Here is a 136652-nt window from a genome sequence, read left to right as displayed (position 1 = left end):
TAATCTCCAGCATCATTCTCTCTGTAGCAGGCAAACCAAATGAGAGTTGAGAGGTTCTCCTTTCTCTGGGTCATCTGTTAATATTACACCATCTGTGCTCTGCAATGGGCCCGTTTCTTCCTTCTTTTCTCCCACTATAGCTATACACGCCCTTTCTGATGTCTAGAGCATGTTTCGCAATCTCAGTTCCACCCGAGTCACAGCCATCCTGACACTGTTCTTTGGGTTCCCACAAGTCTTTTGTGTTTGTCCCTGAGTAGGTAGCTCTTCTTCCGTTCTCTGTCAGAGAATTTGCCGTGCGGCCACTTCAGTTCCTTGAAATGCTCCTCCCATTGCTTGTCAGGATCTAAAAGGGATGAAGGAGTGACTGGTTTTTGTTTGGATATTCTTTTTTTATTTTTTTAAAAATATATTTTATTGATTTTTCACAGAGAGGAAGGGAGAGAGATAGAGAGTTAGAAACATCAATGAGAGAGAAACATCGACCAGCTGCCTCCTCACACTCCCCACCGGAGATGTGCCCACAACCAAGGTACATGCCCTTGACCGGAATCGAACCCGGGACCCTTCAGTCCGCAGGCCGACGCTCTATCCACTGAGCCAAACTGGTCAGGGCTGGATATTCTTGAAACAATAATTAAAACTACACATATTAGTTTAGTATTGGAACATACAGAGCCATATATTTAATACATGCAAGGAGGTAATTGTTCATTCATTTAGCATCCAATAATTAATTTATGCATTAATTTAGCACCCAATGATTAATTTAGCATTGTCATGGTCATAGGAATTTGGAAAAGGCATATCAGGAAAAGCTATACTGTGTTCCAGCTGAGGGTGGAACTGTGGGGGGCGGGGACGCACTTCCCGGATGGTTTCTTCATTTATGTGACTGCCACCTGGGCTGGGCTGGCTGAAGAACAGGCTCACCCATACTGTCTCCAGGAGTCCTCACCAGCACAGTGGTGGCAGGGTAGTTGCACTTCTTACCTGGGAGTTCCAGACTCCAGGAGTGCGTGTGCCAGTGAGCAAGGTGCAATTGCATGGCCTTTAAGGACCCCTCCTTGGAAGCCACAGAGCATCGCGTCCACCGCTCTATTTATTGAACCATTACAGCCAGCCCAGATTAAGGGGAGTGGACAGAGACCCCAACTCTTTTTAAAAAATATATATTTTTATTGATTTCATAGAGAAAGGGAGAGGGAGAGAGAGAGAGCAACATTAATGATGAGAGAGAATCATTGATCGGCTGCCTCCTGCACGCCCCACACTGGGAATCAAGCCTGCAACCCGGGCATGTGCCCTGACTGGGAATCGAACCATGACCTCCTGGTTCATAGGTTGACACTTCTGAGTCATGCTGGCTGGGCTAGATCCATCTCTAGGGGGCGGAGTGTCAGAGAATGCATGGCTCAGAAGAACTGTTCAGCCAACCCACAGAAAGATAAGCTTAATCAAATGGTTATTGTTTTAAGTCATTAAAATGGTTTGTGGCCATATTTTAAAACTGCCTCAGTTTTATAAATAATTTTCTATAAAGGTGAAGTATATGTCCCTGGCTGGAAGGTTGCCAAACCAGTGATCAGAAATATTTATTTTCAACAAATTTCTTCTTTAGATCCGTTAAAATATGTTGGCATAAAAACAAAACATATGCTTCTTATAAAAATACACACATACAGCCCTAGCCGGTTTGCCTCTGTGGATAGAGTGTCAGCCTGCGGATTGAAGGGTCCCGGGTTCAAATCCGGTCAAGGGCACATGCCTGGGTTGCGGGCTCGATCCCCAGTGCGGGGTGTGCAGGAGGCAGCCGATCAATGATTCTCTCTCATCATTGGTGTTTCTCTCTCTCTCTCCCTCTCCCTTCCTCTCTGAAATCAATAAAAATATATTTAAAAAATATGCACATACAGAAAGTAGGAGAGTTCTCCACCTCAATTATCTATTTATTTATTTTCCAAAGTTGCATATGCACATGTTTAGAAAGTCTATGAGGCTTATTGTGAAAAGCTGGGGTTCCCATACTTTCCTGTTCCCCAGGGGCACTACGTTCAACACCTTGAGCTAATTATCTGGTATCCCCCATATATCTAAGTGGCATGCGCATATTGCCGCTTCTTGAGTTTTGGGATTTAGGCATTATCTATCATTGTGCAAGTCAGGGCTTTAACGCTCACCTTCCAGACATTCCTCCCTTAGCCCCATGTTACTCTATCATACACAGATGTGGCTACATAGATATTCAGGGTTTACAGCACTGCAGCTATGTACACACTATTCATCCTGACCATGTGGTTACAGTGACTGCTTCTCCCGCACCTCTTGTTTCCCTCTCTCCCACACCGAGTTAATACTGTGTCCAGTTCTTGCTGTTTTATTTGTTTGCTTTATATGTATAACATGAATTCAAGCCTAGACTCTGCCTTGAGGTTTAAATATCTCATGACATTCAAACACATTAGATTCTCCGATGGCTTCATTTCTTAGAGACACGCCTCTCTGCAGCTTCTGACCTGCCTGCACCTGGAGTGGCTGTTCCCCCGGCTGCAGAGCGGTCTCCTAGGCTCCCTTCACCGCCCACTGGGACTTCCTTCACATCTTCCTTCCTCCCTCCCTCCCTCCTTCCCTCCCTCCATCCCTCCATCCCTCCCATCATCCCTTCATCGCTTCCTTCCTTCTTTTTGCTGCAAAAAGCTTTGTTGCTTCCATTTGGTCCAATGCTGGGGAGAGGGCTCCTGGGTTAAAAGGATGCCCAGTGGTTTCCGGGAGAGGCTCTGGCGGAAGGCAGACACCAGGGGAGGCAGAGGGGCCCTCAAAGGCCTCGACTCCAAAGGCCCCTAGTCGCGCTGGGGCCCGTCGGCCTGGCCCGTCGGCCTGGGAGGTGAGTCAGGTGCTGTCACATCCTCCTCCAGGAAGTCACAGAGCGGAGGGCGTAGGAAGTTATGGGGACCCCAGCTTTTCGTAAAAAGCCCCACACAGATCCCCCAAGGGCCTGATTCCGGTTGGCTCTTCTCCATGGCGTGGCGGCTTCCACGGCACCCTGAGTTTTGCCCACTGATCTGGGGAAGGCTCCAGCAGGGCCTGGAAGAGAGTGCGGCCACTGCGCTGGTTTTGCATCTTTAGGAGACACTGGGTGCCCTTGTGCTTCTCCTCGCCCAACTCGCGAAGAAGCAGCCCCCAGAGCCACACTGTTTCGGTTGGAATCGAGGCCCAGAGAGAGGCAGGTGTAGGCGGTCACAGGTGCAGGGGGACTAGGCTGTGGCCGGCAGCCTCCCCCTCGGTGGAACAATTCTGGTGAGTTTGGGAGCGCACGGCTGTTCAGCAATGAACTAAGGTCAAAAACGGTGTTGGCTGATCTTGGAGGCTGAGGATGTTTGAGGTGGGTCTGGAGGTGGTGACTGGAAAAGAGGTTGGAGGCGGGTCAGAAGCTGGAAGGAGGGGTGTCCCTGTGTCTGTTCCATGCAAACACTGTTGAAACAAGAGCCAGATCCGGGGACTGCCACGGGCAGTTCACCTCTTTCTTGAGTTGATCCCTAGTTTCCTGGATTCTGTGTCTTTCTTGCTTTAGCCCTGGCTTTGGTTGGTATATTCTCTAGCTAGAATCTTGATAGGTAAGGGTGCATCTTTGAGCGTTTGCTAGTGGGAAAATGTCTATTTTACTTTCACACGTTATCGTTGGATAGAGAATCAAGGTGGAAAGCCACTTGTCCTCGGTGCTTGGAATGCACAGCTGTCCCTCCGGCTCCGTTGTCAGCACTGGGGACCCAGTTCCATGCTGGTTTACGACGGTCAGAAAACCTCTTGTCTCTGGGAGCAGGCGGGCTCTTCCCTGGCCCCGTGCTCTTAAAGTCTTGGTCTGGACCCGTTTCATCCACTGTGTTGGGCCCCATCAATCTGTGAAGACACCCCCCAGGTGTTTTTTCTCTTTTACTGTAGAATGTGTATGAAAAGAACTATCACCTCGGTCAAGAAATGAAAGATGGCCAGCTTCCCAGAGCCCAACCCCCATCCCAGGCTGGTCCCTGCTCCGAGGTCACGACCATTTTGACTGCCGTGGTCACCATCTTCTTGACTTTCTTTGTAGTTTTCTCCCAGGTGTAAACCTCTAAGCCACCCCGTTGGGTTCTGCCAGCTTAGTAGGACTATAAAAATGGACGCAGCACAGTCACCACCGTCACCATTTCTAAGTGCACAGTTGAGTGTTAAGCATACTCACATGTGGTGTAACCCGCCTCCAGAACTCCTTCCCTCTTCCCCAACTGAAACTCTGCGCCCAGTAAACAACAGCTCCCAACCCCGTCCCCCAGCCCCTGGCAACCACCATTCTCCCGTCTGTCTCTGAATTCGACTTTTCTAGATTCCTCATATAAGTGGACTCATACAGTATTTGTCTCTTTGTGACTAACTTCTCTGAGCACAATGTCCTCAAGAGTCATCCATATTTTGGGATTATATCAGGATTTCTCCCTCCCCCCCTTTTTTTTTGTTAATCCTCATGCAAGGATATTCTTTTCTGTTGGTTTTTAGAGACAATGGAAGGGAGGGAGGGAAGGAAGAAGGGAGAGAGAGAGAGAAGCATTGATGTGAAAGAGGCATATTGATTGGTTGCCTCCCACAGGTGCCCTGACCTGGGCCAGGAATCGAACCTGCAACCCTTTGGTCCATGGGCCGATGCTCTAACCACTGAGCCATGCTGGCCAGGGTAAATTTCTTTCCTTTTTAAGGCAGAATAAGATGCTATTATTTCATTATTTACTCATGCGCCTGGCCGCTGTCTTTTCGATAGTAGATGTTTTCCTCAAATACCTGGAGCAGCGTGGGCATCCGCTCACACCTCAGCTGGGCCCTTACACGGCTGACCGCGCTCTGCACTGTGGGAGGCCTGTGCTGTGCAGTCACGCAGGGAGACCCCGCTGGCCACATCCTCCTCCAGGACGTGTTCTCCAGGAAGTCACAGAGCTGAGGGAATAGGAAATTATGGGGAACCCCAGCTTTTCATAAGCCTCACACAGATCCCCAAAGGGCCTGATTCAGGTTGGTTCTTAGGTTGGCCAGATTCTCTAGAGACGGCTCTGCCAGACTCCTGCCCGAAGGTGCCAACTTCTGTGTCTGTGGCTTCTGTGAGGAAGATCTGTTGACTTCTCGTTTTTCCCACTGCCAGCTCAAGGTCCCCCTTTCTCAGTTCCAGCAAAATCACTTACCACGTGTCCGTTACCACCTGTCTTTTTTGTTGTTGTTGTTAATCCTCAACTAACGATATTTTTTCCATTGATTTTTAGAGGGAGGGAGGGGAGGCAGAGAGAGAGAGAGAGAGAGAGAGGGAGAGAGAGAGAGAGACATCGATGTGAGAGAGACACATCAATTGGTTGCCTCCTGCACGGGGATCAAATCTGCAACCCAGGTACATGCCCTTGACCAAGAATCGCACCAATTCGCAGGGCAATGCTCTAACCACTGAGAAACACCGGCTAGGGCTAGGGCTAGTGCCTGCCTTTAAAATGTTTTTCCCTAATGATCTTCTTTCCCTTTTCATTGTTCTTGTAGGTTTGTGGCATTTGAAAAACCTTCTTACTGCCATTTTATTATCGTTTTGGTGGGAACCGAGTTAAATACATGTGTGTAACCTACCATCTTGAATATGAAGGGTTCCAATTTTTATTTTATTTATTTATTTTTTTAAATATATTTTATTGATTTTTTACAGAGAGGAAGGGAGAGAGATAGAGAGTTAGAAACATCGATGAGAGAGAAACATCGATCAGCTGCCTCCTGCACATCCCCCACTGGGGAAGTGCCTGCAACCCAGGTACATGCCCTTGACCGGAATTGAACCTGGGACCTTTCAGTCCGCAGGCCGACGCTCTATCCGCTGAGCCAAACCGGCTTTGGCTCCAATTTTTAAAATTAAACCTTTTCTTGATGTATAGCATACAGACATCTAATTTGCTTGTGACTAAATTTTCTGATTCCTAATAAATTGTTCTGAAGTTCAGAAGAGAAAGGAGTGGCTTCATGAAAAAATTGGGACTTTGGGAACATGGGCTGCTTGGGTAGGTAAAAGGGAGTGAGGAGAAACACCAAAGCAGGAGACAGTGAACGAAGGGGTCAAGGGTAAGAGTGTGTGGAGAGGAATATGGAGGCAGGGTACAGAGGAACCCCGAGGGCTGGGACAAGAAGACTGGATTTCCTGTTAGAAGAGAGTATCTTAGCATGTGTCTCAGCTTCAAAGTGTGGCAGGAAAACATTCACACATTTGAATGTTGATGAAGACATTTCCAAATATAGATAAGATGTGATAATTTGTACTGTCTCCCGATGATATTCCCGATGGGTGCTAGTACATCATATGATTGCACCACTTATAGTTTGGGTGAAAAAGTACAAGTTCAGGATGTCAGGATTGTGCTCGAGGCCTGAGCATCCCAAGTGGATATTATGGGAAAGAAGTGTCTTGTCAAGGGCTCAGCAAGCGCTGGAGACATGAACGTGAAACTCACTTAGCAACACCGGCAGCCCCCTTAGTTTACATGGTAGATCTGAGACAGCGTTATCCACGTACTGGTTGATGGAAAGGAGGAGATCGGCGAGAGAAAGTATGAATCCTGAAAGGTTCGTACAGAAAAAGTTAGCTCTGGCCCGCCTGGCTCCACGGTTAGAGTGTTGGCCCGGGCACCGCGGGATCGTGGGTTCGATTCCGGTCAAGGGCATGTGCGGAAGCCAACCAATTGATGTGGCTCTTTCACATCAATGTTTATCTCTCTCTCCTCTCGACCCCTCCCCCATCCTCCCACTCTCTCTAAAATCAGTGGGGAAAATCCTGCAGTGAGGATTAACCAAAAAAAAAAAAGTTAATCATTTCCCCACTAACACTCCATTTCATTGCCCTGAGGTAACCAATGTCAGCCACTTGATGTGCATTCCTGCCCACCTGGTAAAGAACATCCTAGACGTGGCACTCTCAGAGAGCCTAAAAAAGTTCTGGGGAATGTAAACATTCAAAGGAGATGAGCCTGAAAACAATAATAAGAAGGGACAGCCACCCTGGCCGGTGTGGCTCAGTTGGTTGGAGCATCTTCCCATACACGGAAAAGTTGCACGTTCAATTCCCAGTCACAGCACATACCTCTGTTGCAGGTTCAATACCCAAGAAGGCAGCCATGCGATGTTTCTCCCATCCCCCCTCTCTAAAAATCAATAAGCATGCTCTTGGGTGAGGACTGAAAAAAAAAAAAACAGGGGCAGCCAATGGTCTGCACTCAGGCCTGAGAAATCTTTTCAGGGTGATGTAAATGGTCCAAATTAGATTATGGTAACCGTTTCACAACTCCTTAAATTTACTAAAAGTCATCAAATTGTGCACATAAAATGAGCGAATGTGAATTATACCTCAGTAAAGCCATTTAAAAATGTTTTTTTACTAGAGGCCAGATGCATGAAATTCTTGCAAGGCTCTTGGCCCTTGCAGCTGTGGCAGCTTGCCTGAGCCCTCACAGCCCTGGCTTCGTCCGGAAGGTTGTCCAGAAGGGCGTCCAGAAGATTGTTTGGCTGTCCGGTCTAATTAGCATATTGCGCTTTTATTTTTATAGATTGATTTCAGAGAGGGAGGGAGAGGGAGAGAGAGATAGAAACATCAGTGAAGAGAGAGAATTGATAGGCTGCCTCCTGCACGCCCCCTACTGGGGATCGAGCCCACAAACCAGGCATGTGCCTGAACAGGGAATTGAACCATGACCTCCTGACACTCAACCACTGAGCTGCACCGGCCGGGTCAATAAACCTTAAGAAAGAAAAAAAGCAGCCAGGGCGCTAAGGACAGCCAGGTACTGGGCCGAGCATGGCTGGGAGAGGCAGACGCTGCCCTGTGAAGCCACCTGGCCCCTTGGGGATGTCCACTCCTAATCCCTGGAACCTGTCACTACGTCACCTTACCCAGACGAGAGGACTCTGTAGATGCAGTTAAGTTTACAGACCCTAAACTAGGGAGATCATCCCTCTTCTTCCTGGAGCCCAACTCAGTCACATAAGCCTTTAAGAGCAGAGAACTTCTCAGGCTGGACGCAAGGGAGGTGGGCAGAAGGGGAAGCCAGAGATCTGAGTCCCTGCTGGCTCTGGATGCGGGGGCTGTGGTCTGGCACCGTGCGAGGCCTCGGGAGCCCAGGGTGGCCCCAGTGGACAGCAGTGAGGACATGGGACTCAGTCCTACCCACAACCACAAGGAGCTGGTTCCTGCCAACAACCTGAGCAGTGGATTCTTTGGTCTCCTGTTAGAATCCAGGGGTGGGCACCCAGATGCCCGTGAATCAGAGCAGGGAAACCAAGTGAGCCAGCCTGGACTCTGAGCTAGAACTGTGTCTCCAAGTCTGTAGCACCTTGTTGGGGCAGCAATAGAAAACGAGTATAATACCTAACCATGACTCTGATGCCAGCCCCCGCTGCAAACCTTTCAATGACTTTTTATTGTCTAAAACCAGATAGAGTTTAAACTCCTTAATGTAGCACTTATGGCCCTCCTGACCCAACCCTGACTCACTCGTTAGCCGTTAGCCGGAGGGCTACGTGCCCGTCCGCACACCGGCCACCTCTCGCCCCTTCCTCTCCCTAGTGTGCCTTTCTCGTTCTTTTGAACTAAGGTCAGGCATCACCTGTTCCAGGAAGACTCTCCTGTCTCTGCTCCATCGCACCCTCTGGCTAATTCCATCGTTACAATACAGCAGCATAATTACAAGAATATCGTGTATAATTACAATTACAAAGTATTGCAATGAACCGTTTATGTGCGCCCACTCCCTTCTGAGGCCGCAACTTCCTTGAGGGCAGGAGCAAGTCTTATTCATCTTTGCTTCCCCAGCGGATGCTCAATGAATAGTATTTACACATCCCATTTGGAAGAAAAAGTTTTGGTAACGAATGAAGAACCTCATTCACCTACAGATTAGATTCTGAAGGGTCGTTCACATGTCTGCTCATTTGTAAGAAAGTAAGGGGGTTGGGGGGTGGGGGGGGGGAGGGTTAGGCTTGCCACAGGACTGTGCATTAGTTCTCAAGCCCGAAATCAAGCGCCTCTTAACCTCCTTGCAAATACTGTTGTTATCATAACACTGCTGCTGACACCCCTTCCTCCATAGCTCAGTGTCAGAGCTGCTAGCAAACAGCCAGGCCCACACGTGCCTCCTGGTTACCCACGTGGGTGTGGTCCGTGTCAGAAGGGCCTTGAGTGTGATCCTACCAGAGGCAGGGGACTGAGTTTCACACGGCACCTCACTGAGCTCACTCAGCCTGCCAGTTTTCCTAACTAATACCAAGCGAATAGGCACGGGAGGCATGTGCCCATCGCATGTGCCCATCTGTTTTCCTCTTCTCTTGATGACTAATGCCAATGACACTTTTTTGCAGGTTGCATAATTATCTCTCTGTTCTTCTGAAAGGTTTCTATTGGGGGAAATGCATCTCACAGACACATGACCACTCACCATTTCCTTATGACTTACAATTATTTATTGTCAATATCACACTTTCTAAGTAGCATACTTTTTTTTTTTAAATCCTCACCCAAGGATATTTTTCCATTGATTTTTAGAGAGAGTGGAAGAGAGGGGGAAAGAGAGGGGGAAAGACAGAGAGAAATATCGATGTGAGAGAAATGCATCAGTGGGTTGCCTTCTGCATGCGCCCTTACCAGGCCTGGGCCAGGGGAGGAGCCTGCTACTGATGTACGTGCCCTTGACTGGAATCGAACCCGGGACCCTTCGGTCCACAGGCCGACACTCTATCCACTGGGCCAAACCAGCCAGGGCTCTAACTAGTACTCTTAACACTGATAAGGGGATGGCGGGTTAACAATGTCGTAAAACACCTTAAACCAAACCCAGGAAACACACAAAAGATGAAGGGGGAGTGCTAACGCTGAGCAATGCTGAAGCGATCGCACACAACCACTTCATTCCATCACGCGGAGTTGGCGTTGGCACAAGCTTCTTTTTCCGGTACAGCTTGGCTTTTCCTATAAAGGTTTATAAATTGAACAAGTAGAGAAAATTGTGTTTCGCCTTGAAATTGAAATTGTGTTGTAATATTGAATCGCACACATTTAGAGGCAAAAGTTCAAAATGTCCACCATTAACTTCCACAGATTGTTGAGAGTGAGGACCCAGGAACTGACACGTATTTAGCTTTCTATTTTTGTTAATCCTCACCGGGGATATTTTTTCCATTGATTTTTTTTTTTTTTTTTTTGAGAGAATGGAAGGGAGGGGGAGAGATAGAAAGAGAGAAACAGCCGAAACCGGTTTGGCTCTGTGGATAGAGCATCGGCCTGCGGACTGAAAGGTCCCAGGTTCGTTTCCGGTCAAGGGCATGTACCTGGGTTTCGGGCACATCCCCAGTGGGAGATGTGCAGGAGGCAGCTGATCGATGTTTCTCTCTCATCGATGTTTCTAACTCTCTATCTCTCTCCCTTCCTCTCTGTAAAAAATCAATAAAATATATTTAAAAAAAAAAAAAAAGAAAGAAAGAGAGAAACATCGATGTGAGAGAGACACATGTATTGGTTGCTTCATGCACATGACCTGACTGGTGCTGGGGACTGAGCCTGCAACACAAAATATTACATTTAGTATCTGTGAAATATTAGCAAAGTTCTAAGAATGTTTAGGTCTAGAAACTGTCATAAATACTGTTTTTGTTGTCTTAACTTAAGCTTGTTTTTTAACTTCTGCAGAAGAATAATAGAAAAATATATTGGCTATCTCAAAAGCTAAAAGCTGTACTACCACCTTCTCACAGTTTGAAATTTTGAATGGGAAACATCATAAATTTCATTGTAAATCAGGTTCATCTGAGATGATTAACAAGTAAAATTAATGAAGTATCATTAAACTCCTATACTAATCATGATTAACAATTTCTCATAATTATTAAAATACTAAAGGCCTGGTGCACGAATGCACCAATGTGGTCCCTTGGCCTGGCTTGCAGGGATTGGGACGAAACTGGCTCTCCGACATCCCCGAGGGGTCCTGGAGTGTGAGAGGGAGGTTCTCGGGTGATGCACCCCAGAATCAGGCTCCCTCCTCTCTGGTTCCAAGTGCATCACCCAATAACCGCAGCTGCCAAGTCACTGCAGCTTGGCAGCTCCTGCATTGGACGTCTGCCCCCTGATGGTTATTGCACATCATAGCTACAGGTCGAATGGTTAGGCGGTCGAATGGTTATATATATGGAAATATAGATATTTCACAATTCTTGTAAAAACAGTTTATATTTTAGAAGGGTAATAAAATAAGTTGACAGCAGGATAACCCTTAACTCTTTTCATTGAATGGTAGAAAAATAGAACACTTAGTTCCTTAAAATTAAGATCAGAGCAAGGCCATATATAATCTTTAAAAAACAACAGCTCAGCCAGTGTGTCTCAGTGGTTGAACATTGACCTATGAACCAGGAGGCCATGGTTCGATTCCAGGTCAGGGCACATGCCCGGATTGCAGGCTTGGTTTCCAGTGTGGGGTGAGTAGGAGGCAGCCAATTAATGATTCTCTTTCATCATTGATGTTTCTATCTCTCTCTCCCTTTCCCTTCCTCTCTAAAATCAATAAAAATATATGCTTTAAAAAAATAAAGTGTTCAGTTTAGTCATTTGGTCCTTGGTATATTCACAAAGTTGTGCATCAATCACCACAATCTAATTCCAGAACATTCTTATCACCCCAAGAAATCCTCCCACTCATTAGCAGCCATTCCCCTGCCCTCTCCACACCCCAAGTCCCTGGAAATCACTAATATAATTTTCATTTCTAGGGATTTGCCTATCCTGAATAGGCCACATGTAAAGTTTTTGTTTAATCTGATTAATTTCTAACTTCAATTTTGCAGCCAACTTTTCTTGTTAGAAGAGTGAAAAAAAAATCAAAACATAGTATCTGATCCCCCCAAAGTTATTTTAAGTTCAAGTGATTTACTTCAGCTCCCATTTATCTTTTTTTTTTTCAGCTTTCATTTAATTAAAGCCAATTTCTTTTTAAAAAATCTTTATTGTTGAGATTATTACAGATGTCCCTCTTTTTTAACCTCCAATGCCCCCCTCCGCCCGGTTCCCAACCCACCCCAGGCCTTTGCCACCCTATTTTCTGTGTCCATAGGTAATACATATATGCATATAAGATATTTATTTTTTATTTTTATTATTTTTTTATTATTTTATTTTATTTTATTTTTTTAATTAAATCTTTATTGTTCAGATTATTACATTTGTTCCACTTTTTTCCCGCCATAACTCCCCTCCTCCCAGTTCCCGCCCCACCCTCCGCCCTCACTCCCCACCCACTGTCCTCATCCATAGGTGCACGATATTTGTCCAGTCTCTTCCTGCATCTCCCACACCCCTTTCCCCCCCAAGAATAGTCAGTCCATTCCCTTTCTATGTCCCTGATTCTATTATGATCACCAGATTATTTATTCACTTGATTCTTAGATTCACTTGTTGATAGATGCATGTTTGTTGTTCATAATTTGTATCTTTACCTTTTTCTTCTTCTTCCTCTTCTTAAAGGATACCTTTCAGCATTTCATATAATACTGGTTTGGTGGTGATGAACTCCTTTAGCTTTTCCTTATCTGTGAAGCTCTTTATCTGACCTTCAATTCTGAATGATAGCTTTGCTGGATAAAGTAATCTTGGTTGTAGGTTCTTGGTATTCATCACTTTGAATATTTCTTGCCACTCCCTTCTGGCCTGCGAAGTTTCTGTTGAGAAATCAGCTGACAGTCGTATGGGTATTCCCTTGTAGGTAACTGAGTTTCTTTCTCTTGCTGCTTTTAAGATTCGCTCTTTATCTTTTGCTCTTGGCATTTTAATTATGATGTGTCTTGGTGTGGTCCTCTTTGGGTTCCTTTTGTTTGGGGTTCTCTGTGCTTCCTGGACCTGTAAGTCTATTTCTTTCACCAGGTGGGGGAAGTTTTCTGTCATTATTTCTTCAAATAGGTTTTCAATATCTTGCTCTCTCTCACCTTCTGGCACCCCTATAATTCTGATGTTGGTACGCTTGAAGCTGTCCCAGAGGCTCCTTACACTATCTTCGTATTTTCGGATTCTTTTTTCATTTTGCTTTTCCGGTTGGGTGTTTTTTGCTTCTTCACATTTCAAATCTTTGCCTTGATTCTTGCGCTCCTCTGGTCTGCTGTTGGGAGTCTGTATAGTATTCGTTATTTCAGTCTGTGTATGCTTAATTTCTAGTTGGTTCTTTATCATAACATTGAGGGTCTCATTAGATTTCTTGAGGATCTCACTACATTTATCGGCGGCTTCTAGACAGTTCTTAAGAGACCTTAAAAGTGTGGTTCTGAACTCAATATCCTCCATTGACAGTTTTGTCCTGTTTCTTTGTCTCCGCATTTTGTTATGCTTTCTTGGTGCACCCCCTAGTGGTCTTTGTGTGCAGTCTTGTTGTAGTTAAGCCTTGATTGTTGTCGGCAATACCGGGGGTGATTTGACCTCCAGGCTAACTGGCTATGAGAGTCCGCTGTGTCTGCAGTGGGAGAGCTTCTGTGCTGGATCTCTAGGGCGGAGCTAATCTAGCCTTTGCCTGAGGCTATCCAGCAAATAGCTCTGCTCAGGGCTTGGGCCGGGCGGGTCCCTGGGGATCTACAGGGAGGGCCGGAGCGAGCAGTTATGGCTGCTCTCAGTTCCGTCCCTAGGAGCTCTGCCTCACAGAGTCCCAGCAACCGCTGCAAACCTTGGAGAGAAAGCTACCTTCGAGTTCTGACCGAAGCCAGACAGTCCCGCTTCTCCCGTTTGAGTCTGGGTCCCTAGAGACTCGCCCGGATCTGGAGCTCAGAGTCTGAAACTCCCTCCCGATTGAAAACAGCAACTGCTCCCTCTGCCGCCAGCCCGCTCCGCGCGCACTCTGCACCTCAGAATTTCACCTCAGCACTGTGCCTCCTCTGAGTCTGGGTATGATATTCTCCTTCCTCCTAGTTGTAGAATTTCCACTCAGCCAGCCCTCCTGTGGTTCTGGATGATGTCCGTTCCGTACTTCAGTTGTTCTCTGAAGTGGTTGTTCGAGGCAGCAATCTCCGGCGTTAACCTATGCCGCCATCTTGGTTTCTCTATTTCATATTATTTTGTACCCCACCTTTTGTTGAGCAATGCAAGTTTATGCTTAGATACAAAGGGTGCTCTGACTTCTCACTTTTGAAGACAGATGTCAGCTGTCTCCCCGGTGAAATACTCTTGGTTTAATATCAGGTAGGCAAGTAAGGCCACCACAATTCTGCTTTCATCTCGATAGCCCAGGTAATTTGACAGTTCTATATAGACCCTATAATATAGCTCAGCTCAAAACCCAGAACATGATAGGATTTTCAAGAATCACTCTAGAGACTTCCCCTTTATCATATCTTTCCAAAACCTATGGTTTTGGGACTTCTGTGCTGGGGTCCAACCCCAGCAGGTCCAGGGGTCCCCAAAGGTGTGGACAGAGTTGGCGATAAAGGAGTGACACGGAGACTGTGTTCAGGTGACCAGCATGGTTGGGTTCTCTCGCCTGGTTCTATCCAGGATCTTCAGCCAAGTTCTGTCCAGATTCTCTTGCCATGTCCTCTCGCTAGGTTCTCCAGCCAGGTTCTGTCTATTTTTTATTTTTTAAAAAATATTTTTATTGATTTCAGAGAGGAAGGGAGAGGAAGAGAGAGAGAGAAACATCAGTGATGAGAGGGAATCATTGATTGGCTACTTCCTGCACGCCCCCTACTAAGGACAAAGCCAGCAACCTGGGCATGTGCCCTTGATCAGAATCGAAGCTGGGACCCTTGAGTCTGTAGGCTGACACTCTAGCCACTGAACCAAACCGTCTAGGGCAGCCGTGGGCAAACTACGGCCCGCGGGCTGGATCCGGCCCGTTTGGAATGAATAAAACTAAAAAAAAAAAGACCGTACCCTTTTATGTAATGATGTTTACTTTGAATTTATGTTAGTTCACACAAACACTCCATCCATGCTTTTGTTCCGGCCCTCCGGTCCAGTTTAAGAACCCATTGTGGCCCTCGAGTCAAAAAGTTTGCCCACCCCTGGTCTAGGGCAATGGTTGGCAAACTACGGCTCTCGAGCCACATGTGGCTCTTTGGCCCTTTGAGTGTGGCCACGAAGTTTCAATCGCACTGTACGTGCGCGCCCGCACGTGGTATTTTGTGGAAGAGCCACACTCAAGGGGCCCCAGTTTGCCGACTACTGGGCTAGGGTAAGATCTTTGTTTAATCTCTTTCTGTCCCTCCATCACCTTTCCCTTTGAGAATTGTCAGTCTGTTCCATTTCCATGCCTCTGATTCTCCTTTATATACCAGTTTATTCTGTTCATTAGATTTCTTATTCATTTATTTTGATTTTTAGATTCAACTGTTGATAGGTATGTATTTGTTGCCATTTTGCTGTTCATATTTTTAACCTTTTTCTTCTTCTTCCTCTTCTTGAAGAATACCCTTCAACATTTTATATAATACTGGTTTGGCGGTAATGAAGTCCTTTAGCTTTTTCTTATCTGTGAAGCTCTTTATCTGACCTTCAATTCTGAATGATAGCTTTGCTGGGTAGAGTAATCTTGGTTGTAGGTCCTTACTATTCATCACTTTGAATATTTCTTGCCACTCCCTTCTGGCTTGCATAGTTTCTTTTGAGAAATCAGCTCACAGTCGTATGAGTATTCCCTTGTGGGTAACTAACTGCTTTTTTCTTGCTGCTTTTAAGACTCGCTCCTCGTTTTTAGCCCTTGGCATTTTAATTATGATGTGTCTTGGTGTGGTCCTCTTTGGATTCCTCTTGTTTGGGACTCTCTGTACTTCCTGGACTTGTAAGTCTATTTCTTTCACTAGTTAGGGGAAGTTTTCTGTCATTATTTCTTCAAATAGGTTTTCAATATCTTGCTCTCTCTCTCTTCTTTTGGCACCCCCATATTGTGAATGTTGGCATGCTTGAAGTTGTTCCAGAGGCTCCTTACACTGTCTTAATATTTTTGGATTCTTTTTTCTTTTTGCTCTTCTGGTTGGGTGTTTTTTGCTTCCTCATATTTCAAATCACTGATTTGATTCTCAGAATCTTCTACTCTACTGTTGAATCTCTGTATATTATTCTTTATTTTAGTCAGTGTATGCTTAATTTCTGACTGATCCTTTTCAATTTTTTTGGAGGTTTCTATAAGATTCTTGAGTAACCTTATAACCGTGGTTTTGAACTCTATATCCAGCAGTTTGCTTTCCTCCATTTCTTTCATTTGTGACATGTTTCTTTGTCTCTGCATTTTGGCTGCTTCCCTGTGAGTGTTTCTATGTATTAGGTAGAGCTGCTATGTGTCCTTGAGCTGGTAGAGTGGCCTTGTGTAGTAGGTGTTCTATAGGACACAGTGGTTCAGCCTCCCCAGTCACTTGAGCTGGGAGATCTAGGCGTGCCCCTTTGAGGGCTGTGAGCACAGTCTTATTGTAGTTGAGACTTGATTGCTGTTGGTGTCACTGGGAGGAATTGACCTCCAGGCCAATTGGCTGTGAGGACCAGCTGTGACTACAATGGAAGAGCTGCTGCACAGGAGAACCGCCCCCCCCCACCTCCCCCCCCCCCCCCATGGAGCAGGACTTGCTTCAGTGGGGCTTTGGTGCTCACTGAGTCTGCCCCTTGAGTGTGTCACTTGTGGATGTGTAGAGCTGTAATCTGGTATGGCCTGACACTGACCACTGGGTAACACTGGCTCTTGGGTCTCCAGGGAGGTGCAAAGTTAGCCACTGCCTAGGACCACCCAGCAGGAGCTACAGAGAGATCTTCAGATTCCTCCTCTTTGTATCGGGGTTGGAAGTGCCCAGATGAGGCCCAGCTGTGACGCAAGGCAGGCTGATGCTGGTGATGGGTCTTGGGCCTTTTATTGATAGGTTTGGGGCTCCCTGACCCAGCTGTAGCTTGTTTGAGAGATTTTAGCTTGAGCAAGGACAGGCCATTCACATGCAAAAGCAGCTGCACACAACTTGGATGGGGTTATAAATTGGGTGAGGTGGGATCTTAGGGAATCACCAGGGTAGAGCAAACAGAAATGGCTGCCATTCAGCCCTGTGACTGGGGAGGTCCCAATGAGCACCTCTGTCTGGGAGAAAGCTGCCCCCGAGTTCCTGCTTTGATGCCAGACAATCCAGTTCCTCCTCGTATGTGTCTGTGTCCCCCAGGGCCTCACCCTGGTGGTGGAGCTCAGAGAAAGTGGGACTTTGTAAGTTCACTTCGTGGTGCCAGCCTTTTAAGAAGAACAGCTGTGTCTCCAGCAAACTCTGTGTCACTGAGTCCCAACCTACACTGGTTTTTATAGCCTGTAGTTCTTACTGCTTGTAGGGACTTCTTTTCCAAACTCTGAGACCCTGGGTTGGGGGTCTGGAATGGGACTGGGACCCCAAAGCCAATTTCTTATTATACACCTTGGGGACATTACAACCAATGTTATAGAAATAAAAAGGATTATGAAAGAATATTATAAACGATTATATGCCAGTAAGTTAGATAACTTAAATGGAATGGAAAAAAAAACACCTTAGAAAAACAAAAACTACCAAATTTCAAGAAGAAATAGAAAATTAGAATAACAAGTAAAGAAATCGAATTTGTAATAAAAAACTTTCCACAAAGAAAAACTCAAGTCCAGATGGCTTCACGGTGACTATGACCAAATATATTTTTATTTATTTATTTACTAGAGGCCCGGTACACAAAAATTTGTGCATTTGGGGGGGACCCTCAGCCTGGCCTATGCCCTCTGGCAGTCTGGGACCCCTCAGAGGATGTCCACCTGCTGGCTTAGGCCCTCTCCCTGGGAGATTGGGCCCAAGCTGGCAGTCAGACATCCCTCTGGCAGCTGGCAGCCCTCGGGGGATATCCACTTACCAGCAGGGAGCAGACCTAAGCTGCAGTCGGACATCCTTAACGCTGCTGAGGAGGTAAGAGAGGCTCCCACCACCACCGCTGTGCTGGCAGCCATCAGCCTGGCTTGTGGCTGAGCAGAGCTCCCCCATGTGGGAGCACACTGACCACCAGGGGACAGCTCTTGCATTGAGCATCTGCCCCCTGGTGATCAGTGTGTGTCATAGTGACCAGTCATTCCCAGTCGTTCTGCTGTTAGGGTCAATTTGCACATTACCCTTTTATTATATAGGATAGAGGCCTGGTGCACAGGTGGGGGCCGGCTGGTTTACCCTGAAGGGTGTCCCGGATCAGGTTGGGGGTCCCACTGGGGTGTCTGGCCAGCCTGGGTGAGGGGATGATAGGTGTTTGCAGGCTGGTCAAGCCCCCCCCCAGTGGGGACCCTCCCCCTATGGAGGTTTGGCCAGCCTGGGTGGAGGCTGATGGCTGTTTTCAGGCTGGCCACACCCCCTTTAGGGTGGGGGGTCACTGGGGTGCCTGGCCAGTCTGGGTGAGGGCCTGAGGGCTGTTTTCAGGCTGGCCAAGCCCCCCGGCAACAGAAGCTCCCAGCTTCTCCTTTTTTTTCTTTTTTTTAAATTCTGAGATTTATTTACCTTCTATAATTGAAACTTTGTAGCCTTGAGTGGAGCTCAGAGCTGGCCAGGGCAGGGCGGGAAGCTTGGCTTCCTCCATCACCAGGGGCAACCCAAGCCTCCTGCTCACTCCAGCTCCATGGCCATGGCCAGCTGAAAGCAGGTATCTGGGGTTTATTTATCTTCTATAACTGAAACTTTGTTGCCTTGAGTGGAGCTCAGAGCTGGCTGCAGCAGGCGGGAAACTTGGCTTCCTCCATCACTGGGGCAACCAAGCCTCCTGCTCCCTCCAGCTCCGTGGCTGCTGGCCACCATCTTGGTTGGGCTAATTTGCATATAGTCGTTCTGATTGGCTGGTGGGCGTGGCTTAAGGCATAGTGAAGGTATGGTCAATTTGCATGTTTGTCTTTTATTAGTGTAGATTTATTTTTTTTCTAAAGAGTTTTTAGATTTTTAAAATTATTTTTATTATTTTTTTAAAATATATTTTATTGATTTTTTACAGAGAGGAAGGGAGAGGGATAGAGAGTCAGAAACATTGATGAGAGAGAAACATCGATCAGCTGCCTCCTGCACACTCCCTACTGAGTATGTGCCCGCAACCAAGGTACATGCCCTTGACCGGAATTGAACCTGAGAACCCTGAGTCTGCAGGCCAATGCTCTATCCACTGAGCCAAACTGGTTAGGGCAATTTTTAACATATATATTTTTTTATTTCAGAGGAGAAGGCCGAAGGAGAGAGAGCAACATCAAAGATGAGAGAGAGCCATTGATCGACAGCCTCCTGCACACCCCCTCACCAGGGGCCAAGCCTGAAACCCAGGCATGTGCCCTGACAGAGAATCGAACCATGATCTCCTGGTTCATAGGTCGATACTCAATCACTGAGCCACACTGGCTGGGCTGTGACCAAATACTTAAAGAAGAATGAGTGCCAGTTCTGCATAAACTCTTCTAAGAAATAGAAGAGGAGGGAACACTTGCCAACTCTTTCTATGAGGCTAGCATTACTATGATACCCAAACTAGACAAAGGCATTACAAGGAAAACAACTATAGCTAAATATCTATTGTGAATTTAGAGGCAAAAAATCCTAAGAAATATTAGCAAACAGAATTCAGCAACTATAAAAAGGACAATAGACCATGACCAAGTGAGAGAACTCAGGAATGCAAGGTTGGTTTAACATTTAAAAATAAACTAATGTAATAAATCATATTATTTAGAATAAAGAAAACACACACAATAATCTTAATATATGCAGAAAAACCCTTTGACAAAATCTAAAGTCTTTTCATTATAAAAACATGCAACAAACTAGACATAGAAGGGAACCTCCTCTACCTCCTAAATGGTATATGTGAAAAACCCACAAGTAACATCACACTAAATGGTGAAAGTTTTTGCAGGATCAGGAATAAGGCAAGGAAGTCTACTCTTGCCACTTCTATTTGACATTGTACTAGAGATTCTGGCTAGGAAAATTGGGTAATAAAATGAAATAGGCATCCAGACTGGAAGTAAGAAGCAAAACTATCTCTATTCATAGATGACATGATCTTTGATATAGAAAACTAGAGTCCCCATGCACGAAATTCATGCATTTGGGGGCGGGGGTTCCCTCAGCCCGGCCTGTGCCCTCTCACAGTCCAGGACCCCTCGCTCCTTACCTCCTGCCTGCTCGCTGTTCCTTACCACTTGGCTTGCTGCTTCTTAGCACTGCTGTGGAGGCAGGAGAGGCTCCCACCACCACCACTGCGCTCAGCAGCTGTGAGCCTGGCTTCTGGCTGAGCGGCACTCCCCCTGTGGGAGTGCACTGACCACCAGGGAGCAGCTCCTGTGTTGCGTGTCTGCCCCCTGGTGGTCAGTGCACATCATAGCAACTGGTTGTTCTGCCATTTCGTCAATTTGCATATTAGGGTTTTATTATATAGGATCCTAAGGTATCCACTAAAAAAATGGAACAATATCACTAATATCAGGGAAATGCAAGTCAAAACCACAATGAGGAATCACCTCACACCTGTTAGAATGGTCATGAATTTTTTAAAAAGTAAAAAATAAAAAGTGTTGGTGAGGATGTAGAGAATTAGAACCCTGTGCACTGTTGGAAGGTAAAATGGTGCAGCCACTATGAAAACGGTATGGAAGTTCCTAAAAAAAATTAAAAGTAGAAAAATTAAAAGTATAATTTTGCAACCTGACTTCTGGGTATTTATGCAAAAGAACTGAAATCAGGATCTTGCAGAGATATTTGCACACCCGTGTCCATTGCATTCACAATAGCCAACCTGAATGAGGGATGAATGAGTCAAGAAAAGGTGGGCTGCTCTGCCTGTGCAGCAGCAATGATCAGTGCTTCACCAATAAACTCTCTCTCACTTTAAACTCTTTTTGTTGCTGTTAATCCTCACCTGAACCCTACAACTTAAAGAATTAGAAAGAGGAAGACAAGAAAAGCCCAGAGTAAGTAGAAGGAAGGAAATAATAAAGACCAGAGCAGATATAAATGACATAGAGACTGAACCAACAAAGAAACAAACAAAACAATACAAAAGAGGGCCAGAGGATGTATTTTTTTTCATTTATTTTTGAAAGAGTGGAAGGGAGAGAGGGAGAGAGGAAGAGGAAGAGAGAGAGAGAGAGGGAGAGAGAGAGAGAGAGAGAGAGAGAGAGAGAGAGAGAGAGAGAGAGAGACATTGAAGTGTGAGAGACACATCAATCAGTTGCTTCCTGCATGAGCCCCAACTGGAATGGGGAATGAACCTGCACCCAAGTATGTGCCTTTGAATAGAACCTGCGACTCTGGCGCCTGGGCCAATGCTCTAACCATTGATCCACACCAGCCAGAGCTCTTTTTAAGAATATAGTTTTTATTGATTTTTAGAGAGAAAGGAAAGGGGGGGGGGAGAGAGAGAGAGAGAGAGAGAGAGAGAGAGAGAGAGAGAGGAGAGAGAAATATCTATGTGGGCAAAACATCAATTGTTTGCCTCCTGCACATCCCCCACCAGGGACTGAGCTGGAACTCAAGCAACATGTATCCTGACCAGGAATCAAACTTGCAACCTTTTGGTGCATGGGACCACACCCAACTAACTGAGCTATATCGGCTAAGGCTCACGTTAAACTCTTAAACAAGAAAAAAAAAAAAAGAAAATGTGGTATATTATTCAGCCATAAAAAGAAAAAAATTCTGTTACATGCTACAGCATGGGTGAGCTTTGAGGACATATGCTAAGTGAAATAAGCCAGTGACAAAAGAATAAAAACTGCATGATTCCACTATATGAGATATCTAAAGTAGTCAAATTCATAGAAACAAAAATTAGAATGGTGATTGCTGAGGGCTGGGAGAGAAGAAAATGGGGAAGTTGCTGCTATTCAATGGTTATAGAGTTTCAGTTATGCAAGATGGAAAAGTTCTAGAGATCTGCTGTACAACACTGCTGATAGCTAATAACACTGTCCTGTACACTTAAAATTGTTGAGAGTAGATCTTGTGTTTTTTCTATAATAAAAAATTGGAACTAATTAATAAGTTTAGCAAAGTTGCAGGATAAAAGGTCAATATGCAAAATTCCGTTAAAATATCACTTGCAATGAACAGTCTAAAAGAAAATTAAGAAAACAATTCAGCCCTAACCGGTTTGGCTCACTGGATAGAGCGTCGGCCTGCGGACTCAAGGGTCCCAGGTTCGATTCCGGTCAAGGGCATGTCCTTGGTTGCGGGCACATCCCCAGTGGGGTGTGTGCAGGAGGCAGCTGATCAATGTTTTTCTCTCATCGATGTTTCTGATTCTCTATCCCTCTCCCTTCCTCTCTGTAAAAAAATCAATAAAATATATTTAAAAAAATAAAAATCATCATTCTCCAAAAAAAAAAGAAAAAAGAAAACAATTCAGCCCTAGCTGGTTTGTCTCAGTGACAGAGCATCAGCCTGCAGACTGAAAGGTCCCGGGTTCGATTCCAGTCCATGCCTGGGTTATGGCTCGATCCCCAGTAGGGGGCATGCAGGAGGCAGCCAATCAATGATTCTCTCTTATCATTGATGCTTCTATCTCTCTCTCCATCTCCCTTCCTCTCTCTAAAAATCAATAAAAAAGAAAACAATTCAATTTATAATAGCATTGAAAAGAATGAAACACTTAAGAGTAAATTTAACAAAAGATGTACAAAACATACACTCTGCAAACTTCAAATTATTGTTAAAAAGGTTCTAAATAGGAGGAGCAACAGGAACCATGGCAGTTATGGTTGCTGTTTTCTTACTAGGGAGGGAAAAGTTGACGCACTTCCTGATGTTGCTGTTTGCTTCCCAACCCCCGGAACTCATGTGGAGTTGTTCACAAGATGGGCAGGTAACTGGCAGTGAGGACCTACCCATCCCAATGGAAAATCCTTATCAGGAGCCTCTTTAAAAAATGTATCTTGTGTAGAAAACATGTAGGTTTTAAGAATGTACAGCTTTTGTCCCAGTTTCTCTCTCCATTTTCTGGATGCTTTCATGGTGGGCACGTTACAGGTCTTTGTGGGAAGAAATAAAAAGAAGTTACAAAATGAGTAAGAGAGTTCAAATGATAGGATTTATACCAGTTACATGCAAGGTTCCTGCATATCTCAAAGATATGGGAGTAAATTATATGACATTATCAATGAACGTATCCTATATAATAAAAGGTTAATATGCAAATCGACCAAACGATGGAACGATCGGTCGCTATGATGCGCACTGACCACCAGGGGGCAGACGTTCAACACAGGAGCTTCCTCCTGGTGGTCAGTGTGCTCCCACAGGGGGAGTGCCAGAAGTCAGGCTCACAGCTGGCAAGTGCAGAGGCAGTGGGGCCCACTTCCATGGCAGCGCTAAGGACCCCTCAGGGGATGTCCGACTGCTGGCTTAGGCCCACTGGGCCTCTGGTTTTAAATAAAAAATAAAGAAGGTCTAAATAGATGGAAAGACACTCCGTGTTAATGGATCAAAAGACATAAAACTGTTAAATTGTTCTACAAACTAAACATACTCTCTATCAGAATCCCAATGGCTTTTTTGTAGAAATTGACAAGAGTATCCTAAAATTTATATGGAAACTCAAGGGTACCAGAATAGTCAAAACAATCTTGAAAAATACAAAGTTGGAAGACTCACACTTCCTAATTTCAAAACTTACTACCAAGTTCCAGCCTGGTACTGGCATAAGGATAGACAGATAGAGCAATGGAGTAGACTCTAGAGTCCACAGATGGTCAATTGCTTTTTTTTTTTCTCTTTCAGCTATTTTTAAAATTTCTTTTTAATATTTTAATCTTAATTTTTTAGTAATCTATATTTATATATAGACTTATTGATTTCAGAGAGAAAGGGAGAGGGAGAGAGAGATAGAAACAGCAGTGATGAGAGAGAATCATTGATCAGCTGTCTCATGCAGGGGATCGAGCCCACAGCCCCGGGCATGTGCTCTGGCCAGGAATCAGACTGTGACCTCCTGGCTCATAGGCCGACACTCAACCACTGAGCCACGCTGGCCAGGCCAGCCATTTCTTCTAATTTAGTTTGTGCTGAATGCAAATCAATGCCATAACATGAGAGGTTACTATGAAACAAAACCTAAATACACAAACACAATACCCAATCCAAAATAGATGCACAGCATTCAGGTATAAAACAAAAGGAAATGGCCATTCACACACACAGTAGCTTGAGATCTGTTGACTATGATGCTCATGTATAGTTTTCTAAAGATGGAACTGAAAGTGGGCCAAGGATCTGAATTGAGCAGACATTCCTTCAAAGAAAAAATGCAAATGACCAATTAGCACATGCAAAGATCCTCAACGTCATTAGTCACTAGGGAAACGCGGGTAAAAAGCTCAGTGAGAGCCTGGCTGGTGTGGCTCAGTGGTTGTGCCTTGTATTAAGATGTTGCCGGTTTGATTCCCGGTCAGGGCACATGCCTGGGTTGCCAACTCGATCCTCAGGGGGAGGGGGTGCAGGAGGCAGCTAATGATGTTTCTATGTCTTTTTCCCTCTCTCTTCCTCTTTCTCTAAAATAAATAAAAACTTTAAAAAAAAAAGCATAGTGAGATTCATTTCACACCCACCAGGGTGGCTATAAAAAAGAGGTAACAACAAATTTTGGAAGGAAGCAATCACCAGTGCATCTTTTTTTTTTTTTTTAATGAACAAGGAACTCTTTACCTGGAGCCTCCTCCCCACCCCCAATGACTACTTCTGATCTCATTGGCCAGTTTGAGGCAAGGGACCATTTCTTTTTTTTTTTTTTTTTTTTTTAATTAAATCTTTATTGTTCAGATTATTACATTTGTTCCTCTTTTTTTTCCCCCCATAACTCCCCTCCTCCCAGTTCCCGCCCCACCCTCCGCCCTCACTCCCCACCCACTGTCCTCATCCATAGGTGCACGATTTTTGTCCAGTCTCTTCCCGCATCTCCCACACCCCTTTCCCCCCCAGGAATAGTCAGTCCATTCCCTTTCTATGTCCCTGATTCTATTATAATCACCAGTTCATTCTGTTCATCAGATTATTTATTCACTTGATTCTTAGATTCACTTGTTGATAGATGCATATTTGTTGTTCATAATTTGTATCTTTATCTTTTACTTCCTCTTCCTCTTCTTAAAGGATACCTTTCAGCATTTCATATAATCCTGGTTTGGTGGTGATGAACTCCTTTAGCTTTTCCTTATCTGTGAAGCTCTTTATCTGACCTTCAATTCTGAATGATAGCTTTGCTGGATAAAGTAATCTAGGTTGTAGGTTCTTGGTATTCATCACTTTGAATATTTCTTGCCACTCCCTTCTGGCCTGCAAAGTTTCTGTTGAGAAATCAGCTGACAGTCGTATGGGTATTCCCTTGTAGGTAACTGAGTTTCTTTCTCTTGCTGTTTTTAAGATTCTCTCTTTATCTTTTGCTCTTGGCATTTTAATGATGATGTGTCTTGGTGTGGTCCTCTTTGGATTCCTTTTGTTTGGGGTTCTCCGCGCTTCTTGGACCTGTAAGTCCATTTCTTTCACCAGGTGGGGGAAGTTTTCTGTCATTATTTCTTCAAATAGGTTTTCAATATCTTGCTCTCTCTCATCTTCTGGCACCCCTATAATTCTGATGTTGGTACGCTTGAAGCTGTCCCAGAGGCTCCTTACACTATCCTCGCATTTTTGGATTCTTTTTTCATTTTGCTTTTCCGGTTGGGTGTTTTTTGCTTCCTCGCATTTCAAATCATTGACTTGATTCTTGCGCTCCTCTGGTCTGCTGTCGGGAGTCTGTATAATATTCGTTATTTCAGTCCGTGTATGCTTAATTTCTAGTTGGTTCCCCAATATAAGATCGAGGGTCTTATTAGTTTTCTTGTAGATCTCATTAAGTTTATCGGCGGCTTCTAAACAGTTCTTGAGAGACCTTAAAAGTGTGGTTCTGAACTCTATATCTTCCATTGACAATTTTGTCCTATTTCTTTGTCTCCGCATTTTGTTATGCTTTCTTGGTGCACCCCCTAGTGGTCTTTGTTCGAAGTCTTATAGTTAAATCTTGATTGTTGTAGCTAATTCCAGGGAGGGTTTGACCTCCAGGCCAAGTGGCTATGAGAATCAGCTGTGTCAGCAGTGAGAGAACTTCTGTCCTCTAGGGAGGTGCTAATCTGGCGTTTGCCTGAGGCTATCCGGCAAAAGCCTCTGTGCAGGGCTTGGGCGGGGCGGGTCGCACAGGGTCAACAGGGTGGGCCGGAGAGAGCAGTTATGGCGGCTCTCAGTCCTGTCCCCAGGAGCCCTGCCTCTCTGAGTCCCAGCACCCGCTGCAAAGCTCAGAGAGAAAGCTGCACTCGCTCTGACCGAAGCCAGACAGTCCCGCTTCTCCTGTTTGAGTCTGGGTCCCTAAAGACTCGCCCGGATCTGGAGCTCAGAGTCTGCGACTCCCTCCCGATTGAAAACGCCAACCGTGCCCTCCGCCGCCAGCCCGCTCCGCGCACTCCGCACCTCAGAATTTGACTTCAGCACTGCGCCTCCTCTGAGTGTCCGTATGCGTTTCTCTTTCCTCCTAGTTGTAGGACTTCCACTCAGGCAGCGTTCCTGTGGTTCTGGGTGATGTCCCTTCCGTTTTTTGGTTTCACTTTTGAAGTAGTTGTTCAAAGCAGCAAACTCCGGCGTTAACCTATGCCGCCATCTTGGTTCTCCTTCGGGACCATTTCTGACTCAGTCACTGGCACAAGCAATGGGATTTTCATGATTGGGTTAGACCAGCGGTTCTCAACCTGTGGGTCGCGACCCCTTTGGGGGTCAAACTACCCTTTCACAGAGGTTGCCTAAGACCATCGGAAAACACATATGTAATTACATATTGTTTCTGTGATTAATCACTATGCTCTAATTATGTTCAATTTATAACAATGAAAATACACCCTGCATATCAGATATTTACATTACGATTCATAACAGTAGCAACATTACAGTTATGAAGTAGCCTCGAAAATAATTTTATGGCTGGGGGTCACCACAACATGAGGAACTGTATGAAAGGGTCGTGGCATTAGGAGGGTTTAGAACCACTGGGTTGGACAAATGATTTGGAGTGCAGTGGAGGTTAGGTAGGCATCACCACTGCGGACTTCTGAAGGAATTTCTAGTTCCTATTAGAGTAGAGATGATGATCAGGCAGAAACAACAGAGGTCGACTGCACCATCAGCAACGGCGGGAGTGTGGTGAGAAAGCATTCACTTGGATACCGTGGACTCTGCTGCCATCTTTTTTTTTTTTTAATTTATTTTATTGATTTTTTACAGAGAGGAAGGGAGAGAGATAGAGAGCCAGAAACATCGATGAGAGAGAAACATCGATCAGCTGCCTCCTGCACATCTCCCACTGGGGATGTGCCCGCAACCCAGGCACATGCCCCCGACCGGAATCGAACCTGGGACCCTTCAGTCCGCAGGCCGACGCTCTATCCACTGAGCCACACCGGCTTCGGCGACGCTGCTGCCATCTTACTGGGTGATTCCGGAGGTTACTTCACTCACTCTTGGTCCTCAGTTTCTTCGAATGAAACGGCTCCGTCGGGCTTTGAGGCATGTGATGATATATATTGCCGTGTAGTAAAGGAAAACGGCTCACACGATTTTCTGTGACTCAGATAAGAACTTAGAAACAATGTTTGTACCTACCATTCAAATCTTATTTACGTACTTGATGTACTTTAAGACTCCTGTACCATCAGAGACATAGGTGATTCAGTGCCAATGGCTGCCTAAGTCAGGCAGGTTAGTCTGTGTTTCTGTTTACCCTGATTTTACTTTGGGGAACCGTAGTGGCCATGATATTTGCCTCTCAACATCCATTCTAAGGCCTCTTCTCAGGCCAAGTAGTTTGTTTTGTTCTTGTTAATCCTCACCCGAGGATACTTTTCCATTGATTTTTAGAGAGAGTGGAAGGGAGAGGGAAAGACAGAAAGAAATATCGATGTGAGAGAAGCCCGGGCCGGAGAGGAGCCTGTGACCGAAGTACACGCCCTTGACTAGAATCGAACCCGGAACCCTTTGGTCCGCAGGCCTTCACTCTAGCCACTGAGCCGAACCGGCCAGGGCAGTCCAAGTAGTTTGGATACGGTTGACTCCACCCTCCCAACTTGAGGAATGGCCACTTGACCGAAGCTCGGCCACTCAGTCTCTTCCATCCCTCTGGCCACAGGGATGGTTCGAGGATGGACAAGTGACCCCCGCTCGCCCAGTGAGTCAGCTCGCGGTTTTTGCTGGGAAAGAGGAGCTCTTTTTCCTCGGGTTGCCCATCTGGAAAGGCTGTGAACCTGGAGTTCTGGTGGTCACCTTTGACACAGTGGAGAGAACCTGCCCAAGAATGAAACACGGAAAGACGAAATAGAATCGTGGTGATCTTGACAGCATCATGTGAGCATCTGGATCCAGTCCGTGGACTTATCAGGTATATAAGCCACTAAATTCATTTTGCCTCCACTGGTTTAACTGTTTCTGTAACTTGCAACCCAGAAATGCCTGACTAATAAAGACAATTTTCTTGCTTATAGCTTGGATTAAATGCTCTGCTGCTGTATAAATATGCGAGTAAAATCTGGATATAGATAAAAGGATATGGGTTCAGAAACAGCCACATACAAAGTGAAAAAAGTTACAGTTATTTTACTCAAGAGCTACTGCATACCCTCTCCTTTCCCCGATTGGTTTACCATAAGGAAGGAAACAGGACACCCCTTTCCCCGATTGGTTTACCATAAGGAAGGAAACAGGACACCGTGTGTGTATTTGAAAACACCTACAGACTTGGTGTCTAGTTATTTTGTGTCGAAGCTTCAGTTGAGTGTGAAAAAGAGACAGGGGTGTTGTCTCCATCCTGGTAACATGGTGCTGTGGGGTTCGGACCCAGGGTTTTGCTCAGACTGTCTAACTGTGTCACCGGGTCTTGGTTTCATCACCCATAAAAAGAGGGAGCTGGGTTAAGAGCCCTTCTAGCACTGATGTCCCCAAGGGAGGCTGCAGGAGGGAGCAGTATCATTTGGAGAGACCTAGCTGGGGCTGACAAGACTTTGGGATAAAGTTCTCCCTGAGGTCATGTGTGGTGAGCTTGGTGTGTCAACCCCAAAATGGAAGTCGATCCGTGGGGAGTCTAGTGTTCTGAAAATGCAGCACGGTGGGAATAAATCAAGCTGAGGCCTTCTTTGCTGAATGTCCTTTGCTTTACATGCATATCAATTCTGCTTTTCAGGTCAGTCAGACGGGCCTCTGAGACTACCCAGCAGGCTATTCATCTCACCGTGGCTCTGAGAGCTGGGCAAGCCTGGGGCGGACCTGGCTTCATGCACAACTAGATCACGGAGCTCAACAAGGCCATGGACTCAGTCTCCGCTCTCTCTCTCCCCATTCCGCACTCCCACTTGGTTTTCCTTGACTTCGTTCTCAGGAAGGTTTTCCCCACATGCTGACAGAAATGGCTCCCGAAAGAAAACACGCATGGATTGTCCCTGCTTTCAACCTGGACCAGCTGTGCTGGACAGGCACAAGTCCTAGGCCAGTGATGGCCAACCTTTTGAGCTCGGCGTGTCAGCATTTTGAAAAACCCTAACTTAACTCTGGTGCCGTGTCACACATAGAAATTTTTTGATATTTGCAACCATAGTAAAACAAAGACTTATATTTTTGATATTTATTTTATATGTTTAAATGCCATTTAACCAAGAAAAATCAACCAAAAAAATGAGTTCGTGTGTCACCTCTGACACGCGTGTCATAGGTTCGCCATCGCTGTCCTAGACCCACCAATGCCGTTCACGGAGTTTGGATTTTATTCTGAGGAATAAAGAGGAATCTTGAAATGGGGCTGACGTGGTCAGATCTGTGCATTAGGGAGGAGCCTGGCTGAGGGACAGGGATTGGGGCAGTGGAGGAGACGAGTTGGGGAGACTGGTTAGCAGGGTGTGGGATCATTCTGGGCAGAAGTAGGAGGAGCTGGACTCAGGTAAGGCTGTGGGGACAGAGGATGCAGGAGCCAGGAAAGAAAATGGTGAAGGCAGAACGTATAAGAGCTGGTGGGTGCTTAGCAGTGTTGGTGGAAAGGAAGAAGTATTTATGTTTATTGAACACCAAGTGCTGGGCCCTGTGCTGGGGACATTAAACTCCGTCTGTGGAGGAGCTGGACTGTAAACAATTACTCTCCAGGGCGCTGATTCCTGGATAGAGGGACGCAGCAGGGGCCACCAGCACCGGGGAGAAAAGAAACCATTTAAGGACTGGCTGTGGGGGAGGGGGTGTCAGGGGAGACTTCACAGACAAGGAAATTTTGACCTGGATCTTAAAGGATAAGTAGCGGGTGCAAGAGTGTGGTAGCAAAAAAGGGGTAAGAAATTTTGAGCCTGTGCTGAGGGCAAACAACGGAGTCCAAAAAATTGTGGATCAGAAAAAAGACGTCCAAACCAATGACATATTTAGTTTTGCTCATATAACATTTTTAGAAACTTTAAAATTAGTTGCAACATTGAAAGATCTGGAACTTTCATATAAAAAATCCATATTTGTAACATCTTGGAAAACCAGGTTTAGCTACACAAGGCCCACATTCTGCATGACCACCAAATGCAGTTCCCGTTATAATTCATCTGCCCACATCAACTACTCGTGTACCTGCCTCGTCCCGTGAGATGATAATGAGAGATAATGGAGTGGTTGTCCATTTAAGTCACTGTTTCAGAGCGGCTTTCTCCACAACAGGTGGCCGCAACACCCACCTCTCCCCTTCCCCTGTACACATCCGAGGGCTCAGCCTCGGCGCCAGAGGAGTGAGGGCGCTTGGTGCGCTGGGGAAGGAGCAGCAAGGCCCGACGGGTGGCTGGGGGAGGATCATCAGGGGCTTTGCACACCGTGCCATGGGAGTTTCAACTTCCTCCTGCGGGAGCTGGTCGGGTTTTGTAAGGTCGCCCTAGTAAGACCAGAAGGCGACTCTAGAGACGCCATAAAAGATGAACGAGAGGAAAGTCAGGGAGCCAGTGGTCCAAGCAACACAGCTCAGGCAGTGCTGGTGGGCACGGAGAGAGGAAGGGAGAGATTCAAGGTCAAGACTTCCTTCTCTGCGAGGCCCTCCCGAGGTGCTAAAGGGACATGCAGGTGGAGCCATACAGTTGGCAGTCAGAACGAGGGAGGAATGGGAGCAGATCTGGGCCGCAGTTCAGAGTAGGGCCGTCAAAGTGTGTAGTTAAAGCTGGGATGCGGGTGGGGTGGTGTGGGGAGTCTGGGTGGAGTCCTGGGGAGCTCCCCGCACAAAGCGTGTGAAGCAGAGAGAGGACGCTCAGCAGGGAATCGAGAGCGAGCGAGCTGCAGGGCAAAGGAGAGGAGCGGGGCCCAGATGCCGAAGGAAGGAATGGCTCCGGAGGGCGAGCAGGCAGTAGCATCAGATTATCACCAAAACGTGCTCTTCCGGGCACTGCTCAGGAGGTGATGGGTGGCCTTGCGGGGGCAAGTCTGCGTGGAGGGGAAGGAGCAGGGGCCAGACTCATGTAGGCGGAAGAGTAAGTAGGAAACGCGGAAGTGGAGGGCGTGTAAACAGCTCTTTCGAGAAACGATTGTGAAAAACGATTGTGAACGGCAAGAGTGCGAGAGGGAAGTGGTTTGAGGTTGCCACATTGAGGGAGGCTCTCCCAAGACAAAGGGGGCTGAAGCTTGCTTTTATTTTTATTTTATTTTATATTATTTTTTATTAAGGCATTACATATGTGTCCTTATCCCACCATAACCGCCCCCCTCCTCCCCCCCCCCCCCCCCCGACCTCCCCAACTCATGCCCTCAGCCCCCTGCTGTCTGTGTCCATTAGTTAGGCTTGAAGCTTGCTTTTATATACAGAAGAGAGAGGGTCTGTGGCGAGGAGAAGCTGGCAGTACAGGTAAAGGGCACGTGACGGAGCGCGCTCACTGAGGAGGTGGGAAGGGATGTGTCCAAGGAGGAGGAAAGGGCGATGGGCCCAAGGAGAACACCTCCTCTGTGATGAAAGTGAATGGCTGTTTAGAGGGGATGCTATTGCTGGTGGGAGAAGAGGGGTTGAAAGCGTTCTCATCTCTTTTCTCCATAAAATAGAAGCCATGATCATCTCATAAAAGTGAGGAAGGCAGCCCGAGGTAGATGGCTAGTGAGCAGTGGCTCATATGATTGACTGAGGCCTGAGCCTGGGGACATGGCATCCTCGGTGCCTCCTGCTTAAGCCTGGGATTGCTTCCTGAGTGTGGGTCAGGGCGAGCCTGCAGTTGGATGGAAGATCACAGCTGAGAGAAGGCCTGTAACCTCTTGCACTGAGACCCTAACACCTCTTTACTTAGAGACTTGTGTGGGCTGCTCCTTGCCTATGGGAGCAAACCCCTTCAGAAGACACAGGCTGCCGAGCCGTTTGCTCAGTGGTTAGAGTGTTGCCCTGAGGACTTGAAGGGTCTCGGGTTTGATTCTGGTCACTTACCTCAGATGCAGGCTCAATCCCCCGGCCTCTGGTTGGGCACCTGCAGGAGGCAACCAATCAATGTTTCTCTCTCTGTCTCTCCCCCTCCCTTCCCCTCTCTCTATAAAAAAAAAGAAAAAGAAAGAAAGAAAAAAGGAAGACACAGGCTGCGGCCTCTCATGATCTGCCTCCTGCTGGTCTTCCAGCTCGATCCCGTCCTCCTTCATGCCAAGCACGTGGGGCTCCAGTCGTGGCCTTTATCTGAATTACTTTTCTCCCTTTCCCCTCCCCTCTCTGCCCGGCAAACTCCTATTCAAGACGCAGTTTACACGTAACATCATCCATCCAGTCCACTAACATCTATGGACTGTCTACGAGGCTTCAGCCCCCGATCGCCCTCCTGCCTCCGCTGCTCTCCGCCTTTGTGCACACCTCGGCTTCAAGAGGTCACCTGGACCCCCGAATGGACTCAGGGTTTCAGAGGCAGGCAGACTTGTAGTTGAACCTGGGGTAGGTTGTTTTTCTCCTCTGAGCCTCGATGTTGCTGGCTGTGAAAAGGGACGATAAAATGCCTCGTAGGGCTTTTAAGATTCTTTAGTGATGGAATGTTAGTGCAGCACCGAGGGGCTAGGACTCTTGGTTGTAAGTGATAATCTTAATTTTTAAAATCTCCTTTTAGCCTTAACCGGCTTGGCTCAGTGGATAGAGCATCAGCCTGCGGAGTGAAGGGTCCCGGGTTCGATTCCGGTCAAGGGCATGTAGTTGCGGGCACATCCCCAGTGGGGGGTGTGCAGGAGGCAGCTGATCGATGTTTCTCTCTCATAGATGTTTCTAACGCTATCCCTCCCCCTTCCTCTCTGTAAAAAATCAATAAAATATATATATTTTAAAAAATCTGAGCACTATCTCAATTCGTTGAGGTTCTGCTTCCCGGCATGTGTCGACAGTTTGACTCAAATAAACTCACAAAAATTCTTTAAAAAAAAAAAAATCTCCTTTTACAGTTGATTTGTTTAAATAAGAATCCAAAGAAGGTTTACACCTCACAGTGGTTGATATATTTGTTAAACTCTTTTAATATCTCCCCCTTTTTCTCTTAATGCCATTTATTTGTTGACGCTAGGTCATTTGTCCTATAACATTTCCCACATTCTAGATTTAGCTAATTGCTTCCTTGTGGTATTATTTAACGTGTCCTTCTATCTTCCTTATTCACTATAAACCAGTAGTTAGATCTAGAGGCTTGGTTACATTCAAGATGATGCTTATGATAGTGATTTTGGTAATAACACTAAAAGGTACTATTACATACTTATTGCATCATTTTATCAGAGGCACATAATGTCAGGTTGTCCTACTTTTGGTGATGTTAAGATTGACCACTGGATTCTTTTTTTAGGCAATCATGGAAATTTGCACATGACTTGGGTATTAGATGATGTGAAGAAATCATCACTAATTTTTTAAGGTATATTTGTCTATGACATAATGGTATTGTGCTTAGGTAAAATAAAAATTCCTATCGGACATGCAGTAACATGGATGAATCTCAAAACATTATACTAGTGAAAAAAAGCCCGTCAGTGGCGGCGGCAGGATTTGAATCCATCCCCTGACATTCATGTTCTGGGACCTCTGCTCAGGCTGCCCCTCGGCCTGCAAGACCTTCTGTCGTCAGGCCTGTTGGCTCTTTCTCGTCCTTGCAGCTCCTGGTCCAATACCCTGTACACAGCAATAGTGATAAGAGGAACATTTAGTAAGCACTTGCCCACTCCACATGGGACGCATAAGGCTTCCTGTCCCCGTGATCTCATGAGGTGAGTATTACTCTGTTATAGAGGGAGAAATTGAGGCTCAGAGAGGTTAGGCAACCTGCCCAAGGTCACTCAGCAGGTGTGACAGTGGAGTCAAACTCATGAAGCCTCTGATGCGGGAGCAGGCCTTCCTTGCCCTCGGGACGTGGCCTCTGAGGCCAAGAATGGGACAAGGCCTCCTCCCTCTGAGTCTGAAGTCCAGGCTTCTGCCCGCCTGGCTCCCTTGGGGCTAGTTGCTCCTCTCCTTCCAGTAGCCTGAGCGCCCCCTGGGGCAGGAGCGGCTCTTCACCGGTTAGCCCTGCACAAGGAGGGGCTCCTGTGCCAAATTATTTCATCCCCCCCCCCACCCCCCGGGCAGGCAGAGCAGAGTGCTCGTCCACGGAGACATGAGAGCCGAGGCTCAGGGGCTCCTGCAGGGCCACCCATTTGTAAGCGCAGGAGCCTGGACAAGCCGGGCCTCCGGCGCAGGTGGGCGCAGGGCCCCCTCCTCGGCCGGGCTCCGCTGGTCCCCGCGGCGGGGAGAGGCAGCCGGGGTGGCGGGCTGGGCGTGGGGCCCGCACAAAGGGAGGGCCGGCGAGGCGGCCGGGAGAAGGCTGAAGGCGGGGAAGGAGCGGGGTGTCTGTGCATTTTGACATTAAAAAGTGCGGATGAGCTTGTCAGGCTGGGAGCTGGCAGCGACGGGCGCGGGCGGGCGCGGCGGGCGGGGCGGCGCTCGCGGAGGGAAGGGCCGGGTCCTGCCGGAGCTCCGCCCAAAGGGGCGCTGCCACCCTAAGGAGGCGGGCGGCCCGGCTTCTCATTCATTGTCTTGACAAGAGCATCCTCAGCGGGCCGTCTCCGGCTCCCCCAGCGCTTCCTCCTCCCTCTCGCCCGCCTCCACCGGGGAGGTCTCCGCAGCAGGTAAGCCTGCGGGCCTGTCCCGGGAGGGACTGGGCATCGCGGTCCCGGCCACCTGTGGGGCGGCGGGCGCCTGGCACCGCCGCTGCGGGGGCGGACGGACTGGGCGCTGGCGCCGAGATGGGGACCGAGCCCTGCGGGAGGGACGCGCCTGCGGGCGTGGGTGCGCGTGGGAGGGTCCATCTGTGGCCCCGGAGCTCCGCGGGGAGGCGAGGGCGAGGGGCCACGGCGGCCGAGATGGACGTGGGGGGTCAGGACACGTGGGGGGCCCCGGCTCTCCCCAGAAAGGGAGCCTTTGGGTGGGGTGGGGGCAGGGTGGGGTGAGCGAGCAGCTGCTCTGAGCTGGGAGACAGGAAGGGGTTGCGAGCAAAACAAGAAAAGACCAAGTTCCCCTTTCCGCGGGTTCTGGGCCTGGTACCTGCGGTGGGGGAGGAGGCAGGGTGGGGCGATGGCTTCCTGTCCTCCAACCTCCGGTTTGGGGGTTCCTGCTCCCCAAACCCAGGCTTCTCACCTGGACTGACCCCCCTGCCCCAGCCTGCTTCTCACACCCTCAGGCACGCTGCGCACTACAGCCTCCGGGGAGGCACGGGGTGGGCGAGGGCGCTGGAGCCGCAGAGAAGGACCAGGCCCAGAGTGGGGCACCTGGAGAAGCTGGGGAGCAGCTAGAGGCCCTCCCACCAGGCAGCACGGCCCCCATCCTCCCCAGGAACCCCATTCTGGTACCTGGGGAGCCAGAGGCGGTCCCCTCCGCTTCACTTGCTCTCTGCCCAGACAACGGGGGAAACCATCCCAGCTGGACCTCAGAGAAGTCGGCCGCCTCTCCCTTCTTGTGTGGAGTTCCAGTGTGCGTGTGTGCGTGTGTGCGCGTGTGCGTGTGTGTGTGTGTGTGTGTTTGGAGGGGTGCGGGGGAGATGGCACTCGGGGCACCTGCTGAAGTGGAGGCGCGAGGCAGAGGAGTGGGAGGAGGAGAAACCCAGACACAGGCCATCTGCCCATTTGTGGTGCCCAGAGACCTGCTGGGGAAGCCATCCTGACACCGGAGAGCAGAGAGCTGGCTCCTGGGCAGGCCCCTGTGCTAGTCCCTCCGTGTGTCCACGCTGTGCCAGGAGGCGAGGAGGCTCCCCCTGTGGGTGTGAGGGGCGTGCGGGCTGGATGCTGAGGCTGAGAGAAAAACCCTCTCCATACTGTCTGCCCTGGAGCCCCCCGTGTGAGCCATGGGAGAGCAGCTCTGTCCATCAGCCAGTCCCTGACAAAGCGCAGTAGGTGCTGCCCCCAGCCGGCTCTGCTGCAAGGCCCTGGCTCGGGGCTGCAGAAGCAAGAGCCGAGGGGTGTGGAGAAGGTGGGCCTTGCAGGTTAGCTGGGAGAGGGGTGCAGAAGCTGAAGTGCGAGGGTAGCAGGATGTCAGTTACCCAGAGCCAGGGCGGGGAGTCCCGGATGTTGCTGCTGGGGAAGTTAGCTGTGACCTTAAATGTCAGGCTGAGGGTTCCTGGGGGAGACAGGGACTGTAGGTCACAGTTGGCCTGAAGGGAGAAAAGTTCTCAACCTCTGTCTCCCCCCGCCCCCCCTCTCCTGCCTCCCCCAGAATGAGCCGCCAGGTGGTCCGCTCCAGCAAGTTCCGCCACGTGTTTGGACAACCGGCCAAGGCCGATCAGTGCTATGAGGATGTACGCGTGTCACAGACCACCTGGGACAGTGGCTTCTGCGCTGTCAACCCCAAGTTTGTGGCCCTGATCTGTGAAGCCAGCGGAGGAGGGGCCTTCTTGGTGCTGCCCCTGGGCAAGGTGAGCATCTGGCCATCCAGTGGCCCCCTGAGTGGTCCTGATTAGGTGACGGTCACCAAGCTTCCCTGGGCCACAGTGTTGTCATCAATAAAACTGAGCTGGGCTAAATGAGCTTTAAGCTTTTGCCAGCTCTTAAATGGAAATTGAGCCCTGGCTGGTTTGGCTCAGTGGATAGAACGTCGGCCTGTGGACTGAAGGGTCCCAAGTTGGATTCCAGTCAAGGGCACATGCCCGAGTTGGGGCTCAATCCCAGTAGGGGGTGTGCAGAAAGCAGCCAATCAATGGTTCTCTCTCATCATTGATGTTTTTCCCTCTCCCTTCCTCTCTGAAATCAATAAAAATATATTTTAAAAAAGGAATGGAAATTGAGTCTCAGAGGGGAGACAGCATGAGAAGGATCAGACAGTGAGTCCTGAGACAGGGTCTCCCAAGTCTCAGCCTGGGGCCTTCTCCCCTCAGGAGCACAGAGAGGGATGGGCTGGGGTCTGGGCAGGCCCAGCAGTGCTCTTAGAGTTGGGGGCACTCCATGTCTGGGCCTGTCAGAGCCCTTGGGGACCCAGCAAGTTCAGGCCCCAGCCCCCGGGCAGGGATGATATAGAGGGCCCTCTCCTGTCCCCCGCCCTGCTGTCTGCTGACCCCGACTCCCAGCACACTGCTGTGCTCTAGCGGGTGACGCAGGAAGGGGAGATGGGCCCTAAGTTGTTACCAAAAAAGGGCCGATGGAAGCAAAGAGAAGAGGAAGTGGTTGTCAGGGTGAGAGCCGGGCCTGCTCTTCACGCAGGAAGCCCTTCTGCACAGCTGTCCCCGGAAGTGGCCATTTCCAAACCTCTGCTCCTGTCTGGGGGCCGTTATGACAGACTTCCCGGTCCCTCTCCTAGAAGGGCCCATGCCCACAGCCCCACCATTCTCACACACTTGCCTGGGGAACGCTCAGCCCAATGCAATGGACGCCCCCTTCCCCACCCCTGTCCCCGGCCTTGGCCTGTGTGCCTGGAAGCCTCACTCAGGGATGTGGGGTAGGGGCGGGGGCCCTCAGGGCACAAATGAGAAACTGAGATAGAGGTGGAGGAATCTGCCAGGATCTGACAGCAGGCAGGACCAGCCCCACACCCCAAACTGTGCTTCCTGTGGCCCTGCAGGCCGGCCCTTCTGAGTTGCCCTGACAACTCTGGCCTCGGGCAAACAGGAGACCAACTCCTGCCGCCCTTGGCCTGCTCCGCCTCCCGGGCTCCTGCGGCCTTGCCCTCTGTGCCTCTCTGAAGGGCTGTGGGGAGGTTGGATTGGGCTTGGAGGGCAAAAGCACCTCCCTGAGGCCCTGCTGTGCCCTCTAGACTGGACGCGTGGACAAGAATGTGCCCACGGTCTGTGGCCACACAGCCCCCGTGCTGGACATCGCCTGGTGCCCGCACAATGACAACGTCATTGCCAGTGGCTCAGAAGATTGCACAGTCATGGTGAGTGGTGGTGGGGTTACCGGTGAGGAGGGGGCCCCAGGTCAGGATCTGACATGTGGAGTGCCCAACTCACGCGCCCCTTCTCTGCAGGTATGGGAGATCCCCGATGGGGGCCTGGTGCTGCCCATGCGGGAGCCTGTCGTCACCCTGGAGGGCCACACCAAGCGCGTGGGCATCATTGCCTGGCACCCCACAGCCCAGAATGTGTTGCTCAGTGCAGGTGCCTGGGGGGAGGGGCGGGGGGGGGTCTGGCCTCTGACAGCGAGGGGGCGGCTCATGGCTCTGACACGGGGGGCATTGCCCAGGTTGTGACAACGTGATCCTGGTGTGGGACGTGGGCACCGGGGCGGCAGTGCTGACCCTGGGCGCGGATGTGCACCCGGACACCATCTACAGCGTGGACTGGAGCCGGGACGGCGCCCTCATCTGCACCTCGTGCCGCGACAAGCGCGTGCGCCTCATCGAGCCCCGCAAAGGCACTGTCGTAGCTGTGAGTTGCAATGAACTGTGTGACCCTTGACCCAGGGACCTTCACCCCTCCTACCCACCACAACCGGGGTGCTAGATGCGGTCCTCTCTTGCCCCTGCCTGGCCGACCACATCCCTTCCCTCCCAGGAGAAGGACCGTCCTCACGAGGGGACCCGGCCGGTGCGAGCCGTGTTCGTGTCTGACGGGAAGATCCTGACCACGGGCTTCAGCCGCATGAGCGAGCGGCAGGTGGCGCTGTGGGACACGGTGAGCGCAGACAATCTGGAGGCTTAGTCCCGGCCTTGCCAAGCCCACGCCCTATGACCACGGCCCGTTTCCCCGCCTGCGATGGGGGTTTCCACTGGTTGGTCTGTAAGGGTCACCCCCACCCGGTGACTGCCCAGTGAAGGGCTCCGCCCGGGGCCTGACGTGGCCCAGCTCATTGTTCTCTCCCACCCGTCTCTACAGAAGCAGCTGGAGGAGCCGCTGTCCCTGCAGGAGCTGGACACGAGCAGCGGCGTCCTGCTGCCCTTCTTTGACCCCGACACCAACATCGTCTACCTCTGTGGCAAGGTGGCCCAGTGGGGCGGGGGCCAGGGGAGGGAGGTGGGCAGAGGGGCCGGGAAGGAGCACGGCTGCAGGCCCCTGTCGGTGCTGATCTCCCCTCGCACCCTCCGCCCGCAGGGTGACAGCTCCATCCGGTACTTCGAGATCACTTCCGAGGCCCCGTTCCTGCACTATCTCTCCATGTTCAGCTCCAAGGAGTCCCAGCGTGGCATGGGCTACATGCCCAAACGCGGCCTGGAGGTGAACAAGTGTGAGATCGCCAGGTGACTGTTCCCTGACCCTGACCTGAGCATGCTCCTTGGGCAGCGCTGATCTCAGGCTGACCTTCAGTCTCAGCCCAGCTGTGCTGCGGGCGCTGCTCACCTTCCTGTTTCCACAGGTTCTACAAGCTGCATGAGCGCAAGTGTGAGCCCATCGCCATGACAGTGCCTAGAAAGGTGATGCCATACCCTCCCTGGGCTCTGGGCTGGGCACACCTTGCAGAGCTGCAGGGTGGTGGTGTGGCCTAAGCACGCTCTTAACCAGCCTTGGTCTTGCCCACAGTCGGACCTGTTCCAGGAGGACCTGTATCCGCCCACTGCAGGGCCTGACGCTGCCCTCACGGCCGAGGAGTGGCTGGGGGGTCGGGATGCTGGGCCCCTCCTCATTTCCCTCAAGGATGGCTACGTGCCCTCAAAGAGCCGGGAGCTGAGGGTCAACCGGGGCCTGGACACTGGGCGCAGGAAGACAGCACCAGAGGCCAGTGGCACTCCAAGCTCGGTGAGAGGCGGATGGGAGGCTGGAGTCAGGATGGGAAGACAGGGTAGGGAGGGGCTGCCAGTGGGTAATCCTGAGGCCTCAGAATGCAGCTTTCAGGCTTGTAGGCCTGCAGCTCTCTGGGCAGCAACTGGCTGAGAGACAGAGGGCCCAAGCTCTGGGGCTCTCGGCCAGGGTAAGGGGAGTCCAGGGTGGAGCGGGCCTAACACAGCGCTGGATCCTCCAGGACGTCGTGTCCCGGCTGGAGGAGGAGGTGAGGAAGCTCCAGGCCACGGTGCAGGAGCTCCAGAAGCGCTTGGATAGGCTGGAGGAGACAGTCCTGGCCAAGTAGAGACTCCGGGGCCTTCAGCTGGGGCCCACCGCATCGCCTCCCCCGCCCCCCCTTTCCTCCCACTCCTTAGGCCACAGTGGCAGATAAAATAAAATGGCTTTATTTTCTGGTACCTCTCAGACTCTGATGACTGTGTGCCTGAGTGCTGAGTCTGAACTCCCCCCTCAGAAGCCTTGATGGGACTGGCCCATGGCAGGGGCCGAGGGATGCTTCCAAATGCTCTGGAGTAAACCACAGGTCTGGTGGGGGGAGCAGCCCATTCTGGTGTGGTTTGGGGGTGTTTTGCAGCTGGCAGGTGTGAGCTACTCAAGGCCCTAGCCCGGGGCTTCAGTAACTCCCACGTTTACCCCAAAGCTGCCTTTTCTAGTTAACCACATCAGGTTACATGTAACGCACTAACATCACTGTTGCTTGTGGGGAAACGAAACAACGAGCTCCTACAGGACCTCTTTCAAACTGTAGGCCCGAGGGGTCCTTTTGTAAGGAGAAAGCTTAGAACTAAAGCCCAGGCCCAACCCTAGTTTACAGGCGAGGAAACTGAGGCACCGAGCAGTTGAAGGGCAGGTCCTGAGTCATGACTTGTCTCCCTGCCTAGTTTGGAGCCTTCCTGCGCAGGGCTGCTGCCTCTCGAGCCCTTACTGTGGGTCTCGCCTGGGCCTGGCCTGTGAGGCAGGGACCTGAATAACCTGTCAGGCTCCATCAAGTGGGGGCTTGGGAGTGGGTTTGACACCCACCTTAGCAGGTGACCCCTGAGTTGGGACACAGGCTATGAGGAGTAGGTATCCTGGCCACAGCAGTTTGGTTCATACCACACAGGGGCAGTGAGGACTCGGTGCCCATCTGCTGCCCCTTCTCCCTCTTCAGCATGCCAGAGAAAACCACCTGGGCAGAGCAGTGAGGCAGCCGTAAGATTGTCCCTGTCTGCCCATTTTGGTCTCACCCTCTAAGCAAGCCGTTACTTCTTTCCAATAAATTGGGGAGGGATCCCACAATCCTGTGAACACAGTGGTGGACCCAATCAGGGGTGTGACAGAATCCAGAAATCTGAACTCTGGGCCTATGGAAGGTGAGGTGCCTTCTCTGAGCCTCTCCTGTACAATGGGGACAGGCCCTTCTGAATGGCTTGTCACTGGCTGTCCTCCTGGCCCGGGAGAATTGAAAAACAGCTCAGGAAAGAATCTGGGAACCCAGAAGGGTTCACCTGGCATCACCCCGACTTCCAGGTTTCCAACCCATTCTCAAGAACAAGAGAAGGAGATGGGGGTGGAGGAGGAGGGGAGATAATTTAGGGGCCAAGACACTGGCCTTGAAAACACAGGGGAACAGAGTGGGTGGAATGGCTGAAATCTGTAATCCATATTCCCAAAGAGCCCTGGCCCCACTAGGTCTCAGGGACTTCACGTGCAAGGCCTTACCAATCCTGGTACTTGTGTTCAAGCTGATACTAGAGGCATCACCTGTCCCTATTTAGTGGCTCTGGTTGGCCTTATTTTCCTGTTCTACCCCTATTCATATCCTCTGCCCACACCTCCATTCTTGAAAACGACATGGTGCCTGGCCAGTGTGGCTCAGTGGTTGAGTGTTGACCTACGAACCAGGAGGTCACGGTTTTATTCCCAGTCAGGGCACATGTCCAGGTTGTGGGCTCGATCCCCAGTGGGGGGAGGGGACGTGTAGGAGGCAATGGATCAATGATTCTTTCTCATCATTGATGTTTCTCTCTCCCTTCCTCTCTAAAATCAATAAAACTATTAAAGAAAAAAGAAAACCACATGGTCTTCTCAAGGGGGTCTGGCCACACCAAGCCCAGGGCTAAAAGGTCATTGGACCTTCTCCAGTGAGTCAGAAAACATCAGCATCCCAGTTGCTGAAGAGCCCTTGCTGGGGTACCATGTCCCTGTGGGAACCTGCAGGGGAAGTGTGGAATCCTCTATTATGCTTCTGACATTGGGGTGATGTTGGTGAGAGGGAAAGGTTTGTTAAATTGGCCAGCACCCTGAAACTCCGAGCACTTTCTCATCTGTGCATTTTTGTTAATCTTCACCCAAGGATTTTTTGGTCATTGATTAGAGAGTGGAAGGGCTCAGGGGAGGGAAGAAAGGGACATAGATGTAAGAGAAACACATCGATTAGTTGCCTCCTGAACCCAGACCGGGGTGGGGATCAAACCTGCAACCCAGCCGAAACCGGTTTGGCTCAGTGGATAGAGCGTCGGCCTGCGGACTGAAAGGTCCCAGGTTCGATTCCGGTCAAGGGCATGTACCTGGGTTGCGGGCACATCCCCGGTGGGGGATGTGCAGGAGGCGGCTGGTCGATGTTTCTCTCTCATCGATGTTTCTGACTCTCTATCTCTCTCTCTTCCTCTCTGTAAAAAATCAATAAAATATATTAAAAAAAAAAAACCTGCAACCCAAATACATGCCCTTGATCGGGAATTGAACCCAGGACCCACTGGTTTGCAGGCCCATGCTCTAACCACCGAAACACACCAGCCAGGGCTCATCTCTGCATCTTGAAGGCTGGCAGAGGGCAGGAACACCCAGCAATTGTCCACAAATAGGTGGTTGGTTAGTAGGACTCTTCGAAGCATTACAGAAAAGGCCTGTGAGGCCTGTCCTGAAAGGGATTTCAAGGATTGAACTTTCACTTTAAAAGTGGGGACACAGAGGCCTTTGGGCGGAGAGGGACTTGCCCAAGTTAAAACAATGAGGAGACAACGAAGAATGTCAGGGCAGGGAGAAGCCAGGCTCTAGACAGCCTCAGTGCCCCTCCCACACACAACACACCAACACAGAAGCTGGCCCCGATTCATAATTTAATGGCTGTGCAGGTGCTGGTCTCTTATTTCTGCCGCTCACGCTCACGGGCCCACTGCTCTGGGGTCAGGGTTTTCTGCTCAAAGGCATGGATATGCGGGAGCTCTTCTGCTAGACACGCGTTCACCAGCCTGCGGGAGAGACGTTGTTAGGAAACCGCGAGCCTAAGTCGGTCCTCGAAGCTAGGTTGACCCAGAAGGCTGGAGGTGTCCCCAAGTTGTGGCGCCCAGGACCTGGGACAGGAGAGGTAGAGGGCCTAAGCCTCAATACCCCGAGCGGGGGCCGAGAAGGCGAAGTCCTTGGGGCTGTAGCCCACAGGGCTGGGCCGCATTGCCGGGCCAGGGAGTTGGGTTGCGGGGTCCCGGGGGGCCGTGGGGCCGGGGCCGTGGGGCCGGGACAGCGCTGAGAGAGGGGTTCCCGGGCCTCGGGCCTCACCGGTGTCTCTGGAGCAGCGGCTTCCCCTCGAACTTGGCCGACACCACCAGGACTCGGAAGCTGGACGCGCAACGGTTGGGAGTCGTGTCCTCCACCTCCTAAGGGGCAGAATCATGAGGATGGTGCCAAGCCGCCCACCCAGAAGCCTTTTGCCCTCGCCGGGCAGGTCCGGGCCGCGCCGCTCACCACGTGCTCTGCCTGCAGGTCCCGCCGCAGCTTCTCCCGCAGGTGCTCCGCGCTGAGTTCCATGGCGGCCGGCGTGGGCGGCCCGGCGCGGGCAGAACCCCCGATCCCACGCGGGTCGCGCTGCTTCCACCCTCACTGCTGCCACTTCTGCTGAGGCCTCTACTTCCGCCCTTACTGAGGCGTCCGTGCGCCCAGCACTTCCGCCCTCACGGAAACCCAGTTTCCAACCGCCCGCGTTCCGCGCCTGCCGCCCGCCCGGCAGCCAATCAGAGCCTGCGCAGGCCGGGCTCCGCCCCCGCCGACGCTCATTGGTGCCGCCGCCCGAGGTTCCGCGGCTCCAGCCGGGAGAGGGTGCCCGAACCCGCGCTGCTGCAGCCGCCACCAGGGGTTTTCCCCAGACTAGTGTATGGCGGCCCTGGCAACCCAACCCTCCCCGACTCAGAGGCCACAGCAACCAACCCCCACGTCCTGATGGGTCCCGAGGGGGGCGCGGCGAGGCCCGGGTGCTTCTTCGGCGTCTACCTGCTCTATTGCCTGAACCCTCGGCACCGGGGCCGCGTCTACGTGGGGTTCACCGTTAACCCGGCTCGTCGGGTGCAGCAGCACAACGGAGGCCGCAGAAAAGGCGGGGCCTGGCGGACCAGCGGGCGCGGGCCCTGGTAAGAGGGGTGGTCACGCAAGAGGAGGGCTTCAGGGAGGCGGCGGGCCCGGGGCAGAGTCAGTGACAGTGGGCGGGGCCGGTGTGGCGCGGAGAGCCGGGCCTTGGGGTGGCTGGTGAGGTGGGTGGGCCTGTGGCCGGGGAGGGGCCTTGGGGAGGAGGAGCCTGTGGGACTAGGATGTTAGGAAGGGGACTGATGGTTTAGGCGTGGTCCCGCGACAGGGATGGGTGAGCCAGGCTGGGCTGGAAGATAGAACCTGGGAAGGCAGTTAAGCCCCTGTGACCGGGGGCGGAGCCGGGGAGGCAGGTGCGAGGGGCGGGCCTCTAAGGAGGGCAGCGCCTCGTGGACGAGGCTTGACGCCCGCGGTGAGGACTCCACTCTCTGGCAGGACTGAAGGCGACCCGTGGCGAGGGGATTGGGCTTGACACGGGTGGAGCAGGGTGGGGTGGGGGCGGGGGCTTCTCACGGGCCACGGCCTCGTTCTCTTCCCCAGGGAGATGGTGCTCATAGTGCACGGCTTCCCTTCCGCCGTGGCCGCCCTTCGGGTAAGGAAGGAGACGGGGCGGCAGGAAGATGGGCTGGGGCGCGGGGCCCTCCCGGGGCGGCCCTGAAGCCCTCCCTCCCGCCCGCAGTTCGAGTGGGCCTGGCAGCACCCGCAGGCCTCGCGCCGCCTGGCGCACGTGGCACCACGCCTGCGCAGCGAGGCCGCCTTCGCGTTCCACCTGCGGGTGCTGGCGCACATGCTGCGCGCGCCGCCCTGGGCGCGCCTCCCGCTCACCCTGCGCTGGCTGCGCGCCGACTTCCGCCAGGACCTCTGCCTGCCACCCCCGCCTCACGTGCCGGTAGCCTTCGGGCCTCCGCCACCGCGGATGCTGGCCCCCAAGCGTCCGGCCCGTCCCTTTGCTGACACCGAGCCGGAGCCGGACCAGGACGCGGAGGCCCCCTGCACCCTGTGCGGGCGCGCGCTTCAGGTGAGAGGCTCCACCTGGGGCAGGTCTGGCGTTCAGATGACTGAGGACCAGGCTGTCTACTGGAGGATGGCGCAGCCCACCGACAGCCTTTGCCCGCCTTGCTTCCATCTCTAAAATGGGGACCATAGTACTTGCGGCCAATCCTGTCCGGACCTTTGCCTTTCTTTCACTGGAAAGTTCTTCCCTAGACCTTCGGTCTTGATGAAATGCCACCTCTTTTCCGTGAGGTCTTCCTTGGCTCTCTCTCCAATTGCAACTTTCTTGGTACTGCTTTCCTTTTTTAAAAATATGTTTGTATTGATTTTAGAGAAAAAGGGAGAGGGAGAAACATTCATAGGCTGCTTCCTGCACGCCCCCTAGTGGGAATCAACCTGGTAACCCAGGCATGTGCCATGACCAGAATCCAAACAGCAGCCTCTGGGTGCAGGGACAATGCTCAGCCAACGGAGTCACACCGTCAGGGCTCCTTTTTTTTTTTTTTTTTTTTTTTTAAAGGCTTAACACTTATTGCCTAACATCATGTACAGTTGACTTGAACAATATGAGGATTAGGGGTGCTGAAACCATGCAGTCAAAAAGCCACATATAACTTTTTACTTCCCCCAACAGCCCCCCTTCGGTATCCATTGGGGATTGTTTCCAGGACCTTCCCACCTCCTTGGATTTTCAAGTCTCTTATATAAAATGGTATAGAACAGTGCAAACAGCCAGCCCTCTGCATCTGTGGATTCCCAGCCCTGGACCAAAAATACTGTTTTGTAATCTGTGGTTGGTTGAATCTGCAGATGCAAAACCCAGGGATATGGAGGGCCCACTGTGTATTGGGGGAAAAAATCTGTGTGTAAATGGACCACCCCGTTCAAACCTGTGTTCTTCAGGGGTCAACTATTATTTTATTTTATTATCAGTCTCACCCCCCTCCCCCCCATACTATACTCCACAAGGGTGGTTCTTATTTAGTACTGTAGAACGGTGTGATACAGAGCAGGTGGTAAATAAATATTTAGTATATTAACTGAGATACAGGTCTGACTTTCACTCACATTAAATGTAAGTGAACTGCATACCTTAATGCCGCTAACCTAGGGGAATACATTCTGAGAGATGTGTCTTTAGACAATTTTACGGTGTGAACATCACAGAGTGCACTTACACACACCTAGATGGTGTAGCCTACTACACATCTAGGCTATTTGCTAGACGTACGTCACCTATGTGGGTCCTTGACCAAATCGTTGACTCGGCACGTGACTGTACTTGCCACTCAGAGATTAGCCACGGAGATCACTTAGCCTGTAAGGAACTCTAGGTCTAGCTGCAGTGGCCGTGCTGTTGTAGAATCACTGCTAATACTCAGAGAGAATTGGCCAGCTTAGTCCCCGTGAGCAAGCTTTATAACTCCTCCATACCTGTGTCCTCATCTATATTATACCGATAGGAGTAGTATGTGCCTCATAGGTGATGTAAAGCCCCTGGAACAGTGTCTGGTCCATAGAAATTCTCTGAGTTTTAGTTACATCACTACTCCCCATTTTCTCCCTTCCCTGCCTGCTCCCTCGGACAGGATGAAGAAGGCCCCCTGTGTTGCCCCCACCCTGGCTGCTCCCTAAGGGCCCACATGACCTGCCTGGCAGATGAGTTCCTGCAGGAGGAGCCCGGGCAGCTTCTGCCCCTAGAGGGCCGATGCCCTGGGTGAGTCCAGCATCCCTCCCCCAGCCCGGTTTACCTCTGTGAAGACACTGCCTAGGCCCAGGGCATCTGAGTCCTCATCTTGGCACCCAGGGCCTAGGCTGAAGGAGTCTTGTGATCTGACTGTCTCCTACCAACTGCACCCCTCGGTAGCTGCAAGAACTCACTGCTGTGGGGAGACCTGATCCGGCTGTGCCGGATGGGCTCCGAGGAGGAAGAGGAGAACTTGGAATTAGAAGAGGTGAGAGGTGTTTTGGACCCTGCCCCAGCCTATCCCCTGGGCTGCCTCTGACCACACTTCTTGTCTCCACAGGAACACTGGACAGACATGCTGGAGATCTGACCCTCAGCACCCCCAGCCCTCCACCCATTCCTTACCCGTGCCACTGCCTTCGTGTCTGGGCAGTTTTTACTTGAGTACAATAAAAAGTCTGAGTTAAGGGCATCTTCCGGTATTTGCTGGGGTGTGTGTGGAGTTAGGGGGCAAAGGCCCTGCCAGTCACTGGGGCCCGAGGAGATGAGAGGCTGCGGGAGGGGCCACTGACCCCAGATGGACCAGCCTCTCCTCTGCTGGAGGCCCTTCTGCCTCAGCTTTCTCCTGGCCTGCCTCTGAGATCACAGTTCCTTTTGATTTTTTAAAAAATACATTTTTATTGATTTCAGAGAAGGAAGGGAGAAAGAGAAATAGCAATGATGAGAGAGAATCATTGATGGGCTGCCTCCTGCAGGGCCCCTAGTGGGGATTGAGCCCACAACCCAGGCATGTGTCCTGACTGGGAATTGAACCCTGACCTAGTTCTTGGGTCGACGCTCAACCTCTGAGCCACACCTGCTGGGCTGAGGTCACATTCTTGATGGCCTGGAGACTCACATCCTGACTCAGAGCTCACCGGCCTCCATTGCCCAGATGGACTTTGGACTTTAATCCAAACAGTAAGGACAAAGGACAAGCCCACTTCTAACCCAAGGGAAGACAAGCACCTTCTGGGGGCTGTTCTCCCATCACCCAAGTGAGGTCCACGGGAACCGTGGAATGGGGTCACTCTGAGGGTTATGAGCCTCCAGTGTTCTTGCTCTTTCCCATCCTATGCTGCCTCAAGGAGAGCCTGCTGAGCAGTGCCCTGCCCCAAGCCCCGTCACCCACCCACCCACCCACATCACTCCAGCCTGGGCTGCCTGTTGCCTGTGGGCTGCCCCTGACCTGAACCTTTGGTCCTTAGACTGGCCTGGGGCCACCTTTCCCCTCCACTCCTCTGTCCTCTGGAGATCACGTTTATTAGAAAAAGCTGTTGGCTCCTGCAGAGCTGGAGTTTGGAGTACAAGCCAGAAGCTGGGATTACAGCTCAAAAAACCAAAATATTAGGCCCTTTGGTGTTGCTTCTGTCTTTTATTTTCTACACACTGAACACACATCTTGGGTTTTCAGGCTAGTCTAATCTTGGCTTCAGCGGGGGTGCTAATGAGGGTAGCGAGAGGGGCCCTCCCACCCCAAACCCCATCCCAAACCCCACCCATTCCTGTAAGACAGCCAAGGCCCAGTGGTGGCTCCAAATCCCTCCCAGTTTGGACTTATAAAACCTGCAGCTCTCTGCAGTTCTGCACTCACCTATGTGACGGCACAACAGAGAGCCACAAGGCCAAGGTCTGGAGAGGTCTGGTGAGTGCTAGCATATGGTGGGCTGGGCCAGACCTCCCTCACCCTGCACTGTTCGCTCTCACTGCTTGATCTCTCCATTCCCGCCTGTACTGACCCTGCCCTTTCCCCTGAATCCCAGCTCAATCTGACCCTGCCCTTTCCCCATGGAAATCCCAGCTCAGTCTGATACCAACTCCAGTCTGGCCTGAAACCCGTCCCTCTTCCCTCTTCCCTCTTTTGCTGAGGCACGTTTTGCTCATCACACCAGAATGGCTCCCAAAACAAGCTGTTGCTCAATTGGCTGTGTTTGCCAGGACAGCACAGCCAAGGGTTCGGTGAGCCTGAGGGGGGGCGGCGAAGGATTAAAGACAGACAAAGAGAATAAGCTGGGTCTAGGTGGATCTTCTGTGCCTGGCTGAGGCCACATAGAGAGATCCAGGTAGCCAGAGGTAAACAAGGTAGTGGTCTCCATAGTTATAATGTTCTTGTGAGTTTCACTTGTTTGGACAGCACTTGCTACACTTCCTGCAGCCCACTAGCCACCCAGATAGGATCTAGGGAGCATTATAAAGTCAAGCTTAATTATGCTAAGAGGGCCGTGCCCTCTAAGCTGGGACTTGTTTGTGGCTTTGCTAACAGGTCAGTCTGAGGCTTAACCCTATAGCCGCTTCCTACATCTCACCCTTATTTATTTTTAAGCTACTATAATGAAAAAGTTAAACATCAAGAACAAAACTCTGGCTATTAAAACAATAACAAAACAATGCCAATGCAAAACCCAAACCACAGACATGTTAACATTTTAAAACTTAAACATCAAGAACAAAGCTCTGGCTATTAACAAAATAATGCCAATGCAGCACAGCAATAATAGAGAAATCAAACTACAGTAACATTTTTCTACTAAATGAAAGTTTCTTTTGTTGATTTACTCAGAGTCCTTGGAGTTGGCTGTGCAAGACTGGGAGCTAACAAATGCCAACAAAGCCAGGAACATGGTTAAGGGAGTAGCTTCCACTTCTTGCTTTTCTACCATCTGCTGGGCCTCAGTCCTTAACTTCTTCAGCTGACCCCATGTTGGCACCTCGATCCCTTGCATAGTCTTCGTCATCTTCCTTTTCTGTATTGCTGTCATCGGGGCAACTCTCAGTCTTTTGAATGATGGGACAAGGAGCTTCTCTGGGTCCATTGTGGTGACACATGTAATGCTCTGGTACCCAAATTGGCTGCACTGCTCCTTCTGGAAGATACAAAACACAACCTCTTCCCCAGAGCATTACTAGATCTGGTAAAACTCTTGTCTGGTTTGTGCATCCTTCCACCAGGCTAACCCAGCAGCGGCTATTGTACAGGAGGCCCGATGCCTTTCAGCCGCTGTACAACTCTCTGCATTGTAATTCAAAAAATTTAACACATAACATTCTTCTCCCCCTTTTTTTGTTTTTATAGTTGCATTTTAAGAGTAGGATTGGCTCTTTCTGCTATTGCCTGAGTCCTGATCTATCACCCCAGGAAGAACTTGCCAATCCTGTGCTTCCCGGGGTGGCATGATAACAATTTACTGAGCCAGCTGGAAAGGCTGCAGTGGGGTTAAGGATAAGACCCCTACTGTTTGGTGGGGCCAGGGCTGGCCCTGCTTAAAGTTTCCCTGCCTAGGGGGTGATTGAGTTATCAACATCAGTCTTGGAGCGGCATTCATTTGCCCAATGCTTTCTTTTCCTGCATCTTGGACATAGTCCAGGCTGCTTGTTTTCACTCCCTGTAGCCTGTTGACTTCCATTTCTAGCATTACAGTTTTTAGCAAAATGCCCTAGTTTGCCATAGTTAAAGCATCCCCCTTTCCTTTTCTGCTGACCAGCGAGTAACATCTCCTTTAATGAGGCAGCTCCTTGAACGTAGGCTGGTCCAATGTCGGCACAAACACGAATAAAATACTTCCACAATAAGTAGTCTCCAGGTGAGAGACAAGCCTTTGCGACAATATTAAGCTTCTGGTAACCTTCCACTGTCCGTCTCAGTTCCTCTGCCACATTCATCCATTCCCTTTCAGGAGTGGGCTCTAGGTAGTCCTGAATCAGGGACCACAGACTGAAAGTAGAAAGAGGAATTTTCCCGGAACCTTCAACTATATAATCTCTAAGTTGTTTTCCTGCCTTCTCCCATTTCTCTACATTTACGTTTCCTTCCCCAGGAAACCATGGGCAGGTTTTACTTAGAAAATCCAACAAATCGAAAAGCTGTTGATACCTCACAGAACAGCCCCTTGCGTGGAGCATAACCTTAAGCATGGACACGTATAAATCCTTTTCCTGTGACCCTGAATTTCCCATGTTTGACACCTCGTTATTACTAAGCTTCGCTCCTTACTTTTCCTTCTTGTTTTCTGCACGGGCTTCACTGGAGCATCCTTTCACCTGACAACCATAGCTCCCCTGAACTCAGGCCCCGCGTTGGGCGCCACATGTGCTGGGCCAGCGCAGCCAAGGGTTCGGTGAGCCTGAGGCGGGGCGGCTAGGGATTAAAGAAAAGACAGACAAAGAGAATAAGCTGGGTCTAGTGGATCTCCTGTGTCTGGCTGAGGCCACACAGAGATCCAGACGGCAAGCTGAGCCTTTATTCTATAGCCAGAGGTAAACAAGGTAGTGTTCTGCATAGTTACAATGTTCTTGTGAGTTTCACTTGTTTTGGCAGCACTTGCTCCAAGTCCTGCAGCCCATTACCCAGATAGGATCTAGGGAGCATCATCAGGTCAAGCTTAATTATGCTAAGAGGGCTGTGCCCTCTAAGCTGGGACTTGTTTGTGGCTTTGTCAACAGGTAAGTCCAAGGCTTAACCCTATAGCCGTGCCCTACAGCTGTGTTTCTCTATGAGCCAAGATGGAGTGTGGTTGAGCAAGTTGGGTCACAGGCCCAGTTGGCTTTGGGGAGGTTTCTGTATGTGAGGGCTTAGGGAGCTCAAGGAGGGAAGGATGGGGAGGAGCCCACTGGGATCAGATCCAGAGCTGCAGCAGCAAGTACTGAAAGAAAACACTTGGCAGGCCCCAGAGTAGGAGTTTTCTCAAGTGCACACTGGAATCTCCTGGTCAGCTTCCAAAACCCAGGTACCTGGGTCGAATCCAGAGCAATTTAATTAACTTGGGGTGTGACCCAGGCACTGGGATTTTAAAATAAATATTTTTTAAATTGATTTTAGAGCGAGGACAGAGAGGGAGAGATAGAAGCATCAATGATGAGAGAATCATTGGTTGACTGACTCTTGCACGCCGCTTACTGGGGATGGAGCTGGCAACCCAGGGATGTACCTTGACGGGGAATGGAACCTTGTCCTCCTGGTTCATGGGTAGATGCTCAACCAGTGAGCCACTCTATCTGGGCAGGCATTGGGATTTTTAAAAGTTCTGCGGGTAAATCCAAGGTGCCTCCAGAGTTGTGGCCCCACTGTGTTAGACCCGGCCGGAATCCGGCCCAGCACTGACTGGCTCTGAGTGTAGGCAAGTTGCTCAGCCTGTTTCCTTACCTTAAAGCAATTAAACAGAAGACATTGTTGTGATGTTGTTAAGGGAGGTCGGCCCCAGTGCGCACCCTGACTCGGCAGCATGGAGCTGGTCCAGGACATCTCCCGCCCGCCACTGAAGTATGTGAAGGGGGTGCCTCTCATCAAGTACTTTGCAGAGGCAATTGGGCCACTGCAGAGCTTACAACCCAGGCCCGATGACCTGCTCATCAGCACCTACCCCAAATCTGGTAGGTGATGAGGACCACGCACCCCTCTCCTGGGCTGCAGTCCCCACCTCGGGCCAGCAGGGGTGTGCCCTCAGCCCGCTTACCTCCCATTTTTCTCTCCAGGCACCACCTGGGTGAGTGAGATCCTGGACATGATCTACCAGGATGGCGACTTGGAGAAGTGTCAGAGGGCTCCCATCTTAACCCGGGTGCCCTTCCTTGAGTTCAAGGGTCCAGGGTGTCCCACAGGTGTGTGGTGGGGTGCTGGAGGCCAGTGAGGTGGAGGGAGGGAGGGCCCGGGCTCCAGCTCACTGGACCTTTCCTATCCATGGCTTAGGTATGGAGGTTCTGAAAGATACACCAGCCCCACGGCTCCTCAAGACACACTTGCCCCTGGCTCTGCTCCCACAGGCCCTGCTGGACCAGAAGATTAAGGTGAGTGGCAATGGAAGCTAGAGAAAAAGGCAGCTGGGGCCAACCCAGCTTTGGCCCCATCTTCTACGAAGGTCTCATCTTAAACGGGGAGAAGTCCTCAACCTCATGCTCCGGTGGGTCAGATGGCCAGTGACAGCGAGACTTTGCAGGCCTCGGTGCTCACAGGCCTGTGGAGGAGGGGCCGGAGGGAATTCTGCACGCCTTGTTCCAGATCGGTACAGTGGCACTGAGAAGACTGGATGAGTATAAAATACAGTTCCTGGAACCAGCCAGGACTCTGGCATCAGAGCAGGCTTCAAATCCCAGCTCAGTCACACCCAAGGCAGCCTCTAGGCCTGTTTCCCTCTTGGCCAGACCAAGAGAGAACCCCCCTTGCAGGGAGGCTGTGAGGGTGGAATGTGATGCTTAAAGAACCTCTAGAGCAGGGGTGGGCAAACTTTTTGACTCGAGGGCCACAATGGGTTCTTAAACTGGACCGGAGGGCCAGAATAAAAGCATGGATGGAGTGTTTGTGTGAACTAATATAAATTCAAAGTAAACATCATTACATAAAAGGGTACGGTCTTTTTTTTTTTTTTTTTTTTTTTTAGTTTTATTCATTTCAAACGGGCCGGACCTGGCCCGCGGGCCGTAGTTTTCCCATGGCTGCTCTAGTGCCTGCTGTGCTGTGCGGTGACGGTGCGGTGCGGGGTGTGTCTTCTGCCTCTCCAGGTGATCTATGTTGCCCGGAACGCCAAGGATGTGGCCGTCTCCTATTACCACTTTTACCGCATGGCCAAGCTGTACCCTGAGCCCGGCACCTGGGAGAGCTTCCTGGAGAAGTTCATGGCTGGGGAAGGTGGGCCTGACTCTGGAGGAAGGAGGGGGTGAGCTGAGTGGCAGCAAGCTGGAACGAATACCAACCTCTGTCCGTGTCCCCTGCCCTTTTCCCCAGTGTCCTATGGGTCCTGGTACCAGCACGTGCGGGAGTGGTGGGAGCTGAGGCGCACCCACCCTGTTCTCTACCTCTTCTACGAGGACATGCAGGAGGTGAGACCCCGCTACCACTTCCCTGCACAGGGGCGAGTCCCAAGACCTTCTAAGCCCCGCTTCCCTATGGCAGACCCTACGCGGGTCCTAGACCCACCTCTCTACGCTGCCCCTTGGACAGCACACTCCGTACAGCCCTTATCTCCTAGCGCCTGAGTCAGTGCCAAGTGCAGTCACTGATCACCCATTTACTGCTACTGCTTCTCCCTGGGCCCAGTAATGACAGAGGGCTGTCCGAGCCCTCACCCTAAGGAGCCAGACACAGCTTCTTAACAGATCACAGGGCAGAAGGCAATTAATTTTGCCCCAGGAGTGCCAGAGTACAAAGGACCAGAGTCCCGGAGCAGGGTCGGAAGTGGCCATGACGTTAGGGTGGGGCCTCCCTTTTGTTTGTTCAACACACAACCCAAGCCTCCACTGAAGAGCCCCCCTGCTGCTCTAGAACCCCAAAAGGGAGATTCAGAAGATTCTGGAGTTCGTGGGCCGCCCCCTGTCAGAGGAGACGGTGGATCACATTGTGCGGCACACGTCGTTCAAGGAGATGAAGAAGAACCCCATGGCTAACTACAGCACCATACCCGTGGAGCTCATGGACCACAACATTTCCGCCTTCATGAGGAAAGGTGAGTGCCCACCAGGAGGGGCGCTGGGGAGGGAGGGCGGGAGCAGCGGCTAGAGCTGGCCCTGGGCCACTTGGGGCCTCTGCTTTGGCCAGGACCTCTAGCCTCCCTCCTTCCAACCCCGCCTCCCTCCCCAGGCATCACGGGGGACTGGAAAACCATGTTCACTGTGGCCCAGAATGAGCGCTTTGATGCCCACTACGCTGAGAAGATGGCAGGCTGCAACCTCAAGTTCCACACAGAGCTGTGAGTGGTGTTCATGGGACCGCTCCCCAGGGAGTGTGTGCGAGGGGCCCGACAGGGGCCTCAAGAATAAAGTACAGCTTGTGCTGCATGGAGTGTGCCTATTGGAAGAAAAGCAGAGCTGAGCTGAGAGAGAGAATAACTGCCCGCTGGGACCAAATGAGGCCCCAGTTCCCCAACTTGCCCTCTGTGGGAGGGGTGAGAACCCAGGAGACATGGCAAAGGGGAAGAACATTTATTTCTTCACAGAATGTCTTGTAGCATGCCCCCGTGAGGCGGCAGGAGACTGCCAGACTGCATCACTTTTTCTTGGGCTCCTTACAAGCCACCACGTACCTCTGGGCCACATTGAGGGGAGGGGAGTAACCATCTGCATAGGAAGTGTCTTCAAACAGGACCGAATAGTCATCCTGGGGCTGCGGCAGGAGGCAGACAGGAGGCGCTGGTCAGAAAGCCCCAGGCCAGCGCCCCCCTCGCCCCAAGCCTAGACCGACAGGCACCTGTGGTGTGTGGGCTCCTAGCCTTTCCCGTCTCATCTTCACTCAAGAAGTCTAGATGTTTGAACCTGCTCCCGGCTACAGAGCTCCTGAGCCACCAAGGGCCAAGGACGGGGGTGAATAGTAAGGGAAAGGACTCGCTAGCTACACAGGCGGCCACACGGAAGGGGCCCTCAGGTTAAGGGGAGCAAGGACAACTCAGAGGGCAGCAGGCAGGGGTCCTGGAGGAAGAGGGGAGACTAGCCTTTAAACTGCCATCAGTGACGGGTGATTAGAGTGCAGGGGTCGGGGGTGAAGACTGGCCCTGAGCAAGGCTTCCATCTCGGGGCTCAGGCTCCCCACCTCAATGCGAAAGCAAGGCTAGACTAGAGGACACACTGGGGCTTTCTAAGGCTCCGCAAGGCGCCGGCACTGCCTGGAGAACAGGCTGGAGGGATTACAGCTCAGGACCCTGCCAGCTCAAAGAGGCTAAGGGGGAAAGAGAAGGTAATGGACCCCATGACCTCTCTGGTCAGCGGGGTGGTCCTGGTGTCCTGGACGATCCCCCCCGGGGGCTGCCTTACCCGTGGGGGGGTGTGTGTGTGGATCAGGGCACGGTAGAAGCAGGTGGTCTGGGGATACAGGGCCAGCACGAGCTGCTCCTTCTGGAATAAGGCTTCGGGGTCCGTCTCAGGGTTGGCCTTCCACTGGGGCAGTGGGATGATGCGCCTCCGGCTCAGGGTGTGTCTCCTGGAGGGGCGCATAGGTCAACCCATGGCAGGTGGGGGGCTCTTTCCCAGCAGCAGGGCTGTCCCCAGGCTTCCCTCGCGCCGCCCTGGCCAGCACACTCACTCTTTGCCTTCCTCATCAATGTCATCGACCTCATACCTGCAGGCGAAGGAAAGGAGAGCAGTGGGTGCAGGGCGGTGCACACCAGGTGGGGACTGGGGAGGAAGGTGAGGAGGGAAGTAGCCCAAGGAGCCGGCTCTTCACACGTGTCCCAGTTCCCACAGGGCTGGGCGTGTCCACTCACTTGTTGGTGGCATGGCTGTAACTGACCACCTCGGCCAGGATCCACTGCTCATCCCCATCCACGGCCTTGACCCGGGCAGCCACCTTGTCTCCAGGTTTGGCCACGTAGTCCCCAGAGGCCGGAATGGCCCCGCAGAGTGGGGGCGGCCTGCGGAGGGGATAACCTGTCAGTCCCAGCCCCTCCCCTGCCAGCCCCCCCCTCCCTGGGCCTGCCCTCACTTGTCACCAGGCTTCCCGATCCACAGCGGCAGGGTCATGGCCGACTGCTGCAGCAGGGTCATCAGCACCCCCCTGCGCATGGTCTTGCGCGGGGGCTCCGAGTCATTGTACAGGCCCGCGATCTTGGCCGCTGTGGGAAGGAAGTGAGCCCCTGAGGCACCAGGGATAGGGTGCCTGCCTCTGGCTCCCCACCTCTCCTCGAGTTGGCACCAAGGGTCCAGTGTGCTCCCTGGCCCTCCACTGGAGGCTCCTGCTGAGAGACCACCAGGCCACACTCACCTGGCCAGACGGGTTAGTGGATACGTTTTGGGAAAGAACAGAAGAGGCCAAAAGGGGGATTCTGAGGCGCTGGTCGTGTCTCTTATCTGGGTGCTGGTTACATCCATTTGTTCAGGTAGTGAACATTTTATTGCGCTGGGGGTCTACTTACATGTATTTTTATTAATATGTTATAATTAAGCAAAAAGTTCAAAGAGCTATCAAATGTGGACAGAGCCCTTACCTCCTCGGGCATGGCTCAATACACCCAGTCAACTTCAACCCAACTGGCAGTGTGACAATTTCATGGGCGAGGAGTCTGCCCCTGGGTACATTGGACGGGCGCGAGAGGTGGGACCGCAGTCTGAAGCGATATGGAAGCCAGCACCCTGTGTAAGCCCATCTGAAAGGGTGGCCTCAGGACATCCCGCTGTGGCTCTCAAATAACAGCCAGGTTCTCGCCTCAGCAAGAAATGGGCCTGCGGGTAGCAGGTGACTGCCCCAGGCAGTAGAGGATGGAAGCCAGAGGGATTGGGGCAAATCAGCTTGGTGTGCAGAGGGAGAGCGGGAGGCCTTGTCTCTGACCCGTGGACTGACCTCCGTGCCCTTCCCAGTCCCAGGCTCAAACATGATTGTTTTGCTGTAGGAGAGCCTAGACCAGTGGTTGGCAAACTCATTAGTCAACAGAGCCAAATATCAACAGTACAACGATTGAAATTTCTTTTGAGAGCCAAATTTTTTAAACTTAAACTATGTAGGTAGGTACATTGTTATTGACTTAATTAGGGTACTCCTAAGATTTAGGAAGAGCCACACTCAAGGGGCCAAAGAGCCGCATGTGGCTCGCGAGCCGCAGTTTGCCGACCACTGGCCTAGGCCAAGGGCCAGGGGGTGATATATGCAGCAAATGATTAACTCAGCTAGCCTGGGTTTTCAAACCCTGCACATTCCAAAAAAGGTTTGGCCTTTGACCAACTTCTGAGAGAGACCCTCTAAACCCTTGGACTACCTTGCCTCAAAAGAGTATCTTTATTTTCCTGGGTCAGGGTGGAAGGAGAAAGGAATAATGGCTATTGGATATGGGGTAAAATGTTCTGAAGTTGGTCATGGTGATGGTTGCACGGCTCTTTGCATAGACTAAAAACAAATGAATTATAACTTTAAATGGGTGAACTGTAAGGCATGTGAATTAATATCTCACACGATGGATAACCCAACAGGAATGGTAGTCCTGCCCTCCTCTCACCTTCATGACATCATCTTGGGTCCTCCCCTCCAATCTCTCTGAACACAACCCCACCCGCCACTCCAGAGCTCTGCATCACAGCCCATGTTCCCCTATAGGAATGGAGGGCTGTGGCCTGTTACCTGCGTTTGTTTGATCAGCTGATGGAGCTCAGTGAGAAGTTCTGCGATGCGGGAATCAGCTGACACGAGGGCCATGGTACATATGGCGCCTGGGGCGGAGGGGGAACAGAAGAGAACCTTGTTAGTGTCGTTATGGGTTAAACTACTGCTCCCTCAAAAAGGATATGTTGCCTGGCCGGCGTGACTCAGTGGTTGAGCGTTGACCTATGAACCAGTAGATCACAGTTCAATTCCCAGCAAGGGCACATGCCTCTGTTGCAGGCTCCATCCCCAGTAGGTGGGGAGAGAGAGGGTGCAGGAGGCAACTGATCAATGATTCTTTCTCATCATTGATGTTTCTCTCCCTCTCTGAAATCAATAAAAATATTAAGTAAAAAAAACCCCCAAAAAACACATGGTCCTCTCAAGGGGGTCTGGCCGCACCAAGCCCAGGGCTAAAAGGTTATTGAACGTTCTCCAGTGGGCCAGAAAACATCAGCATTCCAGCTGCTGGGGTACCATGTCCCTGTGGGAACCTGCAGGGGAAGTGTGGAATCCTCTATTATGCTTCGGACATGGGGCGAAGTTACTGAGAGAGAAAGGCTAAATTGGCCAGCACCCTGAAACTCCGAGCACTTTCTCATCTGTGCATTTTTGTTGTTGTTAATCTTCACCCAAGGATTTTTTGGTCATTGATTAGAGAGTGGAAGGGCTCAGGGGAGGGAAGAAAGGGACATAGATGTAAGAGAAACACATCAATTAGTTGCCTCCTGAACCCAGACCGGGGTGGGGATCAAACCTGCAACCCAGGTACATGCCCTTGATCGGGAATTGAACCCAGGACCCACTGGTTTGCAGGCCCATGCTCTAACCACCGAAACACACCAGCCAGAGCTCATCTCTGCATCTTGAAGGCTGGCAGAGGGCAGGAACACCCAGCAATTGTCCACAAATAGGTGGTTGGTTAGTAGGACTCTTCGAAGCATTACAGAAAAGGCCTGTGAGGCCTGTCCTGAAAGGGATTTCAAGGATTGAACTTTCACTTTAAAAGTGGGGACACAGAGGCCTTTGGGCGGAGAGGGACTTGCCCAAGTTAAAACAATGAGGAGACAACGAAGAATGTCAGGGCAGGGAGAAGCCAGGCTCTAGACAGCCTCAGTGCCCCTCCCACACACAACACACCAACACAGAAGCTGGCCCTGATTCATAATTTAATGGCTGTGCAGGTGCTGGTCTCTTATTTCTGCCGCTCACGCTCACGGGCCCACTGCTCTGGGGTCAGGGTTTTCTGCTCAAAGGCATGGATATGCGGGAGCTCTTCTGCTAGACACGCGTTCACCAGCCTGCGGGAGAGACGTTGTTAGGAAACCGCGAGCCTAAGTCGGTCCTCGAAGCTAGGTTGACCCAGAAGGCTGGAGGTGTCCCCAAGTTGTGGCGCCCAGGACCTGGGACAGGAGAGGTAGAGGGCCTAAGCCTCAATACCCCCAGCGGGGGCCGAGAAGGCGAAGTCCTTGGGGCTGTAGCCCACAGGGCTGGGCCGCATTGCCGGGCCAGGGAGTTGGGTTGCGGGGTCCCGGGGGGCCGTGGGGCCGGGACAGCGCTGAGAGAGGGGTTCCCGGGCCTCGGGCCTCACCGGTGTCTCTGGAGCAGCGGCTTCCCCTCGAACTTGGCCGACACCACCAGGACTCGGAAGCTGGACGCGCAACGGTTGGGAGTCGTGTCCTCCACCTCCTAAGGGGCAGAATCATGAGGATGGTGCCAAGCCGCCCACCCAGAAGCCTTTTGCCCTCGCCGGGCAGGTCCGGGCCGCGCCGCTCACCACGTGCTCTGCCTGCAGGTCCCGCCGCAGCTTCTCCCGCAGGTGCTCCGCGCTGAGTTCCATGGCGGCCGGCGTGGGCGGCCCGGCGCGGGCAGAACCCCCGATCCCACGCGGGTCGCGCTGCTTCCACCCTCACTGCTGCCACTTCTGCTGAGGCCTCTACTTCCGCCCTTACTGAGGCGTCCGTGCGCCCAGCACTTCCGCCCTCACGGAAACCCAGTTTCCAACCGCCCGCGTTCCGCGCCTGCCGCCCGCCCGGCAGCCAATCAGAGCCTGCGCAGGCCGGGCTCCGCCCCCGCCGACGCTCATTGGTGCCGCCGCCCGAGGTTCCGCGGCTCCAGCCGGGAGAGGGTGCCCGAACCCGCGCTGCTGCAGCCGCCACCAGGGGTTTTCCCCAGACTAGTGTATGGCGGCCCTGGCAACCCAACCCTCCCCGACTCAGAGGCCACAGCAACCAACCCCCACGTCCTGATGGGTCCCGAGGGGGGCGCGGCGAGGCCCGGGTGCTTCTTCGGCGTCTACCTGCTCTATTGCCTGAACCCTCGGCACCGGGGCCGCGTCTACGTGGGGTTCACCGTTAACCCGGCTCGTCGGGTGCAGCAGCACAACGGAGGCCGCAGAAAAGGCGGGGCCTGGCGGACCAGCGGGCGCGGGCCCTGGTAAGAGGGGTGGTCACGCAAGAGGAGGGCTTCAGGGAGGCGGCGGGCCCGGGGCAGAGTCAGTGACAGTGGGCGGGGCCGGTGTGGCGCGGAGAACCGGGCCTTGGGGTGGCTGGTGAGGTGGGTGGGCCTGTGGCCGGGGAGGGGCCTTGGGGAGGAGGAGCCTGTGGGACTAGGATGTTAGGAAGGGGACTGATGGTTTAGGCGTGGTCCCGCGACAGGGGTGGGTGAGCCAGGCTGGGCTGGAAGATAGAACCTGGGAAGGCAGTTAAGCCCCTGTGACCGGGGGCGGAGCCGGGGAGGCAGGTGCGAGGGGCGGGCCTCTAAGGAGGGCAGCGCCTCGTGGACGAGGCTTGACGCCCGCGGTGAGGACTCCACTCTCTGGCAGGACTGAAGGCGACCCGTGGCGAGGGGATTGGGCTTGACACGGGTGGAGCAGGGTGGGGTGGGGGCGGGGGCTTCTCACGGGCCACGGCCTCGTTCTCTTCCCCAGGGAGATGGTGCTCATAGTGCACGGCTTCCCTTCCGCCGTGGCCGCCCTTCGGGTAAGGAAGGAGACGGGGCGGCAGGAAGATGGGCTGGGGCGCGGGGCCCTCCCGGGGCGGCCCTGAAGCCCTCCCTCCCGCCCGCAGTTCGAGTGGGCCTGGCAGCACCCGCAGGCCTCGCGCCGCCTGGCGCACGTGGCACCACGCCTGCGCAGCGAGGCCGCCTTCGCGTTCCACCTGCGGGTGCTGGCGCACATGCTGCGCGCGCCGCCCTGGGCGCGCCTCCCGCTCACCCTGCGCTGGCTGCGCGCCGACTTCCGCCAGGACCTCTGCCTGCCACCCCCGCCTCACGTGCCGGTAGCCTTCGGGCCTCCGCCACCGCGGATGCTGGCCCCCAAGCGTCCGGCCCGTCCCTTTGCTGACACCGAGCCGGAGCCGGACCAGGACGCGGAGGCCCCCTGCACCCTGTGCGCGCGCGCGCTTCAGGTGAGAGGCTCCACCTGGGGCAGGTCTGGCGTTCAGATGACTGAGGACCAGGCTGTCTACTGGAGGATGGCGCAGCCCACCGACAGCCTTTGCCCGCCTTGCTTCCATCTCTAAAATGGGGACCATAGTACTTGCGGCCAATCCTGTCCGGACCTTTGCCTTTCTTTCACTGGAAAGTTCTTCCCTAGACCATCGGTCTTGATGAAATGCCACCTCTTTTCCGTGAGGTCTTCCTTGGCTCTCTCTCTCCAATTGCAACTTTCTTGGTACTGCTTTCCTTTTTTAAAAATATGTTTGTATTGATTTTAGAGAAAAAGGGAGAGGGAGAAACATTCATAGGCTGCTTCCTGCACGCCCCCTAGTGGGAATCAACCTGGTAACCCAGGCATGTGCCATGACCAGAATCCAAACAGCAGCCTCTGGGTGCAGGGACAATGCTCAGCCAACGGAGTCACACCGTCAGGGCTCCTTTTTTTTTTTTTTTTTTTTTTTTTTTAAAGGCTTAACACTTATTGCCTAACATCATGTACAGTTGACTTGAACAGTATGAGGATTAGGGGTGCTGAAACCATGCAGTCAAAAAGCCACATAGAACTTTTTACTTCCCCCAACAGCCCCCCTTCGGTATCCATTGGGGATTGTTTCCAGGACCTTCCCACCTCCTTGGATTTTCAAGTCTCTTATATAAAATGGTATAGAACAGTGCAAACAGCCAGCCCTCTGCATCTGTGGATTCCCAGCCCTGGACCAAAAATACTGTTTTGTAATCTGTGGTTGGTTGAATCTGCAGATGCAAAACCCAGGGATATGGAGGGCCCACTGTGTATTGGGGGAAAAAATCTGTGTGTAAATGGACCACCCCGTTCAAACCTGTGTTCTTCAGGGGTCAACTATTATTTTATTTTATTATCAGTCTCACTCCCCCCCCCCCCCCCATACTACACTCAAGGGTGGTTCTTATTTAGTATTGGAGAAGGGTGTGATACAGAGCAGGTGGCAAATAAACATTTAGTATATTAACTGAGATGACGGGTCTGACTTTCACTCAAATTAAATGTAAGTAAACTGCATACCTTACATGCCGCTAAATTAGGGGAATACTTTTACCCTTCGAACATCACAGAGTGCACTTACACACACCTAGATGGTGTAGCCTACTACACATCTAGGCTATTTGCTAGACGTACGTCACCTATGTGGGTCCTTGACCATATCGTTGACTCGGCACGTGACTGTACTTGCCACTCAGAGATTAGCCACGGAGATCACTTAGCCTGTAAGGAACTCTAGGTCTAGCTGCAGTGGCCGTGCTGTTGTAGAATCACTGCTAATACTCAGAGAGAATTGGCCAGCTTAGTCCCCGTGAGCAAGCTTTATAACTCCTCCATACCTGTGTCCTCATCTACAATATACAGATAGGAGTAGTATGTGCCTCATAGGTGATGTAAAGCCCCTGGAACAGTGTCTGGTCCATAGAAATTCTTTGAGTTTTAGTTACATCACTACTCCCCATTTTCTCCCTTCCCTGCCTGCTCCCTCGGACAGGATGAAGAAGGCCCCCTGTGTTGCCCCCACCCTGGCTGCTCCCTAAGGGCCCACATGACCTGCCTGGCAGATGAGTTCCTGCAGGAGGAGCCCGGGCAGCTTCTGCCCCTAGAGGGCCGATGCCCTGGGTGAGTCCAGCATCCCTCCCCCAGCCCGGTTTACCTCTGTGAAGACACTGCCTAGGCCCAGGGCATCTGAGTCCTCATCTTGGCACCCAGGGCCTAGGCTGAAGGAGGCTTGTGATCTGACTGTCTCCTACCAACTGCACCCCTCGGTAGCTGCAAGAACTCACTGCTGTGGGGAGACCTGATCCGGCTGTGCCGGATGGGCTCCGAGGAGGAAGAGGAGAACTTGGAATTAGAAGAGGTGAGAGGTGTTTTGGACCCTGCCCCAGCCTATTCCCTGGGCTGCCTCTGACCACCCTTCTTGTCTCCACAGGAACACTGGACAGACATGCTGGAGATCTGACCCTCAGCACCCCCAGCCCTCCACCCATTCCTTACCCGTGCCACTGCCTTCGTGTCTGGGCAGTTTTTACTTGAGTACAATAAAAAGTCTGAGTTAAGGGCATCTTCCGGTATTTGCTGGGGTGTGTGTGGAGTTAGGGGGCAAAGGCCCTGCCAGTCACTGGTGCCCGAGGAGATGAGAGGCTGCGGGAGGGGCCACTGACCCCAGATGGACCAGCCTCTCCTCTGCTGGAGGCCCTTCTGCCTCAGCTTTCCCCTGGCCTGCCTCTGAGATCACAGTTCCTTTTGATTTTTTAAAAAATACATTTTTATTGATTTCAGAGAAGGAATGGAAAGGGAGAAACAGCAATGATGAGAATCATTAATGAGCTCCCTCCTGCAGGGCCCCTAGTGGGGATTGAGCCCACAACCCAGGCATGTGTCCTGACTGGGAATTGAACCCTGACCTGGTTCTTGGGTCAACGCTCAACCACTGAGCCACACCTGCTGGGCTGAGGTCACATTCTTGATGGGCTGGAGACACACCCTTGACTCAGATCTTACCCGCCTCCATTGCTCAGATGGAATTTGGACTTTAATCCAAACAGTAAGGACAAAGGACAAGCCCACTTCTAACCCAAGGGAAGACAAGCATCTTCTGGGGGCTGTTCTCCCACCACCCAAGTGAGGTCCCACGGGAACCGTGGAATGGGGTCCCTCTGAGTGTTATGAGCCTCCAGTGTTCTTGCTCTTTCCCATCCTATGCTGCCTCAAGGAGAGCCTGCTGAGCAGTGCCCTGCCCCAAGCCCCGTCACCCACCCACCCACCCACATCACTCCAGCCTGGGCTGCCTGTTGCCTGTGGGCTGCCCCTGACCTGAACCTTTGGTCCTCAGACTGGCCTGGGGCCACCTTTCCCCTCCACTCCTCTGTCCTCTGGAGATCACGTTTATTAGAAAAAGCTGTTGGCTCCTGCAGAGCTGGAGTTTGGAGTACAAGCCAGAAGCTGGGATTACAGCTCAAAAAAAAAAAGAAGCTATTAGGCCCTTTGGTGTTGCTTCTGTCTTTTATTTTCTACACACTGAACACACATCTTGGGTTTTCAGGCCAGTCTAATCTTGGCTTCAGCGGGGGTGCTAATGAGGGTAGCGAAGGGGCCCTCCCACCCCAAACCCCACCCATTCCTGTAAGACAGCCAAGGCCCAGTGCTGGCTCCAAATCCCTCCCACTTTGGACTTATAAAACTTGCAGCTCTCTGCAGTTCTGCACTCACATATGTGACGGCACAACAGAGTGCCACAAGGCCAAGGTCTGGAGAGGTCAGGTGAGTGCTAGCATAGGGTGGGCTGGGCCAGACCTCCCTCACCCTGCACTGTTTGCTCTCACTGCTTGATCTCTCCATTCCCGCCTCTACAGACCCTGCATTTCCCCTGAATCCCAGCTCAATCTGACCCTGCGCTTTCCCCTGAATCCCAGCTCAATCTGACCCTGCCCTTTCCCCATGGAAATCCCAGCTCAATCTGACCCTGCCCTTTCCCCATGGAAATCCCAGCTCAGTCTGATACCAACTCCAGTCTGGCCTGAAACCCGTCCCTCTTCCCTCTTCCCTCTTTTGCTGAGGCATGTTTTGCTCATCACACCAGAATGGCTCCCAAAACAAGCTCAGTTGCTCATTTGTCTGTTTCTCCCTGAGCCAAGATGGAGTGTGGTTGAGCAAGTTGGGTCACAGGCCCAGTTGGCTTTGGGGAGGTTTCTGTATGTGAGGGCTTAGGGAGCTCAAGGAGGGAAGGATGGGGAGGAGCCCACTGGGATCAGATCCAGAGCTGCAGCAGCAAGTACTGAAAGAAAACACTTGGCAGGCCCCAGAGTAGGAGTTTTCTCAAGTGCACACTGGAATCTCCTGGTCAGCTTCCAAAACCCAGGTACCTGGGTCGAATCCAGAGCAATTTAATTAACTTGGGGTGTGACCCAGGCACTGGGATTTTAAAATAAATATTTTTTAAATTGATTTTAGAGCGAGGACAGAGAGGGAGAGATAGAAGCATCAATGATGAGAGAATCATTGGTTGACTGACTCTTGCACGCCGCTTACTGGGGATGGAGCTGGCAACCCAGGGATGTACCTTGACGGGGAATGGAACCTTGTCCTCCTGGTTCATGGGTAGATGCTCAACCAGTGAGCCACTCTATCTGGGCAGGCATTGGGATTTTTAAAAGTTCTGCGGGTAAATCCAAGGTGCCTCCAGAGTTGTGGCCCCACTGTGTTAGACCTGGCCGGAATCCGGCCCAGCACTCACTGGCTCTGAGTGTAGGCAAGTTGCTCAGCCTGTTTCCTTACCTTAAAGCAATTAAACAGAAGACATTGTTGTGATGTTGTTAAGGGAGGTCGGCCCCAGTGCGCACCCTGACTCGGCAGCATGGAGCTGGTCCAGGACATCTCCCGCCCGCCACTGAAGTATGTGAAGGGGGTGCCTCTCATCAAATACTTTGCAGAGGCAATTGGGCCACTGCAGAGCTTACAACCCAGGCCCGATGACCTGCTCATCAGCACCTACCCCAAATCTGGTAGGTGATGAGGACCACGCACCCCTCTCCTGGGCTGCAGTCCCCACCTCGGGCCAGCAGGGGTGTGCCCTCAGCCCGCTTACCTCCCATTTTTCTCTCCAGGCACCACCTGGGTGAGTGAGATCCTGGACATGATCTACCAGGATGGCGACTTGGAGAAGTGTCAGAGGGCTCCCATCTTAACCCGGGTGCCCTTCCTTGAGTTCAAGGGTCCAGGGTGTCCCACAGGTGTGTGGTGGGGTGCTGGAGGCCAGTGAGGTGGAGGGAGGGAGGGCCCGGGCTCCAGCTCACTGGACCTTTCCTATCCATGGCTTAGGTATGGAGGTTCTGAAAGATACACCAGCCCCACGGCTCCTCAAGACACACTTGCCCCTGGCTCTGCTCCCACAGGCCCTGCTGGACCAGAAGATTAAGGTGAGTGGCAATGGAAGCTAGAGAAAAAGGCAGCTGGGGCCAACCCAGCTTTGGCCCCATCTTCTAGGAAGGTCTCATCTTAAACGGGGAGAAGTCCTCAACCTCATGCTCCGGTGGGTCAGATGGCCAGTGACAGCGAGACTTTGCAGGCCTCGGTGCTCACAGGCCTGTGGAGGAGGGGCTGGAGGGAATTCTGCACGCCTTGTTCCAAATCGGTACAGTGGCACTGAGAAGACTGGATGAGTATAAAATACAGTTCCTGGAACCAGCCAGGACTCTGGCATCAGAGCAGGCTTCAAATCCCAGCTCAGTCACACCCAAGGCAGCCTCTAGGCCTGTTTCCCTCTTGGCCAGACCAAGAGAGAACCCCCCTTGCAGGGAGGCTGTGAGGGTGGAATGTGATGCTTAAAGAACCTCTAGTGCCTGCTGTGCTGTGCTGTGCGGTGACGGTGCGGTGGGGGGTGGGGTGTCTTCTGCCTTTCCAGGTGATCTACGTTGCCCGGAACGCCAAGGATGTGGCCGTCTCCTATTACCACTTTTACCGCATGGCCAAGGTGCACCCTGAGCCCGGCACCTGGGAGAGCTTCCTGGAGAAGTTCATGGCTGGGGAAGGTGGGCCTAACTCTGGAGGAAGGAGGGGGTGAGCTGAGGGGTAGCCAGCTGGAACGAACACCAACCTCTGTCTGTGTCCCCTGCCCTTTTCCCCAGTGTCCTATGGGTCCTGGTACCAGCACGTGCGGGAGTGGTGGGAGCTGAGGCGCACCCACCCTGTTCTCTACCTCTTCTACGAGGACATGCAGGAGGTGAGACCCCGCTACCACTTCCCTGCACATGGGCGAGTCCCAAGACCTTCTAAGCCCCGCTTCCCTATGGCAGACCCTACACGGGTCCTAGACCCACCTCACCTTCCCTGCTCCTTGGGCAGCACACTCCGTACAGCCCTTATCTCCTAGCGCCTGAGTCAGTCCCAAGTGCAGTCACTGATCACCCATTTACTGCTACTGCTTCTCCCTGGGCCCAGTAATGACAGAGGGCTGTCCGTGCCCTCACCCTAAGGAGCCAGATACAGCTTCTAACAGATCACAGGGCAGAAGGCAATTAATTTTGCCCCAGGAGTGCCAGAGTACAAAGGACCAGAGTCCCGGAGCAGGGTCGGAAGTGGCCATGACGTTAGGGTGGGGCCTCCCTTTTGTTTGTTCAACGCACAACCCAAGCCTCCACTGAAGAGCCCCCCTGCTGCTCCAGAACCCCAAAAGGGAGATTCGGAAGATTCTGGAGTTCGTGGGCCGCCCCCTGTCAGAGGAGACGGTGGATCACATTGTGCGGCACACGTCGTTCAAGGAGATGAAGAAGAACCCCATGGCTAACTACAGCACCATACCCGTGGAGCTCATGGACCACAACATTTCCGCCTTCATGAGGAAAGGTGAGTGCCCACCAGGAGGGGCGCTGGGGAGGGAGGGCGGGAGCAGCGGCTAGAGCTGGCCCTGGGCCACTTGGGGCCTCTGCTTTGGCCAGGACCTCTAGCCTCCCTCCTTCCAACCCCGCCTCCCTCCCCAGGCATCACGGGGGACTGGAAAACCATGTTCACTGTGGCCCAGAATGAGCGCTTTGATGCCCACTACGCTGAGAAGATGGCAGGCTGCAACCTCAAGTTCCACACAGAGCTGTGAGTGGTGTTCATGGGACCGCTCCCCAGGGAGTGTGTGCGAGGGGCCCGACAGGGGCCTCAAGAATAAAGTACAGCTTGTGCTGCATGGAGTGTGCCTATTGGAAGAAAAGCAGAGCTGAGCTGAGAGAGAGTAACTGCCCGCTGGGACCAAATGAGGCCCCAGTTCCCCAACTTGCCCTCTGTAGGAGGGGTGAGAACCCAGGAGACATGGCAAAGGGGAAGAACATTTATTTCTTCACAGAATGTCTTGTAGCATGCCCCCGTGAGGTGGCAGGAGACTGCCAGACTGCATCACTTTTTCTTGGGCTCCTTACAAGCCACCACGTACCTCTGGGCCACATTGAGGGGAGGGGAGTAACCATCTGCATAGGAAGTGTCTTCAAACAGGACCGAATAGTCATCCTGGGGCTGCGGCAGGAGGCAGACAGGAGGCGCTGGTCAGAAAGCCCCAGGCCAGCGCCCCCCTCGCCCCAAGCCTAGACCGACAGGCACCTGTGGTGTGTGGGCTCCTAGCCTTTCCCGTCTCATCTTCACTCAAGAAGTCTAGATGTTTGAACCTGCTCCCGGCTACAGAGCTCCTGAGCCACCAAGGGCCAAGGACGGGGGTGAATAGTAAGGGAAAGGACTCGCTAGCTACACAGGCGGCCACACGGAAGGGGCCCTCAGGTTAAGGGGAGCAAGGACAACTCAGAGGGCAGCAGGCAGGGGTCCTGGAGGAAGAGGGGAGACTAGCCTTTAAACTGCCATCAGTGACGGGTGATTAGAGTGCAGGGGTCGGGGGTGAAGACTGGCCCTGAGCAAGGCTTCCATCTCGGGGCTCAGGCTCCCCACCTCAATGCGAAAGCAAGGCTAGACTAGAGGACACACTGGGGCTTTCTAAGGCTCCGCAGGGCGCCGGCACTGCCTGGAGGACAGGCTGGAGGGATTACAGCTCAGGACCCTGCCAGCTCATAGAGGCTAAGGGGGAAAGAGAAGGTAATGGACCCCATGACCTCTCTGGTCAGCGGGGTGGTCCTGGTGTCCTGGACGATCCCCCCCGGGGGCTGCCTTACCCGTTGCGGGGGGGTGTGGATCAGGGCACGGTAGAAGCAGGTGGTCTGGGGATACAGGGCCAGCACGAGCTGCTCCTTCTGGAATAAGGCTTCGGGGTCCGTCTCAGGGTTGGCCTTCCACTGGGGCAGTGGGATGATGCGCCTCCGGCTCAGGGTGTGTCTCCTGGAGGGGCGCATAGGTCAACCCATGGCAGGTGGGGGGCTCTTTCCCAGCAGCAGGGCTGTCCCCAGGCTTCCCTCGCGCCGCCCTGGCCAGCACACTCACTCTTTGCCTTCCTCATCAATGTCATCGACCTCATACCTGCAGGCGAAGGAAAGGAGAGCAGTGGGTGCAGGGCGGTGCACACCAGGTGGGGACTGGGGAGGAAGGTGAGGAGGGAAGTAGCCCAAGGAGCCGGCTCTTCACACGTGTCCCAGTTCCCACAGGGCTGGGCGTGTCCACTCACTTGTTGGTGGCATGGCTGTAACTGACCACCTCGGCCAGGATCCACTGCTCATCCCCATCCACGGCCTTGACCCGGGCAGCCACCTTGTCTCCAGGTTTGGCCACGTAGTCCCCAGAGGCCGGAATGGCCCCGCAGAGTGGGGGCGGCCTGCGGAGGGGATAACCTGTCAGTCCCAGCCCCTCCCCTGCCAGCCCCCCCTCCCTGGGCCTGCCCTCACTTGTCACCAGGCTTCCCGATCCACAGCGGCAGGGTCATGGCCGACTGCTGCAGCAGGGTCATCAGCACCCCCCTGCGCATTGTCTTGCGCGGGGGCTCCGAGTCATTGTACAGGCCCGCGATCTTGGCCGCTGTGGGAAGGAAGTGAGCCCCTGAGGCACCAGGGATAGGGTGCCTGCCTCTGGCTCCCCACCTCTCCTCGAGTTGGCACCAAGGGTCCAGTGTGCTCCCTGGCCCTCCACTGGAGGCTCCTGCTGAGAGACCACCAGGCCACACTCACCTGGCCAGACGGGTTAGTGGATACGTTTTGGGAAAGAACAGAAGAGGCCAAAAGGGGGATTCTGAGGCGCTGGTCGTGTCTCTTATCTGGGTGCTGGTTACATCCATTTGTTCAGGTAGTGAACATTTTATTGCGCTGGGGGTCTACTTACATGTATTTTTATTAATATGTTATAATTAAGCAAAAAGTTCAAAGAGCTATCAAATGTGGACAGAGCCCTTACCTCCTCGGGCATGGCTCAATACACCCAGTCAACTTCAACCCAACTGGCAGTGTGACAATTTCATGGGCGAGGAGTCTGCCCCTGGGTACATTGGACGGGCGCGAGAGGTGGGACCGCAGTCTGAAGCGATATGGAAGCCAGCACCCTGTGTAAGCCCATCTGAAAGGGTGGCCTCAGGACATCCCGCTGTGGCTCTCAAATAACAGCCAGGTTCTCGCCTCAGCAAGAAATGGGCCTGCGGGTAGCAGGTGACTGCCCCAGGCAGTAGAGGATGGAAGCCAGAGGGATTGGGGCAAATCAGCTTGGTGTGCAGAGGGAGAGCGGGAGGCCTTGTCTCTGACCCGTGGACTGACCTCCGTGCCCTTCCCAGTCCCAAGCTGTCCTGGTGCACCTCCCTGTCACAGCCCGTGGCCCAATCGACCACACCAGGCTGAGGTTACAGGCTCCCCGGCAGGAAGAGATGATTGCTGCTCCCAGGAACCCTCACTCAACCTGGTCAAGGAACACCCAACTAACTTGTCGTCTCTAACTCACCAATCCGCCTCTCTTCCAACAGAGACTTGATTTCCGCAATCTTATCGAGGGCTTTCCGGAGGATGCTGAGGGTGGGAGGAGGGAAAGAAGAGGTCTGGATGAGGCACTATGCATGGACTTCCTCTTCTGGTCAAGAACACTGACAAACCTTGTGAAAACTATGAACCCCACATAGGTGGCTTTAGTCTTAAAAGCATACAAAACCTGGTAAGACAGCCCGACCAGTGTGGCTCAGTGGTTGAGCATCGACCTATGAACCAGGAGATCATGTTCGATTCCCAGTCAGGGCACATGCCTGGGTTGCAGGCTCCATCCCTGGTTAGGGGGCATGCAGGAGGCAGTCGATCAATAATTCTCAGAATTGATGTTTCTCTCTCTCTCTCCGTCTCCCTTCCTCTCTCTAAAAATCAATAAGAAAACACTGAAGAATAAGGACTTTGGGATTAAATTTGGGCTCCCCCACTCACTAGTTGTGTCTTTTGGCAGATTACACAACCCTTTGGTATTTCAGTTTCCTCATGTGTTAAATGGGATAATCCCATTTTAGAGCTGCTCTGAGGGTTAAATGAGGTAAATATAGAAAGTGTAACAGCACCTGGCACAGAGTAAGGCCACATAGAGCTGTTATTGTTACTGTTACTACCACCACCATAGAGAATGCACTTCCTAATGTGAGGAATGGCCAAGAGTTTGTAAAACACTAGTCTTAGGCACTTTATATGCATTATCTCATTTATGTTGACAATTCTATAGGTAGTTATTATTCCTATTTTAATGATGGAGCAACTGAGTCCCAGCTGAAGTGACTGCCTAAGGTCACGTGAGAGGCAAATGGCAGTGCGGACACCTGACCCCTGCCCTGCTGCTAGGGAGGGGGGAGCAGTTTAGAAGTGGGCTCTAGGGAGGGCGGCCCTAAGGGAGAGGCTCCTCCATGCCAGGAAGGCAGCCTGGGCCGTGGTCCATAGGTTCCTGCAGCCCAGCACCTGGGCGAGGCAGGGAGGCGATGGCAGGCAGTGGTTGGTACTCACTTGCACTCGGCCTCTGCGTCAGCTTTGGCGGTTGTATAGAGGCCCCGCAGCTTTGTCCGGTAATAGGGAGAGACTGCAGAGTAAGCACAGGTAGACAGGAGTGGGCGAGGGGCAGCTGGCAGTCGTGTGGCTCTGCTTCCAGTATATCGGAATCAGGCCTTGGGAGGCATGAGCTCCACTGGCTCAGAGTGCTCCCCGAGGCACCTGCACCCCATGCACAGCGCGCTCACTTTTCCATACGGTACAAATGCCATTACTGCACGCAAGGGAGGCCTTCCTTCCTTTGCCATAGCATGATGCACACAGGAAGTACTTCTCAGCACATGGAGAGCAGAAAGCAGTCTCAAGCTGCTCAGAGCCGGAAAGCCCGAGGCCAGGAGCCTGGCCAGCTGGGGCCCTCAGTGCATCCTGGGAGGGAAGCTCCCTAGAAAACACCAGCTAACCGGGGTGCTTGTGCCCTTTAAGGTGTTTCCCTAGATGCAGCCTCTTTTCACTGGCTTCTAGTCCCTAGAGTTGGGGGATTTTAAGGTTCCTTAGGGCTAGGCAGTCTGGTGTCTGTCTCCTAGGTCACCGTAGGCCCCCAGCGTAAGGGAAAACTGTCCCTCTGGCCTAAGGAGCAGCTCATCTTGGATGACTGCAGATACATGCAAAAGCTCCTTTTGAAAACGACAGCAATCTTGACCCACATCCACTCCTCATCCCCTTTCTCTCCAGAGCCCAGCTACTCACTCTTGTTCTCTGTCTGCATCCGCTCGTGGGTCTTCTGGATGTTCACTAAGTTGTGCTCACTCCGCGAACGCTCTTCCTGCAAAGGGGAGGTCAGCTGGACAGGAGCGAGGCCCCCATCCCGCTGGGGCACCCTGCACCCAGGCCACAGGCCCATCCACATGGCCCTCATTTACTAGATCTGAATTCAGGACCAGTGTAAAGGACCCTCCTCACACACTAATGCGAAAGCATGACAAAAGGCATTCAAGTGAAATCATAAACTAGATTTACGGCTCTCCTTCATCAGAAAAGACAAACTGACCTACAGATTCAATACAATCCCCAACAAAATTCCAGCTGACTTCTTTGTAGAGTTTGACAAGCTTATTCTAAAATTCATATGGAAGTTCAAGTAACCCGAATGGCCAAAACAATCTTGAAAGAGGAAAACAAAAACATTGGAGAACTCACACTTCCTGATTTCCAATTTTATGACAAAGCTACAGCCGTCAAATGCTGTGATGCTGGCATGTAGAACACTGCACTAGAATTGAGAGTCCAGAAATTAACACATACATCTGTGATCAGTTCACTTGGGAGAGGGGATGGGGAAGGATGCTGGTACAAGTCTTCCCCACATCAGTGGGCTGGGACCACAGCTGCAACTGAGGGTGCCAGATGCATGGATGATTCTTAGTCAGAAGCCCAAGTACTTGGCAACATGGCGTTAATGGTGAATGCAGCTCACGAGTCTAAACAGCCCACTCGTTCTGTACTATATAACCCCACCCTACTAAATGGGAATGACCAAGGAGGGGTGGGGAGGAGACAGGACACGACACCTGCTAGACTAGCATTGCTGCCTGCGATCTGGACCGGCACAGTGGCTAAACCTAACATCCTTCCAGGGGTGGGAAAGTTTGGGTAAAAAGCAATGACAAATGGAGAGAAGGAGAAATAGTAGCTGAGGATAAAAGAGTGGGTTACGCAGTGCTGTAAATTCAATCTTATATTAATGCCTCACGACAGACTCAGTGAGAGAATACCATTGGCTCCATTACGCCAGATGCCAAAAGGGTGAAGCCATCTATTTGCCAGGAACACCCCTGCTTTTAGAACCTGATGAAGTCCAACGGGAGCCTGCAATCCTGAGGGGCCTCCCCCTGAGAGACATTCTGGTTATATAATCTGACGATTAACTGGACTAATTGCTGAAAACTGAAGGGAATTCTAGCAATTCTATTCTTTAGCTCTAAAATTTATGAACTACTTTTAGACCAGTTTTAGGTTTACAGAAAAATTGAGCAGATAGTAAAGAGTTCCCGTATGCTTGCTTTCCCCTGCAGTTTCACCCTATGAACCTCTTGCATTAGTGAGGTACTCTTGTTACAGTTAATTAACCAAAACTGATCATTATTAACTAAAGCCTATAGATTACATTAATATTCATTTCCTGTGTTGTACATTCCATGGGTTTCGACAAATGCATAGGTCATGAACTCACCAGTAGGGTAACATACAGAACAGCTTCACCTCCCTAAAAATCCCGTGCTCCCCCTACTCACCCCTCCCTCCTCCAAGCCCCGTGTCTTTTTACTCCCTCATTTTGCCTCTTCCGGAATGGCAGCTGGGTAGAGTCGTACAGCCTGCGACCTTTCAGACTGGGTTCTTTCACTAGGACTATGTGTGCCAGGATCTTCTGACTTAGTTTTCAGGTTCCAGCCACTACAGAGGATACCATTTGGGAAGGAATTTCTAGGCACTCCTCCATCTTGATGCAGTGCCGAGAAAGGGACAACGGACCCAATGGTCAGTGCAACCCGCCATGCACATCACCCTCATTTTGTGAATGAAAAGCTATGAAAAAGAATAGGGGACAATGGGTTTCCCTAGGATTAAAGCACTAGGCACCACATGCTGGGTCCAAATTCCCCTGGGGAACAGCCCCACCCCAAGCCAGGAAGCTTCTGAAAGGCTGTATGATAAACTCAGGCTATGTTACATCCAGGTGTGACGACCTCACATCTAACCCAACACTTTTGGGCACAAACATGTATCCTAACTGTACCCAGGCCATCAGCCCAATGGCCACAAAATGCACAACGGAGTAAGCAACACTGCCCCACGCTAGAAAAGGGTGTGCACTGTGGGACAAGCTAAATGCACTTTTAGTGAGAAGCATCATTCAGGGAAAAAGATGTGTGAATCTGAAAAAAGACTGAAGTGAGTTCTCTTTCCAGAGGAAGGGAGGGACGAGAGTGAGCCTGGAAGGATGACAAAGCTTTAGTGAATGGTTTTGGCCAGCTCCACACACAATGCTGGATGATTCCAGGACCCATCTGCTGCTGGTAAGGGGCTCGCACCCTGACCCACCAGGCCTCCTGACTATTTTAATCCAGATGGAGGCTACTGTAGTCTCGGGGCACAGGCTCTCCACACAGCCTGCTGAGCCCCAAGGGGCACCACTATGGCATGCTCTGACCTCCACGCCTCCTCTGGAAGCCCTCTAGGGCACATGTCAGTTATATCAATGTACCGTGACTATCCCGACCCAAAAATTGACCAAAATAAGGCATATCCCAAAGTACAGCTAGCAGAGCTGGGACTTGTATTCTGAGTACCACCTGTCCTCCCCTTATGAGGGAGGTGGGCCGTGGGGTATGAGAGCACACATAGGAAACCAGGCTCAGTACAAGCCTCTGAGCTGAGACAGGGTGACTGGCCTTATCCCCAGAAATAACAGAATCAGGGCCACTGTAATAAAGCCTGCCCATAACAACATCTGGTAAACAGGCAGGGCCAATTCCGTTGGGAAGACGTAATGAAGAGCCTGTGACTTTACTGACTTGTTCCATAAGGAGACCAAGTTTTACGTGACCATATTTTGCTATTGTGTAACACAGGGCATTGCTGGTAACACGTAAATAAGTGTTATGATAACACTGATATTGATGACCAACTGAACTGGGAGACTGAGCCAAAGCCTCAGTGTATTACTCATGGAAAATGAGGGGCCTGAGGAAGAACTAAATTTCACTAACCATCAGCTGATTTCTGTGCTAAGTATTTCTACACGAATTTATCATAATATACTAGTAGTGGTAGGTGAAGGGGAAAATGCATAATCAAATTAGTTCAACAAGAAGAAAATGGATGCATCCTAGCCGGTTTGGCTCAGTGGATAGAGTGTGGGCCTGTGGACTGAAGAGTTCTGGGTTCAAATTTGGTCAAGGGCACATGTCCAGGTTGCGGGCTCGATCCTCAGTAGGAGGCATGTAGGAGGCAGCCGATTAACATTCTCTCTCATCACTGATGTTTCTAGCTCTCTCTCCCTTTCCCTTCCTCTCTGAAATAAAAATATATATATATATATATATATATATATATATATATATATACATATATATAAATAAAATGGATGCAATGGCTCTAAGAATAGATTCGTTATTTCTCTAAGTTTCTCTCTACCCCTGCAGGCTGCTCCATGCTGCTATTATTGCTGTATCTCTGATATAAATGCTACTAAAAAAAGATGCTCAAACATGATTGTTTTGCTGTAGGAGAGGCGCTAGGCCAAAGGCCAGGGGGTGGTGTATGCAGCAAATCATTAACTCAGCAAGCCCGGGTTTTCAAATGCTGCACATTCCAAAAAAGGTTTGGCTTTTGACCAACTTCTGAGAGAGACCCTCTAAACCAGCGGTTCTCAACCTGTGGGTCGTGACCCCTTTGGGGGTCGCCTAAGACCATCGGAAAACACATATATAATTACATATTGTTTTTGTGATTAATCTATATAATTACATATTGTTTTTTGTGATTAATCTATGTTCAATTTGTAACAATAAAATTGGGGGTCACCACAACATGAGGAACTGTATTAAAGGGTCGCGGCATTAGGGAGGTTGAGAACCACTGCTCTAAACCCTTAGACTATCTTGCCTCATAAGAGTATCTTTATTTTCCTGGGTCAGGGTGGAAGGAGAAAGGAATAATGGCTATTGGATATGGGGTAAAATGTTCTGAAGTTGGTCATGGTGATAGTTGCACGGCTCTTTGCATAGACTAAAAACAAATGAATTATAGACTTTAAATGGGTGAACTGTAAGGCATGTGAATTAATATCTCACACGATGGATAACCCAACAGGAATGGTAGTCCTGCCCTCCTCTCACCTTCATGACATCATCTTGGGTCCTCCCCTCCAATCTCTCTGAACACAACCCCACCCGCCACTCCAGAGCTCCGCATCACAGCCCATGTTCCCCTGTAGGAATGGAGGGCTGTGGCCTGTTACCTGTGTTTGTTTGATCAGCTGATGGAGCTCGGTGAGAAGTTCTGCGATGCGGGAATCAGCTGACACGAGGGCCATGGTACATATGGCGCCTGGGGCGGAGGGGGAACAGAAGAGAACCTTGTTAGTGTTGTTATGGGTTAAACTACTGCTCCATCAGAAAGGATATATTGCCTGGCTGGTGTGGCTCACTGGCTGAGTATTGACCTATGAACCAGGAGACCACAGTTCAATTCCCGGCAAGGGCACATGCCCGAGTTGCAGGCTTGATCCCCAGTGTGGGGTGTGCAGGAAGCAGCCAATGAATGATTCTCTCCCTCATCATTGATGTTTCTGTCTCTCTTTCCTTCTACCTCATCAGTGATATTTCTATCTCCCCCTCTCCCTTCCTCTGTGAAGTGTCTCTCTCTCTCTCTCTCTCTCTCTCTCTCTCTCTCTCTCTCTCTCTCTCTCTCTATATATATATATATATATGTAGACCGAACAGCGGAACAACCGGAACAATCCAACAACTGGTTGCTATGATGTGCACTGACCACCAGGGGGCATGTGCAGAACATGGTAGGTGTTGGCCATGGTTGGGGGGTCAGCCAGACCAAGGTGGGGTGCCGTTTGCTGTCATTGGGGCGAGCCTCTGGTGGTTACTGAAAATTCTTCGCTCCCGCGTGCTGTGATCCCACCCAGCGCTCGCACCTGCTGCTGGTGCTGGCCCCCCTCGCACCCAATGCCAGTGCCCAGCACTGGTCCTGATCACTTGGCACTATCAGTGGGTGTGAGCGGTAGCTCCCGGCCCCAATTGCCCCTGAGGGGCGATCGGGGCAGCAACCTCCCTTGCATCCGCTGCTGGCGCTGGCTCCAATTACTCCACGCCGTCAGCGCGTGGGAGCAGCAATGGGAGCGGGGCTTCCGGCAGACAGAGGGCTGGGGGCCATGGTGGGAGGGGCCGGGCGGGGGCACGGAGGAAGGGCTGAGACCCACTCCTGTGTCTACCACAGCCTCATGGCCCAGAATTCCTTTCATGGTGCATGAATTCATGCACTGGAACCCTAGTCCTATGTAATAAAGATGTAATATGCAAATAGTCGTTACGTAATGACCAACTGCGTAATGACCGGATCACGGATTAGCAGGAGGGTGGGGTAGCGAGCTACAAGCAGGTGGCAGAGAGCTACAGGAGGGGGCAGGGCAGCAAGCTATGAGGAGAGGGCGGCAGGGAGCAGAGGGAGTTACAGGGGGGTGGCAGCGAGCTACTGGCACACGGATTCATGCGCAGGGCTACTAGTATATATATACAAGATATGTTGAGGAGAAACCAATATGGCGGCATAGGTAAACACCAGAGATTGCTGCCTCGCACAACCACTTCAAAAATACAACTAAAAGACGGAACGGACATCATCCAGAACCACAGGAAAGCTGGCTGAGTGGAAATTCTACAACTAGAAGGAAAGAGAAAAGCATACCGAGACTCAGGGGTGATGCGGTGCTGAAGTAAATACAAAGGTGCGGAGGTGCATGCGGAGAGGGCTGGCGGCTGAGTTCACGACTGTCTTTTTCAATCGGGAGGGAGTCTCAAGCTCTGAGCTCCAGTTCCGGGCGAGTCTCTGGGGACCCAGACTCATACGGGGAGAAACTGGACTGTCTGGCATCAGTTGGAACTCAAGGGCAGCTTTCTCTCTGAGGCACTCACAGGGATTGCTAGGGCCTCTGAGGGCAGGACTGAGAGCAGCCATACTGCTTGCTCTGCCCGCCCTGTTGATACCCTGGGTCCCCGCCCTGCCCAAGCCGTGCATGGAGGCTTTTGCATATGAAAGGCCTGGCCCTTTGTAATCTGAAAATTACTTAACAAATTGCAGCTGCCCCAAGGCCCCAGGCAACTTGCATTGCTTTACAGCTGGCTTCTGCTGGACAGCCTCAGGCAGAGGCTAGATTAGCACCTCCTTAGATCCAAGAGCCAGTGTACCAAGTGGTCAGAGTGGGACCATCCAATTACAACTCCTCAGATCCATAAGGGACACACTCAGGGGGCAGACTCAGTGAGCATCAAAGCCCCATTGAAGCAAGTCTTGCCCCATAAAGGTGTCTTCAGCACAGAAGTTCTCCCACCATAGACACAGCTGATTCTCACAGCCAATTGGCCTGGAGGTCAATTCCTCCCAGTGTTACCTACAACAATCAAGGCTTAACTACAACAAGACGGTGCACAAAGCCCACAAGGGGTGCACCAAGAGTGTCCACCTCAGGTAATTGGGGAGGCTGAGCCACTGGGCCCTAAAGGACACTTAGCACTGAAAGCCACTCTATCGACACAGCGAAGCATAAAAAATGCCGAGACAAAGAAACAGGACACAAATGACAGAAATGGAGGAAAGCAAACTACTGGATATAGAGTTCAAAACCACACTTTTAAGGTTTTTCAAGAATTTTCTAGAAACTGCCGATAAACTTAATGAGACCCTCAAGAAATCTAGTGAGACCCTTGATGTTGTGATAAAGGACCAACTAGAAATTAAGCATACACTGACTGAAATAAAGAATATTATACAGACCCCCAACAGCAGACCAGAGGAGCGCAAGAATCAAGTCAAAGATTTGAAATACGAAGAAGCAAAAAACACCCAACCGGAAAAGCAAAATGAAAAAAGAATCCAAAAATACGAAGATAGTGTGAGGAGCCTCTGGGACAACTTCAAGCATACTAACATCCGAATTATAGGGGTGCCAGAAGAAGAAGAGAGAGCAAGATATTGAAAACCTATTTGAAGAAATAATGACAGAAAACTTCCCCTACCTGGTGAAAGAAATAGACTTACAAGTCCTAGAAGCACAGAGAACCCCAAACAAAAGGAATCCAAAGAGGACCACACCAAGACACATCATCATTAAAATGCCAAGAGCAAAAGACAGAGAGAGAATCTTAAAAGCAGCAAGAGAAAGAAACTCAGTTACCTACAAGGAAATACCCATACGACTGTCAGCAGATTTCTCAACAGAAACTTTGCAGGCCAGAAGGGAGTGGCAAGAAATATTCAAAGTGATGAATACCAAGAACCTACAACCAAGATTACTTTATCCAGCAAAGCTATCATTCAGAATTGAAGGTCAGATAAAGAGCTTCACAGATAAGGAAAAGCTAAAGGGGTTCATCACCACTAAACCAGTATTATATGAAATGCTGAAAGGTATCTTTTAAGAAGAGGAAGAAGAAGAAAAAGGTAAAGATACAAATTATGAACAACAAATACACATCCATCAACAAGTGAATCTAAAAATCAAGTGAATAAATAATCTGATGATCAGAATAAACTGGTGATTATAATAGAATCAGGGACATAAAAAGGGAGTGGACTGACTATTCTTGGAGGGGGGGGGAAAGGGGTGTGGGGGTGTGGGAAGAGACTGGACAAAAATCATGCACCTATGGATAAGGACAGTGGTGGGGGTGTGAGGGCGGAGGGTGGGAGGGGAACCAGGTGGAGGGGAAGTATGGGGGGAAAAAAGAGGAACAAATGTAATAATCTGAACAATAAAGATTTAATTAAAAAAAAAAAAGATATGTTGAAGACCTAATCCCCGATACCTGTGAATGTGACCTTACTTAGCAATAGGGTCTTTGTAGGTGTAATTAAGATGTACGTTAAGATCAAGTCATACTAGAGTAGAAGTGGGCCCTTAATCCAACATGACTGGTGTCCTTATAAGAAGAGAAGAAACAGAGACAGACACACACCGCCCGGGAGACACACACCGAGAAGGCGGCCATGTGACAGAGGCAGAGACTGGATTTAGGCAGCTGCAAACCAAGGATTACTGCCAAGGACTGTTGGCCACCACTAGATGCTGGGAGAGAGGCAAGGAACAGATTGTCCTGAGCACCCAAGAAGAAACCCACCTGTGATTTTGGAACCAAGCCAACCTCTGGATTTTGGAATTCTAGAACTGTGAGAGAATACATTCCTGTTGTGTTAAGCCACCCAGCCGGTGATAATATGTTATGGCAGCCCTAGGAAACGAATGCAGTGGCAGGTAACCCTGAAATTGTACCCTAAGCCAATGATGTTTGTATTCAATATGTTGAGCTAAGTTATAAGGAGTACTTATTTTTTTCCCTTACTGATTAAGATATTACAAATGTGTCCTTATCCCCTATTCTCCCCCATCCCCCTACTCATGCCCTCATCCCCTGGTGTTTGTGTCCATTGGTTATGCTTATATGCATGCATACAAGTTCTTTGGTTGATCTCTCCCCCTTAGCCCCACCCTCCCCTGCCTTCCCTCTGAGGTTTGAGTATCTGATAAATGCTTCTCTGTCTCTAGATCTATTTTTTTAAATTAAATCTTTATTGTTCAGATTATTACATTTGTTCCTCTTTTTCCCCCCCCATAACTCCCCTCCTTCCAGTTCCCACCCCACCCTCCGCCCTCACTCCCCCCACCCACTGTCCTCATCCTTAGGTGCACGATTTTTGTCCAGTCTCTTCCCGAATCTCCCACACCCCTTTCCCCCCCAAGAATAGTCAGTCCATTCCCTTTCTATGTCCCTGATTCTATTATAATCAACAGTTCATTCTGTTCATCAGATTATTTATTCACTTGATTCTTAGATTCACTTGTTGATAGATGCATATTTGTTGTTCATAATTTGTATCTTTACCTTTTTCTTCTTCTTCCTCTTCTTAAAGGATACCTTTCAGCATTTCATATAATACTGTTTGGTGGTGATGAACTCCTTTAGCTTTTCCTTATCTGTGAAGCTCTTTATCTGACCTTCAATTCTGAATGATAGCTTTGCTGGATAAAGTAATCTTGGTTGTAGGTTCTTGGTATTCATCACTTTGAATATTTCTTGCCACTCCCTTCTGGCCTGCAAAGTTTCTGTTGAGAAATCTGCTGACAGTCGTATGGGTATTTCCTTGTAGGTAACTGAGTTTCTTTCTCTTGCTGCTTTTAAGATTCTCTCTTTGTCTTTTGCTCTTGGCATTTTAATGATGATGTGTCTTGGTGTGGTCCTCTTTGGATTCCTTTTGTTTGGGGTTCTCTGTGCTTCCTGGAGTTGTTAGTCTATTTCTTTCACCAGGTAGGGGAAGTTTTCTGTCATTATTTCTTCAAATAGGTTTTCAATATCTTGCTCTCTCTCATCTCCTGGCACCCCTATAATTCTGATGTTGGTACGCTTGAAGCTGTCCCAGAGGCTCCTTACACTATCTTCGTATTTTCGGATTCTTTTTTCATTTTGCTTTTCTGGTTGGGTGTTTTTTGCTTCTTCGCATTTCAAATCTTTGCCTTGTTTCTTGCGCTCCTCTGGTCTGCTGTTGGGAGTCTGTATAGTATTCTTTATTTCAGTCAGTGTATGCTTAATTTCTAGTTGGTTCTTTATCATAACATCGAGGGTCTCATTAGATTTCTTGTAGATCTCATTAAGTTTATCGGCGGCTTCTAGACATTTCTTGAGAGACCTTAAAAGTGTGGTTCTGAACTCTATATCTTCCATTGACAATTCTGTCCTGTTTCTTTGTATCCGCATTTTTTATGCTTTCTTGGTGCACCCCCTAGTGGTGTTTGTACGCAGTCTTGTTGTATTTAAGCCTTGATTGTTGTAGGTATTACTGGGGGGATTTGACCTCCAGGCCAACTGGCTGTGTCTCTAGATCTATTTTTGATCGTCGATTTATATTGTTCATTATAATCCACAAATATTGAGTCACTTCCAAAAGCAGCAGCCTAAGCCCCAGCTCTGCTGACAAATGATTTAAGTATTCTGGTCTCCATATAAAAAATTCTGAAAAAGGGGGATTCAAATAAGATTTTATATAAAGACAATTTCCATGTCATAAAACACTGTTACTTTTTTTTTTTTACGATAGAGGGAAGAGAAATCAACTACTAAAAACATCTGACTTAAGGAAAGACAAATGTATTGATGAAAATAAAATGCACTGAAAGGTAATTAGAAAGAGAATAAAAGACAATAAAAGGTAACAAAAAGAATAAGTTATCATACCCACAAAGATCAGATTCACACTGAGTAGAGTAATAAATTGTAAACTCCATGTACTTAGTCACATCTTCTTAAAATCTCTGCTTCTGTTTATTAAAAAAGTAATATTCACACTAGGAACAAAGGGGAATCCCCAGCTCCAGTCCCCTCTGTGAATGTGACCTTACTTAGCAATAGGGTCTTTGTAGGTGTAATTAAGGCACCCCAGAGAGGGCATCTATGAACAGCCACAGCTAACATCACACTGAGTGTGAAAGACTGAATTCTTCCCCCAGAGCAGGAACAAGCCAAACTTGTTCTGCAGGTTCTAGCTAGGGCAAATAGGCAGTAAGATGAAATAAAACAGTCCAGATTGGAAGGGAACAGGTAAAACTATCTCTATCTGCAGAGGACATGACCTTGTAATAGAAAATCCTATCCGACTACATCCACTAAACAATGTCAGAACTAGTAACAAGGTGAGATAGCAAGGCTGCAGGCCCACGAAGAGGCTTCCATCTGTCTCTGCCCAGCTCTGTCAGTCACCTCTCATCATTGTCTGCCTCACATTTTACACCCAGCAATACTGAGCTGTCCCTCTTTTGAACACAGGCCTGTACTTTCTTACCTCCGTGCCTGCGTCCATGCTGTTCCTTCGATCTGGGATGTCCTTCCCACAACCAGACCACCCCTAATCCTCTGATTTAGTGACTTATTCTCTAAGGCAGGGGTGGGCAAACTTTTTGACTCGAGGGCCACAATGGGTTCTTAAACTGGACCGGAGGGCCAGAACAAAAGCATGGATGGGGTGTTTGTGTGAACTAATATAAATTCAAAGTAAACATCATTACATAAAAGGGTACGGTCTTTTTTTTTTTTTTAGTTTTATTCATTTCAAAGGGGCCGGATCCAGCCCTCGGGCCATAGTTTGCCCACGGCTGCTCTAAGGCCTGGCTTACTACCACGTCACCTACTCCACTAATCCTAGTCTGGGCCAAATTACCTTCTCTGCGTTCCCATAATAGCCTGAGCATCTCTCTACCACTGTGCCTACCAAGTCATATTAAAATTCTCTTTGTATTTGCCTCCTCCCCTAGCCTGTCCAATCTCTGGGGACAAGGGTCACTTTATCTTCTGTACCTAGCACAGAGCTGGCACACAGAACCCATCATCCTTCCTTCTTTTTTTTTTTAAAATATATTTTATTGATTTTTTACAGAGAGGAAGGGAGAGGGACAGAGAGTTAGAAACATAGATGAGAGAGAAACATCGATCAGCTGCCTCCTGCACACCTCCCACTGGGGATGTGCCTGCAACCCAGGTACATGCCCTTGACCAGAATCGAACCTGGGACCCTTCAGTCCGCAAGCCGACACTCTATCCACTGAGCCAAACCGGTTTCGGCCATCCTTCCTTCTACTCCCATCCATTCCTCAACCCATCACAGCCTGGCTCTCCCTCAGTCCTCGGGGATCTCCTGCCAGCTCCTGGGACTTCCCACTGCACTGAATACCTGACCACACGCTGCTTCCCCAAACCTTGCTCTTTGGGTTTCCAGGCCTCCAATCTCCCCTATTTCTCTAATCACCTCCACAGCCTTCCTGCTGCCGTCCTCCAGCCCAGTGTAAGGTCACCCTGGGGTCCTCTTCCATTCTCTAAGCATGAGCATTCTCACTGGCTTCCAGCCCCCATATTCTGAAACTTCCAGGTCAGTATCTACAGCCCTGCCCTCTCTCCAGGCTCCAACTCAGCTGCCACCCAAATAGTTCTATCAAGAGGCCCCCTCAGACGCCTCACTCTTCCTGTCTGGCACTGCTCTGCCTTCCAGATGTGGGTTAAAGACATCCATCCCTGTCCAGCCAGCTTCCCACTCTGGAAATCCTAGAGTCATTGATTCCTCCTTCTTGTTCATCTCCAGCCACCAGTCTCTGTGATCAGTCTGCATTCAAATTCTATTTGCCTCAGAAATTAATCTCAAACCCAGCCCCTCTCTTCCATACCCGCCACTGTCTCAGTTTAGGTTCTCATCATATCATCACAATATCATCCCATCTCTGTCTCATTGTGGCTGGACACAAAGCCTGGTTCTCTAAAGGGGAAAAATCTTTGAGTAGATAATATATGTACATAGTAAAAAATAGTCACACAACTCAAGAAGTACAATGCCTCCCACCCCTAGAGGCAATCACTATTGTTTTTTGGGTATTTTATTTCTCTAGTGATACTACATATATACACAAGGTGAAAAGTGTGTATTTCTTTTTTTAAAAAAAATATATTTTATTGATTTTTTAGAGAGGATGGGAGAGGGATAGAGAGTTAGAAACATCGATGAGAGAGAAACATCGACCAGCTGCCTCCTGCACATCTCCTACTGGGGATGTGCCCGCAACCAAGGTACATGCCCTTGACCGGAATCGAACCTGGGACCTTTCAGTCCATAGGCAGACGCTCCATCCACTGAGCCAAACCAGTTAGGGCGAAAAGTATGTATTTCTTAAAACCTTTTATAAATGGTGGTTGCTGAGACAGACACACAAGATGAGGCTGAAATGTTCAGCAAACCAAGATGAAAAAGCTGACCACGTGGTCTGGAGGGGAAGGAGGTCATACACCAAACCAGGCAGGGCCTAACCTACAACCAGCAGGCAGCCGTGGGAAAGGAGGCCCCTCCAACACCCAGGCCCTCCACCAATCATCCGCCTCCGCACACATATAAACGGTGACTTGTGACTTAAAATGCTTCCATGTTACCTCATTTCTACCCACGGGAGAGAATCTGGAAGTCCTGAGAGGAGCGCAGGACTCCGGAGGGTCACTGGGCCTGCTGGGAAGGGCCTTGCCTCGGCGAACCACCTCGTTTATGATTTTACAACAAACTACTGCTACCTCCAGATCTGGTCAGCTATGAACTTGGATTTTCTCACAAAACACACTCTAAGCAGAGGCTCACTACGATGAGAATGCCATGCCTACTGGTGCAGAGCAAGCAGGGACGAGGTACTGGGACTGGAACCACACCCGACCTTATGTGCACCTGACGGAGGCCACGCAGCTCCCGGCTGCTGCTAGCAGAGTCCAGGGTTCCAGGTGATCTTATCACTGTTCTTGAACCATGAGACTGGCAAGTCTTTTTTTTTTTTTTTTTTCCAGGATGGGGAGGCTCTGCTGCACCCCCAGGCTTTATTGAGGTAGAACTGACAAATAAAATTGTATATATTTAAAGTGTACAACATGATGATTTAATAAACACACTGTGAAATGATTACTACAATCAAGTAAATTAACACAAGCATCACCTCACATAGTTACCTTTGTTTTTTGTGGTAAGAAGCCTTAAAAATCTACTCTCTTAGCAATTTTCAAGTATATGATACAGTATTATTAACTATAGTCAATGTTGTTGCTGTATTGGCTGGGGCAAAAGTAGATTTACAGTTGTGAGTATATGAAACACAGTTTATTCTTGTATTAGTATTGATTAACTAGAGGCCTGATGCACGAAATTCATGCAATAGTAGGCCTTCCTTCCCCCGGCTGCCGGCACCAGCTTCCCTCTGGCACCCGGGACACAGGCTTCCCTCGCATCCCCAGCTTCGTCCAGAAGGACATCCGAGACTGGCAAGTCTTGCAAGGTTCCAGGCATCACAGACGCAGCGTCAGTGCTCTGAACTTTTTGGCTCCTACACTCTCTCTTCTTTCCAGTGACTTAGAAGGCCACACCATCCAGTTCTACCCACAGAGGGAAGCACTATTCTGATATTTTTAAACATAACTGAACTCAGACTCCCAGTGTCTTCCTGGTAGGTATCAGTTGAAATCTGTACAGCGCTGTCTGTGTTAGCTGAGCTGCTTGGAGTATGCCCCAGGCTTGCCTAGTTCAGAAGTCTGGCAGATTTTTTAAAAGAACAGTTTAATTTCGATATAATTCACTCTTTTAAAGTGTTTGATTTAGTGTTGTGTGTTTTTTAGTATATTCACAAAATTGGGTAACCATCACCACTATCTTAGGATATTTTCATCTCCCCAATAAGAAACTTTTACCCACCAGCAGTCACTCCCCATTCCCTCCTCCCCCCAGTCATTGGAAACCATTATTCTATTTCTGTCTTTATGGATTTGTCCATTTTGGACAGTTCATATAACAGAATCATACACTATGCAGCCTTTTATGACTGGCTTCTTTTTCTTAGCATGATGTTTTCATGGTTCCTCCATGTTGCAGAATGTATCAGTACTTCATTTCTTTTATGGCCGAATAACATTCCATTGTATGGATAGACCTCATTTTGTTCATCTATTCATCAGCTGATGGACACTTGGGTAAAACTACTTTTTGTCGTCGTTTTGTTTTTACTTTTTACTGAATTTACTGGGGTGACACTGGTCAACAAGATTATACAGGTTTCAGGTGCACATTCTACAACACATCATCTGTACACTGTATTGTGTGTTTACCACCCCAAAACACTTTTTAATATATATTTTTTAATATATTTTTTATTGATTAAGATATTACATGTGTCCTTATCCCCACGTTACCCCCAACCAACACCCCTCCCCGTTGTCCGTGTCCATTGGTTAGGCCTATATGCTTGAATATAAGTCCTTTGGTTGATCTTTCCCCCTTACCCCCACCCTCCCCTACCTTCCCTCCAAGGCCTGTTCATCAGTTTATGTTGTTCATTATATTCCACAAATGAGTGAGATCATGTGGTATTTATCCACTCTCCAGTTCCATCCATGCTGTGGCAAATGGTAAGAGTTCCTTTTTCTTCTTCCTCTTCTTAAAGAAGACCTTTCAGCATTTCATATAATGCTGGTTTGGTGGTGATGAACTCCTTTAGCTTTTTCTTATCTGTGAAGCTCTTTATCTGACCTTCTATTCTGAATGATAGCTTTGCTGGATAAAGTAATCTTGGTTGTAGGTTCTTGCTATTCATCACTTTGAATATTTCTTGCCACTCTCTTCTGGCCTGCATGGTTTCTGTTGAGAAATCAGCTGACAGTCGTATGGGTACTCCCTTGTAGGTAACTGAGTTTCTTTCTCTTGCTGCTTTTAAGATTCTCTCTTTGTCTTTTGCTCTTGGCATTTTAATGATGATGTGTCTTGGTGTGGTCCTCTTTGGATTCCTTTTGTTTGGGGTTCTCTGCGCTTCCTGGACTTGTAAGTCTACTTCTTTCACCAGGTAGGGGAAGTTTTCTGTCATTATTTCTTCAAATAGGTTTTCAATATCTTGCCCTCTCTTTTCTTCTGGTACCCCTATAATTCTGATGTTGGTACGCTTGAAGTTGTCCCAGAGGCTCCTTACACTATCTTCATATTTTTGGAATCTTTTTCCTTTTTTCTTTCTCGGTTGGGTATTTTTTGTTTCTTTGTATTTCAAATCTTTGACTTGATTCTTGGGATCCTCTTGTCTGCTGTTGGATCTCTGTATATTATTCTTTATTTCAATCAGTGTATGCTTAATTTCTAGTTGGTCTTTTTTCATATCCTCCAGGGTCTCACTAAATTTATCGGCGGTTTCATAAAATTCTTGAAAAACCTTATAAACGTGGCCTTGAACTCTATATCCAGTCGTTTGCTTTCCTCCATTTCTGTCATTTGTGACCTGTTTCTTTGTCTCCGCATTTTTTATGCTTCCATGTTGGTAGAGTGGTTTTGTGTGCTAGGTGTCCTGTAGGGCCCAGGGGCTCAGCCTCCCCAGTTACCTGAGGTGGACACTCTTGGTGCACCCCCTTGTGGGCTTTGTGCACAGTCTTGTTGTAGTTATGCCTTGACTGCTGTAGGATCACTGGGAGGAATTGACCTCCAGGCCAATTGACAGTGAGAATCAGCTGTGTCTGCAGTGGGAGAACTTCTGTGCTGAAGACACCCTTCTGGGGCAAGACTTGCTTCAGTGGGGCTTTGATGCTCACTGAGTCTGCGCCCTGAGTGTGCCCCTTATGGATCTGAGGAGTTGTAATCTGGATGGTCCCCCTCTGACCACTGGGTACAGTGGCTCTTGGATCTAAGGAGGTGCTAATTTAGCCTTGGCCTGAGGTTACCCAGCAGGAGCTACGAAGAGAACTGCAGATTCCCCTTCCTTTTTTGGAGTTTGGAGGTGCCCTGATGAAGCCCAGCTGTGAAGCAATGCAAGCTGCTGTGGGGCCTTGGGCCTTCTCTTGGAAGTTCTGGGTCTGTCTGGCCCAGCTGCAGTTTGTTAGGTAATTTTCAGGTTGCAAAGGGCCGGGGCATTCATATGCAAAAGCCTCTGCTGCAGCCTGGGTGGGGCAGGGTCTCAGGGAATCAAAGGGCAGAGCAAGCAGCTATGGCGGATCCTCAGCCCTGCCCTAAGGGGCCGCGTGTCTCAGTGTCCCGGTAATTGCTGCAAGCACCTCTGAGGGAAAGCCGCCCTCAAGTTCAGAGTTCTGCCTGCTGCCAGACAGTCCAGTTTCTCCCCGTATGAGTCCTGGGTCCCCAGAGACTTCCCGGAACCGGAGTTTAGAGCAGTCGGGAGCTTGTGACTCCCTCCTGATTAAAAAAGACAGCCGCGTCCTCAGGTGCCAGCTCCTTCCCGCGCGCGCGAGCCTCTGTACCTCTGCACTTTACTTCCGCAGCTCTTCTGGCTCTCAGTGTGCTTTTCTTTCCTTCTAGTTGTAGAATTTCCACTCAGCCAGCCTTCCTGTAGTTCTGGATGATGCCCGTTTTGTCTTTTCGTTGTATTTTTGAAGTTGTTGTGGGAGGCAGCAATTTCCCGGTATTTACCTATGCCGCCATCTTAGTTTCTCTAAAATATTTTTTTTAATTGATTTTATAGAAAGAGGGAGAGGGAGAGAAAAACAACAACAACAACAACAACACATTGATGTGAGAGAGAAACATTGATCAGTGCTTTCTGTACGCACCGCACCCCAACTGGGGACTGAACCTGAAATCTGGGCTTGTGCTCTGACCAGGAATCGAACTGGTGACCTGTCACCACACAGGACAATGCTCAACCAAGTGAACCGCACCAGCCAGGGTTCAAAAAACTATTTTTATATAAAGATTTGGAACTCCTTCTCTTGGCTATCTTCTTCCCAAGATGCACTTTTATCATCATGCCCACAAGGCATTAAATACGATGACAAACAAATAGGAAACTCACCAGTGTCATTCCTTTCTTCTGGGTACCAACTCCTGTCCAGTTACTGCCTGTTTCTGGTTACTCCCCAGGACCTTCAAATAGGTTTTCTTCTTCTTCCAATATCTTGTGAAGAGTGTAATTTCATTATTTGCAAGAAAGCTGCCCTAATACCATCACAGTAGCAACCTCTGAGTGTCTTGCCTGGGACCTTTTCTATAATTTCCTTTGGGAAACTCTCTCTCTCACCTTGGCTCCAAGGATGAGAATCCTGCCTGGGCCAATGAAAATATGACATTCACCCTGACCACCATGACTGGTTCAGGAAGAAAGCTGTGACCCAAGTCTGGACAAAAATCAATTTCAGATCTTTTGCTGAAGCTATGTGCAAAGAGATACTGCCTTTCAGTTGTTGGTTAAGAGAGTAGCAGGGATGCCTGGAACTGATGAGGCTTTTGCCTGCCTAAGAGAGAAACCAACATGGAGGAAAGCAGAGCGGAGACAGAAAACACTGGTGACATAGTTTAGTTGTCTGGATCTAGCTGTGCCTGAAGCTGGTACACCCAGGCCTCTTTAGTTAAGAGTCAATAAGCTTGCCCTGACCGGTTTGGCTCAGTGGATAGAGCGTCGGCCTGTGGACTCAAAGGTCCCAGGTTTGATTCTGGTCAAGGGCATGTACCTTGGTTGCGGGCACATCCCCAGTAGGAGGTGTGCAGGAGGCAGCTGATCGATGTTTCTCTCTCATTGATGTTTCTAACTCTCTATCCCTCTCCCTTTCTGTCTGTAAAAAAATCAATAAAATATATATTAAAAAAAAAAGAGTCAATAAGCTTAATGGAGCTTACACAAGTGATTCTCATTTAAACCGTATAGCAATCCTATACCCTTTTCCCCCTGGGCTAGTGTTTGGGTTAGCTTTTTCTTATCTGCAACTGAGAAGTTTGACCACACTAAGTGTACCTAAGAGGTAACACTTAGGTACAAAGGTTGCAGGAAGGAAGCATATAACTGCTAAACGTCCAGCATAAAACAACACTCTGGCCCTCAACCAGCAGTCAAGGCCTCATACAAATCCAAACATCCTATACGTAAACCACTCTAAAAATAATCCCATAGGGCGTAAGACAATACAAGCTTTGTTCTGAATCAAAGGGAAGAAAGGGATCTAAAATACTACCCTCAGACCCCATACCCTCAACCCAGCCACTATCAATAAGAATTTGCATTCATTAATCGGCTTTTTTTAAAGTTAAGGAGAGAATAACATTCCCCCACTTTGGACCGTCTGTAATGGAGCTTACACAGGTGATTCTCATTTAAATCTTATAGCAATCCTATAGCACACTCTTTCTCTCTAGGGCAGCGGTTCTCAACCTGTGGGTCTCGACCCCTTTGGCGGTTGAACGACCCTTTTACAGGGGTCGCCTAAGACCATCCTGCATATCAGATATTTACATTATGATTCACAACAGTAGCAACATTACAGTTATGAAGTAGCAACAAAAATAATTTTATGGTTGGGTCACAACATGAGGCACTGTATTTAAAGGGCCAGAAGGTTGAGAACCACTGATCTAGGGAAACTGAAGTTCAGATAGGTTAAGTTATACTAGGTCACTCAGTCAGGAAATACTGGTTATTAAGCTGGGATTCCAAGGCTGAGAACTCTAAAATCTATGCTCTTCCTTCCAATTCTGTTTTGCCACAACTTCACATATTCAATAGCAAAAGAGATCATGGAAACAGAAGCAGCTGCCACTGTAAACTACCAATCATCTGTTCGATTATTATGATTACACTGATGGTAATTTACTGTGGCATCTAAAAAAAACAGTAGAAAATTAATAACAGCTATTCCTTATTGAGTACCTACCATGTGCTAAGCACGTTTATGTAGATTATCCTATTTAACCCTCCTAACAATCCTGCAAAGAAAGTACTAGTCATTGAGTACTGTGGAGATGTAAGTGACTTTATCCAGTTCATGCAAGTAGGAAGTGGCAGAAGTGGGATTTAAACCCAGATTTGTCTGACTCTAAACCTAAGCCTTACGGGCTCAAACAGCCCTTATTATCATCAACACCCAACTCACCAAACTACCTTCCACTCCAGGGATATAGTGACCACAAATCCTGAAGTGACTGAAATTAAATATGTTTTTCCAATGCAGACAATTCATCAAAAATCTAAATGAGCCCTAACAGGTTTGGCTCAGTGGATAGAGCGTCGGCCTGTGACCTGAAGGGTCCCGGATTCGATTCCGGTCAAGGGCATGTACCTTAGTTGCGGGCACTTCCCCATGGGAGGTGTGTAGGAGGCAGCTGATCAATGTTTCTAACTCTCTATCCCTCTCCCTTCCTCTCTGTAAAAAAATCAATAAAATATATTTTTAAAAAAATCTAAATGAGACACATTTTTAAAACCTTTGTATACAGCCCTAGCCAGTTTGGCTCAGTGGATAGAGCGTCAGCCTGTGGACTGAAAGGTCCCAGGTTCGATTCCAGTCAAGGGCATGTACCTTGGTTGTGGGCACATCCCCAGCAGGAGACAGCTGATCGATGTTTCTCTTTCATCGATGTTTCTAACTCTCTATCCCTCTCTCTTCCTCTCTGTGAAAAAATCAATAAAATATAAAACAACAACAACAAAAAACCTTTGTATACAAATTTAGAAATAAGAAAGAGAAAAAGAAAAAGAAAAAGAAAAAAAATGGCTTGTCACTTACTATGTCTCTGCTTCTAGCTCCAGAAAGTTGGTCACTAAAAACTCTGGACTGCGATGGACCCACCCACTGAGAACAGGGTGCCTTGTGGTTGGGCCAGGTATTTATTAAGTGGACACTGTGGTTTATTAAACACTTCCAAGACATTGCTTCGTATCCTGGACAGCACTTCTCAATCAGATCTACCTGTCCTAGTGACCCTACCCTACAATACCCACACCAAACAATTCCAGCGCCCCCATCCCCAGCAAGCACAGACTTCCATACTTCCGTTACGCCTGCCCGGACGGTTATGCTTCCCTGAAATGCCCTTAATTCTTCCCCTTCTTTGCCGCTGGATCTCGAAAATGTACTCATCCTTCAGGGTTCAAATCAAAAGGCAGCAACATTAACAGTTTACAGCAGTACTGGCCAACCCTTTCCACACCACGGCGCACAGAGAACATGGTAATATTTGTATGGCGCACTGGGGTAGAGAACAAAGCGGCTCATAGCCAGAAATGACTGGCAGGGGGATCTGGCTGCCCCAGGCCCCTCTCGTATGCCCCAACACCAAGCGCAATCAAACGTCCAAGCACCACACGCAAACTTTCATTCTTGTTATTGTCACACATACACAGAAAGACTAACCATTTCACTTACTTGTCTCTCCTGCCAAACCATGAACTCTCAGCAGAATGGGATGCAATTTTGTTCACTTTCTATTCCCAGGAACAAACACAGGGTCTGGCAGCTACTAAGTCCTCAGAAACAGATTGCTGAACTGAATCCTGGCGACCTCTTAAAACGGTCTTTCAAGTGATAAGCAGCAGCAATTCTGAAGCTGGGCTATTCAGGATCTTCTTCCCGATTGCAGAAAATAGTAGTTGCTACCAACATACTCTAAGAGGGATTGTCTACTTCCCACCTATGGAGACGAGGTACTTCCCTTTTATAAATTCACTAGAGGCCCGGTGCACAAAATTTGTGCACTCGGGAGTGGAGGGTCCCTCAGCCAGGACTGCGAACCTTCGGGGGATGTCCGACTGGAGCGGGCCTAAGCCAGCAGTCGGACATCCTTATGCTGCTGTGGAGACGGGAGAGGCTCCCGTCACCACCGCTGCTCTCGCCAGCTGTGAGCCCAGCTCAGGGCTTCTGGCTGAGTGGTGCTCCTCCTGTGGGAGCGCACTGACCACCAGGGGGAAGCTCCTGCATTGAGCCCCCTGGTGGTCAGTGTGCGTCATAGCGCTGTTCGGTCGATTTGCATATTAGCCTTTTATTATATAGGATTCATTTACCAATATTTATCAAGCACCTACTCTGTGCCAGGCCTGTGGGCTATAGAACAGTGAGAGAAACAAACAGTCCAGAAAGAAGCACAGACATTCAACAAATAGTTCCATATACGTCTCTGTAGGTGAAATAAATGTTCTAAAAAGGACATCTACAACAGAGTACAGTTAAGTAGATAAATCTCAATAATGACAGAGAATATCAGAGAACTGAAAACACAATTTTCAGGCAGAAAGAACCAACCAAGTGCCAAAGGGACTATCTACCATCCAATACCCAGTCGTGAACTTTCAAAGCCTCAAGGATAACTATGTGCTGGCAGGTTGATGGAGGAGGAGAGAGGAGATGCAAAAGACACCAAGGATATAACTCAAGGTGTTTGGCCTGGGGAACCGGAAGAAAGGGAAGACGGGGGAAGGTGAAGGGCAAAACCCAAAATTTCAGATATTTAAGAGGTGCCCCGTGAGAGCTGAAGAAAAACCTGGAGTCCAGGGTGGAGCTCTGGGTTTGAAGACAGACACCTGAGAGTTGTCACAACAGGTGGCATTTATATTTAAAGCCTCGAAAACGGGTAACTGCTCGGAAGTGAAAGCAGGGGAGAGATTAGGAGGAGGCCTTGGCAAGCATTACAGCAAGAGGGCGAGCATCAGCAGGAGGCCAGGGCGCCGAGGCCAAGGAGGCCAAGGACGAGAACGTCCCCCTCACCAAATGCAGGTGTTTCACGAGGGGGCGGTGATCAGCTGCATCAACTACTGCGCGGGGGCTGAGACCCAGCGCGCTTGGGGGCCTCTGGTGGCTGGTGGCCTCGGGAAAGAGCGGTTTCAGCGGAGCGGACCGGGCCTGACGGGGGCGCTGCTAGTGAGTCAAGACTGAAGTTGTGGCTGCAAACGGAGGCAACTGAGGGAAGGCAACTGGAGGTATATGGTGGGGGAAGGAGGTTGTTTTGTTAGGAGGAGCGCGTCTTGAGAATATAATAAAACCGCCCGAGCTCGGAGCCCAACTCAGCACTCGCCTTCTCGCCCCTGGGCGGAGGACCCCACCTTTGCGGCCTCCGCACCAAACTCCGCCCACTGCGGCTTCCCATCTTCGCGGGACCTGCTGCGCACGCGCAGACCCCAAGGACCCGCGCGGGGGGGCCCCTCTCCCTCCCGAGCCCCGCCTCCTCAGGGAGACCAGGCGCGTGCGCACGGTCTCTCGGGAGCCGCCTCAGCGAGGCCGGGAAATGGGGAGGCAGTGGGAGGACCCCAGCTCTACGTTCCCGCCACTCTCCCCGGGTCTCAGATCGGGTCCCAGCCCCACCTACCGGTCCACGGGCGGGACAAGCACGGCGCGCTGGAAACTGCGAGGGCGGGTGTAGGCGCGTCCCTCGAATGCTTTTCAAAGTCTGTAGGTAATAACTCGCTTGCGTTCGAAGATTCGCGGCACCTCGAGAACCACTCTTGTACCCTTTTAAGAGCCGAGTCGCAACGCGGAGGACCCCTTTACGCGTGCGCCGTCCATTTTATGTGACGTGCCGCGCTGCCCCTTGGGAAATGTAGTTTTTATTTACCCATTCCCGACTCTTACGCTCAACCTCATTTTAACAAACTGGGGTCCTTGCGTGTTTTCAGCATCCTTTCCCATTCTCCAAAGCCTCTGTAAAAGAATAATTAAAAATAAAAAACATTAAAAAAGAAAATTGTTGAGGGGGAGCAGTGGGTATATGAGAACTCTTGTTTTCTGCCTCAGGGTTGCTGAGGACAAAAAAGTCTAATTTTTAAAAAATAATTTTAAAAACAAGCAAGTTTGGCTGGTCCGAGTGCTGTGGTGTCTTACAAACATTTACCTGTAATGGTTTACATGCTAGTATTTTATAATTTCTTACATAACCCCTACCAAAGTTTATTACATATTTATCTGTTTGAATATTTGGTACTCTGGCCAACTCAGTGAGGTGAGGATCATTGGTTTTGTTCATCTATGTATTCCCAGCACCCAGTATAGTGTCTGGCACATAATAGGCCAGGGGTGGGCAAACTTTTTGACTCGAGGGCCACAGTGGGTTCTTAAACTGGACCGGAGGGCCGGAACAAAAGCATGGATGGAGTGTTTGTGTGAACTAATATAATTTCAAAGTAAACATCATTACATAAAAGGGTATGGTCATTTTTTTATTTTTTTTATTTCAAACGGGCCGGATCTGGCCTGCGGGCCGTAGTTTGCCCATGCCTGTAATAGGCCCTCAATATTTTTGTATTCATTAGAAGAATCTCAGACTTAACACAAACTGTTTCTGCCCAAAACTTCATGCATCATTTTCATCTACCAGCTTTTTTTATCTTTCCCCGTGGTGTCTATCTCAATGGATGACTTGACCTTTTACCCAGACTCAGCCCTATATCCTGCATTGTAGAGACTTATGCCAGCAGGGATTTCACAAAGTTTGCATTTGTAAAGGTCTCAGGAGCCATTTCTCCTGCACGTCAAATATGGACCTTAGTTGCTCCACAGAGATATTTGGGACTCAGTAATTTGTTTGAATTTATCTCTTACGATGTTTCTACAACAAACCTGTTTTACTTGATTACTTTTTAAAAAGATATGACGTCTTTTATTTATTTTATTTTTAAAAATATGTTTTAAAAATTGACTTTATAGAGGCAGGGACAGGGATAGATAGAAACATCGATAAGAGAGGAACATCGATTGGCTGCCTCCCACATGCCCCATACTGGGGATTGAGCCCGAAACTCAGGCATGTGCCCTGACCAGCAATCAAACCGGGGACTTCTTGGTTCATGGGTCAAGACTCAACCACTGGGCCACACCGGCTGGGCTTGATTAATTTTTAAAAAGTGTTTTTTTAGAGTGTCGTCCACATGTAAGGGGTAACTCTGTCTTCCCTTTCCTATCCACATTCCTCAAAAAGAATTGTGGGTCCTCACTTCATTTTTTCACCTCCCACTTGGCAACAATAGCCCGATCCAGCATCTGGAAGTTCTCCTTGACACCACCCTCTCCCTTTCCTTACATATTCGATCCATCACTAAGTGTCTGCAATATAAAAATAAGAACAGTTCGCATTTGTTGGGCACCTCCTCTGTATCAGGCACTGTTGAAATGCGTTACATGTATTCATTGGTATAACATAGCCAATCCACTTTTCATCTCCACCACATCCACCCTAGTCCAAGGTGCCTCCATGCTGTCCTGAACAACTGCGAAAGCTCCTTATTTTTTAAAATCCTGGATGCAGAGTTTGAATTACTCATTTCTCACTGTAGCACACTATCATCAGGGCTCTGCAAGGCCTCTCTCCTGTTTCATGTATTTACAGCCTTTTTTATCTCTTTTCTCCACTCCTGTCACCTTCCCCAATGGTGTATGGGAGTGTCTTTGGAAAACATGTGTGGTGTTTAGTGTGAGTGTATTTTTAACTTACCTAAATGGTATTGTGCCATAAACCTTACTCTATTTCTTACTCTTTCTACTCAGCGCTATGCTTTTAAGACCTGTTCTTATTGCTATGTATATACTTAGACTGTTACTTAGAACAACTGTGCAGTATTTCATAGTGGACATCCACATTTTAGTCATGCAGATTTAGGGTGATGGACCTGCCACAGTGAACACCTCATGCATTTGGGGCCTGTGTGGGTATTTGGGGCCTGTGTGGGTATTTGGGGGGATGTATATCCACTAATAGGTCTGAATAATAGCCTCTTACGTTTTCTCTCCTCATCCATTCTGGCTAGAGAAATCTTCTTAACTTGGAGTGTGTTCATGTTGTGGCACCCCTGTCTCCTGCTCCAACCCCTCCTCTTCCAATCCGTTTCAGCCTTCTCAGTCTTCTTCGGGTCTCACACCTGCCATGTCCCCCTACATGGCCTCCGCAAAGGCTGCCTGGAGCACATTTCCCTCCCCTTTCCCTCCATATGTCCTTCTCACCTTCAGATCTCCCTGACTAGGCCAAACCCCTCTGTTATAGTCACTCAAAGCAAGTGTGGATTTCCTGCAATTGTCACAATTATTTTACATTTGTGACATAATTTGATTCATGTCTGTCCTACCCCTCACCCCCTACATTACAAACTGCATGAAGGCTAGGCTCATATCTGTTTATGTGCATCATTGTATCTTTAGTACTTAGCCTAGTGCCTGGCGACTAATATAAATATTTCTTAGATGGAAGAGTAAATGAGGAAGTAATCTCTGCCCCAGGAGGGCTATTGAGGGGGCAGCATCTTGGTCAGGTGACTGCTATAGAATTTGGTTTGCAGTTCGGCAGGACCAGAAATTCCATTTTGTCAGTCTCTCTTGTCTCTCAGTCTCTCAGGATGCAACTCACAAGAGACCAAGGCAGTGGTTCTCAACCTTCCTAATGCCGCGACCCTTTAATACAGTTCCTCGTGTTGTGGTGACCCCCAATTTCATTGTTACAAATTGAACATAATTAAAGCATAGTGATTAATCACAAAAACAATATGTAATTATATATGTGTTTTCCGATGGTCTTAGGCGACCCCCGTGAAAGGGTTGTTCGACCCCCAAAGGGGTCATGACCCACAGGTTGAGAACCGCTGGACCAAGGTATAAACCAGGAGTCTGCTGAGTCATATATGGAGCTGACCAGAACTCCCTTTGCCTGGGCAGCACAGTTCCTTCCTGTGAGGGCCACAGCACAGCAAAGACATCTGGGACTTCCTGGCCTATTCTTTTTTTTTTTTTTTAAATCCTCACCAGAGTGGGAGGGGGAGAAACAGCGATGTGTGAGAGACCCATCTATTGGCTGCCTCCTGCAAATGCCCTGACCCAGGCGGGGGAGGAGCCTGCAACGGAGGTACATGCCCTTGACCGAAATTGAACCTGGGACCCTTCAGTCTGCAGGCTGACGCTCTATCCACTGAGCCAAACAGGCTAGGGCTTCCTTGTCTATTCTTAAGTTTTAATGTTTCACATCATCACATCTGAAATGCTTTTCCAAAGAGCCTTGCAAAGTCACAGGGAGCTTCACTGCAGGTCTCTTGAGGATAGGAGGAGGGGGTTACATTGAATAACTTCCTAATTATGCCTTTACAAGTCCCTCCCTTCACAGAGTTCCATTGCTGAGGGCAACACTCACATCACTTCCTCCTCTTTGCTTTCTCAGCCTTCAGAATTGGCTTTCTGCCTGGGGGCTTCATCCACCTTACAGGTAACACCAGCTAGCCATCTCTCAGCTTGTCCCTATTCATGTGCACCCGTCATCCACTTGGGGAAAACGAAGACGGCTCTCTTTTAGGATCTGACCTCCCATGGAAGGCAGGTGGGGGAAATTGTAACTATTTACATTTAATGGTATTTGTCCCCAACACATACAACAGAAGCCATAACAGAAGGCGGTATAGTATGCTTGGAACCCAGTGGAGGAAGGGGATGAAATAAATTAACCCTTAAAAATTTCCTTTCGCCCTGACTGGTTTGGCTCATTGGATAGAGCTTCGGCCTGCAGACTGAAAGGTCCCAGGTTCGATTCCGGTCAAGGGCATGTACCTTGGTTGCTGGCACATCCCCAGTAGGAGCTGTGCAGGAGGCAGCTGATCGGTGTTTCTAACTCTCTATCTCTCTCCCTTCCTCTCTGTAAAAAAATGAATAAAATATATTTTTTAAAAAATTGCCTTTCCCCACCACTTCTAATATAGGTGAACACTGTGAAAAAGTCAAACACCGCAGAGATCTACAATCTATAATGGAGGAAGTAAAAGTTCTCTACAACCCCAGTCTAGGATAGAACCAGTATCGTCCACTCCACGGATGTGTAGGGAGAGCTGAGTACACATCCCATGGCTCTCCCCTCCACCTGTGCCTCACTCTCCCACCACCTACTCAACCTGCAAGGAGCTGGTCATCCCTGGCAAGAGATTAGTTGAATAGATTTTCCTCTGTAAGGATGGAGTGATGTTTCAGACTGAATAAGCCACCAAGCAGTACTCCAAGATCACCCTGATGGATCCCACGGATCCTCTTGACATTCCTCAGGATGCCACCTTTGAAGACCAGTCCTCCATAGGGGCCCCCAAGAGCACATCACCATCCAGGTGTGGTCTACTGAAAGTCAACTGAAACACATAGAACCTTGGCATTTATACGGTCAAGAGTTGTCCAGGAAACCTTCATCAAAAATTAGTGAGAAAAAAAGTGAAGGGATTAAGCAAAAAATAACACACACACACACACACACACACACACACACACAGAACTCATAGACACAGACAACAGTATGGTGATTACCAGAGGAAAAGAGGGGTGGGGGCAGGTAGAAGAAGGTAAGAGGGGGATAAATGGTGTTGGAAGGAGACTTGATTTGGGGGCGGTGAACACACAATACAGTAAAAAAAAAAGATGTTATTATAGAACTGTACACCTGAAACCTATGTAATTTTATCAACCAATATCACCCAATAGATTCAATAAAAATTTTAAAAAATTAGTGAGATATTGCAGACCCATTTTTTTAACATACAGCAGGACATTAACAACCTCTCCATGTTTACTTCACTGAGCACATGCCAGACTGCCCAGCAGAGAAGGTGAGCGAGACTGCTCTTGGTGAGCCTGCAAACACAGAAGTGACAGCATTGGACAGCACATGCCAGTAGCACAGGCTGGAGACAGATTTGAGACTTGAGGACATGAGAATCTTTTTTTTTTTAATATATTTTATTGATTTTTCACAGAGAGGAAGGGAGAGAGACAGAGAGAGTTAGAAACATCGATGAGAGAGAAACATCGATCAGCTGCCTCTTGCACATCCCCCACCAGGGATGTGCCCGCAACCCAGGTACATGCCCTTGACCGGAATCGAACCCGGGACCTCTCAGTCCGCAGGCTGACGCTCTATCCACTGAGCCAAACCGGTTTCGGCAAGGACATGAGACTCTTAATGGATATGTGTGCTGAGCCATCTCGTACTGATCTATAGACCTAGAGAGACAGGTAATATTTTAATAATAGCACTGACCAGAGGGACAGGAGACTATGGCCCAAAATCTAAGACCAGAATTCCCGTGTCCTCCAACTGTTTTGGTTAACTAAATGCATGATTCTTTCCCCCCCTGTAGCCTTCCTGGAACACTGTTCTGTGACCTCCTGGTCTATCTGACTTCTGCTCATCCTTCCTAGGTCAGATCACACATGACCTTCTCTGGGAGTTGCTCACGAACCTGGATTAGGTGCACCCTGCAACTTAAACACGCACTATCATCCACCAGCCTGTCAATGAGCCCTTGAGTACATGTACCATGTTCTACTAACTTTCATATCCCAGCATCAAGCAAATGTCTGCCTTATGCTTGTCTCTGGGATATGAAGTGAGCCAGTCTCAATCTACAGTCCTACCTGCCCATCCAATAAGCTATTTGAGAGAGAATTGGACTCTTGGCCATTATTATCCCGTTTCTCCTTTATATTGTCCCAAATATCTGGAGGTACAATGGAGAGGAAAGGTGGGAAATTCACCGTGCACAAAGCCCGTGCCAGCTTTGGAGTCGCGACCATAAGTGGATGAGGAACGTTTTGATTCTGCCAGGTTATAATGGGGCAAAACTCGAGTAAAAGGCAAAAACATCATTGTAAATTTTTAGCGTGCACTCTCAAGGATAAAGGAATTAAGGTGTCAAAAGGTACTCTCTTAAATCAGGCTCGAGGAAAACGAGTGCCCTTGTCATCTTTAACTATGTGGGTTCTTATTTGAACTGCATTATGCCCACTTCGTATTGAGGATCAAAAGTCTGTAACACCTAAGGCCCTGGATCCTCCGCCTCTGGTGTGGGCAGGCTCACCAGAAAATGTGCCTAACAGTCCTTTCACAAAAGGACTCTAATGCTTTGTAGAGTAGATGCCATGGCTAGGTTGAAACCTTCGTCATGGGTGGTAACAGGTATACAAATGATGTTGTCAGGATGTCTCACTCCTTTACTCTCCTTTCTATATTGACTTCATTCCTTTCCTTTATTTTTCTTTCTGGCTAATGACTCCTTTTTTTTTTTTTTTAAATGTTTATGTTGTTTTTTGTTAATCTTCACTTGAGGGTATTTTTTTCCATTGATATTTTATTTGTTTGTTTGTTTGTTTTTGCAGGAAGCCAGAAAAGAACTTTTTAAAAAAAGTACAAAACACATTTCCAGGGACAACAGAGCCCCAGGGTCCCAAAGGCACTGCCAGTCGACTTTAGCAGAAGTATCCGACCTGGGAAACAGTGAAAAGGGAACCTTGATCAACCTGAGAAGTCAACCGAAGACCCTGCTTCCAGAAGCCACCCGAACCTCTGACCCAGACCTGTGGTACCCCCTGAGTCAGTGGGTTTCTAGCCCAGCCTGGCTGAGAGCCAGTTCAAATACAGTCCGGGACAGTGTGCTTTTTTAACCAACCAAACCACCATGCATTTAAATTACCACAGTGATATTTTAAAATTAGATGTCTAAGACTGACAATGTAAGAACTATGACAGGGCAGAGAGACACAAAGGATGTTACTAACCAAAGGCTGTCTAGGGCATTCTTTTTCCTTCAAACAAGGAGAAATTATTTTAGAGGTACACCCATGCGGGAAGCCATCCTGCCGATAATACCAAGGAACACGGAAGGCCGATGGACCTTGGCTGTTAACAGGGCTAATGCTAAGCACCATTGTTCTGTTGAGATAGTGGTGGCTCGAAGCAATTTCCTGACTTAAGAGAGTCTCAAAGTAAATGTTTACTGGACCTTACTGATCTTTACTGACTTCATTGACCTTGGAGACGGTCTGTCTGCTACCTGTTTGCTGTGCTTTACTGAGGGCAAGATGTGTATCTAAAATTAAATAAAAAGCGGATAAAGCCAGGGCTTGGTGTGCCTCTCCAAGAAAGAGGTCTCCACCTGCCCCCTCCCATGCCTTCTAAATTCATATTTCTTGTCTAGTGTTTTCATTTGTGCGTCAGCCCCTCCTTCAGATCCTGAACCCAAGCTATGCAGGTTGCAGCATTCTGGCGCCATGAACAGGAATCTGAAGGAGAAGATTCGTCTGAGTGAAAAACGAAGTGAAAAAAGAAAAATGGAAATTCACCGGAAAGGTGGGAAATTCACCATGCACAAAGCCCGTGCCAGCTTTGGAGTTGCGACCATAAGTGGACGAGGAACGTTTTGATTCTGCCAGGTTATAATGGGGCAAAACTCGAGTAAAAGGCAAAAACATCGTTGTAAATTTTTAGCGTGCACTCTCAAGGATAAAAGAATTAAGGTGTCAAAAGGTACTCTCTTAAATCAGGCTCGATGAAAACAAGTGCCCTTGTCATCTTTAACTATGTGGGTTCTTATTTGAACTGCATTATGCCCACTTCGTATTGAGGATCAAAAGTCTGTAACACCTAAGGCCCCGGATCCTTCGCCTCTGGTGTGGGAAGGCTCACCAGCTAGAGAAAATGGGCCTAACAGTCCTTTCACAAAAGGACTCTAATGCTTTGTATGAAAATTACCATATGATGCCTTGGTGTGCTAGGGGGAGGAAATGAGACATGAAAAAAATTACTGAATGTGTTGGGGGGAGGGACTGCGGAATGGAAAGGTTACCGATTGTGTTAGGGTCAGGAACCGTGACATAGAAATATTACTAATTGTCTTAAGAAACAAAGTGTTATGATATGCTCCAGCCAGGTATGACCCTGTTTTCCTACTGAACTTTTACCCTGCCAGTTAATGCTTTGTAGTTCTCACCAATAAAAAGCCTTGCGGGACTCTTGGTCTGCACTACAAGCTGCGAGACTCCCAGACGGGGAGGGACGCACTGTAGTCAGCTGGCCAGCTTAATAAAGGCTCTTAAATTTAAATTCTGAGTCAGTGGTCTATCTCACTGATTGAACCCATAACACTTGGGACTGGCAGCTTTTAGCTAAAACAACTTTAGATGCCAGTCAGTGCTATGGAGAGCAGAACAGGATAATATCTGTGAACAACAGGCTGAGATCTAGGCTGCATCTGGCTGTAAGTTCCAGGCAATGTAAAACATCTGAAAGATCCATGAAAAGAACTCTGATTTATTAAGTCTTGTCTGTGTGTTATTCGAGCTTGTCTGTTGATTGTTGTTTTATCTGTCTTTTCGTTTGGTTTAATGTGTTTACTGTTAGTCTATTAGGCATGCCTTTAATTTATTTTAATAGAAAAGAAACAGTAGATGGCCAGGCCATTGCTAAATGTCCCCAGAGCAAACAGAATGTGTGGGTGGGGAGAAAGAATATGAGCGTACACGTGGCCGATAACACAGGTCCTAGGAAAATTCCCTAGACCAGTGGTCAGCAAACTGCGGCCCCTTGAGTGTGTCTCTTCCACAAAATACCACGTGCGGGCGTGCACGTACAGTGCGATTGAAACTTCGTGGCCACACTCAAGGGGCCAAAGAGCTGCATGTGGCTCGCGAGCCACAGTTTGCCGACCACTGGTCTAGACAAAGGAAGGTAACTAAAGAAGGCCCCAGCCATTAATTACTAGATCTCTTGGTGATCCTGTAAAATAGATGCCCGCTCTCGGGAGCGTTCTTAAAAGTCTCATTTTCGCCATGTTTTTATTTCCTAGTCCGTCATTTGAAATTTGGATAGATGAGACATTTCTCACCATTTAGGGATGTGTCTGGGATTTCTATACCCATGAAGAGAAAAAGGTTAGCTTAAGAGAAGGTGCACCCCGCCTGATTTTGGGTGGCCTCTTGGCCTAAGCCCCATCTCTTCACGGATGCTATGGAATAAAAAGATGGCAAAAATGACACAAGGAAAATATACAGGCTTGTGTTTGGGCAACGAGATTAGTGTTCCCATCATAATGGGCAATTCTTGAATATAATGAACCACATTCCAAGGCTGCCTCACAGGTCCTGGGGGCACTCCTGTTTTTATAAAGAAAAATAAGATAAAACAATACTTTGACATTAAAGCCACTGAAAGTCAGTAAGTTATCTGATACAGAATTTGCCAAAAAAAAAAAAAAAAGCAGCCTTGGCTAAGAATAATAATTGGCTTTAAAAATCTCAAAGTTGTTAAAACACAAATAAATAGATGTAACTAAAATGAAGGATTTGTAATAAAGCTTTTCAGTAATAACTATAAATATGTTAATAATGAAAGTCCAGTCACTCAAGAGGAGACCGACTGTATTCTCTGTTAGAGGAAAGGGCCAGTCACCCTTCTCCCTGTAAAGGCAGAGAAGCCACAGCAGTTAGGTGTTATCTCTAAGGAAGACTGTAGCAGCTTAAGTCCAAGCGGCTAGAGGCCTGCTCCCTCCTCCCCCTGCCTTTTCTCCGGCCTCATATGCCTATACATAATTTTTCCAAGTCCTTGGTAACTTAAAGGCTTTAGAACATTGATGGATTAAATGATAAACACCTACATATTCCAACAAGTTTTAAGTTCACCTGGTTTTACCTTTTATTACAGAAAATCTAAAAATATATTTCTTAAAGGTGAGAATGTTCATAAATGTCAATCTAAGAAATGCTGGCTGTTTACTTTTAATTATCATTGGAAAACTAAGGTTTAAATATTGTATGGTTTTAATAATAGAAGGCAGGACATACATTTTAAAAGAAAAAGAAGAAAAAGGTCTGTGCAAGTTGCTGAAGGTATATACAAGTTGATGACAGAAAGAAAACTAGAGTAGAAATACTTAATGGAAGGTCTAAGGCATGGTTATGCATTTTTGAAGGACATGGAAAAGTTTGAAGGCTAATTTGAAAGTGTGAAATTTGTGAAGGTTGCGTATGTGCTGAGAAGGAAAAGAGAAATATTGAAAGAGAGAAATGAGTTCTAAAGTTAACTATTTGCAAGAGTTGTTAAAGGGTCATAAAATCTCAGGGAAGTTTAAACTGCCGGGGTTCTTATTCTGGCATCAAGAAGGGTTCAGGAAATCTGGGAGAAGGCTGTGCGTAGATTAAATAGGAGTCCAGAGAAGAAATATAATTTTGAAAGGCATTTGGGGGTCAGAGGTGCCTAGTTTAAAGGAAAATAAGATCTCCTTAGTCTCAGGACCCCATGCTTTTTATTAACACAAATTGTCCTGAGGCAAGGCAGAGAGATATACACTTCAAAGGGTCAGGGTTTCATATACAGAGTCCATTGTCAGATTGGGGAGTTAGCCTAATGCTGTTCAGGTGTTTGGCCAGTGGGAGGCGACAACATGTAGATTAAGATGCCCTGAACTGTCTGGCAGCAAACAATCAATTTAATGTATCCTATTCAGGTTTGGGGAAATGCCATTAGCCATTCCCAGATTCAGCCCTGCTGTCATGCTGGAATTGGCTTCCGGCATAAACAAAGGCTCGACCACTACCCTTACCTCCCCTGCCAAGGACAGAGTAAATGGTTAATACAGAAAGGGAGGGCAGGACAAGGGTGCTGAATACATCTTAAGCGAAACCAGAATATTCAGCAGTGGAATTTTGCAGCGGAATTTTAAGACAGGAGCATACATAATGCCTCAGACTGGCACCCAGCCTGCTCTTCAGATTGGCTAGGGGGTGGGGTGGCATCTATACTTCACGGGTCAAATGTATAAGTGGGCTTACTTTACTTTTTCAATAAAGGTGCATACTTTAATTACTTAATAAGTTAGCTTTTCATAATATAATCAAGGTCTCATTTATTTTATTTTTTTTTTTTAAATTTTTTAAATTAAATCTTTATTGTTCAGATTATTACATTTGTTCCTCTTTTTTTTCCCCCCATAACTCCCCTCCTCCCAGTTCCCGCCCCACCCTCCGCCCTCACTCCCCACCCAGTGTCCTCATCCATAGGTGCACGATTTTTGTCCAGTCTTTTCCCGCATCTCCCACACCCCTTTCCTCCCCAGGAATAGTCAGTCCATTCCCTTTCTATGTCCCTGATTCTATTTGTAATCAACAGTTCATTCTGTTCATCAGATTATTTATTCACTTGATTCTTAGATTCACTTGTTGATAGATGCATATTTGTTGTTCATAATTTGTATCTTTACCTTTTTCTTCCTCTTCCTCTTCTTAAAGGATACCTTTCAGCATTTCATATAATCCTGGTTTGGTGGTGATGAACTCCTTTAGCTTTTCCTTATCTGTGAAGCTCTTTATCTGACCTTCAATTCTGAATGATAGCTTTGCTGGATAAAGTAATCTTGGTTGTAGGTTCTTGGTATTCATCACTTTGAATATTTCTTGCCACTCCCTTCTGGCCTGCAAAGTTTCTGTTGAGAAATCAGCTGACAGTCGTATGGGTATTCCCTTGTAGGTAACTGAGTTTCTTTCTCTTGCTGTTTTTAAGATTCTCTCTTTATCTTTTGCTCTTGGCATTTTAATTATGATGTGTCTTGGTGTGGTCCTCTTTGGATTCCTTTTGTTTGGGGTTCTCCGCACTTCTTGGACCTGTAAGTCCATTTCTTTCACCAGGTGGGGGAAGTTTTCTGTCATTATTTCTTCAAATAGGTTTTCAATATCTTGCTCTCTCTCATCTTCTGGCACCCCTATAATTCTGATGTTGGTACGCTTGAAGCTGTCCCAGAGGCTCCTTACACTATGCTCGCATTTTTGGATTCTTTTTTCATTTTGCTTTTCCGGTTGGGTGTTTTTTTGCTTCCTCGCATTTCAAATCATTGACTTGATTCTTGCGCTCCTCTGGTCTGCTGTCGGGAGTCTGTATAATATTCGTTATTTCAGTCCGTGTATGCTTAATTTCTAGTTGGTTCCCCAATATAAGATCGAGGGTCTTATTAGTTTTCTTGTAGATCTCATTAAGTTTATCGGCGGCTTCTAAACAGTTCTTGAGAGACCTTAAAAGTGTGGTTCTGAACTCTATATCTTCCATTGACAATTTTGTCCTGTTGCTTTGTCTCCGCATTTTGTTATGCTTCCTTGGTGCACCCCCTAGTGGTCTTTGTTCGCAGTCTTATAGTTAAATCTTGATTGTTGTAGTTAATTCCAGGGAGGGTTTGACCTCCAGGCCAAGTGGCTATGAGAATCAGCTGTGTCAGCAGTGAGAGAACTTCTGTCCTCTAGGGAGGTGCTAATCTAGCCTTTGCCTGAGGCTATCCAGCAAATGCCTGTGTGCAGGGCTTGGGCGGGGCGGGTCGCACAGGATCAACAGGGTGGGCCGGAGAGAGCAGTTATGGCGGCTCTCAGTCCTGTCCCCAGGGGCTCTGCCTCTCTGAGTCCCAGCACCCGCTGCAAAGCTCAGAGAGAAAGCTGCACTCACTCTGACCGAAGCCAGACAGTCCCGCTTCTCCCGTTTGAGTCTGGGTCCCTAAAGACTCGCCCGGATCTGGAGCTCAGAGTCTGGGACTCCCTCCCGATTGAAAACGCCAACCGCGCCCTCCGCCGCCAGCCCGCTCCGCGCACTCCGCACCTCAGAATTTGACTTCAGCACTGTGCCTCCTCTGAGTGTCCGTATGCGTTTCTCTTTCCTCCTAGTTGTAGGACTTCCACTCAGCCAGCGTTCCTGTGGTTCTGGGTGATGTCCCTTCCGTTTTTTGGTTTCACTTTTGAAGTAGTTGTTCAGAGCAGCAAACTCTGGCGTTAACCTATGCCGCCATCTTGGTTCTCATTTTCAATCAAGGTCTCATTTATATGAGAAGCCAATATTTTATGAGCAATTGGTTCTAGTAAAGTCCGAAGTAAAATTTGCATACATATGCAAATAAGCACTAGCCAAAAAGAATATTGTTTAGAAGTAAATTTAAGCTTAATTAAAAGGAGAAATTTTAAAATCTCTTCTTCTAATATTTACAAAGTAAACTAAAAGTTATTATTCAAGCATTAAATCTCCCCATTAATGAGACACCATAAGTAAAAAGAATGTTACTTTTACTTGAGATGTATGCATTGCAGTATTGACCAGCATGTTTCTCTCCTCCATTTTTCTGAAAGGCAACCAAGTTGGTTGCTGTTTAAAAAAAAGCAAAAGTTTTTAAAAGAAACTCCCTAAATGTGGCTTAGAGATTGCTCTGGGAAAAAAATGCAGAGGGAAATGCCTTTCTAATATCTAGGAACTGTAATTGAAAACCAATGTATTAGGCCTCAAAAGGTGGAAATAGGGAAGGATTGCCTTAAAACCTTAAATGACTTTCAAAAATTATTAGGGGACATTAATTGGTTAAGACCTTATCTAAAAATCTCTATGGGAGAAATGACAAATTTATTCAATATACTTAAGGGTGACTCTAATCTTTCCTCACCCTGCACATTAACAGATGAAGCTAGGAAGGAGTTACTAAGAATTGAGCAGGCAATTTCTTCAGCCCAAGTAGCACAGGTACAGCCTGAATTGCCTTTATTAGGACAGATTAATCCTACTGCAAATAGTCTCACTGGAGACATCTTTCAAAATAAAAACTCTCCCGCTATTATTGAGTGGGTCCACCTAGAGCATTAATCCTCTAAAACTGTAGTTACATATATAGAACTCATGGCTCAATTAATATCTCAACTCAGAAAGCACTGCAAGCAGCTTAGAAGAGAAGAACCCCAATGCATCTATCTTCCCCTCATTGGAAAGCAGTTAGAAATGTTATTTCAGACTGATTTGAATTGGCAAATTGGACTAAGTGGATATTCAGGGGAACTTAGTTGTCACCTACTAAAAAACAAATTACTACAATTTTTATATTACACCCCTATTATTATACCAAAAAAATACTAGGCAGGAACCTATTCCTGGAGCATTAACTGTTTTTACTGATGGTTCATCTAATGGTAAAGCTGCTTATCATGCAATGAATTCAGACTGAGTCATCCAGACCAGTCACACTTCTGTTCAAAGAATTGAATTAGAAGCTATCAAGGCTGTGTTGCAGGATTTCCAAGAGCCTCTTAATATTATTTCTGATTCTGCCTATGCTGCTGGCCTGGTAAATAGAATTGAGACTGCTCGATTAAAATGGCTCAGTGACCAAAGTCTATTTATACTGTTTAAACAGGTACAGCAAATTGTACAGCAAAGACAATACCCCTTTTATATTACTCATATCAGGGCTCATACCACACTGGTCCTTTAACAAAAGGAAATGCATATGCCGATCAATTGGTTGCTTTATTAAAACAGGCCACAGAATCTCATCAGCTTTTACATCAGCCTGCCAAAATGTTGTCTAAACAATTCTCAATCACTTGGACAGCAGGCAAAACAGATTATCAAGGAATGTCCCACTGGCATGTTACATCTGCCTCAAGGGCCTAATACAGGAATTAACCCTCAAGGATTGATAAGGGACCATATCTGGCAAATGGATGTAACACACTATACTCCTGTTGGACGCCTTGGGGCATTGCATGTCTCTGTAGACACTTTTTCAAAGGTCCTATGGGCCACTGCATCTACAGGGGAAATGAAAAAACAGGTCATTAATCATTGCCTAGCTGCTTTTACCATCATGGGAATTCCAAAAATTATAAAAACTGATAATAGACCTGCTGTCATTTCCAGCAATTTTGTACAAAATGGAAAAATCAGCACATTATGGGAATACCAAACAATTCCCAAGGACAGGCAATTATAGAACACCAACATCAGTGGCTAAAATCCCAACTTGAAAAATAAAAAGGGGGAATAGTGGTGAAATCTCCTATAAGTAGACTACACCAAGCCTTAATTATTTTAAATTTTTTCACTTGTAACGCTTATGGCAAGACACCGATGGAATTACACTGGTGTCAGAATAAGCCAAAGGAAAATGGTTTGGTTAAATGGAAAGATCCCAAGTCTGGTTTATGGAAGGGTCCTGACCCCTTGTTAACATTTGGTCGAGGATATGCTTGTGTATTTCCAGAAAACTCCTCCAAGCCAGTGTGGATTCCTGCAAGGAATATTAAACTTTAACATGGATCTGAGAGAGGAACTGACCAGACTAATGAGGACCTTGCACCTGGAACCTCATCCTGTACTTGCCGCTGCAGACAATCACTACTCCAGCCACAGATAACAGTAGCCCCAAGCAACACGCTGAACATAAGGAGTGGGAGGAGAACAAGACAGACGACAAACAGTCCGAGATGTCCTGGGGGATGGTGAAGAAGATGGTCCAGAAAGCTGAGCGAATTTGTGAGGAGACCAAAACCCCAAGAACACCAGAGAACGTTTTCCTTGGCATGCTAGCAGCCATCAGTTGTGCGGTAATACTACCAGGGGCAGATGGGAAAGTATATTGGACTTGTGTTCCTGACCCTCCATGGATAAGACCCCTTACTTGGGCTGATCCCCCACCTAATATAGTCATCAATAATACCAAGCACCTTGGTCATCCAGGGGGACCACAGGTGGGACAAGGACGTATCTGGGCGAAATATAATTACACGGGTGTCGCCACCCAGCTTCCCTTTTGTATGACACAGAACCCAACTACTGCTCCTTTGTGTGTAGAATTAAAGAGAGGTTTCTGGCTAGCATGGACACCAAAGGAGAGGGAAGCAAAAGCCCAAATACATGTCCTGTCACTACTTGCTTCTGGGAGAGGTACAGAAAATGGAACATTACTAAGACATCCCCCCACTAAGCCATTATGTAAAAAGTTTTATGAATGGCACCCCACTGAGGAAGAAATTAATTGACAAGACTGTTATAGTGACCACCCCGCCAGCAGCAAACTTAATAACAGTTTTTCCTTTGTGGATTGGAGCCCCTACAGGTCTGCGTATAGTAACAATCACACCCTAAAATGGGAGGGGACCGCATCCTATCTATATGTTGAAGCTGATCACTCCATCTCATGGTATGGAGGAAGATTTGTTGGATCTCAATTACAACACGAAAATTGGCTCCTACAAAACACGCAATGGAAATTAGCTGCTGCACTTGCACCTATAAAATGGTATAGTTTTATTTTTTTTTTTACTTTATTTTATTTTTTAAATATATTTTATTGATTTTTCACAGAGAGGAAGGGAGAGGGATAGAGAGTTAGGAACATCGATGAGAGAGAAACACCGATCAGCTGCCTCCTGCACATCTCCTACTGGGGATGTGCCCAAAACCAAGGTACATGCCCTTGACCGGAATCGAACCTGGGACCTTTCAGTCCGCAGGTTGGCGCTCTATCCACTGAGCCAAACCGGCCAGGGCTACAATGGTATAGTTTTAACTATAGCTTAAATAATTCCATTCGTATCTTATTGGGAACTCCCAATAAGACTGTATTTGCCACCGCTTGTGTTTTTGAACCTTTTGTACTCCTCTCAGGCCCCATCCAGATGCGCCTTAATGCAACAAGCCACCTGTATGAGGTGTCATGCACAGGCTGCACACTATCCCATTGTATTAATTCTGCATTCCAAAAAGATTCCCTCATGGTTTTAAAACAACCTGCTTTCACTTGGGTTCCTACTAACCTAACCGAGCCTTGGGCATCTCATCAGAACTACCAACTGTTACCTGACCTGGTAAAAATCTTAAAATGACAAAATAGATTTCTTGGAATGTTAATTGCAGGACTCTTTGCTCTAGTATTGTTACTTTTGTGGGCATTGCTGCTTCATCCATGGTACAAACTGTTCAGACTTCTCAGTTTGTACAACAAGTTAAGGAAAATGTGACTAAAATCTTGTCTATACAAAAAAGAATTGACATCCAGTTTGAGATATAATTATTGGCACTAAAATCTACAGTTTTATGGATGGTTGATAAAATCCACAGTTTAGAGCAAAGAATGTCCTTACAGTGTCATTATAATTTTTCCCAGATTTGTGTTACCACTGTTCCCTATCACAGTACCGTACACCCTTGGGAATCAATAAAAATATCACCTCCTTGGTGCTTGGGGTAAAGGTAACACAACCCTTGATATTTTAGAATTACAACAGCACATTGTACAATTATCCCAGGCAAACTCACAAACTAGTTTCTTAGATGCCTGGTTAGCAATTCAAAAAGGACATGAAAGAATTTAATCCCTTTCACTGGATCTCCTTACATTTGCCTCTTAGAATAACGCACTATTGCCTGTCTCATTCTTGTTCTTATATGTTTATTTCTAGTTTGCAGATGTGGAATGAAGAGTCTTAAAAGGACTCAAGCCCTACAGACGGCATGCACTTTTCAAGATTTATTAAGAAAACAAAATGGGGGAGGTGCAGGAAGCCATCCACTGCCAATACTGTCATGAGAGCGCACCAAGGAACGCGGAAGGCCGATGGACCTTGGCTGTTAGCAGGGCTAATGCTAAGCACCATTGTTCTGTTGAGATTGTGGTGGCTCGAAGCAATTTCCTGACTTAAGAGTCTCAAAGTAAATGTTTACTGGACCTTACTGATGTTTACTGATCTTTATTGATCTTAGAGACTGTCTGCTACCTGTTTGCCATGCTTTACTGAGGGCAAGATGTGTATCTAAAACTGAATAAAAAGTGGATAAGGCCAGGGTTTGGTGTGCCTCTCCAAGAGAGAGGTCTCCACCTGGCCCCCTATGCCTTCTAAATTCTTATTTCTTTTTTTTTTTTTTTTTTTAAATATATTTTATTGATTTTTTACAGAGAGAAAGGGAGAGAGATAGAGAGTCAGAAACATCGATGAGAGAGAAACATCGATCAGCTGCCTCCTGCACATCTCCCACTGGGGATGTGCCCGCAACCCAGGTACATGCCCTTGACCGGAATCGAACCTGGGACCTTTCAGTCCGCAGGCCGACGCTCTATCCACTGAGCCAAACCGGTTTCGGCAATTCTTATTTCTTGTCTAGTGTTTTCATTTGTGCGTCGGCCCCTCCTTCGGATCCTTAACCCTAGCCGTGTAGGTTGCGGCACACACGTATATTTTTTCCCTGATATTCAAAATCCCTTATGCCAGTTCTGCTGGGCCCTTTAAACAAAAACAGAGAAAGGCAAGAAAAGGAGCCACAGACATGCATGTACTCCTGCTAGGGGCTGACCAGCTCCAAGGACTTTAACTTTGAACGTTCACACAGCCATTCCCAACATAAGGCCCGAACCTGACCAAACCCAAAAGTCCAAAGGGTTAGGCATCTGGAAGCCACGGATCCAGGAGAGCGGGATGCCAGCTCTCCTTACTGCACAGATGGCTATCCTTCTTGAGGTTCTTCATAACTCCTGATCTCTTTTACTTTTGTCAACAGTTGCTTTCAAGTAAATATTTTTTAAGTCAACATGTGTCTACCCTGTGCCCTTTGGCACGGCAGAAGCCCTCTTGCAGAGGAAGAAAGGGTAACAGTTTAAAGTGGTGTCCAGAGGATGGGAGAGGTGATTCTCCTGCGGTGACATTCTTTTTTTTTTCTTTTTAATTAATAAATCTTTATTGTTCAGATTATTGCAGATGTTCCCCTTTTCCCCCCCCCATAGCTCCCCTCCACCTGGTACCCACCCCAACCCGTGCCCTTACCCCCTGCCACTGTCCTCATCCATAGGTGTAAGATTTTTTTTCCAATTTTTATTTTTACTGTTTTTATTGTTTTATTGCTTAAAGCATTACAAAGAGTATTACATATGTCTCCTTTTTTTCCAGCCCTTAACAATCCCCTGCCCTCCCCTACCCCTCAGTGTCTTATGTCCATTGGTTATGCTTATATGCATGCATACAAGTCCTTCAGTTGATCACTTACCCCACCCCCTCCCACCCCCCAACCCTCTCCGGCCTTCCACTGTAGTTTGACAGTCTGTTTGAGGCTGCTCTGCCTCTGTATCTATTTTTGTTCATAAGTTTATAATGGTATTTATTATCCATAAATGAGTGAGATCATGTGGTGTTTTTCCTTCATTGACTGGCTTATTTCACTTACCATAATGCTCTCCAGTTCCATCCATGCTGTTGCAAATGGTAAGAATTCCTTCTTTTTTACAGCAGCATAGTATTCCATCGTGTAGATGTACCACAGTTTTCTAATCAATTCATCTGCTGATGGGCACTTAGACAGTTTCCAGATCTTAGCTATGGTGAATTGTGCTGCTATGAACATAGGGGTGCATATATTCTCTCTGATTGGTGTTTCTGTTTTCTTGGGATATATTCCTAGAAGTGGGATCACGGGGTCAAATGGGAGTTCCATTTTTAGTTTTTTGAGGAAACTCCATACTGTCTTCCATAGTGGCTGCACCAGTCTGCATTCCCACCAGCAGTGCACAAGTGTTCCTTTTTCTCCACATCCTCTCCAGCACTTGTCCTTTGTTGATTTGTTGATGATAGCCATTCTGACAGGTGTGAGATGGTACCTCATTGTTGTTTTGATTTGCATCTCTCAGATGATTAGTGGCTTTGAGCATATTTTCATATGTCTCTTGGCTTTCTGAATGTCCTCTTTTGAAAAGTGTCTATTTAGGTCCTTTGCCCATTTTTTTTATTGGATTGTTTATCTTCCTTTTGTTAAGTTGTATGAGTTCCCTATAAATGTTGGAGATTAAACCCTTATCGGTGATAACATTGGCAAATATGTTTTCCCATGCAGTGGGCTTTCTTGTTGTTTTGTTGATGGTTTCTTTTGCTGTGCAGAAGCTTTTTATTTTGATGTAGTCCCATTTGTTTATTTTCTCATTAGTTTCCAATGCCCTAGGAGCTGTATAGGTGAAGAAATTGCTTCGGCATATGTCTGAGATTTTGTTGCCTTTGGATTCTTCTAGTATTTTTTGGTTTCCCATCGTATATTTAAGTTCTTTATCCATTTTGAGTTTATTTTTGTGTATGGCGTAAGTTGGTGGTCTAGTTTCATTTTTTTGCATGTATCTGTCCAATTTTCCCAACACCATTTATTGAAGAGACTATCTTGACTCCATTGTATGTTCTTGCCTCCTTTGTCAAATATTAATTGAGCATATTGGTTCGGGTCGATTTCTGGGTTCTCTATTCTATTCGATTGATCTATATGTCTGTTCTTGTGCCAGTACCAGGCAGTTTTGAGAACAGTGGCTTTGTAATACAGCTTGATATCTGGTATTGAGATCCCACCTACTTTGTTCTTTCTCAGGATCACTGCAGCTATTAGGGGTCTTTTTTTATTCCAGATGAATTTTTGGAGAGTTTGTTCTAGGTCTGTGAAATATGTCATTGGTATTTTAATGGGAAGTGTGTTGAATTTATAGATTGCTTTGGGTAGTATGGACATTTTCATGATGTTGATTCTACCAATCCAAGAACATGGTATGTTCTTCCATCTGTTTATGTCTTCCTCTATCTCTTTTTTCAACGTCCTGTAGTTTTCTGAGTAGAGGTCTTTTACCTCTTTAGTTAAGTTTATTCCTAGGTATCTTAATTTTTTTGGTGCGATGGTAAATGGGATTGTTTTTTAGTCTCTCTTTCTGTAAGTTCACTATTGGTGTATAGAAAGGCCAAGATTTCTTGGCATTAATTTTGTATTCTGCTACATTGCCAAATTCATTTATTAAGTCTAATAGTTTTTTGATGGAGTCTTTAGGGTTTTTTATGTATAATATCATGTCATCTGCAAATAAGGACAGTTTTACTTCTTCTTTTCCAACTTGGATGCCTTTTATTTCTTCTTCTTGTCTAATTACAATGGCTAATACTTCCAGAACTATGTCGAACAGGAATGGTGAGAATGGGCATCCCTGTCTTAGGGGAAATGGTGTTAGTTTTTGTCCATTGAGTATGATGTTGGCTGTGGGCCTGTCATATATGGCTTTTATTTATTTATTTATTTATTTATTTATTTATTTATTTTATTATTAGTTAAGGTATTACAAATGTGTCCTCATCCCCCCCATTAACCCCCAACCTCCCCCCCCCCCCCCCCCCGTCCCACACACTCATGCTCCCATCCCCCTGTTGTCCATGTCCATTGGTTTGGCTTATATGCATGTATACAAGTCCTTCGGTTGATCTCTTCCCCTTACCCCCGCCCTCCCCTACTTTTCTTCTGGGGATTGATAGCCTGATCGCTGTTTCTCAGTCTTTGGGTCTGTCCCTTTTCATCAGTCTATGTTGTTCTCTATAATCCACAAATGAGTGAGATCATGTGGTATTTATCTTTCTCTGACTGGCTTATTTCACTTAGCATAATGCTCTCAAGGCTTTTATTATGTTGAGGTATGATCCTTCTACTCCCGCCTTGCTGAGAGTTTTTATCAAAAATGGGTGTTGGATTTTGTCAAATGCTTTTTCTGCATCAATTGATATGACCATGTGTTTTTTTTCTTTCAGTTTGTTTATGTGATGTATCACGTTTATTGATTTGTGGATATGGTACCATTCTTGCATCCCTGGGATAAATCCTACTTGGTCATGGTGTATGATCTTTCTGATGTACTACTGGATCCAATTTGCTAAGATTTTGTTGAGGATTTTGGCATCTATGTTCATGAGCAATATTGGCCTGTATTCTCTTTCATTGTGTTGTCTTTCCCTGGTTTTGGTATTAGGGTGATGCTGGCTTCATAGAATGAGCTTGGAAGTGTTCCTTCCTCTTGAATTTTTTGTAGTAGTCTGAGGAGGATAGGTTTTAGTTCTTCCTTGAATGTTTGGTAAAACTCCCCTGTGAAGCTGTCTGGTCCTGGGCTTTTGTTTGCTGGAAGCTTTTTGATGACTGCTTCAATTTCTTCCATAGTTATTGGCTTGTTGAGATTTTAAGATTCTTCCTAATTGAGTTTTGGAATGTTGTATTTTTCTAGGAATATGTCCATTTCCTCCAGGTTGTCTAATTTGTTGGAGTAGAGTTGTTCATAGGATTTTTAAACAATCATTTGTATTTCTGTGGGGTCTGTTGTTATTTCGCCTCTATCATTTCTGATTTTGTTTATTTGGTTCCTCTCTCTTTGCTTCTTGGTGAGCCTGGCTAGAGGTTTGTCAATCTTGTTTATCCTTTCAAAGAACCAGCTCTTGGTTTCATTGATTTTCTGTATTGTTTTTTTGGTCTCTATGTCATTTATTTCTGCTCTAATCTTTATTATCTTTATTATCTCCTTCCTTCTGCTCATCTGGGCTTTTCTTGTTGCTCTCTTTCTAGTTCTTTGAGATGTAGAGTTAGATGATTTACTACCATTTTGTCTTGTTTTTTGAGATAGGCCTGTAGAGCTATAAACTTCCCTCTCAGGACTGCTTTCATTGTGTCCCATAGGTTTTGGATTGTTGTGTTTTCATTGTCATTAGTTTCCAGGATGTTTTTAATTTCTTCCTTGATCTCATTGGTAACCCAATCAATATTTAATAACATGCTATTCAGCTTCCAAATGTTTGAGTATTTTGGGTTGTTTTTATTGTGGTTTATTTCTAATATTATGCCATTGTGATCTGTGAAGATGCTTAGTATGATTTCAATCTTCTTGAATTTGGGGAGACTTTGTTTGTGACCCAATATGTGGTCTATTTTTGAAAATGTCCCATGAGCACTTGAGAAGAATGTATATTCCATGGCTTTGGGGTGAAATGTTCTGAAGATGTCAATTAAGTCCATCTGATCTAGTCAGTCATTTAGGATTGCTGTTTCTTTGCTGAGTTTTTGTCTAGCGGATTTATCCAGTGATGTCAGTGGTGTATTAAAGTCCCCTACTATGATTGTATTGTTGTCGATCTCTCCTTTGATATCTTCCAAGAGTTTGTTTTTATGTATTTGGGTGCTCCTGCATTGGGTGCATATATGTTTACCAGGGTTATATCTTCTTGTTGTATTGATCCCTTTAGTATTATGAAGTGGCCTTCCTTATCTCTTGTTATGGCCTTCACTTTGAGGTCTATTTTGTCCTATATAAGTATTGGTACCCCAGCTTTTTTTTCATTTCCATTTGCCTGAAAGATATTTTTCCATGCCTCCACTTTCAGTCTGTGTGAGTCCCTTTTTCTGAGGTGGGTCTCTTGTAGACAGCAAATGTATGGGTCATGTTTTTTTTATCCATTCAGCCACTCGATGTTTTTGGTTGGAGCATTTAGTCCGTTTACATTTAAAGTTATTATTGAAAGGTATTTGTTTGTAGCCATTTCTATTTTTTGTGCCTGTTTTCTTTCTTAGCTTTTTATTTCTTCTTTTTACACCAGTCCCTTTAGCATATTTTGCATTGCCGGCTTGGTGGTGATAAACTCCCTTAGCCTTTTTTTTTTTTGTCTGTGAAGCTTCTTCTTTCCCCTTCAATTTTGAATGATAGCCTTGCTGGATAGAGTATTCTTGGATTCAGACCTTTGCTTTGCATCACTTTGTAAATTTCCATCAATTCTGTTCTGGCCTGATGTGTTTCTGTTGAGAAATCATTTGATAATCTAATGGGATATCCCTTGACTGTAACTTTCCGTCTCTCTCTTGCAGCCTGTAAGATTCTCTCTTTGCCCTGAACATTTGCCATGGTAATTATGATGTGTCTTGGTGTGGGTCTTTTCAGGTTCACCTTGTTTGGGGCTCTCTGTGCTTGTGTGACTTTTTTCTTCCCCACCTCAGGGAAATTTTCTGATATTATTTCTTCAAATAGGTTTTCTAATCCTTGTTCCTCTTTCTGTTGTTCTGGCACCCCTATTATTCGTATGTTGTTTTGTTTCATGTTGTCCCATAGCTCCCTTAGGCTTTCCTCCTGTCTTTTAATTTTTTTTCTCCAATTGCAGTTCAGTTTGGGTGTGCTTTGCTTCCCTGTCTTCTAATTCACTAATTCGGTCCTCCGCTTCTCCTAGTCTACTGTTGAAACTTTCAATGTTGTTTTTTATTGCAGCTATATCACTCTTCATTTCTTCTTGGTTCTTACATAAGTTATTGATTTTTTCTTCCATTTCTTTTTGATTCTTATATAAGTTGTTGATTTTTTTTCATCCGTTTCTTCTTGATTCTTGCATAAGTTGTTGATTTTTTCCTCCATCCGGTGTATGGATTCTAGGACCCTTAATCTGAATTCTTTTTCTGTCATGCTGCATGCCTCTGTTTCACTTAGTTGCTTATCTGGTGAGTCCTCCTCTTCTTTCCTTTGGGGGTTTCTTTGTCTACCCATGTTTGATCTCACCGACATATCTAGATGTTGAGTCATTCAGTGACTGCTCCTTGGGTGGCAGTGGCCCCTCGGGCTGTGGTTGCTCCTCAGGCAGTTGTGGTAGCAGCTGCTCCTCTGTTGGCAGCAGCTCCTCTGGTGGGTGCTGTTCACAGCTGTGGTGGCTCCTCTGGCTGGTGGGGGGAGGCTTCAAACACAGCTGCTGTTCCTCAGACAGAGGGTGTGGTGATCAGGAGGCTGCTGTTCCTTGGATGGGGGTGGGCTACACACATCCATAGGTGTAAGATTTTTGTCCAATCTCTTCCTGCACTCCCCACACCCCCTTCCCCCAAGAATTGTCAGTTCACTTCCTTTCTATGCCCCTGCTTCTATTATATTCGCCAGTTTATTCTGACTTAATTTTTAGGTTCACTTGTTGATAGGTATTTATTTGTTGTCACTTTATTGTTCATAGATTTTATCTTTACCTTTTTCTTCTTCTTCCTCTTCTTAAAGAATATCCTTCAGCATTTCATATAATCCTGGTTTGGTGGTGATGAACTCATTTAGCTTTTTGTTATATGTGAAGCTCAATTCTAAATGATAGCTTTGCTGGGTAGAGTAATCTTGGTTGTAGGTTCTTGCTATTCATCACTTTGAATATTTCTTGCCACTCCCTTCCGGCCTGCATGGTTTCTGTTGAGAAATCAGCTGACAGTCGTATGGGTACTCCCTTGTAGGTAACTAACTGTTTTTCTCTTGCTGCTTTTAAGATTCTCTCTTTGTCTTTAGCCCTTGGAATTTTAATTATGATGTGTCTTGGTGTGGTCCTCTTTGTATTCCTCTTGTTTGGGGTTCTCTTTGCTTCCTGGACTTGTAAGTCTATTTCTTTCATCAGGTAGGGAAGTTTTCTGTCATGATTTTTTCTAATAGGCTTTCAGTATCTTGCTCTCTCTCTTCTTCTGGCACCCTGATAATTCGGATGTTGGTACTTTTGAAGTTGTCCCAGAGGCTCCTTACACTATCTTCATATTTTTGGATTCTTTTTTCGTTTTGCTTTTTCAGATGGGTGTTTTTTGCTTCTTCATATTTCAAATATTTGACTTGATTCTTGGGATCCTCTCGTCTGCTGTTGGATCCCTGTATATTATTCTTTTTTTCAGTCAGTGTATGCTTAATTTCTGACTGGTCCTTTTCCATTTTTTTGACATTCTCATTAAGATCCTTGAAGGTCTCCCTAAGTTCCTCAGAGGTTTGTAGAAGATTCTTGAGTAATCTTATAACTGTGGTTCTGAACTCTATGTCCTCCATTAGTTTTCTTTCCTCCATTTCTTATTTGTGACATGTTTCTTTGTCTTTGCATTTTTGGTTGACTGCGAGGACCCACTGTGTCTATAAGAAGAACTGCTGTGCTGGAGACACCTTTATGGGGCAGGACTTACTTCAGTGGGGCTTTGGTGCTCACTGAGTCTGCCCCCTGAGTGTGTCCCTTATGCATGTGAGGAGTTGAAATCTGGTATCTGACTAGGGGTACCCTGGCTCCTTTATCTCCCAGTCAACCACTGTGTGAGTCCACCCAGCAGGAGCTACAGCGATAGCAGCAGGTTTCTCCTCTTTGTTTGGGATTTGGAAGTTTTGGAGCTCTCTGACCCAGCTGCAGTTAGATTAGGCTGCAAAAACCAAGGTGATTCCTTTGTGCCGCTGAGCACAGCTTGGGAGGGGATGTAATTTGAATGGGGTGGGGTCTCAGAGAATCACCAGGGTGGAGCAAACAGCAATGGCTGTCAGTGTCTCCGGGACTCCTCGCGTCTCTGCAGTCCTGTGCCCCCACAGCAACAATGATCCCTGCAAGCATCTCTGTGAGAAAGCCACCCTCACTTCCAAACCGCTGCAGGACAGTCCAGTTTCTCCCCGTAGGAGTCTGGTACTCCAGAATCTCGCCTTAAATGAGCTTTTGTACCCCTGTTCTTGGTGCCTCTGCACCTCCTACCCAGTCTCAATGCGCTTCTTTCTTTCCTTCTAGTTGTAGGACTTCCACTTGGCCAGCTTTCCTGTGGTTCTGGATGATAGCTGTTTTGTCTTATAGTTGTAGTTTCGATGTTGTTGTGGGGGGCAGCACACACAGGTTTATACCTTATGCCGCCATCTTGGTTCTCTCTCATCGATGTTTCTCTCCTGCGGTGACATTCTGAGCAGACGTTATAAATAATGTTTGTTTTGATTTCAACACCTTGGACAGGACAGCTTCCAGATCCTTCCCACCCAGGTGCAGCTGGCCAACTTTCCACAGGATGCCAACACGCCGGGAAACAGGTTTCACCTGTTTTTGGTGTCAAATATTGTGGAGTCTTCATCCTCATCATTCTCTTCATTCAGGGGGGCCATTTCCACGCGCTCAGTCGGGGTGGTGATGATGTCATACTTGAGAGTCATCTTCCACCTCTTTCTGGACCTGAAGAAGCGCAGCAGCAGGCAGGTGATGAGGCAGCGGTGTAGGCGCACGATCACGGCCACCTTCAGGGTGGCAGGTCACGGAGCAGGCTGGAAATGCGGGTCACCGGGGCATCGCGGCTGCTGTTGGAGCCGCCGCCGCCGCCTACCCAGACCCCGTTCTGTGGTGTTCACAGGCCGGGAGCCGGCTGGCAGGTTCTAGGGCTGTGGCACTGGGGCGACCTGGGCACAGCTCCCGGGGGCAGCGGGCGTGGCCAGGAGCATGAGCAGCAGTGGCAGCAGCGGCACCCAGCTTGCATGGTGCAGGTGGGTGGGGTAGGGTGCGCAGCTGTGTCCTGCACCTGCGCGGGGGCCTGCACCCGAGACTCCTGCTTCCATTGATTTTTTAGAGAAGGTGGGAGGGAGGGCGCGAGACAGAGACAGAGAAACATGGATGTGAAAGAGACACATCGATTTGTTGCCTACTGAATGCGCCCTAAGAGAGGGGACTGGGATTGAACCTGAAACCCAGGTAGGTGCTCTTGGCCAGAATCAAGCCCACAACCCTTTCCAGTGGTTCTCAACCTTCTGGCCCTTTCAATACAGTTCCTCATGTTGTGACCCAACCATAAAATTATTTTTGTTGCTACTTCATAACTGTAATGTTGCTACTGTTATGAATTGTAATGTAAATATCTGATATGCAGGATGGTCTTAGGCGACCCCTGTGAAGGGTCATTCAACCGCCAAAGGGGTTGCGACCCACAGGTTGAGAACCTCTGCTTAGTCCCTGGGCCAATGCTCTAACCACTAAGCAAACTGGCTAGGGCTGCTCTTACTCTTTTTTTTTTTTTTTTGTAATCCTCACGTGAGGACATGCTTCTCATTGATTCTAGAGAGAGAGAAAGGGCGAGTGAGAGAGAAACATTGATAGGTTGCCTCCCACACTCACCTTGACCAGGTCATCGAACCTGAAACCTAGGTCTGTGCCCTGATTGGGAATTGAACCTGCTGCGATCCTTCAGGGTGCACAGGATGACACTCCAACCAACTGAGCCACACTGGCTAGGGCTTGCCTACTCTTTTTAATAAACATTAATTGAAAGAAGGAACCAAAGAAAAGGCACAGAATCAAGGCAACAACTTTTGATAGAGGGAGGGACTTGAACACGTGTGACAAATATTGCTTTTCTCCTACTGTTATGCACTGAATTGTACCACCCACATTCAATATACTGAAGCCCTAAGCCTAAGACCTCAAAATGTAACAGTGTCTGGAGACAGAGCCTTAAAGAGGTGATTAAGTTAAAACGAGACTATTACTGTGGGCTCTGAACCAATCTGACTAGTGTATCCTTCTAAGACGAGATGAGGTCATATAGAGAGACACCAGGGGTGCAAGCACAGAGAGACAGCCATGTGAAGAGGCAAGCAAAGAGAAAACTAGCCCTGCCAGCACCTTCACCTTGGACTTCCAGCTTTCAGAACTGTGAGAAAATAAGTTTGTGTTTTTTAAGCTGCCCAGTCATGGTGTTACATTATAAAGACCCTAGTAGACAAATAGGGTCTCACCCACTGGCTGTTCCTTACCACTTCCTGATTTTGTTCAGAATCAGAGTGAGTTCATCACTAGTGTTACAGAAAAAAACCAGACCAGAACCAAACAGCGCTCTGAGAGTTTGGAGTTACACTTTATTCACCGCGGCGGGCTCAGGGAAATGAATCCAAATCTAAGCAAAACTACACGCAGAACTTCCCTTTTTATAGAAGAGCCAGCCCTTTGTGCGCTTGCTGGCGGCGGCCTTGAAAACTACACAGTTCTATCCAATAAAAAATGCACCTGGCATGGCATTGGGTGTATCTAGTCTCTGGCCTACAAGGTCAGATAGCTAAGTTTATCTCCCCCACTATTCAAGCAGGCTAGAAAGCAAAGTTACTTTTTCAGAATAAGAGGCCGTCCAAAGAATAGCAGAGAATTCCAAACAGTAGTTTTACAGAATAGGAGTTTTCCTTCACACTAGGACAGGAATTATGATGTGATCAAGGCAATCCTTTTCCATTTCTCTTCAATTAAGTCAATTAGAAAGTTCCCATTTGCTACTTCTACATCTTCTATTCTTATCATGGTAGAGAATAGTTGTTATTCAGCAAATTTTCACGCTCTACTCACCGGCCCGCCCCCTACCCTACTCAAGGTAGGAATATAGTTCTTCACTCCATGAGGTTGAGCTTGGTCCTTACTTTGCTTTGGCCAATAGAATGTTAATAAGAATGACACAAACAGAGGTTTTACAGGTGGTTCTGTGCTTTGGCTTGGTTTTTTGTGCTTCTGCCATTCATCATGAGAAGAATATGCTCTGGAGAATTGCTGGTCCCAGAATGAAAGGCTCAGAGAGTAGACATAACCACAACCTATATCCTGAAGCTGAGCCTCCCAGACAGCCTGCAGGTGTGTAAGAAAGAAGCCTGTGTTGGTTTAAGCCACTGGGGCGTGAACATTGTTTGTTATGCAACATCATTATACCAAAAAGGAACTTACAAAAGCTCAATTCTCCTTTTTAACAAAAAGACCAAGACCAGCCTCAAATACTTGTCAGGCAACCATATCCAAATGAGATTTTAAAACGATAACAATTAGAACTTTCATTGTATGCATTTTTTTTTATCTGTTGTGGCAATTAAAATTAATTTTTAAATTATAGTAGTGGTACAGTTTCCTTTGGATGATTAATATTTTTTGTTTTTTAATTTAATATTTCAGGGAATCAATGTAAAGACAAATACTGAGTAAATAAGACTATAGGCAACAGTTGGTTATAGAAAAAAAAATAAAGAAAAGAAAATGAAGGTGAGGCATAGATGACTGAAATTTGAGAAACACTAGAGTAAGAATGGGACAAAATTACAGAAGAGAATGGAAGGGATGGGGCCAAAATGTAAACCCAAAAGAAAAGGCAAGTAGTGTCATTTCTACCTAAAAGGAAATAGTCAAGATGGAAGAGAAAGAAAGCTGACTTTTGGAGTTGAAGGCTATGAGTTTGAGTTCCAGTTCTGTTACTCCAGAAGAGTGTCCTTGTAAGAGTGAGGAATTGTCACCCCACAACCATTATGTTGGCATTGTTTCTGTAAATGCTGACTCTGACTGATATGGAGCTTGTAGATAGACAGCATGTTTACATGTAGAAGAATCCTAGGAACTAACTTCAGAAGACACAGACTCTTCCCAGTTCCAGGAGATTTGCTGACCTTCTACCATAGAACCAGGATGATGTAGACCCAGGATGACAAAGACCAGGATAACACAGCAGACCATCACTTGACCAGTTTCAAGGTCTTTATCAGAGTAGACTGTGCTGGCTAGAACATGGAGAACTTTTCAACTTTCTCTCCTTGATTTCTTTGTTCTGCTTTCCCTCTCCCTCCTTATAAAAACCTCTGCCTGCACTGAGGTAGGAAGATGCGCTTTGGGTAAGAGTCCCCCACCTTCTCAGGTAGCCAACACTTGAATAAACCTCTTTCCTTTTTCACCATCAGCTGTCTTAAGAGTTTGGCTTTCATGGCGGCAGGCAGCCCAACCTTGGTTTTGGTTACACCCTGCTCACTCTGAGCCTCAGTTTCCTCATCTGGGAAATGAGTGTGATCCAACATCATCATTACTGAGACTTTGGGTTCTTGTCTCCTGATAGAAAAGAATTTAGACCAGGGACACTGATAAAAGCAAAGGCAGATTTATTGAGGCTTTTCAGGGGGCAAAACCACTGTGCCCCAAATGTGGGGCTTAAGGGTTTTTTTTCCTTGGGAATACAGAAGGTTCTGGAGTTAACCAGTCAGGGTGTAGATTGGCTGGCTTTTTCTTTTTTAGGAATGCTTGGGTCCCACTGAAGTCCTGGTATGAGTTAGTAAAGCAAAACATTCTGGGATTGTGCAAGACTTATTATGGGATGCAGAAAGGGACTTTCCCAACAGGTATTTTGAGTTTGTCTCTGGAGTTTTTGGCTCTGCTTTAAATCTGAAAAACAAACTTAAAAGAAGCTAGGCTAGTTCTAGGACCATTGTTTTATAGCTACCTGTTGACAAACTGCCATAGTTGTCAGGGCTTGACTCAATGGAGCAATTTTTGGAAACATTTTATTCTACCTGCCTTGTCATTACAGAGATTCATAGAGATTCTGCCTGTGGAAGCAGCTCTCAGGGTTCAGGTAGACAACTAGGAAGAGATTAATGTTTGACAGGCATGAGTGTGAAGGCCAGAGATGGGGCTAAAAGAATGAATGCTTCGCCCTAGCTAATTTGGCTCAGTGGAAAGAGGGTACGCAAAACCAAGGCCTACGTACTGAAGGGTTCTGCGTTCGATCCTGGTCAAGTTGCAGGCTTGATCCCCGACCCTGGTTGGGGCCTGTGCAAAGGCAACCAATCAATGTGTCTTTCTCATATCTGTGTCTCTCTCTTTCTGTCTCTCTCCCTTCCACTCTCTCTAAAAAATCAATGGAAAAATATCCTCAGGTGAGGATTAACAAAACAACAACAAAAGAATGAATGTTTCACCTTGGCCAGTGTGGCTTAGTTGGTTGGGCATTGTCTTGTGCACTGAAGGGTTGCCGGTTCAATTCTGGGTTAGGGCACATGCCCCAGTTGTAGGCTTGATATTTCCCTCTCATGTCAATGTTTCTTTCTTTCTCTCTCTCCCTTCCTTTCTCTATAAAAATCAATAAAAAATCTATATATATAAAAGGCTAATATGCAAAGTGTCCCCTCAGGAGTTCAACTGGGAGACCAGGAGTTCAGTCACTCGCTATGATGTACACTGACCACTAGGGGGTGGCGCAGAGTGAAGGAAGGCCCCAGCTGGCAGTCGGAAGGCCTCGATTGGCCTTGATCGCAGGCCAGGCCTAGGGACCATACCCTTGTATGAATTTCATGCACCAGGCCTCTAGTGTTATTAAAAAGAAAAGAAAAGAGAAGAAAAGAAAGGAAAAGAAAAGAAAAGAAAAGAAAGGGAAAGAAAAGAAAAGAAAAGGAAAGAAAAGAATGAATGCTGCCTTAGCAATCAGAGATGCAGTCAGGGTGCACACAGAAAACTGGCAAACTGGCTGCATGAACTCTGAGCAGAAATAACCTTGGATTTAATTTTAGGTACCTTTTACTAAAACTTCAGCCTACAAAGAGAGCCAGCCTGACAATAGAAGGAGAGAGACAGAAGGGAGGAGTGAGCAGAAAAGGATCATTTCCTCAAAATGAAACCGGACAACCAATGGTTCTAGGCTGCTTGTCACTACTTGAGCCTTAAGCAGAGAAAGGGTTGAATCATGTATGAGTATTTATTTCAATAATGCTGGCAGTATTGATATGGAATTTTTGGAATGGAACCCGGGTTCTTTGTCTGCTGGAGTCGAAGAATAAATCCACAGACAGAGGGTAGTACACTGAGAACCAAGATCAACAACAATTAATATAAATGTGAGAAGTCCTGTCAGAAGGCTGAATTTGGGCTCTTTGATATTCACAGGGTGAATATTTGCATTTTATTACCTACTGCTGACTCAATGGCCTAAAGCACCTCCCCCCCAACCTGATAATTTTACTGTTTACTAAACATTACCATTGATATGTCTGTTTGCATTCCTAAAAGTCAATTGTGTATGCTAGTAAATAAAAGCAGATGGGAACTGAGACTCAGTGGAACTTGACTTCTACAGTTAAGCTTTCTCTGGCTCCCCCATAATTTCAAAATTATATTTCTTGTCTTGTGTTTTAATTTGTACATCAGCTCTTTCTCCAAGCCTTTGAGCCCAAAAGCCATGCTGGCCATGGCGTTTCACAGTAGTATAGCAAAGGTGGAGATTTTTTGAAGAACAAGTACAGACTCCCACGTGGGGAGAGGGGAAGAGTCCCACAGAATGGACTCCCACGTGGAGAGGGGGAAAGGGTCCCTTCGACTTTCTGTTTCCATGGTTTATAAAGGCTGTAGTTCCTGTGTCCTGATATCCCCTCTGGTCAATATTCCCTTTTGATTTGGTTACTATAGTGACTCCTGAGGCCCTCCTCACTCATTGTCCTCCTATTCCTTCTGGGCTTTCTTCCTTATTTATTTTGTAAATATAGACCTTCTTTGGCTACTTCCAGTTTGCTTGTCTTATGGAAATATACCTGTTGCTGCTCCCTTGTCTTATGGAAATGTAACTGCACCCGGTTTCCCTGTGTTAAGGAAATGTACCTTCTCCCAGTCTGTAGCCCTATGTTTTTTTCCATGGACCCCAATTCTAAAAATTCCCTATGTTCCTGTCCATTGTTATAATGTACCCCGTGAATCACAGAAGGACGCCTCAGGAAGTTGAATTAAAGAGTCACATTTATTGCAAATCCAGGACTATGAGGGGGCATTTCGCTCTCCCAAATCTCATAGTGCCCTCTCCAGCCCCGACATCAGATATATATAGGCAAAGATCACAAAGGTATTGATTATATCCCAGGGTTTGGAATGAGGAACCTGGTTTGCAAAAAGCAGTTTACAGAAGCAGACTTAAGCATGTTAGCTAAATTATAGTTTTTGGTCTCTGGCACTGAGTTGACAGAAACACATTATCTAGAGCCCTGGGGTCTTGGGACCACTGAGTTGACAGGAACACATTGTCTGGAGCCATTGGGTCTTGGGACCACTGAGTTGACAGGAACACATTGTCTGGAGCCACTGGGTCTTGGGACCACTGAGTCAATGGAAGCACGTTATCTGGAGACACTGAGGCAATTTAAGATAATTGTGCTGTCCTAGTTCCCAGGTACAGAAGAATGTGCTTCGATAACCAGTAAGATCACAATCAATGGGATAGCATACATAAGTTCAGAAAATCAAAATAACTTTTCCATTGTTAAACAAAGCAAATAAGTACAGATGCCAAACAGCAGGGTTAAAGTTAAACTATAATTTCTACTTGAGATGATTGCTACCATACTTCACAATGTTCCCCTAAAATTCCTGTTTCAGTATGAGAGAGCAGCAGGTCATCCACACAAATCTGCTCTACCCCTCCCCATAAGCCAGCTGCTTATATTGGGTAGAAGGACAAAGATTACATGGGAAAGTAAGAATGACAGTCATGGGAGAGTCAAGGAATAATGGTTACAGGTTACAGGCAATGTGGGCCTGGGAGGTGGCAGAAAGGAAGTGCCTCTGGGCACCTGCAGGAGCAGAGTACAGGCAATAGGGGTTGGGGTCCCAAAGGGCAGGCAAAGGCAGGCCTCCAGGATGAGCATGACAGGCAGTTCTCAGAAAAGCAGGATGGGCTGCATTCTGATGGTAACTCCCATGTGCCAGGGCGTACAACTCTCACCAGGTCAGAATGTGCTTTCTCTGATCAGAACAATCAGGGTTAACAGAGCATGATTAATATTTCTTATAATTATTGCTAGCCCCCACTATTCCTTTCCTGCCCCTAACAAACAGAGCAGGGGCATTTATAGAAACTAGTGTTTTATCAGGCAAATCAGCAAGCTGGACAAGACTTGCTGATTAACTAACTTAATCAGCCAGTTAGTTAGGAGTCATCTTTATTGTATGCAGGTTCAGAGCAGATTACCTCTGTCAAATTCTGAACAAACACAGGAGGGAGTATTTCCTTTTTATATCCTTCTAGTTCTTTGTGTAAGTTATTTTTGTAGATAGCGTGTAACCTTGAGTACATATGCTATCTATACAGACACCTGTAACTTTGAGTATCATATTTATACAGGCACCTGGTATCAATATCAGTATATCAGTTTAGATGGCCAGCTTGCAAGGTCAGACAATTAAGTTTATCTTTTCTATTCAAGCAAAAAACAAAGTTATTTTACAGTCTAAAAATAACAGAGTTGACCTACAGAATAAGAGACTAAGAATAACAGTAGCTCAAACAGCAGTTTCAAACAGCAGTTTTTCCAAAGGAGGGACCACTATGCTTCACTGGGACCAGCTGTTCGATGGACTTGTTACCAAGCAAGGGCTCGCTGTCTGATGTGCATAAAAGCCAATACCATGGCACCAGTTTTTGAGAAAAGAAAAAAGCTTTATTGTGAAGTCTATGAGCAAGGAGTTCAGTCTTCCCGATCCAGGTTTTGGGGCATGGGCTTGAGGGGTCGGCATGGGGACCGCCTGGACAGTGGCCTCTGAAAGTGTTCTGTTATTCAGGTCCTGATCATGTCCGGTCCTTTGGCTCCATGGGTGGGGGATGGTGGATGGAGATAGGGGATGAGAGGTAGGGGAATGGGTAAAGGTGGAAATCTGGTTCGATGAGTAATTTGCAACATTTTTTTCCTCTGCTGCCTGACTTGCAGTTTTGTTCTATTGTCTCTGAAAAAACAACTCACTATCTTGTAAGGAACAGAATAGGACCGTCAGAACTGGTTCTGTGGTTACAGAGTCATGACTTTTTTGGTTATTCTTTTCTACCCACTGATGAATACCATCCCATCTCCCACCACCCTTCAAGGTCTCAGTACTCAAAAAAAGAAGAGGGTTCCGCCCAGCTGGTGTGGTTTGGTGGTTGAGCCATCTCTGAGCCAGGTCACGGTTCAATTCCCAGTTGGGGCACATGCCCGGGTTGTGGGCTCGATTCCCAGTAAGGGTATGCAGGAGGCAGCTGATCAATGATTCTCTCTCATCATTGATGTTTCGATCTCTTTTCCTCTCTCCCTTCCTCTCCGAAATCAATAAAAATATATATGTATATATATATTTTTAAAGAAGAAGAGGGTTCTAGGACACAAGAAACAGAGACCCTTGGGACTTTGAGCTGAATAAAAAGCCCACCCTGCAATTGGTTTGGGAGGTTCAGACCCCCAGAAAGCTGCACGGATAACGTGTAAGAATGTGATATCTGAAACCTGTAATGCAGAAAGGGCCCTACAGAGGGCCCCATCCTGAAAGAACCTTTGTTGTTTCCTTTTATCATTTACACGTTATTCACTGTTGCAAATGAATAATACCAAAGATGTCCTGAAAACTGGTAAAGGATATTCACTATAAGCCACCCCCACTGCAATCACAGTTCTCCTCCCTAGAGGTAAATAATTCCACCCTCCCCTCCCCAAATCCTTTCAAAGAGACCTAGAGGGAATTTGAAGAGAGCCAAATGGTAGAGAGCTTAGTTGGTTTTCTCCTTCCTTACTCAGGTTGTGTTAAAATTTGCACCCCATTGGAGCTCCCTCTGGACGCCACTTATAAAAGAACTCACTGTCCCTCAGTGTTGGGGTCCAACCCCAGCAGGTCTAGGGGTACCCAAAGGTGTGGATGGAGTCGGTGAAGAAGGAAGGACACGGAGACAGTGTTCAGTTGATCAGCAGCCTAGCCAGGATCTCCAGCCAAGTTCTGTCTAGGTTCTCCAGCCAGGTTCTGTCGCCAGGTTCTGTTTTTTATTGTCTTGTTAAATCTGTATTTATACCAGTTGATTTTAATCCTGTCAATTTCTATTCCAAAGGTTAGGGCGTTTCTTATCTCCATTCCAGGGAGTAAAGATTATGTAGTTTAAGTGTGATTGTTCGTAGTTAAAGTGATTAACTACCCGCCTGGCACTTAGTTAAGGGATTTTATTCCCTCCCTAACTTCAGGGAAAAATCCCTACCTGGGGAAACAACCTTTCTCAGAGAGGTGACCTTGGTTAAAACACATAGCGCCAAGAAGGGGAGCAAACATATTAAGAACAGTATGCCATATACGCCAGGTCCACCGAGTCATATGCTGTGCAGATGTTTCTTCCCTGCAGCAACTGTGTCAAGCAGCAAGGATGGACTGGCTTCCGGCACCTCAGGTCCTCTCTTCATCTTCCTAGCAGTGTGGGTGGGACAGGAAAAGCCTCGGGAAGCTCCATCACTGTGGTCCTGGCTTGGGCTAATGGATCAGTACTTCAGTCAACATTATCCTGGACGCCGGGTACAATCCTGGTGTTCAGCAGCTGGTCCTTCCGCCTGGTCACTGTCACTGGAGAGGTAAAAGCCCAGGGACACCAAGGCTGGCTCTAGAACCAACCGAGGAATAGTGAAGGTACATGGCATGAAGCCAGATCTCAACTTGAACAATCTCAGAATTTTCTAAAAATGACATTTCCCTCAATGTTCTGGGTTGTATAAGAAGTAGTGAGTTCCCTGTCTTGTTTGCATCAGATTATCTGATTTCCAAGTTCTCCCTTTCCTTCTAGAGATGGCACCAGCCAAAGATTGAGCTTTTTGGGCCCAGCAAAACCTGATAAGTGATCCCCAACCCTCCCACAAGATTCCAAGGCACAAGGAACCAAAAGGGATATAAAGTTCAACTGCCTGTGGATAATAGCTGGTAGATGGTGCCAAATCCTTGCATTCATTTATTCAACAATGCCGGGAACCAATTCCAGCATGTCACAGTATCAAGAGTTTCATCAAAAGTTTGACGCAACTTGGGGACTCAACAGGGTTGAGTCACACATATAGTCACCTGTTGGAAATGGCTAAAGGCATTTCCCAAACCTGAATAGGAAACTGATTGTGGCTGCCAGACAGTTAAAGGGCATCTTAATCTACATGTTATTGCCACCTACTGGCCAAACACCTGAATAGCCGTAGGCTATCCCCCAAACTGACTGCTTCTGTACCCTTTTAAACCTTACCCCTTGAGGTGTATTATCTCCACCTTGCCTTAGGACAAATTGTGTTAATAAAAGCAAGGGTCCTAGACAAGGAGGCACTCTTCAGTTCCTTTAGCTGAAGGTCCTCTGACCCCCAATGCCTTTCAAAATGATATCTCGTCTCCGGACTCTTTATTAGTCTCTGGATTCCTATGTCATCTATGCGCAGCCTTTTCCAGATTCCTGAACCCTTCTTGATGCTGGGACATGAACCCCGGCACAACAACTAGAGGCCCGGTGCACAAAATTCATATACAGGTAGAGTCCCTAGGCCAGGCTGGCGATCAGGGCAGATCAGATTCCCCACTTCCCTGCCTCCCTGCCTTCTCCTTCCCTCACTCCCTCAGCACCCTGCCACCGCCGTTGGTCGCACGCCATGTTCCATGCCACTCCTTGGTGGTCAGCTCACCAGGTCATAGCGAGCGATCAAACTCCCGTTCTCCTGGTCGAACTCCTGAGGAGACACTTTGCATATTAGCCTTTTATATCTATAGATTAGTAGTTAAGTGATTCCTAGGACTGGTATTGTCTCACCCAGATAGAATATATATATATATATTTTAATTTTGTTATTTTAATGGGTCCTTTGCCCACTTTTTTTTTAATGAACAATTTTATTTTATTTCTTTTTTCATTTTGATTTTCTTAAAATTTTGTTTTATTGCTTAAAGTATTACAAAGAGTTTTACATTTGTCTCCCTTTTTCCCCCTTGACCTTCCCCAAGACTCCCCTACCCCCAGTGTCATGTGTCCATTGGTTATGCTTATATGCATGCATACAAGTTCTTCAGTTGATCTCTTACCAACCCCCCCCCCCCGCCCCCGCCCAGCAGGTCTGACTTGTGCCAGGGGTAGGGCGTGTGCCAGGTGATAACTCTGTTCATGGAGAGCAGAGCCTGCACTGGCCCAGAGGCTCTGACCATGCTGGAGGGCGGAGTCTGTGGTGTGCTTGGCAGTAGTAGTGCGTACTCTAGGTCTCACCAAGGGGTCCAGGTGTCAAGTCAGGCGGGGCCTGTGGCTGAAGAAGTGGGCTTGGTGGGAGAGTCGCACAATCCAAGATTCACCGAGAATCCAGGTGCTGAATCGCGTGTCTGGCCCCTGTCTCCTTGACCTCAACACTGTTGTTAAGTTCCCCACAGGAGACCCACTGAGATCCAGAGAGGATCCCATGGACTTCTCTTCCTGTCTCCATTCTCTTCTCAAAAGTGATGAGTGACTGCTTTTTCTGCTTGAATGACAGGGGGTTTTTTTGTACTTTGATACTTCTGGTGTTTAACCTTTACTAGCCCTGCCCTCTCTTTCACTCCTTCCATGACATAAAAGGCTGCCTGAGCTAAAAGTTCATCATTAATGAATCACTCAGGAAGAACAAGACCCACGCTCAGAGCGAGGTTTCCCTCAGCCACGGCAGGGGAGTTCTAGGTGTTTCCAGCAATCTTTGCTGGTGACTTTGAACAGTGGTATTTCTCTCCTGGTTCAATGGGAGGTAAAATGCAATGGGAAAGTGGGGCCAGAACAGTGGAAATGCGCCTACCCCCCAACAATACGCCCAACAACACCCCCAAATGACTCTAGGAGAGAACTAATAGTTCAAGCCACTACCTGTGACAGTACCCACTCACATCTGCATGCCTGGGCCAGGTGCTTCCCAGGCATTACCTCATGCAGCCCTTTCAGAGAGCCCAGGGGCACATCTGAGCAGAAATCCTTACACCTCCATTTTTCAGACCAGAAGACCAAGGTTAGAATAGCAAATGGCCTGCACATGGGCCATCTTATAAGTGGCTGAGCCAGAATTTCAGCTCAAGACTTTGGGATTCCAAAGACCCTGCATTTTGCTAGTACACCAATGTTATACTTCAAATCCCAAACTAATACAAACAACCAACATTGATTATGCCAAGCACTGTGCTGTAGGCTTCCACAAATTATTCCATCTAATCAGAACCACAATGAAACAACCATACCCTGGCTGGGTAGCTCAGTTGATTAAAATGTCATTCAGACACGCCAAGGTTGTGGGTTTGATCCCTGGTCTGGGAACATACAAGAAGCAATCAATAAATGCATAAATAAATGGAACAAAAAATCTTTCTTAATCTCTCTCTCTCTCTCTCTCTCTCTCTCTCTCTCTCTCTCCCTTTCTCTCTTTCATCAATAAAAGTACACATAGAAGATTAGGTGTCACTATTGTCACCCCTATTTTATGAATAAGGAAACCAAAGCTTTAGAGAAAGGAGTCAGTGAAGGTCAAAGAAATGGTAAATGGCAGACCTGAGGCTTCAACTTACATCTTTCTGCCTCCAGAGCACTGGCTTTAACTACTAGGCAACAGTGCCATTTGCCTCTCATTTAAGTGAGAACATTGGAGGGACAGGGCTGGGAAAGGGGAGCCAGTGAGCCTCAGGGAACAGTGAGAGTGCTGCATTTGACTTTCACACTGCACGTCATCCTACAAGAATTGGAGGTGACTTCACATGTTTTGTTTTTCTTTTTTAATTTCTCTTTATTGTTGAAAGTATTATAGATGTCCCTCCCTTTTCCGCCCATTGACCCCCTCCACCCTGCTCCCGTCCATATGGTTTGTCTTTCTAACGATTGTCTCTCTACACAGGCCTATGATTGCCCTCGGCCCTATCCTACCTGAGTAGCTTCTTCCTTTTGAATCATCCAATTCCTGCCAAGTTTTCCACCCCATGTGTGGCCAGGGGCTAAATTTGGTTATGTGCACACTCCTGGAAACTGCTAACCAGAGAGGACTACACATGCAAACTTCTCTTTTCTCTGACAATCCAAGACCTGACCCAACTGTCTCCTAGACAACCCCCAAATCCAGGTAAGACAGGCAAATGAGAGGTGAATGGCAGCTTCTGTATGTGTGTGTGTGTGTGTTGTGTGTGTGTGTCTGGGGGCAGTAAGTATATACAGAGTCCTGACCTGAAAATCTGAAAGCCCAACTATAGGTTGGCTGGCCTTTGGTAAGTGTCCTAACCTCTCTGATACTTCATTTGCTTAACTGAAAATGAAGGTGGTGATATCCAGTAGGGGATCCATGGGGATATGCACAGGCTATGCCTAGCACAGTGGCTGGTACATAGCAGGTGATCAATGTAATGTTAGACAGCTGTGCATGGGGTGGAGCGTGCAGAGGGGATTAAAAAGACCCAGAAGGTGAATACCTGGAATAAGACTGCACTATGCAGTAGCGGGTTCACATTATAAAGAGGTTGTGGCTCTCATTTCCTAAAAAATTTTCCTATCTAACAGGGGGGTCGGCTTTAGAATTTGCTGGTTGGGACAGGGCACCTCAACATTTATTGATCCCTTACCCTTATTAGACACAGTGTCTATTGCACTTGGATCATCACTGGCAAAGGGATTTTTGTAGATTATTTTACTAATCCTGTGGGCAGCTGGGTGGTAGGTATTGTTACTATGCCCTCAAGTTCAGAGACACAAATAGTGGCCAAAATCACTCAGTTGGTAAGCAGTGGAACCAAAGCTGGCTGGGTAACTCTAAGAT

General features: G+C 48.2%; 10 protein-coding genes and 2 pseudogenes across 20 annotated transcripts in view; 7 read left to right on the top strand and 5 right to left on the bottom strand.

Annotated features, from left to right (window-relative positions):
- The first annotated feature begins 22657 nt into the window (after positions 1–22657).
- LOC118656580 lies at positions 22658–23194 on the top strand (annotated as a pseudogene).
- Positions 23195–35014: 11820 nt separating this feature from the next.
- On the top strand, positions 35015–40636 carry CORO1A (coronin 1A). Of its 3 annotated transcripts, none has more exons than XM_036310026.1 (11): positions 35015–35169; positions 36749–36947; positions 38279–38401; positions 38492–38621; positions 38707–38891; positions 39018–39137; positions 39339–39443; positions 39555–39700; positions 39817–39874; positions 39981–40196; positions 40420–40636. In XM_036310026.1, exons 2-11 carry the CDS (start codon positions 36750–36752, stop codon positions 40522–40524), a joined length of 1386 nt encoding a protein of 461 aa, XP_036165919.1. In that variant the 5' UTR covers positions 35015–35169; position 36749; the 3' UTR covers positions 40525–40636. The 3 variants fall into 3 exon arrangements, with proteins under 3 accessions (XP_036165919.1, XP_036165921.1, XP_036165920.1); XM_036310028.1 differs by lacking the exon at positions 35015–35169 and adding an exon at positions 35522–35974; XM_036310027.1 differs by lacking the exon at positions 35015–35169 and adding an exon at positions 35522–36010.
- A 2686-nt stretch (positions 40637–43322) lies between these two features.
- BOLA2B (bolA family member 2B) lies at positions 43323–44168 on the bottom strand. Its single transcript, XM_036307745.1, has 3 exons — positions 43962–44168; positions 43776–43873; positions 43323–43471 (listed from the first exon to the last, which is right to left on the bottom strand). The coding sequence occupies exons 1-3, from the start codon at positions 44022–44024 to the stop codon at positions 43366–43368; spliced, it is 267 nt and encodes an 88-aa protein (XP_036163638.1). The 5' UTR covers positions 44025–44168; the 3' UTR covers positions 43323–43365.
- A 108-nt stretch (positions 44169–44276) lies between these two features.
- Positions 44277–47914, top strand: SLX1A (SLX1 homolog A, structure-specific endonuclease subunit). 2 transcript variants are annotated; one of them, XR_004967331.1, is made up of 6 exons: positions 44277–44620; positions 45114–45165; positions 45253–45591; positions 47156–47283; positions 47374–47521; positions 47594–47914. XR_004967331.1 is itself a non-coding variant. In XM_036307743.1 (6 exons), the coding sequence occupies exons 1-6, from the start codon at positions 44433–44435 to the stop codon at positions 47621–47623; spliced, it is 825 nt and encodes a 274-aa protein (XP_036163636.1). In that variant the 5' UTR covers positions 44280–44432; the 3' UTR covers positions 47624–47914. The 2 variants fall into 2 exon arrangements, 1 of the variants encoding a protein (XP_036163636.1); XM_036307743.1 differs by having other exon boundaries at positions 44280–44620; positions 47434–47521.
- Positions 47915–48810: 896 nt separating this feature from the next.
- Positions 48811–55056, top strand: SULT1A3 (sulfotransferase family 1A member 3). Its single transcript, XM_036307737.1, has 8 exons — positions 48811–48937; positions 52476–52659; positions 52762–52887; positions 52976–53073; positions 53785–53911; positions 54008–54102; positions 54545–54725; positions 54860–55056. Exons 2-8 carry the CDS (start codon positions 52512–52514, stop codon positions 54970–54972), a joined length of 888 nt encoding a protein of 295 aa, XP_036163630.1. The 5' UTR covers positions 48811–48937; positions 52476–52511; the 3' UTR covers positions 54973–55056.
- Positions 55057–55185: 129 nt separating this feature from the next.
- Positions 55186–58282, bottom strand: LOC118656579 (SAGA-associated factor 29-like). The gene is made up of 6 exons (XM_036310015.1): positions 58255–58282; positions 56693–56966; positions 56475–56621; positions 56294–56329; positions 56026–56191; positions 55186–55381 (listed from the first exon to the last, which is right to left on the bottom strand). Exons 1-6 carry the CDS (start codon positions 58280–58282, stop codon positions 55265–55267), a joined length of 768 nt encoding a protein of 255 aa, XP_036165908.1. The 3' UTR covers positions 55186–55264.
- A 1209-nt stretch (positions 58283–59491) lies between these two features.
- Positions 59492–60323, bottom strand: LOC118655660 (bolA-like protein 2). Its single transcript, XM_036307744.1, has 3 exons — positions 60117–60323; positions 59931–60028; positions 59492–59640 (listed from the first exon to the last, which is right to left on the bottom strand). The coding sequence occupies exons 1-3, from the start codon at positions 60177–60179 to the stop codon at positions 59535–59537; spliced, it is 267 nt and encodes an 88-aa protein (XP_036163637.1). The 5' UTR covers positions 60180–60323; the 3' UTR covers positions 59492–59534.
- Positions 60324–60434: 111 nt separating this feature from the next.
- On the top strand, positions 60435–64050 carry LOC118655657 (structure-specific endonuclease subunit SLX1-like). 2 transcript variants are annotated; one of them, XR_004967330.1, is made up of 6 exons: positions 60435–60775; positions 61269–61320; positions 61408–61746; positions 63292–63419; positions 63510–63657; positions 63730–64050. XR_004967330.1 is itself a non-coding variant. In XM_036307742.1 (6 exons), exons 1-6 carry the CDS (start codon positions 60588–60590, stop codon positions 63757–63759), a joined length of 825 nt encoding a protein of 274 aa, XP_036163635.1. In that variant the 5' UTR covers positions 60438–60587; the 3' UTR covers positions 63760–64050. The 2 variants fall into 2 exon arrangements, 1 of the variants encoding a protein (XP_036163635.1); XM_036307742.1 differs by having other exon boundaries at positions 60438–60775; positions 63570–63657.
- A 551-nt stretch (positions 64051–64601) lies between these two features.
- Positions 64602–68472, top strand: LOC118655653 (sulfotransferase 1A1). Of its 3 annotated transcripts, none has more exons than XR_004967328.1 (8): positions 64602–65060; positions 66118–66301; positions 66404–66529; positions 66618–66715; positions 67201–67327; positions 67424–67518; positions 67930–68141; positions 68276–68472. XR_004967328.1 is itself a non-coding variant. In XM_036307736.1 (8 exons), exons 2-8 carry the CDS (start codon positions 66154–66156, stop codon positions 68386–68388), a joined length of 888 nt encoding a protein of 295 aa, XP_036163629.1. In that variant the 5' UTR covers positions 64611–65060; positions 66082–66153; the 3' UTR covers positions 68389–68472. The 3 variants fall into 3 exon arrangements, 2 of the variants coding, with proteins under 2 accessions (XP_036163629.1, XP_036163628.1); XM_036307736.1 differs by having other exon boundaries at positions 64611–65060; positions 66082–66301; positions 67961–68141; XM_036307735.1 differs by having other exon boundaries at positions 64612–65060; positions 67961–68141.
- Positions 68473–68599: 127 nt separating this feature from the next.
- On the bottom strand, positions 68600–95751 carry SGF29 (SAGA complex associated factor 29). Of its 4 annotated transcripts, XM_036307739.1 has the most exons (11): positions 95546–95751; positions 90273–90374; positions 77169–77257; positions 72896–72971; positions 72167–72239; positions 71139–71203; positions 70103–70232; positions 69886–70032; positions 69705–69740; positions 69440–69602; positions 68600–68795 (listed from the first exon to the last, which is right to left on the bottom strand). In XM_036307739.1, the coding sequence occupies exons 3-11, from the start codon at positions 77241–77243 to the stop codon at positions 68679–68681; spliced, it is 882 nt and encodes a 293-aa protein (XP_036163632.1). In that variant the 5' UTR covers positions 77244–77257; positions 90273–90374; positions 95546–95751; the 3' UTR covers positions 68600–68678. The 4 variants fall into 4 exon arrangements, with proteins under 4 accessions (XP_036163632.1, XP_036163631.1, XP_036163633.1 ...); XM_036307738.1 differs by lacking the exon at positions 90273–90374; XM_036307740.1 differs by lacking the exons at positions 90273–90374; positions 95546–95751 and adding an exon at positions 94948–95067.
- Positions 95752–122384: 26633 nt separating this feature from the next.
- LOC118656578 lies at positions 122385–126056 on the bottom strand (annotated as a pseudogene).
- Positions 126057–135825: 9769 nt separating this feature from the next.
- LOC118656329 (acyl-coenzyme A synthetase ACSM1, mitochondrial-like) overlaps positions 135826–136652 on the top strand; it is a 58714-nt gene continuing 57887 nt past the window's right edge. The window contains exon 1 of one of the 2 annotated variants that reach the window (XM_036309551.1): positions 135826–135965. The gene's annotated coding sequence lies outside the window, so the exon portion shown is untranslated. The remainder of the gene's footprint in view (positions 135966–136652) is intronic. The other variant, XM_036309552.1, reaches the window with a different exon arrangement.

This window comes from Myotis myotis, unplaced genomic scaffold (assembly GCF_014108235.1).
Source record: "Myotis myotis isolate mMyoMyo1 unplaced genomic scaffold, mMyoMyo1.p scaffold_m19_p_5, whole genome shotgun sequence".
Lineage (NCBI taxonomy): Eukaryota > Metazoa > Chordata > Mammalia > Chiroptera > Vespertilionidae > Myotis > Myotis myotis.
The sequence above is the reverse complement of the archived record's forward strand: the minus strand, read 5'-3'. Positions and strand labels throughout refer to the sequence as shown.

What these genes read in the sequence shown, in the direction of transcription:
- SULT1A3 (XM_036307737.1), top strand. Translation starts at nt 52,512, where the DNA reads ATGGAGCTGGTCCAGGACATCTCCCGCCCGCCACTGAAGTATGTGAAG. An exon ending in CAGCACCTACCCCAAATCTG is followed by an intron (nt 52,660 to 52,761) that starts GTAGGTGATGAG and finishes TTTTCTCTCCAG; the next exon opens with GCACCACCTGGGTGAGTGAG. An exon ending in GAAGTTCATGGCTGGGGAAG is followed by an intron (nt 53,912 to 54,007) that starts GTGGGCCTGACT and finishes CCTTTTCCCCAG; the next exon opens with TGTCCTATGGGTCCTGGTAC.
- LOC118656579 (XM_036310015.1), bottom strand. Translation starts at nt 58,282, where the DNA reads ATGGGCTGTGATGCAGAGCTCTGGAGTG. An exon ending in TGATGCAGAGCTCTGGAGTG is followed by an intron (nt 56,967 to 58,254) that starts GCGGGTGGGGTT and finishes TGGCCAGGTGAG; the next exon opens with TGTGGCCTGGTGGTCTCTCA. An exon ending in ACACACACACCCCCCCACGG is followed by an intron (nt 55,382 to 56,025) that starts GTAAGGCAGCCC and finishes CTCCTGCCGCAG; the next exon opens with CCCCAGGATGACTATTCGGT.
- SGF29 (XM_036307739.1), bottom strand. Translation starts at nt 77,243, where the DNA reads ATGGCCCTCGTGTCAGCTGATTCCCGCATCGCAGAACTTCTCACCGAG. An exon ending in GATGCAGACAGAGAACAAGA is followed by an intron (nt 72,240 to 72,895) that starts GTGAGTAGCTGG and finishes CTTACTCTGCAG; the next exon opens with TCTCTCCCTATTACCGGACA. An exon ending in TCCACACCCCCCCGCAACGG is followed by an intron (nt 68,796 to 69,439) that starts GTAAGGCAGCCC and finishes CTCCTGCCGCAG; the next exon opens with CCCCAGGATGACTATTCGGT.
- CORO1A (XM_036310026.1), top strand. Translation starts at nt 36,750, where the DNA reads ATGAGCCGCCAGGTGGTCCGCTCCAGCAAGTTCCGCCACGTGTTTGGA. An exon ending in GAATGTGTTGCTCAGTGCAG is followed by an intron (nt 38,622 to 38,706) that starts GTGCCTGGGGGG and finishes GGCATTGCCCAG; the next exon opens with GTTGTGACAACGTGATCCTG. An exon ending in CCAGTGGCACTCCAAGCTCG is followed by an intron (nt 40,197 to 40,419) that starts GTGAGAGGCGGA and finishes TGGATCCTCCAG; the next exon opens with GACGTCGTGTCCCGGCTGGA.
- SLX1A (XM_036307743.1), top strand. Translation starts at nt 44,433, where the DNA reads ATGGGTCCCGAGGGGGGCGCGGCGAGGCCCGGGTGCTTCTTCGGCGTC. An exon ending in TGTGCGGGCGCGCGCTTCAG is followed by an intron (nt 45,592 to 47,155) that starts GTGAGAGGCTCC and finishes TCCCTCGGACAG; the next exon opens with GATGAAGAAGGCCCCCTGTG. An exon ending in AGAACTTGGAATTAGAAGAG is followed by an intron (nt 47,522 to 47,593) that starts GTGAGAGGTGTT and finishes TTGTCTCCACAG; the next exon opens with GAACACTGGACAGACATGCT.
- LOC118655660 (XM_036307744.1), bottom strand. Translation starts at nt 60,179, where the DNA reads ATGGAACTCAGCGCGGAGCACCTGCGGGAGAAGCTGCGGCGGGACCTG. An exon ending in ACCTGCAGGCAGAGCACGTG is followed by an intron (nt 60,029 to 60,116) that starts GTGAGCGGCGCG and finishes TCTGCCCCTTAG; the next exon opens with GAGGTGGAGGACACGACTCC. An exon ending in CCGCTGCTCCAGAGACACCG is followed by an intron (nt 59,641 to 59,930) that starts GTGAGGCCCGAG and finishes TCTCTCCCGCAG; the next exon opens with GCTGGTGAACGCGTGTCTAG.
- LOC118655653 (XM_036307736.1), top strand. Translation starts at nt 66,154, where the DNA reads ATGGAGCTGGTCCAGGACATCTCCCGCCCGCCACTGAAGTATGTGAAG. An exon ending in CAGCACCTACCCCAAATCTG is followed by an intron (nt 66,302 to 66,403) that starts GTAGGTGATGAG and finishes TTTTCTCTCCAG; the next exon opens with GCACCACCTGGGTGAGTGAG. An exon ending in TCTACGAGGACATGCAGGAG is followed by an intron (nt 67,519 to 67,960) that starts GTGAGACCCCGC and finishes CTGCTGCTCCAG; the next exon opens with AACCCCAAAAGGGAGATTCG.
- BOLA2B (XM_036307745.1), bottom strand. Translation starts at nt 44,024, where the DNA reads ATGGAACTCAGCGCGGAGCACCTGCGGGAGAAGCTGCGGCGGGACCTG. An exon ending in ACCTGCAGGCAGAGCACGTG is followed by an intron (nt 43,874 to 43,961) that starts GTGAGCGGCGCG and finishes TCTGCCCCTTAG; the next exon opens with GAGGTGGAGGACACGACTCC. An exon ending in CCGCTGCTCCAGAGACACCG is followed by an intron (nt 43,472 to 43,775) that starts GTGAGGCCCGAG and finishes TCTCTCCCGCAG; the next exon opens with GCTGGTGAACGCGTGTCTAG.
- LOC118655657 (XM_036307742.1), top strand. Translation starts at nt 60,588, where the DNA reads ATGGGTCCCGAGGGGGGCGCGGCGAGGCCCGGGTGCTTCTTCGGCGTC. An exon ending in ACCAGCGGGCGCGGGCCCTG is followed by an intron (nt 60,776 to 61,268) that starts GTAAGAGGGGTG and finishes TCTCTTCCCCAG; the next exon opens with GGAGATGGTGCTCATAGTGC. An exon ending in AGAACTTGGAATTAGAAGAG is followed by an intron (nt 63,658 to 63,729) that starts GTGAGAGGTGTT and finishes TTGTCTCCACAG; the next exon opens with GAACACTGGACAGACATGCT.